This window comes from Chrysemys picta, chromosome 8 (genome assembly GCF_011386835.1).
Source record: "Chrysemys picta bellii isolate R12L10 chromosome 8, ASM1138683v2, whole genome shotgun sequence".
Lineage (NCBI taxonomy): Eukaryota > Metazoa > Chordata > Testudines > Emydidae > Chrysemys > Chrysemys picta.
Window position 1 is genome coordinate 110,775,372 of NC_088798.1, and position 140,599 is coordinate 110,915,970.

A 140,599-nucleotide genomic window follows, 5' to 3' on the forward strand; every position below is an offset into this window, starting at 1 on the left:
AGGCTAAGGCGCAAAATGAGGTACATCTAGCAAGGGGCATTAAAGAACCTTGTCTTATTTCCTATGTCTATCTAGATGTCTCGAGAGATACGTAAACTTTGCACCAGGCAGGCAAGTCACCATGCGGTTCTCCTGGTCATAGCTCGGTTTGCAATCTATGTTTCTAATGATCGACTCCCCTATAACTATTACCTGTCTCTTTCTAATAACTGGAGTTCCATCCCCCAGAGAGGTATCCTCAGTGCGAGAGGATACCACAACATCATCTGGAAGGAGGGTCCCAACTATGGAATGTTTCCCTCTGCTCCAGTTGGATGTTCTCCTTCCCTGAGACTTTCATCCTCCTCAACAGCACAGAGGCTGTCAGATCGGGGGTGGGACCATTCCCGGAAAGTCTCATCTATGTATCTTTCTGTCTCCCTTGGCTCCTCCAGTTCAGCCACTGTGGTCTCCAAAGCCCGTACACGGTCTCTGAGGGCCAGAAGCTCCTTGCACTGAATGCACACATACGCCACTCGCTCATAGGTCAGGTAATCATGTGCATTGGGTGCAATAAACTAGATAGCATACACCCTGTGGCTGACTTCTGCCTGCATTTTCTTTTTATTCCTGCAGCTCGTTCCTTTGTTTCAATCAGGGGCGAGTTTGGCCTTAAGTTTAAAGAAGTTTAAAGAACATTAAGCATATCTAGTGCCCCCCTCAGACTCTCTCTCTAAACTCCCTCGCAAAACTCCCTTGTTCACTTGCTCCTCTGCTCGCTTAGGAGTGGGATTTTAAAGCCCTGGTCTTCCTGAGTAGTCCCACCTCCTGGTTAAGGGCTAATGGGTGCTAAAGGGCTTAGGGATCAAAGCTTCGTTAAGAAGCTTTCAGCCTTGTCTAGTAGGCTGCTAGGCTCAGCACATGGTCTACCAAATAAACAGATCACACAGTCAAGCAGCAAGCACACCACAAACAACAAACTTACCCCAAGGGTCATGTAATCACTCCTCCTTCACCTGGAGAACTCCCTTTCAAAGTTGCTCATGTTCAAACATTTACGTTTTAGTCCTTTCTGGATTAAAGTCTGTGCCTTCCCAAAAGCAACAGGTTGTCAATGATCTAAAGTAAATAAATAATAGAGCCTGTGTTGCTAACACCAAATAGTGAGGTCATATCTCCACCGCAGCAGGTCAAAGGACTGCAGAATAAACAAAGGCAAAAGACAAGAGAACTTGAAAGTAAAATCACCAATGTGAAGAGGAGAATCAGGGAAAGAGAGGAAGGAAGTTGAGGAAGACCGGGGAGACTCTGTAATTTTGTTTTCTTGTTTTACTTGTGAAAACCTGAGAAGCAAGTGAGTTTAGAATATGTAAAGCAAGAATTCACAGGGGGCGCATATTAGTTAATGGGGACCTTAACTCCTTGGAATGCATACTGTTCAGTAACAACCACCCAGAGCTGGGAACAGAACCCAGGAATCCTGACTCCCAGTCCTTGTCATTCATAACTGGGTAATATTTTTCCCAATACAAGCAGGTATGAATTGGCACAGTGAGCAGACAGAATATCCCAGTACTGCAAATTCCTGATGGCTAGAAAAAAGGTCTTTCAATGCACTGGAAATATCTGCTTTTAATTGTAGATAATAGTTTTGCCCAATTTCCAATTCTTAAAAATAAAAGAATCAAATAATAATTAAAATCTGGGGACTGGAGGGCTCAGGGCTCAGTAATAAATAGAGACTTTTACCTCTAAGGTATCCCCTTCTAGCCTGACCGAGATTGGTGCCTCCTGAAAATTGTTTCCATGCCTGCCTGGTTGCCTGTGGTATGTGAAAGGAATCTCAACCTGATTCTAATGGACAGATGTTCATATCATAAGAGACGCTGCGCTGCCAACACTGATTGATCCCCTTCTTGGCAGTCTCAGCAGAGAGTCCAAGGATCAAATGGTCCATGGAGAATGACCACAAAGAGGTCCAGTCAGGTCAGGCATGAAGCACAAGGCAGCCTAGTCAGGAATACGAGCCCCCATTCTGTACCTGTCCTGGGCATGAAGAGAGGATGTAAGTGACAGGGAGATAAACTCGTTTTGAAAAAAATAAAAGTACATCCCTAACAAGATCCTCCGCCTAGGGAGCAAGCTGGTTTGAACAGAAACACCAACCAAAATGTAGGAAACATTTCACAACACTGAAATTGAGGGAAACAAGTGGGAAGCCTCCAGCAAGGGGCTCTTGTTCAGCCTAATGCAGATGTCAGTTAATTAGAGGAAAAGGTTACATCATTAGTGGCCAAATCGATACAAAAAAGATTAAGAGCCTTGGACAGCAAACTCCTATGCTTTCCAGCAAGCACCTGGGGCTGTATGTAGCTAAAACTTAATACACATTAACGGGCTATCGCTGTAGACTTGAATTGGGATGTCTTCTTGAAATACTTTAATTGGACTCTCTCTAGCATTATCAATGCTAAACAAGATGTCAGATTTAGGCAGAATCTCTCCCAAATGGGACTGGCAGCCCAGAATCTGAAAAAAAACACACATTAACTTCAGTTACAAACCTTGTTTCCTTTCTGATTATATTAATAGTCTTGTTCCCACAGAGCCAAAAGCCTGAGTGACTGAGGAGTGTGCTTGGGTACAGATGTCATGTGCCCTCTTCTGACTTGCTTTCCCCTCTCTCCAAATCCCCAGCTGTGCCCCTGCACCTCAGGTCTGACGGGCAGTGCCCCCTACAAGTCCAGTCCTGGCCTTTGTCTGAACCCAGAATCTGCAAGTCATGCTAGATTGCAAACCTTTTACCTTAGATTTAGCCTCCTCTGAAAGGAACACAAATCAGACTGTAGAACCTGCTTGAAATTAGCAGGTCAATAAGTGAAAAATGCCCCAACCGATAACATCCATAACTGGTTTGATATCTGACACTGCAATATTATGTGAGGCAGCACAGGGGTTCTGACAACATACAGCTTTATCTAAAACATTTTCCATCATATATATCAATGTAAAACTGCACTATAGAGACTTCCCCAGGTCAGTCACCTGATCAGGAAGGCATAACTGACATTATACTCGTAATGCACACACCCAAGGGGGCTGAATTCAAGTTGAATGGGCAACATTTATTCTGGTATATCGTAACTTGAGAGTGTTTGACTTTGCAACTTTTCATTCATTTTTAATCCTTAACTTTGTATTTTATATTTTTTTATGGTTTAGTTTATTTATGACAGCAATCTTAACTAACATTAAATGAAGTTTTTTGTTTGTGAATTTCCCTATTTTTTAAAAAGAAAGAAAATCTTTTATTGTGGGGTTCCATGCGGAGCAGATAAAGCACACGACCAATGTGGTTGCAAGCTGAATCCGAATCTGTTTATTACAAGCTTTCTTTTATAGTTTTTCTTAACATTACATAACACAATTAGGCTATAATCACACATCTACGGATTGGACAAGAAGGTGAATCATGTGTTTATCACATGTATAGCCCCACACCGATTGGTTCAACCGTTCCTTACATAAGGCCATGATTTATCACCTTGTTTACCTCATCTTATATAATTCCTAGACCACCAGGGGGGCCTTACATAAGGCCATGATTTATTACCTTGCAAGTGTCCTATCGTGACCCTTACCTCCTCATGGAACTTTCCATTAGGTTGGTGTAGGGATGATACATCCCCACATTTTATATATGTGTTATTTAAATAATAAAGCACTTACACATTTGTTGTCTTCTGTGTATATTGTATTGCCATTGTTATCTTTGGGAAGCTCCATATTTTACCAACTAGTGTCACATTGACCAATATATTGAAAATAATTAAATTAAACTGTAGCAAAATAAAACATGTTTAATGCAACCATAGGCGCTGACTCCATGGGTGCTCTGGGGCTGGAGCACCCATGGGAAAAAAATAGTGGGTGCTAAGCACCCACCAGCAGCCCCCCTATCAGCTCCCCCTCACCCCCAGCTCCTCCCGCCTGTCGGCGGGCCCTGTGGACCAAGGCCTCCCCCTCCCTCCCCGCACCTCCCGCCCGCCACAATCAGCTGTTTCGTGGTGTGCAGGGAGGCTGGGTGGGAGGGGGGAAGAGCAAGGACGTGGCATGCTTGGGGTGTGTGGAGCAGGGGTGGGAAGAGGCAGGGTGGGGATGGAGGGGGGTGGGAAGAGGCAGGGTGGGGGTGGGGCCTTGGGGGAAGGGGTCAAGCACCCCCAGCAGTTTGAAAAATCGGCACCTGTGAATGCAACTTCAGTTTTAGTTGAACTTCTAAATGCCCTATACATATATTTTAACTGTGTAACAGAAAACTGAGTAGGGCCCCTTATCTATAATTTCCCACATTTTTTTTAAATACTCATAAAGTCATAGCTGCCAATCTGTAACCATATAAACAATATACAAGGAAAAGGTCTGTACAATTGTTTCTTATGTTCATGTAATCCTTTTTCAGGAAAATAACAAAAAAAATAGCCTTTGAAAAGAAACAGTGTCATTTACCACAGTACAAACCCAAAGGAGCACAGGAGGAGCTTATCAACACAGCCTGCTTTTATTACAGCTCCTTCTGTGACCCTTCTTTTTCATAATGTTAGTATAGTCTGAGGTAAATCAGTTATCAAAAGCAGCCGTTACCAGGACAATCAGCAACAGGGACTCTCCCCAGATATTCAAATGAACAGGATGGAATGAGTGATGAGTGGGTGATTACATCTGATGTCACGATGTTACTGCTCAGACAGCACATGAGCACTGTGAGGAAAACAATCAGGCTTTTCCTGTGTTCCAGTTTTCCCAAATTTCCTAAAATACCAGTAACATACAAATTTACATTGAAGATCATTACAGTAATTAGTGACTGGAATTTGGCTCAAGTCTCCTAAGTCGTGTTTACAAAATAGGGTTCAAAAAAAGGTCAGACATTGAGGTACACACTTTGTAAAACAGAAAATTCTGATTCAACCCTAGCTCTGGTTTCACTACTGCAAGGATGGGGCTGGGGAAATAGGATGAAGGGTTTAGAGAAAGTATTGAAAATTAAAAGAAACAGACCTCCTAATGGTAAAAACTCAGAGCAGAGGAGATGGGAAGAAAGGTAAGTCCATCATAAGATCAGAGAAGGTAGAAAGGAAGATATGAAGGGTCATCTTAGGTATCTGGGGAAGAAAAATATTAAAAAATAATCTCTAGAAATCAGAATATTTTCTTTCCTTTTCAAAATTACAAAATAATTAACGCAATTTAGAGAACAAATCTCTTTAAATAAGCAGAAGATTCCCAACCCTAGTGTTCACCAATGTTTGCTGCACAGCATTATCACAGAAAAAAATAATTAAACTGCAAAAAAAATTACAGCCTGGTTCAGGAATAAACTGACATTTACTCAGCACATAGAAACATTTTATTACTGTGTAAACTGGAAGATATTACTCAATTAACCCCTAGCTGCTCCCATCTTTAAAAATTATGCCCCTGGAAAATGCAAGGCAAAGATCAGCTTCTCCACATACAATTCCTCTTGAATATCAAGTGTAGAGTGGTCCTGCAGTCCAAGCACACAGAAGCACAAGCCTCTATCCAACCATCCAGCAACATCTTTGAGCACTCTCCATCTGGGGAAAGTATGTGACAAACTATAGTTGTGGGTCCCTAGTTACAACTTGGCAGGTAAGGATAACCTTATTACATCTGCACTGTGGCATTACCAGCTACAACATCAAGATAGTGCCATGCTTCTCAGTGCCTATTCTGTCATATACAAGATTGTGGCATGCAGCAAGGGAAGGAATTAGTCCCTACACATGGCTCTGCTGTTGGGAAACATTACACAACCAAATGCATTTGTTAAAATAAATTGATAAATAAAAACAAAAAATATATATAAACAAACCTACACATTCCATATGGCTCACCCAAAACTTGCTGCTTTTGCTAGTCACACCATACTGGAACATAAACCATATAAATTAGCATAAAATTAACTCAAAAATCTGTTCTTCCAATGCAACCAGAGTTTAGCCTGCTTTAAACCAATGTTATATGCCCTTTAATGCTGTATACTTGAGAAACATTAAGCCATTGTTTTTCCCTGCAATAATTCATACAAACTCATATTGTGCTTTCTGAAATAGAAGAGCTACACATTGTATTTTGCATTACCTTCCAGTTTAATTAAATGTTCCTTGGATAAATCTTGTGTTTACATACTTGTGACATGCTGCTAGTGCTGACTGTTCCATTTATAAACGGACTGGATTCAGTCCAATCATCTCTAGTTAATGTACCTGCCACTCACAGAGAGCTCAGACTCTTGGGAGCTTTGCTATTTGGGACCTTATATTTGCTACAGTTATTAATTGGATATGTCTCTAGAATTGAATTATTTAGATTAAGTATCGGCACAGCCCTTTTGGACCTTAGAACAGCCAAGAGGTTGATGGGGCATAGAACATCAAAATCACCTAAATTGAAATAGGAAGGATCTCAAATTATTTATGTAAACAGGCAAAAATAAAATCTTTGAATTTAATTTTGGCACATGATTCTCAGGCAGAAAGGACTGACTTGGATGCAGAGTCTTGTTACATATCTTGCTATGAGATATCCAAAGGCAATAGTAACTATTGTATCTAAGAAGCATAAAGTGTGTCACAAGTTGTTTTTCAGGGCAATGACAATTTCTAGTAAAATATGATGAGGTATTATCAGTAAGCCATGTTCCCATGATGGTTATTCTGTATATTCTGTTATATTATTACATTCCAGCATCCAGACTGTTGTTACCAGGGAGTGTCTATATTTTTGTTGTGCCTTTTCACCCCTTCAGTGCTTATTTAGTTATTCTGGCACATAGTGATTGAGAAAGTAAAATTATTTATTTCTACGAAAAGTAGGACATTTCCAATTTTAGGGAGTTTAAAGTTTCGTCCATAATGTTGCATTAAAATAACTTTTTACATTGTCTTTTCTTGCTTTTTTCAAAAAGAGAAGGAAAAACATTGGCATGTTTATTTGCATGTATGATTCAACAGAGCCTCAAGCCCTTGGGACTTCTAGAAAGATGAACGGGAATCACTCAGGATCAAACATTAAATTATTAATGCACTCATTTTTAGAAATAATTTCAGCTACATATATATTCAATGGATGTGTATTTGACACACCACAGCTCTGCACTGGGGCTTTAAGGGATATAAACCTCATGCTTCAGGACTTAAACAAATCTCTAACTATTTAGGATTAGGAGGAAACTTCCCTGGGGCAGTGTCGCAGGGTAACTGGCCCCTGAAGATAGACTAAGCCCAGCTCCCCTGGATCAGAGCAGGTTAGCCCCATCCAGAGAGCGGGGCTACACTTGGGCCTATAAAGGGCTGCTAGGGGACAAGTGGGGGAGAGGAACGGAGAGAGACGGTGCCCTGGGGAGGGGAAGCCACACTGAACTGGAGCTAGCACCTGTGGTGGGTCCCTGAAACAAGGGGCTGGCGCTCAGGGAAACGGCTGGGGTAGGGTGACCAGATGTCTTGATTTTATAGGGACAGTCCTGATTTTGGGGTCTTTTTTTTAAATAGGCTCCTATTACCCCACCACCACCTGTCCCGATTTTTCACACTTGATATCTGGTCACCCTAGGCTGGGGCTGCTGCTCCAAGAAGGGAGCAGAGCTGGCTGAAATTGGGAAGCTGCTAGGAGCAGAAGTGCCAGAGACCCCTGGAAGTGGTGGCCCTGAAGCCTGAGGCTAAGGAAGGAGTTAAAAGACTGTTTTTCTGTTCGTTTTCTAACCTCTATAAGACAATAAACCTCCTTACAAAAGACTGGGCATGGCAGTGCATGCTTTGGAGCCAGGGAGAAGTATGGCCTGGTGATAGGCAGGTTAACCCATAACTGCTACTGTGAGGTTTTTTGCACTTTCTTTTGAAGCATATGGTGATGACCATTATGACACTGTATAAAAAGAAAGACGATCGTGTTTATTTTGCACTGAAGTATAACCACTGGTGCATTGCCACTGGTGAACAATTGTGATAAATTGTATACAAAGGATGCCTTGCCAGGTATCGTTGGAAAAGTTATGATCTGTTGTATCTTATGACTGTATATGAAGTTATGAATTTTTGCTGCGTGTTTGTATCTTAAACATGTTGTGTTCCTGGGTAACATGCACAAGACAGATTTACATCAAGACCAGATGTAATAGATGTGATCCCTGACTCCATGTTTGAGACAGTAACTTTCCATGCCCATGGCCTGAAGGTATAAATTGGAGACTGACATCACCTTCTTGCCACTTTCCTGCTCTACATCTCTGAATTATGATTTCTAACAAAAGGAGAGCTTTAAACAATGGACTGAGAACCTGATAGGATGAGCTAGGGAGACTTGTTACAAACTGGCAGATTTAACATCAGTGCAACTATTCTATCTATAAACTCTGAAATCAACTGTAATGTATATGATTCAATTTAATCATTTAATAAATCTCTTCCTTTTTTTATATTAATAAACCTTTAGTTTTCCCTCTACTAAAGGACTGGTTACTAGCATGGTTTTGGGGTAAGATCTGAAGTATATTCTGACCTTGGGTGGAAGTCTGGTTCATTCCAACTGGAAGAACCTAATATATGTGATTTCTGATTTTAATAATAATTTATCACAGAAATCTGGTTTGTCTGGGTGGTGCATGAGGGGCTAGAGGGCCTGAAGGAGACTGTCTGTGGCTTCATAATAACTAATATAGTATTTTGGAAGCATACATTTGTTACTGGCTTGGTGAAGTCTCATGATAGATTTCAGAATAGCAGCCGTGTTAGTCTGTATCCGCAAAAAGAAGAACAGGAGGACTTGTGGCACCTTATAGACTAACAAATTTATTAGAGCATAAGCTTTCGTGGACTACAGCCCACTTCTTCGGATGCATATAGCCACCAGTTTGGAGTTTATGCCATGTATTCTGGCAGTCTGATCTAAAATTGGCACTCTTAGCTGTGTCCCATACCAGGCAGTGTGGCAGACATCACCAGAGACAGGATTCTGGACTAGATGGTCCTCAGGTCTGATCCAGAGAGCAATGTCTATGGTCACTGTAATGACAGTAGGTAATGTGCAGTATATGATTTTGTAACATTTATAACTTCATCTTCCTCAGACTGTCTAATACTTTATCCTATTGTATGCAGTGGTGTTGTAGCCATGTTGGTCCCAGGATATTAGAGATAAGGTAGTTGAGGTAATACCTTTTATTGGACCAACTTCTATGGGTGAGTGAGACAGGTTTTTGAGTTTACAGAGAGTTCTTCTTCGGGTCTGGGACACTAACTCAGAGTGTCACTGCTAAATACAAGGTGTAACAAATAAGCACCTCTGTCTAAGCTTGAAAGCGTGTCTCTCTCACCAACAGAATTTGTTCCAATAAAAAAATACTACCTCCCTCACCTTGTCTCTCTAATACTTATTCTATACAGTTTCATCCAGGAAATAATTTTTACATTTGCTGCAGATGTCCTGACACCAGAAACTTTATTTATTGATTAACTGCTACATGACAGAATAAATGTACATAATTTTATTTCTTATCTGAGTCAATGTGGCCAGTAAAAATAGGAATTCCAACATAGCCAATTTATCATCATCATCATGGCAAATCCCAAAGGGATGTAACTTCCTTGCAGCTAGAGCATCACTTAGAGCAATCTCTAGATAGGTCCTTAAGATGGACGGGCTAGATGTTCAGTCTGTGTCTGTCATTGATGATCTTATCACACTACCAAAACTTTCCTTGGAAAATGTGCTTTGTAATTTGTTGGTCTTCCATCCTAATAATATGTCCATACCAGGAAGGCTACTCACAGTGAACAAGTGCTGATAGAAGTGGTTGGCGGGTTTGACTACAAATATACTCATTGCTGATCTTGCCCTGATACTTAATATGAAACAGTTGATGAAGATGACATGATCAAAAACATCAATCCAGTGCTCTTCAGCCTTCCTCAGTGCCCGCATTTCACTACCATACAAGAGTTGGTATAACCATGCTTCTGTAGAACCACAGCTTTATTGTAAGCTTATGTCCCGATGTCTCCACAGAGGCTGCTGAAGGGCTGGAATGTGGCAGTATGACTGCAGCTATATGAGTGAGTGTTCAAACATTCTTCAGCACCGTCTATGACGGTTCCCACATATTTGACATTTGCTGTGTGCTCGATAGCCCATCTGAATAGGTTAATACTGAACTGGTTGTTATTTAAAGTGGGAGGGTGCTTGAGAAGATGGCCAGGGACTTAATTTTGTCTGGATTAATAACAGCCAATTAATTAAAGTAAAAGAATCTAAATCCACAGTCACTAGGGTTGCTATCCCTCCAGAAATTTCTTGGAATCTCATGATTATAACACAGTGGCCCAAAGTCACACCTGCACAGCTTGCAGGATTTTTGTAGGTTCCAACAGCACTTTTCAGGTCTGACAAGTCATCACATTATGCTGTCATATGCCAAAAGAATATCCTTATGAATTTGAGTACATCTATGATCTCCATCACCACAGCATCTGAGCTGCTCACAAACCTTGCTGAATTCATCCTCAGTACAGCCCTATGATGCAGGGAAGCACTGCTATTCTCATTTGACAGATGGGGAACAAAGGCAGAGAGAAACTAAGCAATTCATCCTAGGCCACACAGGGAGCATACAGCAGAGGCAGGAACTGAACGAAGATCTTCTAAGTCTCAGTCCCGTGCCTTAGCCACAGGATCATCCATGTGACAAACTGTTACACCCTACAAGGACCTTGTCTACATTGGGAAAACATTGGTAGCATAGACAAGGCCAAAAAGTGGAAAATATACCCCTAAATATATGACTATTTTTGGGCATCTTGGATACCAGTGTTTTTCCACAAACTGAGTTTGGGACAAAGGGTTCCCGCCATATGCTAAGGCTATATAAGGCAGGGAGTGACATCATCAGTTGTTCTTTGCTTCCCACACAGGAGGACTCCTGGAAACACCTGAGGAACAAAGACTGAACTGGGGGAAGTGCTGGACCCAGGCTGAAGGGATTTCTAGCCTGTGTATGGAAACTGGGGATCCCAAGCTGCAAAGCAAGTGCAGCTTGTGCCCTGACAATCTGCAAGCCTGCTTGTATCATCAGACAGGGTGAGAGACTGCTAATTCATATCCAATCTATCTAGTATGTTAATCTTAGTTTGCATTTTTGTTTATTTGCTAAGTAATCTGTTTTGATCTGTTTGCTATCACTTATAATCACTTAAAATCTATCTTTTTGTAATTAATAAACTTATTTTATGTTTTAATCTAAACCAGTAAATTTGGAGTGAAGTACTTGGGAATCTTAGCTCAGGTGGCTGTTGCATTTCCTCTCCACATTCAGGGAGGGTGAACTCTATGAGCTTATGCTGTACCCTATAATTTGGGGTTTATACTCTAGTGAGGAGGTGCATGTCTGAGGAGCTGGGGATTATCTTGATGTAGCCTCTTCACTGTTGGTTCATGCAGTGGCTGGTCAGAGAGCCTGCATGTAACTGCAGTTGGGTGTGTTCCTACCTGTGTGAATGCTGGTGGAAGTTAGCTTGTTAAGTAAGGTAGTAGGATGCTGTGACTGGAATCCCAGGGGAGCCAGCTGAGGTCACTCAATTAGGATAAACTGCAAAGAATGAGGCAGGCAATCCCCAAAGCTGGTGGATATTGTAATACTTAGATTTATCAAGCCAGCACAAAACAGCTTCTATTATACCTCACTGCTTACTAAGAAGTCAACAACACAGTTCCCTTAAAGTAACCCAGCCTCAGGCCTCTATCCAGGTACCCAAGTCAAAAATGATGAGGATTACTGAAAATCTTATGAATTGTATAAAAAAGGTTCTACCAATCCCAAAGGATCATAAACATTACCTCTCAGGTTAATGAATATTCCAGATCTTACCCAAATACGTGCTTACAGCAAACTGCGACCAGTGGGAGCCGCAATCGGCCGAACCTGCGGACACAGCAGGTAAACAAACCGGCCTGGCCCGCCAGGGACTTTCCCTGAACAAGCGGCGTCCCAAGTTTGGGAAACACTGCTGTAGGGCATACATGTTCTTTTCTGTTTAGCTACTTCAATCTCTTTTGTTCCTTTTGGTTCAAAAGAGCTAGTAAAAGCCTGTCTACACTTAGTGCTGCAGCGGTGCAGCTGCTCCACTGTAGCGCTTAGTGAAGATATTACCTATGGCAGAGGGGGAGCTCCCCGAGAGGCAGTAGCTATGTCGGTAGGAGAAGCCCTCCCCTTTTCCACACCCCTGAGTGACATAGTTATACAGACATAAGTTGGTAGTGTAGACCAAGTTTAAGTGTTGCAGATTTAGAAGGCTCTATTAAACTGGTCCAAGGAGGATTTTAAGCTGCATCAATTTGCATGAATTCCTGCCTACTATTTAGTTAATTGTGGGAATATTCTAACAGAACCTTTTTAATTCTCATGTGAGATAGATGTGCTTTATGTCTTTTTCATTCTGAAGCACATTGAAATTACCAGCCTTGTCTGCATTTGTCTCAAAGTAGATTTTCTTTCTGAGGAAATCTGCACATTGTTATCAGTCAGCAATGCACACAGAGCGAACTCAGTAGAGTTAGCAATGGAGATGGCGAAGGGATGCAGTGGAGAGGGATTAGGAGAAAAGAAGTTCAGCTATAGCATTCAGCAGAAATTTCCTTCTCATATGAACAGAACACAGGAGTATTCACCCTCAGGAAATTCCCTTTTACTCCTTTTTTCTTAATCCATTTAACTTTGTTAGGATGAACAAAATATTAATCACATGGAGAAGAAAACTCAGATAATCACGCAAGTAGTATTTGACTCCTATGCCAGCTCTGATTTTTACTATCAGGGACAGAAAGACGTAGCTCTTCTGTCATGTTGAAACTGCCAACTGTTCCCTTGCTTCCTCTGGGACCCAGAAGATGTTTGCATGGTATCAATTTGGCTGGATAAAATATTGTCCCTTCCAGAAACAAGAGAGGAGTCTAGGAATCTTAAATTAGAGTCTGTAAGTGACCCAGTAACAGTGCAATACCGCAGACATAAGATCTAAATCTTTTAAGAACATAAATGGCCATACTGGGTCAGACCAATGGTCTATCTAAAGCAGCATCAACACAATCAAGTAAAATTTAGTACTAAATCAGAGACTTTGTCCTGTTTTGAGTTTAAGGCATCATCTGCTCCCCAGTACGTTGTATGTATGAACTGCTAGTGTGTGTAATTTACATTGTAAGATCCTTAGGGGACAAACTGTTCTCTAGGTTTGGTGCAACACTCAGTAAACTAAAAATAAAATAAATAATAAAGGCATCTGGCCCTTGCTTCGCTCACCAGATTTGAAGGTTTGTGCTCTTATCAGATTCCAGAAGGTCAAGAAGTTTATTTTATTCCAGAGTAGTTCTCACAGGAATCATTTTGCCCAGTGAAATGATAGATTTCCAGAGGGTACTGATAGCAAATGTTTAAGGACAGTCAAATACCAATGTTACCAGTACATGTCCTCTGAAATAGACAGATTACAAACTAACTTCCCTTCTCAGACTATAACCAGTTGTAATCTAGATTGTCCTCAAAACAAAATGCACTGTATCAGGCCAGAAAGCCTCAAAGGAGGTGAATGTAATCAAACAAGATATGTATGGCTCATTACACTGCTGGCCATGAAGATCAGCAGGCTTCTCAATCAACCTAGACAGAGGGAAACCAGAACGCTAATGACTTCAGCATTACAGGAACCATGGATAGCCCCTTAATAGCCCTGAACCTTTATCTTGTTTCTGTTTTTTCTGATATAAACAGTTCTACGTTGTGTTCCTTTCTCCATTCTCTCCAGGGAAGTACTGCTGTGGAGAGGCCCAACACAACAGGTTCTCTTACTCAAGAGGGGAACTCACAGCAGGTTTCTATTTTCTTTTTTCCTACAGTTCTAACGAATAGCACTAATTTACAGTGTTTATTTTATTCCTGCTGAACTGCATAGAGAATATACACCAATAGAGCTGATTATTAGAAGAATACTAGAGATATACTGCTTTTTATTTTGAACAGGTCAAGTTGTCCTCTTTTGCCATTAAAAAGTCCCTTTGGAAGTTCTTGTAACAAAACATCATTCCCATTTTTCCAATAGTGGTATGATTTTCAGAGGTGCTGAGCAACCCCAGCTCCCACTGTAGTTTTGAAAATCAAACCACAAAATTAGTGCTCATAATGATACACAAGTCTGCCATAAAACCTGCTTAATGGCCTGCCAGTCACACAAAGTGATATCCTCCAGCTGTCCCAGATGATAATTTAAATCACTGGGGGTGAAGGGGAGAAATATAATTGCACAGGGTCTGGACACTCCAAATACTAATGGTGACCGTCAAAGGAATTTAAGAAAATTCTTGCTACTTTAGAAATCTGTGTGGACTTGCCCAGTAGCCAGTCTCTGAGGCACAGTCACAGTGTTAGCAGCTTCAAGGGCGCTACTCGATCTCCATGTTTAGTTCCTGTGATGTCACGACACATCAGTAACTCCTGCTGCAAGTAAGACACACCAGTATGGAGAGTGCTATGCCATTACACCAGCTGCCAAACCTCATGGTAGCTACTTACAGTGATCAGGTAAACACCCCATATGTTGGCTTTAGCCTAATTTTTTCTGCACTGGCTTCCAGAAGTGTAAGGGGGTGTTTTAGGTATGATCCAACAGAGCTTTTGCCTCTCTAATGTCTATTACCCAGCCCAGCCTTCCCAGCTGATGAAAGTTAGTTTAATTCCCTTAGACAAAGACCAAGACTGTCCAGCTGCACCAACATTCTAGGCAGCCTGGGCATAGAAGGACAAGCACAGGGCATGACAGTACCACTAAGATCCAGCAATGTGAGACCACTATATTGGACTGTTTTCACAGTGATGTTTAGTCTTCAGAAAAGAAGACTGAGGGTGGACCTGAGAGGGCTGATACAAAGAGGATGGTGAGCAACTGTTCTCCATGTTCACACAAGGTAGAACAAGAAGTAATAGCTTAATCTGCAGCAAGGGAGATTTAGGTTAGATATTAGGAAAAACTTTCTAACTACAAGGGTAGTTAAGCTCTGGAAAAGCTTCCAAGGCAGGTTGTGGAATCCCCGTCATCTGAGGTTTTTAAGAACAGGTTGGACAAATACCTGCCAGGGACGGTCTAGGTTTACTTGGTCCTGTCTCAGCACAAGGTACTGGACTAGATGGCCTCTTAAGGTCCCTTCCAGACCTCCATTTCTATAATGCTACGGTTTTTGGTGGGCAAAATGCTGAGCAAGAAGAGCCCACTGAGGCTGTCCTCAGGAAGCTAATCTGTCTGTTTCTTAGACTGAGCACTCACTATAAATGGTGATGATGGTAACAAAGTCTCTTTCCTGACTAGTTCACTCACCTCAGATATTGAAATAGAATAATTTAGATATGGTAAGTGCCCTTGTATTGCATGACTCATGGGTCCCCAGAGGCAGCTCTTATGTCACTACTGTCTCAGTACATTAACTATATCACTCACCTCACCAGGGAGCAGTTTGGAATCAAACAGAGAAGATTTATAATATTGATGACATGTAAAAAGCCTCCCATGAAGTCATAATGCTGTAATGCTGAAGTCATAGAAGGGCCACTGGCTGCCGGTGGTTAAGTGCTGAAAGTGGAATCGTAGAAATGAACAGGATCCTAGAGAGAGACAGAGGCAGAGCCACCTAGGCTGCAGTGAATCAGGACAGTGATGAACTCATGAGCCCTTGATGAAGTTGTCATTGTTTCTATTGCAAGTAGAAGAAATGTTTTAATCAGCATCTTCTTAACACAGGATTTAGCCTTCACATGTTCCTCTTTCCTCTTCTGTATACATTTCTAAAACAACTGTTCTGCCTTCTCTCCTATCTCCGTATGTGCTGGAATGCTTTCTGATTAACTAAACCTGGAGTCTCTGTTCTAGAACAATGATGAGAAGGCAGAATTAGATGCAGTGTCTGAGCTGAGTACAGAGTCTTGAACACTTCTATCCATGCAAAGAAAACTCATTACTTTCAGTCAAGCTACAAACTTCAAGCTAAATGATAATAAAGTTAAATGATAATAATGTCTGAAGACAGCTGCGACTGAATTTAACACTTGAGATGCTGCAGACATTTATACATCCTAGAATTCAGTCTGAAAAATACCAGCCTTTGAAGATTTAAAAGCTCTGTGTGAGAGGGAGACGAGTACAATGTACTGTCCAGGTTTGTGCACAGACCTTTACAAATGGAAAATGCAGGAGGACAACATAGCTAAGGGAACTGAGAATGGGGGAAACAGAGCTTTTAATTTCTAGGTCACAAAGTCAAATTCAGCTACAATTTGTTCCAACCTGATTGCCATTCAGTGCCCCCCATGTGAGATAAGTTTGGCTGCCTCTCAATTCCTACTGCACAGGTACCCTCATTACAAAACCCAGGATCACTATTAGCATTAATTGGCTACCTCACTAGTAGCTTAAGTAGAGAGATCGAGGTGCTGAATAGGCCACAGGAACTTAGGCCAGGTCTACCCTACAAAGTTTGATTGACGGAAGTTTTGTCAGCTTACAGACACTGACTTTGCTATGTTGCTAGAGCATGTGCACCCTTGGCTGCTTTTGGCAGTGCTGTGCATCCTCAACACCAGAGGTTTGTTGGCGAAAGACGCAGTGCATTGTGGATAGGGAACCTAGAGTCTTCTGCATCACTCTCCAATGCAATGCCTTCTGAGACATTTTTGCAGTGCTTTGTGGGATATAAACACTGGGCTCAGGGAATGATGGGAGTTCAAGGTCAAGTTCCTACTTGCCTTTCCTCCATCCCATGTTTCTTCCATTCCATAGATGGGTTATTCTTAAAAATTACCAGTTGGTCATGCCACTTTTTATTTTCCCTGTCATCTTGCCATCAGAAGCGTGAATTAAGCACAGAAAAGCACAGTTCTCATGTCTGTTTTAGAGACGGGAGTCACAATTCTATATTTGCAGAACATCAATGACTACCACAGGGATCAGCAACGTTTGGCACGCAGCCCGCCAGGGTAAGCACCCTCGCAGGCCGGGCCGGTTTGTTTACCTGCCGCGTCCGCAGGTTCGGCCGATCGCGGCTCCCACTGGCCGTGGTTTGCCGTTCCAGGCCAATGTGGGCAGCGGGAAGCGGTGACCAGCACATCCCTCGGCCCGCGCCGCTTCCCGCAGCCCCCACTGGCTTGGAGCAGCAAACTGCCGATCCCTGGACTACCATTACAATAACCACTACAACAGTGGCCAGTGGTGCTGTGATGAAGATGAGATAGGACACACTGAGAAGTGAGTGCTGCAGACAGTACATAAAATTCAGAGTGCTGTACACATTAGATGATCAGCTCCACATTTATGGGCCCAAGAGACAAGTACTAACTGGTGGGATTGCATTATGATGCAAATCTAGGAAGATCAAGTGTGAGCGCAGAACTTTTGGATGTAGAATGCCAGGTTTGCCCTAGCCATCCTATATAGAGACACCACAATGAGAGCTGCTTTGATAGTGGAGAAACAGGTGGCAATCATGCTCTGAAAGCTTGTAACTGCCAGTGGTCAGTGGGCAATCGGTTCAGTGTTGGAAAATCCACAGTGGGGGTGCTTGTCATCCAGGTGTGCAAGGCCACAAAATATCTCCTTGTACACAAGATTGTGGGTCTGGGGCATGTGCAGGAAATACAGGGATTTGAAGCAATGAGATTCCTGAATTGTGATGGGGCAATAGATGGCATATACACCTCTACCCCGATATAACGCTGTCCTCGGGAGCCAAAAAATCTTACCGCGTTATAGGTGAAACCGCGTTATATCGAACTTGCTTTGATCCGCCGGAGTGCGCAGTCCCCCCCCCCTCGCCCCAGAGCACAGCTTTACCGCATTGTATCCGAATTTGTGTTATATGGAGGTAGAGGTGTATTTGCAAAGCACTGGGAAACATAACTGGTAGGGGGATAAGTGGAAGGGAAAGCTTGTCTGCTGATTTTGAACAGCAAGACACAAGGGCATTAACCCAGAGCCAGTCGAGTAGCTGTACTGCTGAGAGAGGACTTAAAAGATTACTTTAACAGTATGACAGAACATTGTTGTGTGCTGTGTTTGTGTACTTTGTGTAGATGGCTTAATTATGGGGTTATGACTGTTAAGAATTTGGTAGTTGTGGGGAGAGGTTTGGTTTGTAACATATCTTTTTGGTAACACCCAATAAAGTGAACAATGATTTTCAAAAACCAAATTTACTGAGTGCTAGTTCAAGAGTGCAAATATATTTCATTAACAGCCAACAATCAACAGTTGTAAAACCTTAAAAAGCCTTAAACACAAACTTATTAAAATTTTGACCTTTATTACATATACTAAAGAAGGAAAGCGCTCGATGTTTGCTGTCTGACCCTGCACTATTCACAGATCAATGTATGCACAGTTGTAGTTCTCCTTATTTTCAACTACAGTGGAGTGGTAGTTATAAGTCTGAAGGACATGTTTGTGCCTTGAGTGCCGGGGCCAGTGTTAATCAAGTTGTCCATCGAGTGCAAAAGTTGCTGGTAGGAGGTTTCTGGATATTTTGCTCCAAAAATGTTCTGCAAAAATTGTTTTTGTTGCTTACACAGTCATTATAGTCTAGTGTGCCTGTTTGTAGTAATAATAATGACTATTTCTTGTATAGTGCTATTCACTAGTAGATCTCAAAATGCTTCACAATCTTTAACACGTTTATACTCACAACATCCCTGTGAGGTAGGGCATTATTTTACAGATGGGGAACTGAGGCACCGAAGCTAAGTGACTTGACCAAGGTCATACGGGAAGTTCATAGCAGAGTATGGAATTGAACCTAGGTCTCCCCACAGCCTAGGCCAGCACCCTAATCACTGGACTATCCTTCCTGCTCTGTTGTTCATGCATCTCTTAGTCTCTTTGCCTTTCTTCTCTGTCTCTCTGCTTTTCTTCAAGTATGCAGTCCTTCCATTCCCTGCTCTCTCAATCAGCAGCCTCTGAGGACTGGAGAAGCTCTGAAAACATATCCTCCCTTATCCACTTCTTTAATTTCCTAATCAGGGCCAATCTTTCAGTCGTGGAGGGTTCACCTCCCAGGGCTATGCTGGTCGAGGAGGCTGATAAAGTGATAGAGCCATTATTTGAATTACAGTGGTAGCAGAAAGGAAAAGATAAGTCTCAAAACTCCTGAAATGTTTAAGAACATAAGAATGGCCATACTGTGTCAGACCAATGGTCCTGTTGGGATATATAGTAGTATACGTTGTAATATGTTATAGGCCATTGAGGCCTAGTATGAATGCAGTGTGCTTGACATGAGTACAGTAACTCATTTAATGTTGTCCTGGTTAAAGTGGTTTCGTTGTTACGTCGCTGATCTATTAGAGAACATACTAATTTAAAGTTGCGCAATGTTTGCTTATAACGTTGTTTGGCCGTGGGGGCTTGGAATCACGGTGGCCAGCAACCCCCCATCAGCTCCCCTCACCCCCGCCCCCCCAGCGCCACGGCCCCGCGGATCAGCATCTCCCCACTCCCTCCCCGCACCTCCCGCCTGCAGCAATCAGTGTTTTGCGGTTTTCAGGAGGCTCGGGGAGGGGGGGGAGGAGGAAGGAGCAAGAACGTGGTGCGCAGCCTACCCCCTCCTTCCCCAGAGCTTCCTGAATGCTCCAAAACAGCTGACTGCTGCGGGCGGAAGGTGCACAGCCTCCCCATGCCTCCCACCCGCAGCAATCAGCTGTTTTGTGGCATTCAGGAGACTGAGGGAGAGGAGCGAGGGCGCAGCATGCTCAGGGGAGGGGGTGGAGCAGGGGTAGGAAGAGGCGGGGTGGGGTGCAGCAGGGGCGGGGTCTTGGGGGAAGGGGTGGAGTGGGGGCAGGCCTGGGGCAGAGCCAGGGATTGAGCACCCCCCACCCAGCACTTTGGAAAGAACAGCAAGAGGAGCAGCTGGACTATCCACCCTCTTTCACCTTCTGACTCCACCACCTCAACCAAGCTTCACAATCATCATTGCTGAGTACAGTATTACACTGTTTGTTTAAAATTGTTTAAAACGTATACTGTATATGTATATGATGTCTTTTGTCTTGCGAAAAAAATTTCCCTGGAACCTAACCCCCCCATTTACATTAATTCTTACGGGGAAATTGGATTCGCTTAACATCGTTTTGCTTAAAGTCGTATTTTTCAAGAACATAGTTACTGTACTTGAGTTGCATGTTGGCAACTGAAGCGAGGAATTAAGGTCATGAGCGGTCAAGAACTGTTCTTGCAAAACAACGTTGTTGTGTCCATGGGAAATATGAAGAATTAGCAGATAAGGGAATAACATCGTTGGTGTTGTCATGACAATGTATCCGTTACAGCTGTGGATAAAAATTGGGTGAAATGGAACATCTGGGATTATGGCAGCCTGCCCGGAATGGTTTTCCTGAAGTTATGGGTGAAAGGCCTAGCAAACAGAGACAAAGAGCTGATGACGCGACGGACTGGTTCATAAATAATTGCCTGACATATCTGAAATTTGGAGTCAGGTATCGATCCAGAGCCCTGATTTTGAAGAGGTGTGCAGTGCCGGCTCCCCATGCCTTATGATTAGATTAAACCTCGATTGGCCATCGGGACTTCATTCTAATCTTCAAACTCTGGTGCAGTATGTTGGGGTGTGAATGTGGAGTGAGTGGGGTTTATATTGTAATCAATAAAAGTATTTAGTGTTATATACCAACACTGTGCCATGTGGCAGGGTGGACTAGGTCCAGAGGCCCCCTGCTGGAGGCCTTGTGGCCCTGCATCACCCTGCTCCAGAATAGAGCAGTGAGAAGTCCTCCAGGCAGCCTAGCGTGGCTGCAGAAGAGCAGCCAATCAGAGGGGCTGATGGAGTGACCAAACCGGGGCCAGAAAGACCCTATATAAGACAAGCAGCAGAGCAGAGAAGTTTAGTTGCTGGGTGGAGCTCGAGGAGTGAGGACTGACTGGCTGACTGAAAGAGCAGCAGTACCATGGACAGCTCACTGCAGAGCGCTCACTGCAGACAGAACTGAGCCCGGGGAAGTTCTGCCAAAGACCAGGTGCCTGGCTGGCTGGATAGAGTAGCAGCAGCAGGACCATGAAAAGGTCAGTGTGGGTCGGCTGAGCCCAGGGGACTGAGCCCAGGACCTGGCCAGACCAGGTGAGGGTACCAAGATGGGCCCTGCTGGTCTGGTTGAAGACTGAGCCCCGGGAGGCCTGCTGAAACGCCACCAACAGTAGGTACCATGATAGGCCCCAGATGGGTGGTGGAAGAAGGCAGTGCCTCTGGGAGAAGTCTTAGAGCTATGGCCCCATACCAAGGCCTAGATAAGGACTTGGACTGTATACCCCGGAAGGCTTGCCCGGAGTTGCTGGAGACCCACAGAGAGAATCACCCCAATATAAGAACTAAAACCAAAAGCATGCTCACACCAACCAACCATGAGAGGTGGGTGCTGCCCTGAAAAAAGACTGTGATTGCAGGTATGTTGGCCAGAGAGAAATGGGGTGCTTGCGAGAGGCAGGTGCTGACCTGGTTACAGTCTGGTATCTGCCTGCTCCCCTATCCTGTAGAGAGGCCTCTATCAGAGGCTAATGGTCCATCTAGCCAGGCATCCTATCTTCCAACAGTGGCTGGTGCCAGATGCTTCAGAAGGAACGAACAGAACAATACAATTATTGAGTGAGCCGTCCTCTGTCATCCAGTCCCAGGTTGTGGCAGTCAGAAGTTTAGGGACACCCAGAGCATGGGGTTGCATTGCTGCCCATCTTGGCTAAGAGCCACTGATGGACTTAATCTCCAAAAACATATCTCGTTCTATTTTTTTAAACCCAGTTAAACCTTTGGCCTTCACAACATCCCCTGGCAACAAGTTCTACAGGTTGACTAGGTACAGTGTGAAGTACTTCCTTATGTTCATTTTAAACCTGCTGCCTATTAATTTAATTGGGTGATCCCTGGTTCTTGTGTTATGTGAAGGGGTAAATAACAATTCCTTATTCATTTTTCTCCACACCATCCACGATTTTATAGATTTCTATCATATCCCCCCTTAGTTGTCTCTTTTCTAAGCAGAACAGTCTCAGACTCTTTAATCTCTCATCATATGGAAGCGGTTCCATACCCCTAATCATTTTTGTTGTCCTTCTCTGTATCTTTTGCAATTCAAATACATATTTTCTTTTTAAATGGGGTGACCAGAACTGCACACAGTATTCAAAGTGTGGGCAAACCATGGATTTATATAGTATCATTAGGATATTGTCTATCTTATTATCTAACCCTTTCCTAATGGTTCATAACATTGTTAGCTTTTTAGACTGCTGCTGCACATTGAGCAGACATTTTCAGAGAAATAACTACCCACCAGGACTCCAAAATTTCTTTCTTGAGTGGAAATAGCTAATTTAGACCCCATAATCTTGTACATATAGTTGGGATTATTTTTCCAGTGTTCATTACTTTCCACTTATCAATGCTGAATTTCATCATCTGCCAGTTTGTTGCCCAGTCACCCAGTTTTGTCAGAAAACCCTTCGTAACTCTTCAAAGTCAGCTTTGGATTTAACTGTCTTGAATAATTTTGTATCGTCTGCAAACTTTGCCACCTCACTGTTACTCATAAATTATCTGGTAAAGAGTTTATGTTAAACAGCTCTGGTCCTAGTACAGATACTTGGGGACCTGCTATTTACCTCTTTCTGTTGTGAAAACTATTTCTTCCTACCTTTTGTTTTCTATCTTTTAACCAGCTACTAATCCATGAGAGGGCCTTCCCTCTGATCCCATGACTGCTTATTTTGCTTAAGAGCTTATGTTGTGGGATCTTGCCAAAGGCCTTCTGAAAGTCCAAGTACACTAGTGCACATGCTTGTTGACACCCTCAAAGAATTCTAATAGATTGGTGAGTCATGATTTGGCTTTTGTAAAGGGAAATCATGTTAACTCTTCCCCCAACATATTGTGTTCAGCCATGCATCTGATAATTCTGTTCTTCACTATACTATCTACCAATTTGCCTGTGCCAGGCTCACTGCCCTAGAACTGCCTGGATTGCCTCTGGATTATTTTTTTTAAATCCGTGTTACATTAGCTATCCTCCAGTCATCTGGTACAGAGGCAATAGGTTACATCTGACAGTTAGCAGTTCTGCAATTTCACATTCAAGTTCCTTCAGAACTCTTGGATGAATACCATTTAGTCCTGGTGACTTATTACTGTTTAATTTATCAATTTGTTCCAAAATCTCTTCTACTGATACCTTAATACATAAAGAAATGTATAAAAATATGCAGAGAGTCAGTGTACCTTTGGGACAGCTTGATTCAGAAGCACTCTACATGTGCTGACATTGTAAGTAACATGGGGATTCTATTATAAACCTCAAAGAGAACAGGAGTACTTGTGGCACCTTAGAGACTAACACATTTATTAGAGCATAAGCTTTCGTGGGCTACAGCCCACTTCTTCGGATGCGAAAGCTTATGCTCTAATAAATGTGTTAGTCTCTAAGGTGCCACAAGTACTCCTGTTCTTTTTGCGGATACAGACTAACACGGCTGCTACTCTGAAACTTGTTATTGTAAACCTGTGGTTCTAAGGGGAGGAGTAGCCTACTGCATATTCCAGAGTATGAATGTAGGAACATTGCAGTAAATATTGCTAAAATTGTTACACGCAGTGCTAATTATGGGTGATATATTGTTCATGAGAGTGACAAAGGCCCAGAGAAGGCATCTGCTCCACAAGGCTTGAGGCCATCCTGGCCTGTATGCTGCCAGGCCTTTTGCAGTGATTAGTGCTAATGGAACAGGAGTACTTGTGGCACCTTAGAGACTAACACATTTATTAGAGCATAAGCTTTCGTGGGCTACTGCCCACTTCTTCGGATGCATATAGAGTGGAACATATATTGAGGATATATATATATACACACATACAGAGAGCATGAACAGGTGGGAGTTGTCTTACCAACTCTGAGAGGCCAATTAAGTAAGAGAAGAAAAATGTTTTGAAGTGATAATCAAGCTAGCTAATGCTAATGGAGATCGTTACAGCGGTAAAGTCTCCTCTCAGGTGGGTGAGAGAAACAAGACTGCAATCCTTAGTTATCTCCAGGAAATAGTTGTTGAGATTGTTCCAGAGGACAAAAGGGGCATTTGTGCACAAAACACATGCTTCCACCAGGTAGTGGGGATAATCCTCCTTTCCTAAGACCACATGGCAAGGAAAAGTAAACCCCCTGAACCAGGAATAACTCTTCTACTTCCATCCAATCACAGCATAAGAGTGATTTATTTTGGATTGGGGAAATTGGACTTTAAATTGAAGCACTGTCTTTTGCAATGTTTACATTACATGTTTACTTTAAAAGTTAACTGTTAAAAATAGGTAGCCTAGACAGCCACTAAAGTGCTTTATTTTTATGATTAGGTATCTGTGTATCTTTCTGTTTGCTTGTAATGAACTGATTTTCTAACTTGCTAGGATTGTATGCTAGCTTAAATTTCTATCTGCATGCCAGAACATGTTGGCCACTAAATGACGGCAATAGTCTCTTCTTTTATTGCCAGTACATGTTTTAAAAATCAACCAGCTGCTTCAAAAGTAAATTCCTTAGTTCTTTGACTATGCAAACAGGTGCCATTTTGAAGGAGGGGAGAAGTGGGATGGAGGCAAGGGCAGGCAACACAAAGGGGGGGAAAATACTTTTAAAGATTCATGCATCAATATGAATATCTAAGCCCCCTTCCTCACTGGGCTCATTATCTTGGCTCAGCTGGGTCAGATCCAGCTGTTTCGAAGAGGTCCTGGCTCTTTGCTTCCCACTCCACATCCCATTCCCTCTGTCAGCTTGTCCTCACTGACTGCTGCTGAAATTCTCACCATCATATTGAGGGTGGCGGTCAGGTCCCCACCAAGTAAGACATGGCGCTCACTGTAGAAGCAGCAGCTCTGTGGGCTAAGGGTGGCCCCAGCTTTTTTTTAATATATGGAGATATACCTAGCTCATAGAACTGGAAGGGACCCCGAAAGGTCATTGAGTCCAGCCCCCTGCCTTCACTAGCAGGACCAAATACTGATTTTGCCCCCGATCCCTAAATGGCCCCCTCAAGGATTGAGCTCAGAACCCTGGGTTTAGCAGGCCAATGCTCAAACCACTGAGCTATCCATCCCCCAATTTTTTATTGTTTGTTGTCCTCCCTAACCTTCATGTATGCCTACTGAAGATCTTTTGCCTTGCATTGCTTCTTGTCCCTTTCATAGCCCTGGACTTGCATCCCCATTGCAATGTTCACACAGACCTCCTTATTCCTGTGGTTGCCCTGCAGCTGGGCTTGCACAGCCTCTGCTCCTGTCAGGCTGAGAAGATCCAGGACTTCTTTCCTAGTCCAGGCAGTGGCAAGAAGTTTAGCTGGAGCTCTTTCTTCATGCTGAGCTATACCTGTGTGCTCACAAAGGTGGGCTAATAGGAAAAGAGGCATTTCTAAAACGTGCTGGGTGTTGTAAGGAGGGCTGGGCTTCTGGTAATTGACCTCTGGGCAGGAAAGGTCAGAACTGTGAGAGTGGGAAGAGGCATGCTGTGGGCTATTGCTGGAGGACTGTTTTCACTGATGCAGGTAATGCAGTGGCCTCCACACTGGCATCCCTCGGCCAACAATTCTCCATTGGTAGACTTGTGTTGTTCAGAGAGATGGTGTTTTTTAGTGACAGGCTGGAATTAAATTTGTGTATGGAAGTGTGCAAACCTGTGGCAACAAAAGGCAACTTCTATCAACAAAACTTTGTACTGTATCCTAGGCCTGACTTCTCTGCTCACACATACAAGTGAACACTCTAAAACATGGCAGACACATAGTGGTGGGGTAGGAAAGCTTGCTTTGCTGCTACCCATGGTGCAGTTCTGCAGATGGAGGACTTGGTCTCCAGGGCTGTCAGCCCAGCACCTTTTACCTTGTATAAGAAAAAGATGACAAGAATAAACAAACTGTTGTAATTAATGGTTTGCTCCTGACATTTCTGTAATAAGGAATGGTCTGTTTTCAATCAGGGCTGTTCTGTGCTTTCCCTTAAGTGTATTCTATCATTGATTGTCCCCTAAGGGCTGGAGACTAGATAGCACTGCATCTAATGATTGGAAAATCAAACTCTGTGCTCTATTACTCATGTTAACAGGCTCTCTAGATATTAGATATTTTAGATGGAGAGTCACTGCTGACTGTGCCCTTCAGTCACATGGGACATCTTCCAGGCAACAGCCAATAGCAAGTGAAAGAACCTCTGTTTTGTTATGCAGAGCCCATGATTTACAAGGTAACAATTAACAAGTGTGCATGTGTGTGGTGGGGGTGCAGGCAGGAGGCAGATGGAGAAGGGAGAATGAATCACAAATTGGAGATGGAAATGCCATACTAAATCAGCTGCTCCATTCAGCCTGAGGTGAATGTGGGATTGTTCCCTACAGTCTCTTCTCCAGTCTAGTTTAAAGTGTCCCATATGACAGGGTTTCCACTATTCCCATAGAGAGATTATTACGCAAGCTAATGCACTCACCAGTAGGACTCGTTTTCTTGTATTCTCCTTAATTTTAAACTTTTGTTCAATTTCATGCTATTACTCACCCTAAATTCTTCTTCCTGTCTGGAGTTTACATTCTTCACCATTATGTCCCCACCCCTTTCAATCACCAAGAAACTCTCTGAGCCTTCATTACATTTGAGCTGAAGGATTCTCGCTGTTTACCTCACTATTTGGCAGCTCCACATTAATACCAGACACTCAGATTCTCAACTTTCACTGCTCAGTGAGGACTGGGCCACAAGCAGGAGGGAAACAAATTACAGGTGAGAAAATAGTGTGCAGATATCATGATGTAAAGGACTTTCTGGAACACAAGAATTGCCATACTGGTCAGTGGTCCATCTAGTCCAGTATCCTGCCTCGGAGAATAGCCAGGACCAGCTGCCACAAGGAAGGTGAAATAAATCCTGCAATAGGCAGTTATGGGATGACCTGCCCAGAGGAAACATTTCTTTCTAACCCTAAACCCTCATTAGTTAGAGCTTGGTTTGTGCTCTGAAACATGATGATTTAGATCCCACCCAAAACTATTTTCTTAATCTTTCTATAGCAACTCTGCATATCCCTGTCATCCATAGAAATGCCCAGTTCTTTTGGAATCCTGCTAAGCTCTTGGCCTCAATTATATCTTGAGGAAATGAGCTCCACTGGCTAATTATGCCTTGTGTGAAAAGGTATTTCTGTTTATCAGTTTTAAATTTTCTCCCCTTCAATTTACTTGAACATCCTCTTGTTCTTGTATCATAAGAAAGGGTGATTAGCAGTGCCAGATCCACTTTCTATATGGCACTCATAATTTTGTATACCTTAATCATGCACCTTCTTATTTGTCTCCTAAGGCAAATAATCCTAATATTTTAATTAAGATTTGAAGTATTCCCCCATCCCATTCACCTGTTAATGTCAAAGCCTTGTTGGGATTTATTCGTAGATTTTAAGCCCAGAAGGGACCATTAGATCATCTAGTCTAACCTCCTGTATATCACAGTCGATTAAATTTCATCCAAGTACCCCTGTATTGAGACTAATAACTTGTGCTTGCCTGACTAAGCATTTTGTATTTTGGCTAAAGCATATCTTTCAGAAAGGTATCCAGTCTTTCTGTGAAGAAATCAGAGATGGAGAGAATCCATCACTTTTCTTGGTAGTTTGTTCCAGTGATTAATCATCCTCATTGTTAAAAATGTATGTCTTATTTCAAATCTGAATTTGTCTAGTTTCAGCTTCCAGCTCCTGGTTATACATTAAATAACTATTTCATAGCCAGTATATTCTGCCCGTGAAGGTACTTAGACACTGTCATCAAGTCACATCTTAATTTTTTTGATAAGCTGTACAGCTTGAGCTCTACGTGTCTCACTGTAAGGCATTTTTTCAAGCCCTCAAATAATTTTGTGGTTCTTTTTTACGCTATCTCCAGTGTTTCCATATTCTTTTTTAAAATATGGACACCAGAACCAGATGCAGTATTCCAGTATCAGTCTCACCAAAGCCATCTACAGAAGTAAAATCACTTTTGCTACTCCTCCTCATTACTCCCGTTTATACATCTCAGGATCACATTAACTCTTTTTCTCCACAACATTGCACTGGGAGCTCATGTACAGTTGCTGGTGGATTATGACCCCAAAACCTTTTCAGAAGCATTGCTTTCCAGGGTACAGTCCCCCGTTGTGCACTTGTTCCTAGATATATAACTCTGCATTTGGCTGTAATAAAACATATTTTATTTGACTGGGTCCAGCTTACAAAGTGATCCAGATTGCTATTACATCCCTATACTCATCATTATTCACCACTCTGTCAATCTGTCTCATCCAAAATTTTATCCTCAGCAATTTTATATTTACTTCCACATAATTGATGAAACAGTGGAATATTGTCAGGCTTAATGTCAATCCCTGCAGGACCCCATTAGAAACCTCTCATTCAGTGATGATTCCTCAGTAACAGCAGGAGCCCCTGCTCTCAGCCCCGGATGGCCGACAGCAGAAAATCACGGGAAAGTAATAATGGAATTTATTACCATCAATAATAAGGTCCATTATTACTTTTCCACAATCTTCCATGGCTTGTCCGCAATTCAGCTGCAATTTTTTGACAATCATCCTGCAATTCTTGTAGGGCTTTAATAATAAGTAAAAGTCAACATGGATTTGTCAAGAACAAATCATGTCAAACCAAACTAATATCCTTCTTTGATAGGGTAGCAAGCCTTGTGGAGGGGGGGAAATGGTAGATGTAGTATCTTGACTTTATTTAGGCTTTTGATACTGTATCACATGACCTTCTCATAAACAAACTAGAGAATATAGTCTAGACGAACCTACAAAAAGGTGGGTGCACAACTGGCCGGAAAACCATACTCAGAATAGTTATTAATGGTTCACAATCAAGCTGGAAAGGCGTATTGAGTGGGGTCCCGCCAGGATCTGTCCTACGTCTGGTTCTATTCAATATCTTCATAAATGATTAGGATAAGGGCACAGAGTACACTTATAAAGTTTGCAGATGATACCAAGCTGGGAAGGGTTGCAAGTACTTTGGAGGACAGAATTACAAGTCAATATGATGTTGACAAACTGAAGAAATGGTCTGAATTAAACAGGATGAAATTCAATAGGGACAAATGCAAAGTACTATACTTCGAAAGGAATAATCAATTGCACAAATACAAAATAGGAAATGACTGCCTAAGAAGCAGTATCACAAACTAAATGAGTCAACAATGTAATATTATTGCAAAAAACATGAACATAATTCTAGGATGTATCAGCAGAAGTACTGTAAGTAAGACACAATAAATAATTCTTCCATTCTACTCAGCACTGACAAGGCCTCAATTGGAGTACTGTGTCCAGTTCTGGACACCACACTTTAGGAAAGATGTGGACAAATTGGATAAAGTCCAGAGGAAATCAACAAAAATGATTAAAAGTCTAGAAAACATGACCCAAGAGGAAAGATTGAAAAAAAAAAAAAAAAAAAAACTGGGTTTATTTAGTCTGGAGAAGAGAAGTGTGAGGGGGGGGGGGACATGATAAGTCTTCAAGTACATAAATGGTTCTTGTGATAACTTGTTCTCCTTAACCACTGAGGACAGGACAAGTAGTAATGGGCTTAAATTACAGCAAGGAAGATGTAGGTTAGACAATAAGAAAAATTCCTAACTGTAAGGGTAGTTAAATATTCACCATTAGAGGTCTTTAAGAATAGGTTAGACAAAGACATGTCAGGGATGGTGTTGCGGGGTAGGTACACTCCATCCCATGTGCCAGGTCACGTATGGTGATAAGAGAAAAAACTGTATAGCCGCCAGTTAAGTCCTGTGTTCATGACCCTGACTATAAAACGTGGCCAGAGTCCATAAAGCAGCCCTTCTACTCGGGTTGTGTGGCCTAATGGCTGGAGTCAGTAAAGATTGTGTGGCTGATTGGGGAAGTGGGGCGTCACTCAGATGTGTGGCACGCAGGGTAGGGGGACTCAGGCCCTCCCTGTTCCTCCGAATCCCAGCCCAGGTCCTTGGCAGTGGTGGGGGTGCTCACCACCAAGTCAGCGGGGATCCTCCTGAAACATGCTGACTGGTTCACGCACCAGAGAAAAGTCTAAGTCCTCTGGGCTGCTTGCTACCCTTTCTCCCTCGGTGAGGCTCCATGATTCCCCCGGGTCTCTGGAGTCCTCAAGTGGCATAGCTCCTGCCGGCGCAGTCCCTTCTCTGGGCTTGTCAGGCAGCCTGGAGTCCATCTGGAACTCTGCGTGCCATGGCCCTGTAGCCAGAGCCTGTAGCAGCTTCCTAGAGAGAGCATGCAGTCTGCGTCCTCCCCTTTCAGCAGGCTGCCCAGACTGAGTTGGGCTGCTTCCTTTTATACTCTGCCTGCTGACCATGTGCAGCAGAGTCAGAGTGGTGGGGCTTCCTCAACCTGCAAAGCACAGTTAACCCTTTGGGGGCTGGTGTGGGGTAGGTGCACCGTGTCACAGATGGTCTAGATCAGGGGTTCTCAAATGTCATTGCACCGCGACCCCCTTCTGACTACAAAAATTACTACCTGACCCCAGGAGGGGAGACCGAAGCCTGAGCCCATCCGAGCCCCACCACCCCATTCAGGAGGGGGCCAAAGCCCAAGCCCCACCGCTCCAGGCGGGAGGAGGGCCAGACGTCCAAGTGCTTCAGCCCCAAGCTGGGGGCCTGTAACCTGAACCCCACCACCCAGGGCTGAGGCCCTCACGCTTCGGCTTTGACCCTGAGAGGTGGGGCTCAGGCTTCAGCACTGGGCCTAGCAAGTCTAATGCCAGCCCTGGCGACCCCATTAGAGAGGGTCGCAACCCACTTTGGGGTCCTGACCCACAGTTTGAGAACCGCTTGTCTAGATAATATTTAGTCCTGCCTCAGTGCAGGGGACTGGACTAGATGACCTAACAAGGTCCCTTCCAGTTCTACATTTCTATGATTCTTTGTCAATTTGCTAAAGGCACAGAAGGATTGAGAATGGCTCCTGGTAAAACTGTTTTCCCCAGGAACTAGGGCCACAGGCCACCACATCCCCCAACCTCTAACCAAGTGCCAGTGGGAGAGGACCTGCAGAAAGAACAAGAATGTCTGATCCGAAAGCTTGCACAGTCCTTTTCTGTGGTCTTTTCAGCAGTGCCAGGACAGACGCACTTGATGTTTCACTACATAAAGACTGAGCCGGGAAAAAAGGTGTGAGAGAATTTTAAGCCACCACTGAAAGATGTGGGAGACAATGTGAAACAGCTGCATGCCATGTTGGACCACAGGGTAGAAGAGAACAAGGAGTACTTGTGGCACCTTAGAGACTAACCCATTTATTTGAGCATAAGCTTTCGAGGGCTAAAACCCACTTCATCAGATGCATGGAGTGGAAAATACAGTAGGAAGATACATACATATACAGAGAACATGAAAAGATGGGGATTGCCTTACCAACTCTAATGAGACAAATCAATTAAAGTGGGCTATTATCAGCAGGAGGGAAGATCACTTTTGTAGTGGTAATCAGGATGGCCCATTTCAAACAGTTCACAAGAAGGTGTGAGTAACAGTCGGGGGGAAAAATTAGCATGGGGAAATAGTTTTTTAGTTTGTGTATGACCCATCCACTCCCAGTCTTTATTCAGGCCTAATTTAATGGTGTCCAGTTTGCAAATTAATTCCAGTTCTGCAGTTTCTCATTGGAGTCTGTTTTTGAAGTTTTGTTGTTGAAGAATTACCACTTTTGGGTCTGTAATTGAGTGTCCAGGGAGGTTGAAATGTTCTCCGACTGGTTTTTTAATGTTATAATTCTTGAAGTCTGATTTGTGTCCATTTATTCTTTTGCGTAGAGACTGTCCGGTTTGGCCAATGTACATGGCAGAGGGGCATTGCTGGCACATGATGCCATATATCACATTGGTCGATGTGCAGATGAACAAGCCCCTGATGGTGTGGCTGATGTGATTGGGTCCTATGATAGTGTCCCTTGAATAGCTATGTGGACAGAATCGGCAACGGGCTTTGTTGCAAGGATAGGTTCCTGGGTTAGTGTTTTTGTTGTGTGGTGTGTGGTTGCTTATGAGTATTTGTTTCAGGTTGGGGGGGCTGTCTGTAAGCGAGGACTGGCCTGTCTCCAAAGGTCTGTGAGTGTGAGGGATCATCCTTCAGGATAGGTTCTAGATCCTTGATGATGTGCTGGAGAGGTTTTAGTTGGGGGCTGAAGGAGATGGCTAGTGGCGTTCTGTTACTTTCTTTGTTGGGCCTGTCCTGTAGTAGGTGACTTCTGGGTACTCTTCCGGCTCTGTCAATCTGTTTCTTCACTTCACCAGGTAGGTATTGTAGTTTTAAGAATGCTTGATAGAGATCCTGTAGGTGTTTGTCTCTGTCTGAGGGATTGGAGCAAATGCAGTTGTATGTTAGAGCTTGGCTGTAGACAATGGATCGTGTGATGTGTTCTGGATGAAAGCTGGAGGCATGTAGGTAAGTATAGCGGTCAGTAGGTTTCCGGTATAGGGTGGTGTTTACAGTGCTAATAAGCAATGGTCACATAGTGTCCAGGAAGTGGATCTCTTGTGTGGACAGGTCCAGGCTGAGGTTGATGGTGTCCCCTAAGTCAGCCATAAAAATATTGGCATACTGTGGGGCCATGCGGGTACCCATAGCAGTGCCGCTGACTTGAAGGTATACATTGTCCCCAAATGTGAAATAGTTGTGGGAGAGGACAAAGTCACAAAGTTCAGCCACCAGGTTTGCCATGACAATATCAGGGATACTGTTCCTGACGGCTTGTAGTCCATCTTTGTGTGGAATGTTGGTGTAGAGAGCTTCTACATCCATAGTGGCTAGGATGGTGTTTTCTGGAAGATCACCAATGGATTGTAGTTTCCTCAGGAAGTCAGTGGTGTCTCGAAGATAGCTGGGAGTGCTGGAGGCGTAGAGCTTGAGGAGAGTCTACATAGCCAGACAATCCTGCTGTCAGGGTGCCAATGTCTGAGATGATGGGGCGTCCAGGATTTCCAGGTTTATGGATCTTGGGTAGCAGATAGAATACCCCTGGTCGGAGTTCTAGGGGTGTGTCTGCAGATTTGTTCCTGTGCTTTTCAGGGAGTTTCTTGAACAGATGGTGTCGTTTCTTTCGGTAACCTTCAGTGGGATCAGAGGGTAATGGCCTGTAGAATGTGGTGTTTAGAGAGGCTGCCAGGCAGCCTCTCTTTCCTATTCCGACCTATTTATGATGACGACAGCACCTTCTTTGTCAGCCTTTTTGATTATGATGTCAGAATTGTTCCTGAGGCTGTGGATGGTGTTGTGTTCTGCACGGCTGAGATTATGGGGCAAGTGATGCTGCTTTTCCACCATTTCAGCCCATGCACTTCGGCGGAAGCACTCTATGTAGAAGTCCAGTCTGTTTCATGCTTCAGGAGGAGTCCACACACAATCCTTCTTTTTGAAGTGTTGGTAGGAAGGTTTCTATGGGTTAGTGTGCTGTTCAGTGGTGTGTTGGAAATATTCCTTGAGTCGGAGACGTCGAAAGTAGGAATCACACAATGAATGGCGGAGCCCCACTGTGCTTAAGCCTGACAAGCTATGACCTGCTCCGGCCTTGAACAATGGGTGGTGCAAAAAACACTCTGTCATGAGGGTGATATGGGAGTGAACACAATATTTTATATTGGTTAAAACATTTTGTAGTTTGATGAAATTACAAACCAGGATATTTCACACATCCCAAAGGAAGATTCCAGGACATCATATGAAAAAATCAGGACTATCCTGGTAAAACCAGCACAACTCCCAACTCTAACATCTCCCAACTTGGGGAAGGGCTAGTACAAATGTACTATGTATGTATAGCTACATATCCCACAGCCTCCTCTTGGAAAAAAAGCAGCCCCACCACATGGGGGCAGATTAGAGTGGTGGCAGTGGGAAAGGAAAGACCTGTCCCCATGGATTCAAAAACCTGAAAAATCTCACCCCTTTAAAAACAAATAACCCTCCATAAAATAGCAATTTTCAAAGTGCTGACATAGATTCCCAAATGACCTGTTTCAGCTCTGGCTCACAAGAGACAGTAGATTGTAGCTACCATCCTTGATCTATGAGGGTTTGCTCCTCACTCAGGGTGTAAATCAAATACAAATGGTTTCCCTTACGTTTAGGGTCATGTGGTTTCCAAGATCTAATCTGAATCGTATCCTGGCAGACACTGTATTATAAGTACCGATAACAGTCACATGACTGTACCAAACAGGGAATGCAAACACTATCAGGCAAAAAATTATGTGTAATTTCACACTGAGAAATCTGGTATGATGAAGCAAGAAATTGCATTCACTGTAGTTTTCTGTACAGGTTAGAAAACCCTTTACAATGTAAGCCACCTAACTAACAAAACAATTCTAATGTAGATAAATGTGAATTATTAGCTACACTAAAAACACAATTTTCCAATTCTCTAAGAAGGCTAGGAATCATGTTTATAACTGTATGATGCTCCCCATGTCTGCAAAATGCTCTTTACCACTTATAAAGCGCACTCAGTTGCATTTCTTTTAGCTAACGCTGTGGGTTTGAAGACTTGTAACATGACAATTACTGTGTTCTTAGCAATATATTTCTCTAACAGACACATTAGCCTTCATTTTCCCATTGATCTCCAGCAGATTTTTGTTACCAGATTTTCTAAGGGAGACTAGATTATTAGTCTAAATCATGCAATTGTGCAATGATGTGATGAACGAAACTTCTGCTTTTCCAACAGTCCCTCAGTTAGTGTCAGCTAAGTTAATCTGCAGCTCTCTGAGATGTTATCATCGTCATGCAGAGTATTTAATTAGCCTCCCGCTTTAAAAGCCAGCCCTGGGTGTCACTTAAAAGATGCATCTATTACACAATGGAGTGACAGAATGAATTATGATTTCTCATTATGAAGCCAGTCTTGAGAAATTGAATTACTGAACTCTTAGCAATCAGTACCCTTTCACCCTCTTACTGCAGCTCCAAATAAAAGACCAGAGCACCACCTTCTGCTCAATAACTGGAACCAAACCTAATGATGCAGGCAACGGACTCTGCCTGAGGAGAATTGCTGACATAACTGATCTATCTGGTTGTCAACTGAAAAAAAGTTTTTCTATTAAATTCATCTATACATGCCATACTAGTCAAAATTCATGCTCCTTCAAATCAGCCATTTGTAAGCCATCTATTCTAGAACTATAACTCTCAAGTTAGATAATTTCAAACTTCTGAGCATGGGAGCTGCCCTAGCACGTGGTCCATGACTTTGGAATGCACTGTGAAGAGACAGCAGAAAGCAGAATGACAACATTAATTACCTACAGAACAAAATATAACACCAACTTCTTAAACTTCACATTCCCAAATAAATATATTATTAAAAAAATTCTGGGGGGGGACTGAAACAGATCTTTTGGTACTCTCTGTACTAGTTATATGTGCCAGTCCACGAGCACTTAAGATTCCATTTACATTTCCAATGTATAGGCTGAAAGAGTCTGGAAAGCAATACAAATATTTACGTTGCAAGTTCTGTTAAATCTTTAACAGCAATCAGACATAGGAACTAATCTGAAATAGAAACAAAAATGTAGTATTAAAACAGACCCCATTATCCACCAGACTGATTTGTTTCGTCTATTTGAAAGAACAAGAGAGACTAAAAATACCTCATAATTTTCCATTTTAAAGACAAATTAACTATCCATTTCTGTCAATCTGTAAAAGACAAGACAACCCTCATTTCAGCAATCAGCTCCAGATGACATGGGCCTGAATCACTGTACAATTACAACTGCGATATCTCTGTACAGTTCTCATCAACAGACAATTCAATAACTGGTGGTGGCGGTCATAGAAGTTAATTTGGATTCACAGCAATAAGAAACAGATGACATTCAGCAATAGCCGCTTTACAAAGGATCACAGAAAAATTCCCCCATTATGATAATTATGAATAAAGTATGGTGACATCATGCTAATAAATTATTCTCCTTTTATCACCAATTCATGTTCTGTGACCTCTGAAGTCACTTTTGTTATGATAGAAAGGATACGTGAGCAGAGTCAAGGAACCGATGCTTCCCCTGACACAGATAACATGGAGCCTTCATGGTCATGAAAAGAGATGGCAGCAACCACATTAGGATGCGACACTGCAGCCAAACAGGAAAAAGTATTTCCATAATACTCTTTTATCACCTCTCTTTAGAGAATAAGCAAAGCTGCTGTTCTATGAAGCTAGGCCAGCCTGTGCACATTAACATACTGACTACCCTTCTTAGAGAAAGTGCTAACAAGATGCTGGTGCAGTGGAAGTCTTGTTAGAATGGTTTGGAAACATCTGCTTTACACAGCTCACATTTCTGTAATGGTATAACCAACATAAAAAATGTGCTAGGCCAAATTAACCTCTAGTGCAGGGATCTCAAACTCAAATCACCACGAGGGCCAAATGAGGACCGACAGTACATTGGCCTGAGGGCCGCATCACTGAAACCTTTTCCTACAACGATACAAAAGTATAGTCAAAAATGAAGAGTAATATAGTATGCTATTAAAAGTCAATGTATTAACTTTTTTAAAACTGTAATGCGAAGAGGGGTTTTAATAAAATATAAACACATGTAACTATTCCTTATGTGGTCAGTAACACTGATGATGACCTACACTAACAGTCTATCAACATAGCTGTAATGGCAGGAACTTTTTAAAGTAACTATTCATATAAAATACATTGCCACTTTTAACAAACATTCTTCCCAACTACTCACAACAAAGAATCACACATTCTGAACTTCATACATCAGACTACTTGTCTAGTCCATGAGACCCCACCCCTGCCCCGCCTCTTCCAACTCCGCCCCCTCCCTGCCCCTATTCCAACCACTTCCCCAAATCCCTGCCCCAGCCTGGCCTCTTCTCCACCTCCTCCCCTGAGTGCGCCACATCCCTGCTCCTCCCCCCTCCTGGAAAGTCCTAAGCACCGGCAAACAGCTGCTTGGCGGCGGGAAGCACTGGGAGGTAGGCGGAGCAGCGGGGACACGGCACACTTGTGGGGGGGGGGAGCGGGGGGTGAGGGGAGCTTGGCTGCCGGTGGAGTTGGTGCCTATGGCGGGCCGCAGGAAATAACTCTGCGGGCCGCATGCAGCCCGTGGGCCACGTCTTTGGGACCTCTACTCTAGTGTATCTAAGCTAAGACCAGACGTGGAAACTTCAATCCAAAATAAATTTGTCTGGGAATGCTATGAATGGCCAAGGGCAGTATAATGGAGGCTGCATTTCATCCTAAATTATGGCAGTTGCTACTGGTCCTCCTACAACAGAGTTGAGACTCCACATGTTCTACTGGTCTGTATTCACAGCAGGGCAACAAGAGCTCCCAAGTTCTAATCCCAGTTCTCCCAGTGACTTGTTCTGTGCCCTCAGTTAAGTTTAATCTCTGTGCCTTGATTTCCCCATAAGTAAATATCTTCCTTTTACAGATCTCACAGGAGGGCAAGAATTCATTTGTTAACATTTGTCAGGCACTACATAAGTGCTGGGTATTACATCATAATCAAGAACGTACAAAAATAATTCTGTTCTCCTTTTATCCAAACTAATTTTAACAGGAAAGTCTGTTTGACCTGCTTTTCTGTATTTATATACATCTGCCTCTCCAATCACCATAGTATCGAAATGCCTACCAAGTACCTTAAAAAAGAGACAACCTCTCTCATGTCTATGTGTATGAATTTAGGGTTCAAAATTAGTTTTGTATTTATTTCTGAACATAATAAGCTCTATGGTCATTCTTATTCCTTACAGGAATGAGTTCCATAGTTTAGATCCAGTTTTCATTAAAGTTCTATCTCCAAAACTCAGAAGTCTCCCTCTATAATCAACAGTTTAATTGTTCTAGTGGAACATAGCTGCCAGGGGAGATCATGCTCATGGAAGGAGAAGAGATTTCAGGTAGCTAGGGCCAATTCAACAGAGGGCTTTGAATACTAGGAGGCAGGCATCTTGATTCTGACTCTGTATTCATTATGGAGCCAGTCCAGAGAACGGAGCACCAGGGTGCTGCATTCACAGCAATGCATATTGCTAAACAGAGAAACTACTGTAGTTTGTATTATTTAGAGCTTTTTCAGACTGGCTGTATTATTGCTATAACAAACTGCAATAATTAAGCCTGAAGGTGGCAAAAGCTGGTTTGTTGAAGATAGGTTTGTGTCCAACAGGTTTTGGTACATTAAGCAGACCAGTCACAGTGGAAGTGGATGCTTTTTTGTCATCATGGTTATTTAGGCATCGTGAAGTACTGAGGAATCCAAAAATTTCCCTAGGGTGTGAACCTACTTACTCTGCCTTTGATAGCGGGGAATGCTATAGAGGCATCTTCTTCAAAGCAGTTGCTCTCTCCTTAGCAACATCACCTCTGTTGTGCCCAGATTCATCTTTAGCCAATTGCTAATATTAACTAGGCATTGAGAACACTGATAGAATGCTATTTGTGTATAGGAAATGTAGAGTTGGGCATTGTTTGCATTCTCATAATGCTGGCACTTCAGTCTCACCAGCTCTCCCAATGGCTTTATATATATATATATATATATATATATATATATATATATAATGTTGAATAATATGGGGAGAGTAAGATTATACACAAGATGTCTACACAAGAAAGTTGCATCTGTTAAATTTAAGGAGCAATTTCAAATTATTATAGTTAAATTGGTGCAAATCACCATGTGGACACTTATCTCAGTTTAAGCGTGCCTTATTTTGGTTTAACTTAATTTGATTTGGAATAGATTTAAGATAAATTGAAATAAGTAACCCTTAAACCAAAAGGAAAGTGTTCATGCAGGTGGTTTCTACAGTTTAACTAAACTGCTTTAAAAACTGACATAAGTTGAAAGGGTGCAATTTTTCTGATAGGTAGGGTGAGAGAAAGGGGGAGAAATAGAGATGATGGAGGAAGGGGAGATAGAGAAGACAAAAGTGCAAGAAACCCTGCAGCAGACAATTTTGGAATAACCTGCCCAGAGGGGAAGTTTCTTCCTGACTGCAGCCAGCTAATGATTGTTTATGCCCTGAAAAATGAGGATTTACATCTTACATTCACTAGTCTAATGTAACTGTAGATGTTCTCATTATCCATAAAATGTTGTTTTGAGGACTACTAAGATCCTTGCCCCAATGATATCTTGTGGGAGTGAGTCCCAGCACTTATGTGTTGTGTAAAAATTTTTTATCGGTTTTAAGTATTTTCATGTTCTTTTGCACATCTGTACCCTACCATTACAACACTAAGACAAGTTAAATATGAAAAATGAGGACTAAAGCTTACCCTGAAAAGATCATCTCAGTGCTAAGCCGGGTGGTGAGATGATGACCGTAGCATGAGATGACACAAGCAACCATCAACAGCAAAGCACCAGGGGAACTCAGTGACTGAAGGGCACAGGGTGGCAAAGGGGTGGACGGAATGATTGAGTGGGCCAGGCAGACGGAGGGGTGAATGATTTGGCAGGTAGCATGAGAGGATAGGTGAGAAACAGAGGTAATCAGGGAAGGGAGGATGGCAAAGAGACAGCTATGAATACACAGGACAGAGGGAGCAGTCAGAGACAGTAGGAGAAAAATGCTTGGAGAAAGGCCCTGGGCTGGGTTCCTCAAGCCCCCAAACAGATCCCTGGGTGGGCTGTTCCATAGGAGTTGTGGGGATACAGGAGTCACCTTGTGAGGGAGGCAACTGGGGGTTCACAATCACCCTGTGGGGGAGGGAACTATGGGTGCAGGGTCACCCTGTGAAAGGGACACTGAGGGATGGAGAGGGTTCAAGGATCACCCTGTGGGGGGAGCAATGAAAGCTGCAGGGTCCCCCTGCAGGAAGGGCAGGGGGGTCACACTGAGGGCAGGCACTCAGGGGTGCAAGGTCACCCTGTGGGGGATGTCCAGGGTCACGCTGTGGGTGGCTCTGAGGGGCGCAGGGTCACCCTGTGGGGGAGCAAAGAAAGGTGCAGGGGGGTCACACTGTGGGCAGGCACTCAGGGGTGCAAGGTCACCCTGTGGGGGATGTCCAGGGTCACCCTGTGGGGGGCTCTGAGGGGTGCAGGGTCACCCTGGGGGGGAGCTCTGAGGGGTGCAGGGTCACCCCGCAGGAAGGGTGTGGGGTCACGGGGGGGCTCTGAGAGGGACATGGTCACGCTGTAGGGGGGAAGGGGGGCAATGACTCGCCAGACAAGCCCTAGTCCAGCCATAGCTCCGACTCCCCAGCGAGGGAGGGAGGCGCCCAAGGGCGGCAATTTACCCCCTTCAGATCTCTCGCACAAGCCATTCCAATTCTCAGCCAATCAGCAATCAGGAATCTGTCTCCCGCTTTGATTGGATGAGATGCGCGGGCTGCTGCCCAATAGGAATAATAGTTGTTAGTGCCGCTAAGCGCGTTGTGGCTGTCGGGCTGTGATTGGTCGGAGAGGGTATGGGCAAGATGGCGGCTACTGCGGTTCTGCCCAGTTTGGGAAGCTGCGATTTCTCTGACTTGCGCGAGATCAAGAAGCAGCTTCTGAGTGTGGCGGAGCGGAGCCGCGAGCGGGGCCTGCAGCACAGCGGGAAATGGTGAGGGGGGGCCCGGGGAGCGGGGCCCGCGGCACGGCGGGAAAGGGTGAGGGGGGGGCCCGCGGCATGGCGGGAAAGGGTGAGGGGGGCCCCGGGGAGCGGGGCTCGCGGCACGGCGGGAGAGGGTGAGGGGGAGCCGCGGGGCGCAATGGGATGGTGTTGGTGTGCGTCTGCCCTGCTGCCAATACCTCCTCCCCGGTTCTTGGGCATGCCAGGTGCCTGGGTCCTTGCTGAGCGTTGCAGCTGCTTCTGGGGTGGGGGGCACTATCCCAGCTGAGGTGGGGCTTGGTGCCTGCGTGAGGGCTGGGGATGTGTGCGCGGTGTGGTCTGTGGGGTGTTAATGTGTTTGAGGTCTCTTGGTTTCAGGGCCTCTGAGCTGGCATTTGCCCTGGATCCTCTGCCCCTGAGCGAGCTGCCTGCTGCTCCTGTGCTCACAGAGGTATGGATGGCAAAGACAATGACACCAGCCAACAATGAGCAGAAGGGGCTGTCTCTCTTGGGTGACCTCCCCTTACACCCAAAATGTTTTGCCTCTAATATGTGAATGGTCCTGTGCGAGGAGACCCCAAGGCCTAGCAATCCATCCTGCTATGCTCCATTTGACAGAGGCAACTCCATTTTTATTACAGGTGCATTAGGACTGCTGTGGTGTTGCCCTTGCTGTATTACGGCCAAAGCAGGGGACCATCTTATCACACTGTTGTTCCTTGAGCTGGTCGCAATCCCATCCAAGTTTGTAGCATAGATAGTACCTCAACTATGTTCTGAACTACAATAAAACTCCGGACACAAGTTTAAAAGTGTTGGTTTAGGGAATACGATTGAGGTCTTATCTGTGCTGCGGAATAGAATAATGTTATAACTAATTGAGGAACGCTCCCTGTAGTGTAGAGGGCTTTGCATTGAGAGCACTTTCTCAGATGGGTGTTAAACTTTCCAAAACAATTACTCTTTGAGCTCAAATTTGGGGAAGTTTGTTCTCTGCCCAAAGGTGAATTTCTATTGGAAAGTTGTTAGCTTTCTCTTCAGCTCTTTACTCATCTGTAAGTATATATGAAAGATGGAGTCTTTCACTTCAAGAACATTTCAGGTGTTTTTATTTGTATTGGGCTACCCAAAAACTCTTCAACGTCAAGTTCAACCTGAGCCTTTTCCTAGTCCTTACTGAGGAATATACTTTGCTAGGGCTGTAAAATAAAATATAAATGGTTGGAACTAGCACTGTTAGTTGATATCCTTGATGATCTAAAGTCACACTAAGGACAGTATCCAGATACTGCAAAAATCTGTGTTAAAACAACATTATAGAAGTGCATTCCACAAAAATCAGAAATTTCAAACTTGAGTCTGTTAATAATCATAACTTGGCCTCCATTTATGTGTACTTAATTGCAATGTGTACTGTTGCCTTAAGAGTATGCTTTAGTACAGTGGTGCTCAAACTGTGGGTTAGGACCCCAAAGTGGGTCGCGACCCCGTTTTAATGGGGTCACCAGGGCTGGCGTTAGACTTGCTGGGACCCAGGACTGAAGCCCAAGCCCCACCGCTGGGGCCGAAGCTGAAGCCCGAGATCATTTTTGTTGTCAGAAGGGAGTCATGGTGCAATAAAGATTGAGGACCACTGCTTTAGTATGTATATGCACAGTGGCTGAAAGTTGTTCTGGGAGCCATAGCGTGATTTCCCAGAATTTTATGTCTTTCTTTTGTAACAATATATTAAGCCATACATCTAACAGTAGATTCATAGACTTCAAGGCCAGACGGGACCATCATGATCATCTAGTCTGACCTCCTGCATGTTGCAGGCCATAGAGCCTCGCCCACCCACTTTTGTAATAGACCAATAACCTCTGGTTGAGTTAAACACTTAAAGTTACAGAGGATCCACCATTTACTCTCATTCAAACCTCTGAGTGACCCATGCCCCATGCTGCAGAGGAAGGTGAAAACCCCCCAGGGTATCTGCCAATCTGGCCTGAGGGGATATTCCTTCCCATCTCTAAATATGGCAGTCAATTGGACCCTGAGCATTTTGGCAAGACCCGACAGCTGGGAAAGAATTCTCTAGTAGTAACAGAGAGCCCTCCCCATCTAGTGTCCCATTACTGTCTGTTGAAGATATTTGCTGCTATTAGTCGCAGATCGGTTACATGCCATTGTAGGTAGTCTCACTATACCATCCCCTCCACAAACTTATCAAGCTCAGTCTTGAAGTCAGGTTTTTGTCCGTCCGTTTCTTCCCCTCTCCCCCCCCCCCCCCCCCCCCCCCCCCGCTATCTTTGGAAGGCTGTTTCAGAATTTCACTCCTCTGATAGTTAACTTCATCTAATTTCAAGCCTAAACTTGTTGGTAGCCAGTTTATATCCATTTGTTCTTTTGTCAACATTGATGCTTAATGTAACTTGTCTCCCTCCCTAGTGTTTATCCCTCTGATGTATTTATAGAGAGCAATCATATCTCCCCTCAGTCTTCTTTTGGTTAGGCTAATCAAGCCAAGCTCTCTTGAGTCTCCTCTCATAAAACAGGTTTTCTATTCCTCTGATCATCCTAGTAGCACTTTGCTGTACCTGTTCCAGTTTGAATTCATCTTTCTTAAATGTGGGAGACCAGAATTGCACACAGTATTCCAGATGAGATCTCACCAGTGCCTTGTATAATGGTACTAACACTTCCCTGTCTCTACTGGAAATACCTCACCTGATGCATTCTAAGATTGTATTAGTCATTTTCACGACCGCATCACGTTGACTCATAGTTATCCTGTGATCCACCAATACACCCAAGTCTCTCTGCTCCTCTGTCGCTTCCAACTGGTAAGTCCCCAGTTTACAGCAAAAATTCTTGTTAGTCCCTAAGTGCATGATTTTACACTATTAAATTTCATCTCATATCTATTACTTCAGTTTTCAAGGTCGTCCAAATGCAAAAATAAAAAAACTGTTAACACAGCATTAAGGCAGCAAAGTTAAAATCATAAAAACAAGAATGTAGTATAGTAATTGCTGTAACCAATCAGGGATGCATCTAGTACAGTATCCTGTTTTTTACAGGGATCAATACCAGATGCTTCAAAGGAAGCTGTAATCTCTGTAATGGACAGCTGTGGAATACCTGACTACAGAGCAAGTTTCTTCCTAATCCTATATAATCCCTGTCATATCTCTTCTCTGAGCTGTTCTAATCTTAATTTCTGATATGGAAGCCTTCTGGTCTCTGATAACTTTCCTGGCTTGACTCTAGACCCTTCTGTTTCTTTTGTATCTTTTTTTAATATGGAGTGTTCAGAACTGAGCAGTTTTCCAAGTGAGGGCATACCACTGATTTATAAAATGACCTAGTAAATCACAGGCAGACTGAACTTGGAAATCATGGTTATTAATATTATTCACAACTTTTCCCACTCTTTTAAAAGCCCAAATCAGTATAATCCAAGAACAAATTCCTAATGTGAAACTTGTAGACTAATGTTACTAACCAGCATTTTCAGTAGCTCAAGACCATTCTGCAAGAAACAAATTGTGTACAGGCCTCCACCATTTTGTAGGGAGAGTGAGGCAATAATTGGGCAATGATTAAAGATGTGCTTCTGCAAAAGATAATCTGGTTTCTGACTTCACCAATTTAGTTTGTAATTGATGCGTTATAAGGCATGGCTAAATATAAGTCTTACAGTGAGGCTGTAAGGAGGCAGTATAATGAAGGAGATTTTAGAGTTCTCTGGCTTTAAGTTTAAATTTTCAGTTAAATTACTTGCGTTCCCCTGTCTCTCCCTTCCCCCACCTAAATATATACTCTGCATTCATTTCTGCTCGGCATTCAGCTAACTTATCTATTCTAGTGGTTGATCACTTAATATTTTATTTTCTGGAATTTCACTGTTTTCATACATTGTTTCAAACTAAGATTTAAATCTTCTTTACATAAAAGGACTGGGTGGTTGGGATGAAATGAGGAGTGGGGGACAATGTCTGAAAGTATTCAATTTTTATTTGGTGTGGCAGAGAATATTAAATCTGAGCTTCCAGAGCAGTGTTTTTCTTTTTTCCTTCCTAACCATTTGTCACCATGAGAAGACTTCCAAGGAACACAAAACTGTTGATTTCATGAACTCTCTCCACTTTAGGAGGATGCTCGTGATTTGGATGCTTACACATTAGCTAAGTCTTATTTCGATCTGAAGGAGTATGACAGGGCTGCATACTTTCTGCGGGGATGCAAGAGCCAGAAGGCCTACTTCTTGTACATGTACTCCAGATACCTGGTAAGACAACGAGGAAAGCCATCCTTTAATACTGAATTTGCCCCTGCTGTCTTTCCACAGAGCCTTGCGGGTTATAGTCTTCCACTTATTCTCTTCCCAGCAACACTCTAGAAAGCCAGGTTAATCCCTTGTTTCCTTGCTATACCTAACAGAATTTTTTTTTTTTTGGTGCTGTTGGGAGCTAGACTCAGGTGCTGTTAACAGAATTATACTACAACCTGTGGAATAATGTATTCTCTTTTTACAGTCAGGAGAAAAGAAGAAAGATGATGAAACAGTGGATAGTCTGGGTAAGGATCTGCTTTTCTCAGCGGGAATAGAGAACCCAAGCTAATGAAAACAGAACTGCCAACATCATCTCTTTATGCAAACCATAATGGCTTTGTGGCCTGAGAGACTGTGGTTGGGCAGTGTAGCTCTGTCTGCTGGGCCTATGCATGGTCGTATATTCCTAAAGGCATTTGCCACAGATTCTCAATGGCTGACCCATTCCTAAAGAATGTAGGTCACACTTAAAGGAAGGGGGATGGATTGGGTGTCTTTCTAAAAGATATGGTCTAGGAATTATTTTGGGGAAGTTCTATGGCTTGTGCTGTACAGGAGATCTGGCCTTAGATACTATCAGGTCTACACACCTGTGACTGAAAAGGATTAGAGGTCATAATAAACAAGCAACTGTGATACTGTAGCAAAAAGAGCTAAACTGATCCTTGGATGTATAAACGGGAGTAGGGAGGTGACTTTTACCTCCTGTATACAGTACTGGTCAGATCAGTACAGGAATACTATGTTCAATACTGGTGTCAACATTTTAAAATGTGTTTAGTTTACCAAAAATATTGAGAAGTGACTTGATTAGTATATACCATTATTTTTAACAGTGAAGGTGATTAACCATAGGAACAAACTACTAAAGGATGTGTAAAAAGCAACAGAGAGTCCTGTGGCACCTTTAAGACTAACAGATGTATTGGAGCATAAGCTTTCATGGGTGAATGCCCGCTTCGTCAGACGCAAAGATGTGGTGGATTCTCTATTACTTGGATGTCTTTAAATCAAGACTGCATGTCTTTCTAAAAGATGCTTCAGTTCCACCAGAAGTTATGAACTTGATACAGGAATTACTAGGTGAAATTCTGTGGCCTGTTATGCATGAGATTAGACTAGGTGATTGCAATGGTACTTTTCTGGTCTTCAAAAATCTGACTCTCTAAACTGGTGAAGCCACAAGCCAATGAAGGATCTTGAAAGCCAGGCAGTCACTGAAAGCCAGTTGTGCTTCTTTTTGCAGGCCCCTTGGAGAAAGGACAGGTGAAGAATGAAGCACTAAGAGAGCTAAGGGTGGAGCTTAGCAAGAAACACAAAGCACAGGAGCTGGATGGTTTTGGCCTTTATCTGTAAGTGTCTGGGAGTTTTCATATGAACCCTTGCCTGAGGAGGTGGGATGGGGATGCAGTAACCTCTGGAGCACTCTGTTCTTCCTCTGCCATTTTCCTAAGGGAGAAATAGTATCTTTTTGGAGAATTAGCAAACATCCTGTTTAGTGACTGGTAAGATTGCAGCAGGACATGCCCGATCCACATTAAAGAGAGAGACTAATCTGGAGATGGAAGGGAATGTCTTACTATGTGTGTGGATGTGTTATTGACAGCATTGTGTATTCCTTTGCATCTGCATATTGATAAGTCTTTCCCCTTAACTTATTTCCACACTTTTAAGGTTTGGGGTCAATAGTATGTCCTGCTGCAATAGTAAATGCCACTGAATTTAGGTTTTTTTGTTTGCTAATTTCCTAGGGGGTGGTGTGTGTGTGTGTGTGTGTGTGTGTGTGTGTGTTTGTTTTTGTTGTTTGTTTTTTTCCAGGCAGCTTGCAGGCATTTCACATTTGTGACTGTTCCATTTAATTTCCATTAACTAGATTTCTCACTTTTGTGTCGCTCCCCTTTCTGAAGTTAAATGTTACTGTGGTGGGCTTTACTGGTATTTCCCTCCCCTAAGGATCTTTAAATTTAATTATATTATGGTCATTATTACTGAGCAGTTTAGCTATATTTACCTCTTGGACCAGATCCTGTGCCCCACTTAGGACTAAATCAAGAACTGCCTCTATCCTTGTGGGTTCCAGGACTAGGTGCTCCAAAAAGTAGTCATTATTGACGTCTAGAAACTTTCTCTGTATCCTGTCTTGAGGTGACATGTACCAATCAATATGGGGATAGTTGAAATGCCCCATTAGTGATGCTACAAAAACAAACCCAATAATAATCTCCCTGAGCATTTCACAGTCACCATGACCATCCTGGTCAGGTGGTTGGTAGTATATTTCTGCTGCTATACTCCTATTATTCAAGCATGGAATTTCTATCCATAGAGGTTCTATTCAGTTAGATTCATTTAAGATTTTTAGTATATTTGTCTCTATGCTCGCTTCCACATATAGTGCCATTCTCCCACCAGCACAACCTACTGTCATTCCTGTCTATTTTGTACCTCGGTATTACCGTGTCCCATTGACTGTCCTCATTCCACCAAGTTTATGATCTCAATATCCTCATTTAATACCAGGCATTCAAATTCACTCATCTTAGTATTTTAGACTTCTAGCATCTGTATATGAGCACTTATAAAATTTGTCATGTTTTAGTTACTGCCTTCATGTGATGAAAAAGAATCCCATTCAATTACATTTTAGTGTTTCTCTTCAGTTCCTACCTGTGCTTAATCAACTTCAGTCCTCTCCTCTTTACTAGGATATAGAGAATCCCCTAGGATATAGAGAAGCCTGCTAAACAACCAGTGGGACTATTGGATGACAAAGATGCTAAAGGAGCACTCAAAGATAAGGCCATTGTGGAGAAACTAAATGAATTCTTTGCATCGGTCTTCACGGCTGAGGATGTGAGGGAGATTCCCAAACCTGAGCCATTCTTTTTAGGTGACAAATCTGAGGAACTGTCCCAGATTGAGGAGTCATTATCAATTTGTTCCATACCCTAAAGTAAACAGTAATAAGTCACCAGGACCAAATGGTATTCACCAAGAGTTCTGAAGGAACTCAAATGTGAAATTGCAGAACTACTAACTAGTTTGTAACTTACCATTTAAATCAGCTTCTGTACCAAATGACTGGAAGATAGCTAATGTGACGTCAATTTTTAAAAAGGGCTCCAGAGGTGATCCCAGCAATTACAGGCCTGTAAGCCTGATTTCAATACGGGGCAAACTGGTTGAAATGAACAGAATTGTCAGACATATAGATTAACATAATTTGTTGAGAAAGAGTCACCATGGTTTTAATAAAGGGAAATCATGCCTCAGCAATCTACTAGAATTCTTTGAGGGGTCGACAAGCATGTGGCCCAAGGGGATCCAGTGGATATAGTGTACTTAGATTTTCAGAAAGCCTTTGACAAGGTCCCTCACCAAAGGCTCTTACGCAAAGTAAGCTGCCACGGGATAAGAGGGAAGGTGCTCTCGTGGATTGGTAACTAGTTAAAAGATAGGAAATAAAGGGTAGGTATAAATGGTCAGTTTTCAGAATGGAAAGAGGTAAATAGTGGTGTCCCCCAGCGGTCTGTTCTGGGACCAGTCCTATTCAACATATTCATAAATGATTTGGAAAAAGGGGTAAACAGTGAGGTCACACAATTTGCAGATGATACAAAATTACTAAAGATAATTGAGACCCAGGCAGACTGTGAAAAGCTACAAAAGGATCTCTCAGAACTGTGGGACTGGGCAACAAAATGGCAGATGAAATTTAATGTTGATAAATGCAAAGTAATGCACATTGGAAAGCGCAATCCCAACTATACATATAAAATGATGGGGTCTAAATTAGCTGTTACCACTCAAGAAAGAGATTTTGGAGTCATTGTGGATAGTTCTCTGAAAACATACAATCAATGTGCAGTGGTAGTCAAAAAAGCAAACAGAATGCTGGGAATATTTAAGAAAGAGATAGATAATAGGGCAGAAAATATCATGTTGCCTCTATATAAATCCATGGTATGCCCACATCTTGAATACTGCATGCAGATGTGGTTGTCCCATCTCAAAAAAAATATACTGGAATTGGAAAAGCTTCAGACAAGGGCAGCAAAAATTATTAGGGTTATGGAACGGCGTCTGTATGAGGAGAGATTAATAAGACTGGGACTTTTCAGCTTGGAAAAGAGACGGCTAAGGGGAGATATGATTGAGGTCTATAAAATAATGACTGGTGTAGAGAAAGTAGATAAGGAAGTGTTGTTTACTACTTCCCATAACACAAGAACTAGGGGTCACCAAATGAAATTAATAGGCAGCAGGTTTAAAACAAACAAAAGGAAGTATTTCTTCACACAACGTACAGTCAACCTGTGGAACTCCTTGCCAGAGGATGTTGTGAAGGCCAAGACCATAACAGGGTTCAAAAAAATAACTAGATAAGTTCATGGAGGATAGGACCATCAATGGCTATTAGCCAAGATTGGTAGGGATGGTGTCCCTAACTTCTGTTTGCCAGAAGCTGGGAATGGGTGACAGGGAATGGATCACTTGATAATTACCCATTCTGTTCATTCCCTCTGGGACACCTGGCATTGGCCACTGTCGGTAGACAGGATACTGGACTAGATGGACCTTTGGTCTGACCCAATATGATCATTCTTATGTTCTTACTGTTTGAATTAGATGCAACCATACTGTTGCCCCTATCCCCACAGAACTGCAGCAGGATTTGAACCCCCTTGACCTTCAGATCCATGGCTTAGTCTCTTACTACTTGCTGAAGTGCAGGCCCTTTTAAACCAGTCATTGGAGGAGGGCTTGATGCAAACTTTTTCTGTGGGTTACTTAAGCACTTATTAGTCAGCTGTAGAACGCTGATGTTCAGGAATTCTAGATTGTATCCCTGGCTCTGGTACAGGAGTGTGGTTTACAGTGGTTAAAGACAGGATAACCAAAACTGATTAAGTTACACTGAAAGGCTCTGTGGTGCAGTGGATAAAATTGGGGTTAATCTTGTTAGAGACCTGAGTTGTGGGCCTGCCGTGACCTTGCATAAGCTCTCTGCTAACTTATTTGTAAAAATGGGGTGTGTTCAGAAACTCTTCCCTGGGTTTTAGGTTGGGGTTTATGGCCTTAGTCAATAACAAGGTTAGTTAATTGCATGAGAATTCAACCAGTTAGGCGTGGGATTTGAACTCCTGGCCTCTTATTTCACAGCTATCTGCTAAAATTTTATGAACGTTTCTATAGACAAACATTACCTATGTATAACTGGTATTAAAGGAATCAACACGGGAGAAGCAACCATGTGGCCAAAAGACAGGTCCCAGCATAAAATAGGTATTTTGCAAAATGGGGGACAGAGGAAAGTGAGACTGATGAAAAATTGCCAGAAGAGTGACTTTTTAATGCTTCTCTCTGTACCATTTTTCAAACCACTCTGAAAAATTCAAATAGGGCTCAAAGTTTATATTCTGTGGCTTGGTTTTTGCTATTTCAATTTGATTTTTACAGAATAAAGATGTAAGGCTCCTGTTAAACTGAACTCTAGTGCTGTTGCTGCACCATAATAGGGAATTTGTCACTGGGGAATTTGATTTTTCCCTTCTTGTAGCCCTGTCACTTGTCTGAGGTTATGACTAGATGGGTACAGCTAGTAGAGGTGGGTGATGCAAAGAGTTATACTGGTATCTTTCTCTACTCAGGTATGGCGTTGTGCTGCGGAAGCTGGACCTGGTGAAAGAGGCCATTGATGTGTTTGTTGAAGCTGCCCACGTTTTGCCTTTGCACTGGGGAGCCTGGCTGGAGCTCTGTAATCTGATCACAGATAAAGAGATGGTAAAACTTAGCGTTAATTTTGTGGTACAAGACAACGGTTGATGGAATAATGTCCTGGGATTGGCATTACCCTTTGTTTTATTCTTAGTTCAGAAGCTCATCAGATAGGCAAGGGAACCTTTACATTGTTTATCTTGTTGAAACCGCTGCTATGCTGCACCTATTTACTGCCATGTAGTCTGGGATGCTTTACTGCAGGCAGGATCTGGTAACCGATTTTTCTTATCTCTGACTTTTCCATCTGAGTCCAACCCCCTACGTAAGTGAAGGTAGCACTTAGAAACAAAAGATAATAACAAATTGAAAGGTAGACGACAGTCAATATGAATTAGAAGTTATTGAAGTATAGAAAGTTGATAAGGGAAGCTAATAACTTCAAGGCAAAATCTCTGGCTGTCAAGAGCAAGAACATCAAGAAGTTTTTTAAAGTATATCAGGAATGAAAGAAATCCTAACACCTAGGCCCATTACTAGATGGCAATGATAAAATTGTTAGTGAAAAGGCAGAAGTGCTCAATACGTTTTCTGTTCTGTTGTTGGAAAGAAGCAGAATTATTTCATATTGAATGAGGATGAACTACTGTACTTTCCAATGCATTAATGACCAAGGATGATACTAAACAGCATCTGCCAGGGGTGAATATTTTTAAATCAGCAGCCTGGATAACTTAGACTCAGGAGTCCTACAAAAATTGTCTGAGGTGATCTCTGGCCTGTTAATGTTAATTTTTGATAAATCTTGGCATAGTGGGGAAGTTCCTGAAGCCTGGAAGAGTGCTAATGTTGTGCCAATATTCAAAAAGTATCTGTCTGTTGACTTAGATAGTAGTAGGCCAGTTGGTCTGACAAAATAATGGAAAATCCGATTCAATAATTAAACTAATCAACATAGTATTATGGAAAATGTCTTGTCAAACAAACCTGATTTCATTTTTTTTGAAGTGATAATAAATTTGGTTGATGAAGGTAACAGCATAGATAGATATAACTTATTGTTCACTGTTTGTATTGCTGTAGTGCCTTGGAGCCCGTGCTTAATTTGTAATGAAACAGGTTCTGGGGCTCAAGAAATGATTTACTTCATAACTGATGTAGCAAGCCCAGAGGTGCCAGGGCTATGAACTGCCGGGGCTCAGCCCTGGCACAAATTAAGCACTGCTCAGAGCCCTAGCCATGGACCAGAACCCCATTGTGCTACGTGCTCTACAAACAGAACGAAAATGCTTATGCTTAGAATTCTATAAGGTGTCTGATATTAGATCTCATTCTGATGTTAAAAAAAGAGCATTGTACAATGTCAGTAAAGCCCATCTCAACTGGATTAAGAACTGGCTAATTGACAGATCTCAAAATGTAGCTGTCAAAGGGGAGTCTTCATCAAATAGAGGTGTTTCTGATGCGGTTTCACAGGGATTGGTATGAGGCTTGATGCTATTCAACGTTTTCATCAGTAATCTGGAAATATAAAATCTGCAGATGACACAGATTGATGGAATGGTAAATAAGGAAAGGGCAGTCTTGTTTGTAGAGCAATCTGGATCTCTTGGTAAGCTGGACCCATTCAAACAAAATGCATTTTAATAAAGTCAAATATAAGGTCATATATCTAGCAACAATGAATGCAGGTCATTCCTACAGAATAGGGGACTGTATCCTGGACGCCTGACTCTGAAAAGGTTTTAAGTGTCATAGTGGACTGTGACGGGGGACCCTGTTGTTGGGCCGGGGATGAGTGGAGTAATAGAATGCAATCACTGGGTTCGAAGGTCCAGAGACGGGTTCCCTGATTGTATCTCTGCTCCTGGGTCCATTGCGTTTTCATTAAATTTTCATGAGCAAATCCTCCGAGCTTCCTAAGGCGCTCCCACAGTTCCAATAAATATGGAACTGACCCCATAACCTGAGACTCTTGTTCCTCCCAGGTCTGTTGGAGGAGGTCCAAGATCCCCCTGGGTTGCCTACCATACAACAGTTCAAACGGGAAGAACTCCGTAGATGCTTGGGGTACCTCCTGCACTGCGAACAGCAAGGCGGGTATCAGTTCATCCCAATGTCTCGGGTCATCCTCAACAAACTTGCAGAGCATTGATTTCAGGGTCCTGTTAAACCTCTCAATGAGGCCATCCATTTGGGAGTGGTAGACAGAAGTCTTCAGGACCTGGATGTTTAGTAGTTTGCACAGCTCCTCCATTAGTTGGGACGAAAAGTTGGCTCCCTGGTTGGTCACTGTCTCTTTTGGTATCCCGACCTGGCCGAACATTTCCGAGTTCTTTTGTTATGGCGGTTGCGGTTGTTGAACGTAAGGGGACAGCCTCAGGACATCGGGTTGCATAGTCTACCACCACCAGTATGTAGCAGAACCCCAAGCTGCTTTTCTCTAAGGGTCCCACCAGGTCCATACCTATCCTTTCAAATGATACTCCTACCACTGGAAGGGGGTTCGAGGCGCCTTGCATATCCCTTTGGGGCTAGCACGTTGGCATTCTGGACAGGAGGCACGGAAGTTGCTCACTTCCTTATGGATGCCTGGCCAGAAAAAACTAAGGGCCACTCGGTCTAGTCCTCTCCTACCTGAGCTGTCTGGCCCAGGGCACTGATTGAGCCAGACACAGCAAGTCACTTTGGAACTTGTTGTTGGATCCTTCCTGGGTTTGGCAATCTTTGGCCATCTGGTATAGGCATTCATTGTGAACCTCGAAGTGGAGTTCTTGGGGTATTTGTAGGTTGATGCCCCTTTCCTCCTCAGCATTGGACACTTGCTCCCAAGCACGACTCAGGGTGGGGTCCTCCCTTTGCTCCCTCAGGAAGTCCCTGTCAATCATCAGCCATTCACGCTCCACCTCCTCCAGCGTCTCTCCTCCCGTGGGACATGGTCCAGGACCTTGTAAAGGATCAGGGAGTTCCTCCTCTCGTCCTTCCTCTTCTCTTTGGTTCAGGAGCCCCCTCGCTCATGATCTTGCGTTTGTTTCCGCTGGCAGCTGGTGCCCCCATTCTTGTATAACCTCCCCGAACCACTTGAGGCCCAATCAACTTCTCAGATTCCAACCACCTCCAGCAACAATCCCGGAGCCGCTGAGCCACTGCCTGGGCCCACTGCTCCAGGGGGATACCTCTCCCATCTAAATCACTAACCGAACATTTCGGGGCTCACCCCCCCGTGTGGTCTAAGATGACGGCCTTTACTTTGGCATAATCGAGAGCTTCTGTAGGGTCTAGGCTCCGATAGGCAGTCTGTGCAGGTCCAGTTAACTATGGAGCCACTAGGGTAGCCCAGTGCTCTGGAGGCCAACGGGCTGCAGTGGCGACCCGCTCAAATGTGACCAAGAAGGCCCCCCGGGTCGTATCTGAGCCCCATCTTGGCCAGCCTCACTGGTAACCCAGTCAGAGTGCTCTCCAAACCCTGGCTCAACCCGGCAGGTCCGGGCGCTCCCCTCAGTTACAGGAGCGCCTCCATCTGCTGAACTAGCTGCTCTTGCTGAGATTGGTGCTGTGCTGCCAGCTCTCTAATCCACTGCTGCTGTTGCTCTTGGTGCTGGGCCATCTGTTGTTGTTGGGCGGCCATTTGGTGTAGCAACTGGGCTTGTTGTTGCTGGGTAGCCTGCTGCTGCTGGCTTTCCAGCATCCATTTTAATAGCTTGTCGGTATCCATAGTGGCTGTGGGGTTTTCTCACTCAGCTCTCTTCGTATTACTCGTCTTAGCAGGACCTGACTGATCCCGCATTCTCCAGCACGTGTGACAACAACAGTTGGAGTTCTGGCCGTCTGGGTAGGATGGAACAATGGTCAGCCTGTAGCCCCCAGGCAGGGCTGGGCAAACAAATAGTCTATGGTCTCCAAGCCTCCTGGCTGGGGCAGGTAGTAATAATTGGGGTTGTGGTCATCTGGGTAGGACAGAACAGCAATCTGTCTATAGCCCCCAGGTGGGGCAGGGCAAACAACTAGTCTGTAGCCTGTAAGCTTCCTGGATGGGGCAGACAGTAGCAATTGGGGAATCAGCCTCTGGGGCAGGGCAGAACAGCAATCAGTCTATAGCCCCTGGGTGGGTCAGAACAAACAGTCTATGGTCCCCGAGTTCCCGGGCTGGGACCGAGAGCAAACAGCAGCCACACCTAGTGATCTGTGGGGTGTGGTAGGGGAACCCGGCCCCGGCCCCTCCCTCTCCCGGGTTCCGACCCAAGGTCCTATAAAGCCAGGGACTTCCCCACTGAGGGTTTAGGCATCTGCTTCCACTACAGCCTCTGGGTCACGTCCTACCACAATTTGCATCCCAGGCATCTCCTTGGCTGGCGGCAGTTTGGCGTCCTTGTCAGTCTCCGTAGTCGGCGAGTTGCCCATAGCATAGTCCAGGTCCATGGGCTCCGCTGCTTGGAGAGTCACCGGACCCTCTGGAGAAACCTGCAGTACACATCCTTCCTCCTCTGCAGCCAGCCCTGACTGAGCTGGGCTGCCTCCTTTTATCTGGCTCTTCCACCTCGAGCATGCGCAGCAGGGTGTGGCCTCCTGGGCCCACAGTGATTGGTCCATCCCCATTAGCCCAGGGCAGGGTTGGTACACCCCATCACATGGACCAGTAACTGAACATCAGCTCCCAGGACAATGGTATGGCAAAAAGGGTTAATGTGATACTTGGCTGTGTAAACAAGGGAGTAGTGAGATGATTTTACCTCTGTATATGGCATTGCTGAGACTGATATGGGAATACTGTGTATGTTTTTGTTTTTTGTAGTGGCCATATTTTAAAAAGAGTATTTGAAAAAATTGAGAGGTCCAGAGAGGAGCCATAAAAGTGACATGAGGGTTGGAGAAAATGCCTAAGAGCGAGAGACTTAAAGAGCTCAATCTGGTTAGTTTATCAAAAAGATCAAGTGGTGACTTGATTATCCTGTACAAATATCTTACTGGGGAGAGAATGCCGGGTGCTAAAAGGCTTTTTAATCTAGTGGAGATGATCAAAACAAGAAACAATCAGTGGAAGTTAGATAAATTCAAATTAGAAATAAGGTATATGTTTTTAGCAGTGAGGATGATTTAACATAGGAACAAACTACCAAGGAAGCTGTGGATTCTCCATCTCTTGAAATCTTTGGATCAATGCTGGATGTCTTTCTGGAAGATATATTTTAGCCAAATAAGTTATTGGGCTCATTGCAGGAATAACTGGATGACATTTTATGGCTTGTGTTTTATATAGGACATTGGACTAGATGTCCCTTCTGGCCTTAAAAAAATCTACTAATCTGTGGTCAGGATTGAATTCCTTCTATAGAATGTCTGATATTAAGTTGATAGAATCCTTTACTTCACACTTTTGTTTCTGGGTCTTTGCACCACTGGGTGGAGTTAGCTTATGCTCAAATAAATTTGTTAGTCACAAGTACTCCTGTCCTTTTTGTCTAAGGAGAAGGCTTTGTTGGGGGAGGAGGGAAGTGTTGCCCTTTGTCCTCTAAAGATCCAGCCACTGGGTGAAGAGAGAGCTGCTGATTTCCCTTTTCTGCAGGAGGCATTGAGGTGATGTGGATTGTCCTCTTAGTGTGTTTTTTGTTTGGTTGTTGCCAGCTGAAGTGCCTGTCCTTGCCAGATACCTGGATGAAGGAGTTTTTCCTGGCGCACATTTACACAGAGCTGCAGCTGATAGAAGAGGCTCTGCAGAAGTACCAGAGTCTCATTGATGCAGGATTCTCCAAGAGCACCTACATCATTTCCCAGATCGCAGTTGCCTACCACAATATCAGAGGTCAGTGAACTCAGCTAAGGGGGGAGCCTCCTGCTACAAACTCTGCATCAATCAGTAGCACTCACTGATGTTTACCTTCCTCTGTCTGTAGATATAGACAAAGCTCTCTCTATCTTCAATGAACTAAGGAAACAAGATCCATACAGGATAGAAAACATGGACACCTTCTCCAACCTGCTGTATGTCCGGGTGAGCACCCTTTCTTTCACCCACACTCCTCTGCAATAAATTACACCAGCTCACACAGCAAGCATTTTATGGCTTCTTAGCAGAATACCTGAGTTAAGTCTATCCAATCATATGAATGCTAACGAGTTTCTCTGGCCATAAATTTGCAGCTGTCTTCTTTCCCCTTCCTCCCCGTGGACTGGTATGCTTGGTGTGCATTTCTGATCTCCCTACCCCTCTTCCCTTTGAAGTGGTGTCACACTTGTCCCCCCAGCAATCTTTTTCTTTTTTTCTACCAGAGCATGAAGCCTGAGCTGAGCTACCTGGCTCACAATCTGTGTGAGATTGACAAGTATCGTGTGGAGACCTGCTGTGTGATAGGTGAGAAGCAACTCTTCTACCCAGGCTTGTCACCCAGGCTACAGGGAGTGGGAAGGCAGCTTACTGATCCCTCTCCACAGGAATTGTTAGCAGGTCTGTTGAGGCTAGGCTGGCTGAAGCAGCTCTCACTCATGGTAAAACAGCAGATGAAATGATATAGCAGCAAAAGAAGTCAATGCAGTGTTGGCAGTGCACAGAGATGATGATGCAGGCCTTTGGTAGGGTGGATTGGTGGTGGGTTCTCTATGCAGCTTTGAGATACTGGAATACTGTCGTTTGGTTCTGGGCACTTAGTACCCAAATAAATAAGTGGAATTTATTAATTTGTGGAATAGTTTTCCAAGGTAAGGGGTGGGAGCTTCATTGGTTTGCACAAATGAAATGGATTGGACAAGAGCACTGGAGACCAAAGTGAGGTCAGACTGGGGCTTGGAGTTATGCAGTGAACTGGATCTGACTTAACAGGTTTCTCCCTTCTCTAATTTATATGGAAAAAATAATAGATGCCGCAGCTTGTATCTGTTTCCGGATCTCCTGCTTCTTTTTCCTGTTCACTTTATTCCTCTGACCATCCTCTAGGGAATTACTATAGTCTACGCTCTCAGCATGAAAAAGCAGCACTCTATTTCCAGAGAGCCTTGAAACTGAATCCTCGGTATCTTGGAGCCTGGACTCTCATGGGACATGAGTACATGGAAATGAAGAACACATCTGCAGCTATCCAGGCTTATAGGTGTGTGTGGAGGAGCTATGCAAGGCAGAGAATGGCCTCTGGGAGTGCATGAAGGAATGACAGGTTTGGGCGGAAGGGGAGGAGTATCTTGTGTGGCCTTGTTAGGAGCCCTCTTTTGTTGGTCCATATTCCAACCCCTCTATGGGGGGGGGGGGGGTTCCATAGAGGATGGAACTCGGCTGTTCTCAATGGTGGCAGATGACAGAACAAGGAGCAATGGTCTCAAGTTGCAGTGGGGGAGGTCTAGGTTGGATATTAGGAAACACTATTTCACTAGGAGGGTGGTGAAGCACTGGAATGGGTTACCTAGGGAGGTGGTGGAATCTCCTTCCTTAGAGATTTTTAAGGTCAGGCTTGACAAAGCCCTGGCTGGGATGATTTAGTTGGGGTTGGTCCTGCTTTGAGCAGGGGTTGGACTAGATAGCTCCTGAGGTCCCTTTCCACCCTGAGAGTTTCTGATTCGTAACCCCGTGAACTCCGACTTGCTTTGGATCCTGCCTGTTTCCGAACACTTACACCACTGTCTCTTTTCTTTGGCAGACATGCAATAGAGGTGAACAAGAGGGACTACAGAGCCTGGTATGGACTGGGACAAACCTATGAGATCCTCAAGATGCCATTTTACTGTCTGTATTACTACCGACGGGCCCACCAGCTCAGGTAAAGTTGGGAACGTAGCCATAACTGTTGGCAGTTCAGAGTGACCGCTATAAGCTGAGTTGCAGGAGGTATCAATGACGTAGTGTCTGCAGTCTCGTTGAAGTGATTATATTCTGTAGAGATTCTATTCAGTCTCTTTAGAGGCATCAATAAAGGTTTAGTACTCCATGTATCAGCAGGATATAGTAGAGTGTGGTTAGGTAGTGTATGTAGGGCTGGATTTTGGTGGTAGGGTCCATCCTTCAGTTAGCTTGAGACAATACCATGTTCTGAGGTAGCTTGACTGGCTGTTGTTTCTCACAGACCCAACGATTCCCGTATGCTGGTTGCTCTGGGAGAGTGTTATGAGAAACTCAATCAGCTGGTGGAAGCCAAAAAGGTAAGTGAGGGCTCAGACGTGCTGTGGGGCAGGCTGGGCATCCAGGTGGCTGCCAGGGAAGCAGGCAGAGGCACAAGTCTCGTTAGTGCTTCCGGTCCTCCTGAGCTGTCTTCCTCTGCATACCTAAAAAGTAATGGATGCGGGATAGTGCTCAGAATGGCTGTTCTGTCCTCTTCAGTCGTGACCTTGATCCCAGGGTGGGAGTGGGGAGCTGTGTGCAGTCTGGGCCTAATCTTAGCAGGTTCCTGTTATAATTGTGACTTCAGGGGAAGTTCTGCACTAACCATCTGCCCTGAGCAGTTGGTGAATTTGTCTGCTGCGGCCTTCCAGAAAACCAGCTCTCTTCACGCATCTCTGCTTGAGGGCATTGCAGTGACTGGGTCTGTATGTGACTGGCATGAAACCACTGCATGCTAGAGAAGACATTTTGCGGAGGTGCTTGTGTGACTTTTTCCCTCCTTGGCAGTGTTATTGGAGAGCTTATGCTGTGGGAGATGTGGAGAAAATGGCATTGGTGAAACTAGCCAAGTGAGTATGGCTCAGCATTTATTCTCAGTGTTCTGTGAAAAGCACTTTGAGATCTGAAGGGCTGGGTATTATTTAGATGTGCTATTAGTGGTATCCCTAGGTCTATGGAAACTGCAACTCCTATCCTAATGTCCTGCCTCAGCTCTGAAAAAGAGCCTCTGTTTGCATGTGATGTCAGCTAAGGAACCTAGGAACCCATAGTAACGCTGGCAAGCAATGTTAGTAACTAGTTGCTATGCTGGTGGGTGGTCTGTTACGCTGTCCCTCAGGCATGGGGTGTTGTCTGTCTGCTTCTAGGGGCCTGGGCCTGGCTGCAGCTAGTAAAGCACAGTCCAGAACTTGCTCGTGTTTGGGAGAGGCCCTTTCTAAAGGCCTGTCCAGGGCAGACAGAAATTCTTGTTTTGGGTCTCTTCCATGCTATGTTTTTGACCCAATTTCTCTCCTTTCCCAGGCTGCATGAACAGCTGAATGAATCGGAACAGGCTGCTCAGTGCTACATCAAATACATCCAGGATATCTATTCCTGTGGGGTGAGTCAATGGTAGGGGGACAGGAGGGGGAAGTGAGGGAGGATGATGTAGAACTATCTTCCAAATCAGCTCTTGCTGTTTCTTTACTGTGCTGTAGGAGATAGTGGAGCACCTGGAGGTGAGCACTGCCTTCCGCTACCTAGCCCAATATTACTTCAAGTGTAAACTCTGGGATGAAGCCTCTGCCTGTGCTCAGAAATGCTGTGCATTCAATGATGTGAGTAGCCAATCTCCCTTTCTTAGGGGGATTCTTACCTTGATCTCTGTTTCTTCTGGGAGTCAGAGCAGTCTTTCTGTTGAAGGAGCATGGGCTGCATCCACCTGGAGTGGATGATCCTCATCTATGTGAGAAGACCCCCAGTGCTGCTGCTCACCTATTTCCTGCTGTTGCTTCTTAGTAACTAGTTGAAGTTCTGGGGCTAAGGGTTGCACTGGTTTGGCATTCAATAGTACAAAAATAACTTAGGACTTGTAGTGGTCTGCAGATCTCTAGCAGGAAACCCCACCATCTTTCTGCAGGAACTAATGGACTTACTGTACAATGTGCTCCTGGAATCCCCCATGTTTCTTGTTATCTGTGATCTTTCCCATTGACAGTGCAAAGAATACAGAAGTACTTGGTATCCTGGCATGTGTGGAGTCTGAGATTCTCTCAGGCCATAGTTGGGCACTCTGGATTTCCATGTCAGCCCAGGAGGGGATGTTGTGGACGACATCAGCCTAAAACTTGCCCCCTCTTTCAAGCAAAACTGTCTAGAATTTGAGAAGAGAAGACCAGAGCCTGAGTCTCTTAAAGTCTTTGCTATTGCCAGTCTATTTTGTGGATGGTGCCTAGATGTTATGGTGACGGGGCAGTGTAGACATGTAAGATAAACAGGTGTGCAAAGCAAGTAACCTACACGTCAAAGGGCTGGGAAGAGGATATTAGAGGGTCTGTTTTACCTTAAACCTTGCTGTTAATAGCTGGAAAGCCAACATCCTTTACTATGTGATATTGTGTCTTGCAACCCCAGTGAAAGCCAAACTAGTGTTGTTGCATGATTGTTCACATTGCTGCTGAATTTGACTCTGAAGCTTCTTTGCCCCAATCTACATGAAGTATGGAATTGACCTACTAATGCAGTATTCTGACTCTTTTCAGACAAGAGAAGAAGGGAAGGCCCTGCTGAGACAGATTTTACAACTACGCAACCAAGGGGAAACCTCCTCCACAGAGATGTCTGCTCCCTTCTTCCTCCCTGCATCTCTGTCGTCCAACAACACTCCCACACGGAGAGTATCGCCACTCAACCTGTCTTCAGTTACACCATGAATTGTGCTGGTACTTCTCTGGGCCAGCCTAGGGCAAGTGGGGACTTGAACCCATCCTCTAGAAACAACCACCTCATTCCCGCGAAGCTTCGGTCTGGTACAGCCTTTCGTTGGAGGCAGACATCCTGAGAACCCATAGCTGAAGCTAGCTGTTGTCAATGCAGGCAAAGATCATTGTGGAACTAATGTGAAGTGCCTCTGCTGAGATGTCAGAAACCACTATGCTTCTCACGGCTGCGCTCCAAGTGTGTGAGAAGCAACTGCTCCCTAGATGAGGGGGTTTTGTCTGCCTGAGTTGAAACATGTTTGACAGTGTTGTCTCTGCTCTGTTAACGCTGAACTCCTTTCAAGGGCCTCAGAGGGACTGCTGCTGCCTACTGCAAGAATTGTCCCCTGCTGGCTTCTCTGTGGACGTTTTTCTGCAGCTGCACCCAAGCAAGCACAGTAAGAGGGACGTTTCAGCTTCGCTGCTGCCATGAAAGGAAACCACATTTGGGGATTGAGAGGTGGTGTCAGTCTTAAGTGGCCTCACCCAGTAACTGGTTGCTGTTAGGTCTGTGGCTCAGATAGATGTCTTGGCTTTGCTGGTGAGTGGCAAACCAGCTAGTGGGAATTACATCATTAAATGTTGGTAGGCATGTTACTGTCCCTGGGTATTGTCTTGGCACAAATTTCCTTCCCATTCTAACAAACACAATTGAACTAAATATAGAAAAGATCCAATTTTCCATAAGTTCACTGTGGGGGAAAAGGTGGCTAGTAGCTACCTCGCTCAGATTTGAGTAGCCCTGTCCAATGTGCTGTGTGGCAGTTAGTCCTTCAAACTAGTGCAGCAACTTGTTTAGACTTCAACTGCCTGGGACAGAAGTGGTGGTTAGATGGGCCTGGAACAGTGTCAATTTGACCATTGACCTGCAGTCTGACTTCAGCCAAGTCACTCAGTTGCTGTTCAGTTTCATTCTCTAAACTGAGTATATGGAGCTATTTCTACAGGTGCTTGGTTTGTCTGAATGGTTGGAATTTCTATGCACATTCCAGAAGATAAAGGTTTGAGAAGGGTAGAGTATCTTCACTTACATCTTATCTTGGCATTCTGTTGGACAGAGCCTGGGGAAGATTGTTGGAACAGAAACAAACCTGTTTTTGCGGTCTGGAGCTGTAAAGAACAGTTGCCCTACAGTAACTGTGGTTCTTCTGGAGATTGTCCATGCAGATCCCACTCTTGGTGCACATGTGCCCCATGCTCATGAGAACAGGTTTTTTTGGCTAGCAGTGTCTATTGGGGCTGCTCTCTGGGTGAGCTTGTGTCCTTCCAATCTAAGGGCATTAAGGGTGGAACTACTCCAACTGTCTCAGTTCCTTCATCATTATGGAATCTCATAGGAATAGGACTTTGAAATAGTGGGGAAGGAGGGTAGGCTCTAGAAGCCGAGTGGACAACACATCATGAACCAGTTACTGTAGGGTAAGGAATTGTTCTTCTTTGAGTGATTGTCCACACAGATTCCTCACGTGGTGACTAACAAGCAGGTGTTTGTTCTTAGGGGTGGGTTTGAGGACTCGGAGTCCTACTTGAATAGAGATTGCAGGATAGCCCTTCTAAAATGAGCATCCAAGCTGTAGGCCTGTAGGAAGGAACAGTCATTGGTAAATATGTAGCTCATCTCCACATTGCTGCTGTGTATATGTCAGTTAGGGAAGTATTCCCCAAGCAGCTGGGGCGCTGTGGCCACACACTCTGGCTGGGGCGGAGGGTCGGGAGCCACACCAGCAGCTCAGCCCTGCTCGGGCGGGGGATGCAAAACATGGCTCTTGGAAGCTGCGGCATGGTCCCCCTCCAGCTGCTATGCGCTCCAATGGGAGCTGCAGGGGCGGTGCCTGCGGATGGGGCAGTGTGCAGAGCCGCCGCATAGGAGCTGGAGAAGGGACGTGGCTCTGCTTCCGGGAGCTGCTTGAGGTAAGCGCTGCTCAGAGCCTGCACCGCCTGAGCCTCTCCCCAACCCCCTGCCCCAGCCCTGATCCCCCTCCTGCTCTCCATACCCCTCGATCCCAGCCCGGAGCACCCTCCTACACCCCAAACTCCTCATCTCCCAGCCCCACCCTAGAGCCCGCACCCCCAGCCGGATCCTGCACCCCTTCCTGCCCCAGCCCTGATCCCCCTCCTGCCCTGCAAACCCCTTGGTCTCAGCACAGAGCACCCTCCTACACCCCAAACTCCTCATCTCCAGCCCCACCCCAGAGCCCACACCCAACCCCAATTTTGTGAGCATTTGTGGCCCACCATACAATTTCTATTCCCCACTGTGGCCCTCAGGCCAAAGAGTTTGCCTACCCCTGCCCTAGAGGAATGTGTTCTAAAATGGTTGGGGCACTTGTCGTAGCTAAGTCATAACGTGTTCTTATGCAACCAGACACTCTTTTTGGATAACCTGTGACAACATAGAATAATGGTATAGGTTGCCCTGGGCATGTTATGAATGATCTTCTGTCTAGACAGAATGCTTTCACTGTATCAAATATGTGAAACTTCACTTCACCTGGGATGGAGTGAGGTTTAGGAAATCAAACAGGTGGTGAATGGGCTGGTTAACTGGAACTCTGAAATAACCTTCAACGGGAACTTTGGATGAGGTCGAAGAGTAACTCTGTCCTTTTGAAACACCATATCAGGGGGATCTGGCATAAGGGCCTGAATCTCCCCTAACCTCCTAACTGATGCAATGGCAGTGCATCACCATGGAACCTAAAACTGGTGCTTAGGCACCTACCTTCTTTTATCCATCCAGGCCTAAGAATTTGCGTTGACACATAGTAAAGGGAGTAAGCTCAGAAGCGAGGACCCTTCTCTTGGTACTAAGATCCCAGAAAGGACCATAGGCCCTCTCAAACTGGGAGGAAAACATGAGAGAGTCAGGAATTTTGTCATTGTAGGGAGGGAAAAATGCAGTGTGGCCCTGGGTAGGAGGGTGACTTGCCTAATGTTGCCGCTTAATGGACTCTTATTAAAGCTAATGGAAATTCCCAATTGCTTCAGGACTACCAACTAGTGCAATAGTGATTAATGTGTTGCTGTCAAGGGAGAAAGCTGGTGCTGAAATGCCAGATAGCAAACACGTTTCATATAGTTCTGCCAGCCCTTCTGGTTGAGGGTTTCCTGCTCTGGAGTAGAATGTTCTGAACATCAGCCGAATAGCATCATGTGGTGAACACCATCTCACTCTGGATGCTGCCACGTATAAAGATTCTTCTTCAAGTGCTTCCTCATGTCAATTCCATTCTAGGTATATGCACGCCCATGTGCCCAGTTGTCGGAGACTTTTGCCTTAGCGATATCCAGTGAAAACTGTAGGAGTTATAGAGCAGGCAAAAGCCAAAACTCTAAGTATGGAGGGCTTTCTGTCCCACTGCTAAAGAGGTTTTCCCACTAATGCAGGAGAGGGAAAACTACGGCCCGCGGGCTGGATCCGGCCTGTCAGGGCTTTCAATCTGGTCCATGGGATTGCCAGCCCCATAGCACAGTGGGGCTAAGGCAGGCTCCCTGCCTAGCCCCACACCACTCCTGGAAATGGCCGGCACCATGTCCCTGTGGCTCCCGGGCAGGGGAGAGGGAGGCAGGCAGGCACTTCCCCCTTCCTCGTCCCCCCTGGCAGCTCCCATTGGCTGGGAACAGGGAACCACGGCCAATGGGAGCTTCAGGAGTGGTGCCTGCAGGCAAGGGCAGCATGTGGTGGAGCCACCTGCCCAACGCCACCCCCAGGAGCCACTGCTTCGCATGTTGGCCACTTCTGGGAGCGGTGCAGGGTCAGGGCAGAAGGGATCTTGCCTTAGACCCGCTGCACGCCGCTGCCACCCCGGAGCTGCTTGAGGGAAGCAGCACCAGGCCAAAGCCTGCCCCCAACCTCCTGCCCTGAGCCCCCTCCTGCAATCTTGCAACCTCTGCTGCACCCCAATTCCCTGCCTTGAGCCCCTTCCTGCACACTGCACTCCCTCCTGCACCCAAACCCCCTGCCCCAGCTCTACATTCATGGCCCTGCATACAATTTCCCCACCCAGATGTGGCCCTTGGGCAAAAAAGTTTGCCTACCCCTTGATTGTACCTCTGTAAGCAAACCAAAGGACTGAAGCCATAACAGCCTCCTCCTGCCCATTGCAGTAGCCCTGGTATGCCCTGCAGTCTCATGTGACCAGTGCAGCCTGCAGCGATGTTTGAGCAATCAGCAGGCCTTAAGCTGTTTCAGCTCCTCAGGTAACTGATCAACAAAATTAGACAATGTCTCAATATGTAGAGTAGGATGTGATTGCTTGCTGAAAAGATTCAGTTCTTGGGCATTTTTCCCCTTGGGGTGACTTTGCTGTTTTGTTCTTTCCTGTACTCCTTGTACAAGAGAGCCAGCTGCAGGATGAGAATAACTGTTCAAATCCCTTTACAGGGACTTTACCTTCTGTCTGCTGTATTAGAAGTAATTGAGATGAAAGCAGGCCTATAGCAGAGGGATTTGGTGGGTTCCAGTAGACTGACGTTTGTTTGTTGGGATGCCTAATCTCCCTGCTGTTTAGTGAATGCAATATGTTTAAGAGCTTATGGAGTTCTTCTGGAAGAGCTTTCAGGGGAATGTTTAAGACTTCCACCATGTACTTCAAGTCTTGGAAAACCTTATGCAGCTGCAGTGACAGACAGGTGCATTTGCTGCTTCATCAAGAGAAGAGGATACTGCAGCTGGGGACTGGATACTCTCTTATAGAATATTCCAGTTTGCCTTTTTCTAAAAGATGCTCTGGGAATTATTTGGGGAAGTTTTATGGGCTGTGTTATGCAGGTCAGACTACACGATCACACTAGTCCCTGGTAATCTATGATTTTTTTTCCCTCTCTAGTAGGAGCAGCTGTATTGACTGAGGATGAATCCCTCCCTCATGGGTGAGGGAGACCTAAGCCTGGCTACAGTCAATGAAGCTGGCTTCCTGCAATAAAGCTGAATACCCCAGGGGGTAGGGCCAGGGCAGATACAGCTAGAAATAGTGCAGGGGGGGAAATAGGGTGTATGAAGGGGAATGATCGCTGTGAGGTCCTGATCTTTTCCTCGCTCCCCTCAGATTCTTCCTGGTATCTCCTCCTGACTCATACTGAGTTGCCCTGTAGGCAAATTGGGGACATCTGTGTTAGTCATGATTTCATATTGAGAGCCCAGTCTGGCATCATCAAAAATACTTAAAGGAGGGCCCACATTTATTCCAAGTGAAAATAAAGAACTGGTAATGCATCTGAGAACTAAGTACTCATTGGATGTGAAGCAAGGTATTTCAATTACATATGTAAGACTGATAGGGTATATCTATGCTGCACTTAAAAGCCCACAGGTGGCTCTGGCTAAGGGGCTGTTTAATTGCAGTATCACTGTTTAGGCCTAGGTTCTAGGATCTTGTAGGTGGGAATGTCCCACAGCTTGCCCAAGTTTGAAAATCCACACTGCAATTAACTAGCCCCTAAACTCTCCGCCAGTCAGGTGGCATAGGCCAGCCACAGGCACCTCATGCCCCTATAGACATAGATGAAGGGTTCATGTCCTGGCCTTGTCTCTACAGGGTGACAGCAGCAGCTCAAATCTACTTTAGGGACATTATGCTGACATGGCTGTAGAAAGGCTAAAACAGGTGATGTTCCTGGAGGATCCTAGGGTTGGGTTTAGTGCAGGCAGATTTTTGCACAAGTAAAAACACAATAAGTTTGTATATTTATTGTCATGCATAGCCTATATTACAGAATACACAAGTTGAGAGGCAAGATAATGTTACAGGTTGGATCTGAGGCCCTGTTCCATATAGACTGGAGTAGCAGCTGGCCTGACTACCTGAAACCATCTTTGGGAGTCGCATGCAGTGTTTGCACAAGCCTGTGAAGAATTACTAAATATGGTAGTTTATACACACAGACAGGGACAGTAACTCCTTGCTGGTGGGTCAACTCACCCACTTAATATTTTTTACTAGAGGGCAGGGCCTTGAGTGCTGGTGATCGCCGGCCCCGCAGGATGCGGCTATAGGGGCTGCCCTCTGCCATCCGAGGATGTGCGGGTGAGCGGGACAGAAAGCCGTGCAGGAAGGGTTTCTTGCCAGGAGGCTGACTTGGCTGCAGGTTTTCCCTATTCGCACAGAAGCGTTTCTTTAAAGTAGATGTTGAAGGGGCCTGGAGCTTCTGCACAGTGTGGTACTGTTCAGCAATACAGGTTGCCTTCTTCCGCAGATCTAGCTTCACCAACATCATGTTGTTTTGCAACTCTGCCAATGTTTGGTCCTGAGAGGGGGAAGCCAGCCATGTTTACTCCTACACTGATGGTCCCATCACAGTTGATGGGAACTCCCTATTAAGCACCCAGAAGTTGAACAGTCCACTCCCAGTTATAGAGAAGTAGGTAGTGCCAAGCAGCTCCTGCTGGCCCTGATGCAGCAGTTAGTTTGGCAAGCTGACAATCCCTGGGTTGGACCAAGAGGGCAGTGCAGCTGGGGAAAACCGAATCCACCCCACTGCCAACATTCTGCTGTAGTTAAATTGCCCTCTGACTTTCCCTCCCTGCCCTCAGGTTGACCTCTACCATAGCTAGCTATTGCCAGGGCCTCCAGTAAATAAAAAGGACTAGGAACAGTTGCTATCCATTACTGTGCTGAGGTGCAAGGGGGAAATTGTATGGTTAGGGAACAAAACAGAGGACTTTTTCAGCAGATTGGGTATGTAGCAGCTCAAACACAGATCCCATGAAAAAAATAAGTTAGTAGAGCAACCAGTTAATAAGGGACAGTACTAACTGGCTTTCTTAACCCTGATCTGCCCTCCAGCAACTGAGAAAAGAAGGGGAAAATGGACATGGAATTCCTTTCTATTCCCCATCCTGCCCCCAATAAACGTATATTTCCGTAGATTTAAGCAGCCACATTTTTGGTGACATTCAAGTGCCTAGGCTAAATCCCATACAGTCCCCACAAAGAGCAATTGTCACATTACCTGTCTAGCCAGGATGTCATCACAGGTGCAGAGGGCTTCTCGAAGTTTTCCTGCACTTGTGGTGTGACAACATGCTCTCTCTGCAGACTGGAGGGACTCCCCAAGTCTTTGCAGCTCAGACCGCAGCAGCTTCACATTCTGCAAGAGGGTGGGAAATTCAATCCAAGCAAGAGACTTAGCAAGGCAGGACACAAACACCCAGTCCTCGAGGCAAAGCCATACCACAGCAGCCCTGACCTACATCTCACCCCTCAAAGATCCCACTGGAGCAGGGGTCAGTACAGCAGCTCCCTGAACAATTGGGGAGGCAATACATCCCACACCCCAGAGGAGCGTGTTACCAGCAGAACACTAGTTTCAGCCACACCCTTATGGAAGCCAAACAGGTGATAGTGAAATAAACAGTGATCATTGTGAACTGGTAAGAGCCCTCCAAAGGAGTTCCTATATCCTCACAGGGGTGCAGTTACCTTTTGTCCATCCTCCAGCTTCCTGTCCACATCCACAGTGAGGGGTCTGGCAGAAGGAGGTGGCTCCAGCAGCTTCTGGTACCTGTGCAACTCTGAAAACAACCAGGAGAAGAGTGGAAAAAAAGAACATGTCATGCACATATCCCAGCACAGAGATCTAGGTTGTGTATAATCCAGGGCCCTGTGAAACAACTGAAAGCAGCCACAGGTACACTGAACCAAAACTTTAGAAGTGCTCCATTTGAGACTCCTCATACTCCTGGCTTCTCCTTTTATTTGGGTGAGGGAAATTTCTTCTCTTAACTCTACCCCCCCCCATCTCTTATTTGCAGTGTCTAGAGGCCCCAATATGCTAGGCACTATATGTACATATAGGGAGAGTCTCTGCCCCCAAACGCCATCTTTATCTAAATCAATCAAGGGTGGTGGTGAAGTAGCAGAGAAGTGAAGTGGCTGATCAGATGGTAGAGCTGGGACTAGAACTCTGGTCTCAAGACTCCCAGTCCCACTGCCCTGAGCACATTTCTAATCCGAGCTCTGAGGAGAGCCCAGGCCCAATTTGGAGCCACCCATGCCACACCTGCAGTAGTAGTGGTCAGCTCTGATTGACACTGCTCCAGCTTGGCTTTAACTTCCAGCAGCTCCTGCTGCAGAGTGGATGAAGCTACCACTCGTTTTGATCTGCGCAGGGGCTGCTCCTGCTGCGTCCTCTCCAGGGCCTCTGACTGCAGCTTTGCCTCCTGCAGAGCAGCCTCCAGTTCTTCAATCTTTTCATCTCGCTCCTGAGGAGGAAGGGCAGATTTGCTCAGAGCCGAGCCCCGTTACTGGGAAGAGTGCCAGACTTCCCCAGGAGGAAGCCGAAGTGGCATGTGGGCTGTAGTTCACTAAATTGTAATAAACACTCCCAGCTGGGCATTTTAAAGGTCTGCACCTTCGAGAGGGGTCTGCAACATATCCGCAAACACCTGCCTGCTCCATGGAATGAAGCCAAACAGTTCTGTAGCTGCCCACCATCGCCAATAAGAATAGGTGGGGGGGAAAAATCTACCACTCCTTAACAATCTGTCAATTTTACTATTTTCTCCAGAATTTACACTAAGAATGGAGGGTGTGTTTGCAACATGCTCACAGGAAGCAAAGATGCTGGTTTTCATCAACTGGCCGCCTGTGAGCCCTTGCCCAGCAGTGGCTGTGCTAGAGCCCTGCAACCAAATGGGACCTGACGACAAGTATCAAGTCTGGTTCAGGTGGGTAAACAACTAGACCCTCTCAAGTGTGGGTCAGTGACAGCTGTGTGCTCTGCTCCTGCCCGCCGCGACCCCCTTGCTGCGCTGTGTGTGCTATGGAGCGAGTGTACCAAGGAGTCTCCGCGCCTCTCACTTCACAGAGCATGCACAGCAGCTCCTAGCATGCTAACTCCAGTTCAGGGTCCAGTCCAATGATAACTCAACTTGCTTAAGTTTCGGTCCAGTTTGGGCCCAAAAATTAGGCCCAAGCAGACCTTGATGCTGTGCTACATAAACCAGCGGCCAAGAAGTTGGAACTGGGGACTAGAGGGCTCTAGCCAGAGCCCAAGGCCTGTAGGGAGGAGCAGAAGATACAATTGGAGCAGTCACATAAAAGCACCAAAGGGGAGGCTGGAAAGCCTTGCTAGTGTGAGAGTCACAGCAGAAGATTCCTGGGCTCAGACAAGCTCTTCTCACATCTCTGGCTCTGCTCCCAAGCCTGGTTTCCTCATGCCCCTTCTCTATAGTGGGTCTATTTCCCCCCACATACACACACATACCTGAATCCTCTCCTGGTAATAATCAGTCATTGACTCCTTCAGATTGTTCAGCTTATCCTCATATAGTTCCACCAGTAGCTCCTTCTGCGTGTCCAAGTGTTGGCTGCAGAGAGAAGGCACAATGTGACATTGATGCCATGTGTACCAGATCAGAGATGTATAGGGGAGGCTCAGAGTTGAGGGGTGATTAGCAGTTCCCATTTCCCTTGCAGTATGACAGTACCTGCACCACTGCTCCTTCTGTTGCAGCTGCTCTAGCATCTCATTGCAGAGCTCCTCACGGAGGCGCATTTCCAGGTGCAGCCTGTCCTGCCGTTCCTGCACCAGCAGATCCCACAGGACCTCCACTGCTCGCGGAAGGTCCTGCAAGGAGGGCACAAAACAACATGAGCCTTCTACTTATGCTTGTGCATCAGGGAATCCAAGCATAGAAAGGTTTCCCTGGCACAGTAGAGGTTTCACTGGGCTGGCCCTTGATCTTGGTTCTGCCACTGAATTACTGTTCACTCCCCGCTTTGTGAAGGGCCGAGTATCATTCTTACTGTGCATTATTTGTCCTCACTAGGATTTGCAATTCCTCCCAATTTCACGTCACTTGGAGTCAGTGGATCTGCTGCTTAGTACCCTTTTCCCAATGGTCAGATTGTTAAATGAAGCCAACTCCACAAGTTCCAGTAGCCCTTCACTGTCAGGTGTTGCCCTTTCCCCTTCAGCAGATGCTCCACTTATGGGACCGTGTCATGTCCAAGCTGATTTGAGACACAGATGCAAGTGTCGTTTGTGCATTGAGAGAGCCTGAGGCTTAGTACGAATGGTTCTCTGACCCTCCCCGTATTCACTGATTCAATAGTTGTGCTAGCAACCATCTGGAGCTGGGGGGAGGGATAGCTCAGTGGTTTGAGCATTGGCCTGCTAAACCCAGGGTTGTGAGTTCAATCCTTGAGGGGGGCCATTTAGGGATCTGGGGCAAATAAAATCTGTCAGGGATGGTGCTTGGCCCTGCTGTGAAGGCAGGGGACTGGATTCAGCAACCTTTCAAGGTCCCTTCCAGTTCTATGAGATAGGTATATTAAAGTTCCTGTTCCCAATTTACAGTGCCTGAGCCCCAGTCCCACCTCCCTGCTCCCACAGGCTGGGGGTTAGACAGACTCATCCCTGCAGGTCAGGGCGGCTTCACAGGGTAAGAGAGAAACCATCACCCACCTCCCTATCATACATGGACACTTCTGCATCGTCCTCGCTCTCTTCATCAGGCTCCACTTCTTGCTTTGAGCCTGCCCCTAAACTCCTACTGTCTCGCCTGCTGTGTTCCTTGATTAATGATTGGATAGACGGTAGTGCCAGCTTTGTGGGAGGAGCTTGAACAAGCTGAAGAGAAAACAAAAGTCCACAGCTATGACCTCACAAGGACTGTGGAGCAGAGTGGCCCATAGGCGACTGTTTTCCCCAGCCATTGTCCTGTTCTTCAGGTTAGCAGGGTCTAGGAATGCTCTGGAGGCAGTGTACTCCACCAGGTACACTGCTTCCCTCCCCACACCCCCAAAGGTGAAAGGAAGTAACCTGTTCCCATAGGACCTTAACCCTCAGGCTCTTGGAAGATCCAGAGCGACTTCTGCACTACTGGGCACCCTGGCCCCTAGGCACTCACCTGGCTGGCTATGGCCGAGAACTTGGCCACATGCAGGGTCTCGTCATAAGTGGATGCACACTGGTTAATGTTGACAATCATGCAGGAACGCCCACGCCCCGTGAAGAAGCCTTGAAACACACGGGTCAGCTTGCTGTCCCGGAAGGGAACAACACTCTGCTTCAGCCTGCAGGGAGAGAGGAGAACCTGCTAAGCCCAACAGCCAAGCTCCTGGGGAATCCCCTTCTTCCACCGGTCTCCTGTGCACACTCACTTGGACTGCTGGTTCTGGCGGAGGGCAGCGATGCAGCGGCCGAGTGTGTGCAGGGAGGTGTTGATGTTATTTGCCTCCTTCATGCGGTCCCCGCTTTTCTGGTTCTTGCAGCGCTCTGAGCCAGCGAGGTCACACAGGGACAACCTGAGGGAAGCCCAGGGAGATATCTGTGATCTGGTCCCATTGGCCCTGCCCCAAGCCCACACTCCAAACATTCTATGCTCCCTGCTCTAAGCTAACCCGCCCCTTAAAAGCCCGTCTTCCAGTTTCCTTGAGTAGGTGCAGAAGCTGCTTGGGCAGCTGTCATCACAAACCTAGAGGCTATTAAACTGGGCCAGTCAACACTGCCACCAAAATCAGGATGCGGGGCCAAGACAGCCAGAAATCCCTGATCCCCAGCTGGCAGCTGCTTTCCAAGCACAGAACCAACTCGCATTTGTAGTTAATTACATTGCTGGTAGGCAAATCCATTAACAGCAGCTCAACCACAGGGAACCCCACACCCCTGAGATGGGAACAAGACACCCATATTCACACCAATTCAGTGGGGTCCCGGTGACTCAGATGGTGCTTTCCAACACCTCTCATAGCAGTTCCCCTGTGTCCCCCCCATTGTCAACCTCAAGCTGTGCAATGGGAACAAGAGCTCCTTCCCAGTAACCCCACCAAGTGACCTTCAGAAGACCCCAGATATCCTTAACAGCAGCAAGGATGTGAGAACTCTGAGCCTACAGGAGCCCCCAACCTCCCTGCCCCATACAAAGAAGTGCAGGACTCACTCGCTGATTTTGGGGAGCATCTCATTGCTGCTTCCCTGTAAGTGCAGAATACGAATGGAGAAGATGCTGTGACTGCAGGGAGCAAGGACAAAAGAAGTGTGAAAGGAACATGCATCAAATGCTCCTGGAAAACACCCCAGTCCCATAGCTCCCAGCCTCAGAATAAGACCACCACCACCACACCAGACCAATCCTCTTCCCTGTCTCAGACCTGCGGCTGGAGTTCTCATTCAAGTGGGTGCAGGCAAAGCTCTGGTTTTTCCGACCCAGTTTCAGGAGCTTCCAGGCCTCATCAGCATCTTGGACATTGATCCAGTTCAGATCTGAAAGAGCAGACGCAGGTCATGCCAGACAAGTGGGACAGTGACAGAGAGCAGGGTTGCCCTCCCAGGGAGGAACTACTTACCTCAGCCCAGGCTCCATTACCAGGAGCCAGTCTGAGCTCCAACATTCTTCATTGAGGGGACGAAACATTAACTCGACAGCCCAACCGAGAGGAGCAGCTGACTGGGTATAAGATACCACAGAGCACACTCCCTTCCCCATTAGTACCCCTCTCCACATACATCACACCCTCCACACCCAAGTTACTGCTTTGTCATCCCTTCAGGCTATAGCTCCTTCAGTCCAAAATTGAGCTGGCAGGGCCCTTCCCTAGATGTCCCCAGAGCCCAACCCAGGGCGAGACTGGGTAGATCTACCTTTCACATAGGGGCTGCCAGTCTGGTCTTCGCACAGCCGCAGCGTCTGCCTTTTGCGGTTCTGGCCAGGCAAAGGCATCTCCAGCAAGTCATAGATCTGCTCATTGTAAATCTCAAAGAAGGAGACCCAGATGGAGACCTGCACATCCCCTGGGGTGAGGAGCGAGATGCGGTCTGGGTCAGCCCAGCGAGGACCCAGCTCTGGAGGGAGAGGTAAAAAGGATGGTAGTGATTGCAGCAGGGCCCGGCCTGTCCCAGCTGAATAGCTTGGGACTGGGAGAGGCTGCAGACACCCCCTCGCCCAACAGAAACTCTTTACCCCAGCCCCAAATGCACTCCATATGCCCTGCCTGGGACTCCCCACCCTCAACATGGACTTCAAGCCAGGATATGCTAGGTATCCACTTAGCTCGCGCATCTTTCTCTTGTCAAGAACTTCCTACATGCCTGTCTCTGATCTGGAGAAACGGGGGGGCACACAACCTTCTATACTGGATCCCTCTATGGCTTTGGTCCTGGCTACCTAAGACTCCCTACTCTCCTTGTGTTCAAGTCTATCAGATGAGATCAGCTGACTGTCCCTAGGTTTCCCAGTCTAGGGGACAAATGCTTTCAGTGGGGCCCCTCAGCTCCAGAGCCTACTTCCTTGGTAGCCTGACAGAGCCCAAGCCATTGGCCAGCTAGGTGTGGTGGAACACTCAGCTGCTCAGGTGGGTACCCCCTTGTGGGAGGGGCTTGTCTATTTCTTTCATGTTGATTGTTGCCTCAGGATGACACAGGTGGGCAACGTACAGAACAGAGAAGAGAGGCATTCATGGCCCAAAATTCCCCAAACACAGAGCTTCCCCCCAAAGAAACAGGGAGCCCCAGAGAATGCAGAAGCCGTACTGCCCCTCCCACAGTGCAACTATCCAATAACAACGGTGCAAAATCCACTCCTCCCCTAATCCAGGAATGGGTGGCACAGGACAGCAGGGCGCTAGACATACCTTCCAGCTGGCTGCTGCTCGACTGGTTGGCAAACTGGCTGGTAGAAGAGAGGCCACCAACCCCACTGTCAAAACTGACACTCGTGGCAGCCTGGAGCTGGGACTCGGCACTGTGGCTCCTCTTCAGTGGAGTCAGCACTTCCTCCTGGAAAACCATGGACAGTGTGAGTCAGACACAACCAGCATGCTCTCGGACCTGCCCTGAGACCCAGACGGGATGCTCACCTCCCGCAGCCCCCCGCACAGCAGGGCCAGCTTCTTGGTCTCCTCCTGATGCACCTGTTTGCTGTCCAGCCAGGTCACCTCACTGGAAAGCGAGGGCTTCAGATCCATAGCCTGGTAGAGCCGATCCCCTACGCTATTAAAGATGACAGCTAGGGAGCGAGGCAGGATCCCACCATCTTTGCTGCTCCCTGGAGGAGAGAGCAGCAGCAAGCTGAGCACACATACAGGCAGACATCATCAACCCGTGACTGCACAGCAAGGGCTCCTCTTACCCTGGATGGTGTGTGTCTTCCCAGAGTTGGTGATGCCATAGGTGTAAACCAGCCAGTTCTGCCCATGGAGTACATCCTTCAGCACTTCGCCCATCGTTTCATCAAAGAATGCCTTCTGCCCCACCTCCGCCCCAAAGATCTGCAACCACAAATGCCACAGGGGAGCAAGAATGACACCACATAGTGGCTTCCCTCCCTTGGCTGCAGCACCCACTGCTATTCCAGGGCTGCCCTTCCCTTCCTTCCTCTTTGCCAATACCCTTCAAGCCTGACACACAGCCCTGTCAGCTATTCCAGTCCCAGTCTTTTCTCAGCACAGGCTGCCAGTTATGCTTGATCCAGTACATTTATAGTTACATGGTTCTTTAAAGAAAGAGAAACAAACCCCTCCAAGGCGGGTTGCACGATCTGGGCCTGAGCACCTACCTGGGTGAAGGTGAATTTATGCACTGCCTGGCCTACCCCCCGTGCAGTGCTCCGCATGGTGAAAGAGTCCTGGGGCGCTCTCAGAAGGAGGGTCTCTGAATTCTCAATACAGACGCAGCCCTGAGGGGTACAAATAAAACTCCATCATCACAGTGGCTCAGAAGAGAAATCTCCCCCCCAATCCGTCACCACACAGACACAGCATGAGGTTATGGAATCCTCCACTTGCAGAACCACCACCCTGTTCCCGGTAGGTTGGGGAAATGGATTTGTGTATTTGCCACATGCAGCTCCTGCTTGGCCCCAGGCTCTCACCTGATCTTCCTGTTTCTCCAGCTCAGATGGCTTCAGGGGCCGAACTCTCAGATACACCTTCACTTTCCCATTATTGTCCTCAGATGCAGCCTGCAGAACCCCACACAGATTAGAAACATCAGCCACAATGGACGTACCAGAAAGTTCTGTCAAATTCAGTGCACCAATGGGAACCACAGCATGCGGCACAGGTAGCTCATAGGACCCAGGCCTCAGAAGCTTCTGGGCACTTTACTGGTACCTTCTCCAGCATCAGCCTCAAGTGCCCCAGAAGCTCAAAAAAATCAGCTTGCTCAGGCATATCCACTGGGTCCCCAGGCAGCCACTTGGCAGCTCATCCAGCAGGACTGGAAGTGAGGGACTAGCACAACTCTCACCCCACCAGAGGCACCACCCACATGGATCCTGATTGGGAACAATGATGGCCCCTGTGGCCAGACCATACTATTTAAGCCAGAAGGAGGCACAGGAAGTTGACTGAGCAACTGAATGACTTCCTGACTGGTGGGTGTATCAGATCTGACTCTTGTTTGATCCCTGGACTCTTATTCTGGCTCTGGCCTGTAGGACGGTTTAGATGAAGAAATAAGTAGAAGTTAGGTTTTTGGCATAAGTGTAGAGGAGTATGAGAAACTGAAGTTGCTACTGTGAGAAAGCTAGAAGTAAATTGGAGACAAACTGTTAGGGGAAAATAAAAGTTAGCAAGTGTATGACCCAGGGTTATGTTTTGGTTATAAGGTTTTTGAGAATTATGAATTTATTAAAATGCTATTTAATTGATAGTATGGGAAGGACATTGGTGCAGATGTTAATTTAAATAATGTGTGATAAAAAAAAGCCAATAAGAAGATAATAGAAATAGAATTATGGTAAAGAGCAGTTTAATGCTAATTAGTATTACAGTATAAAAGGAGTAGCCTTGCTAAATTGCAAGGAGCCCCAGTTATCAAAATGGTACTGTTAGGTTCCAGGTTTATAAGGCTGTACTTCACTGTTAGTGGACTGATCACGCATTGGTTCACCATTCTATCTTTAAGTGAGAGTAAAACAGTATCATTAGTATACGTGTAATTGCATGCCTGTTTGTTAAAAAGAAAAATTAATTAAGCAAACTTGGCTGCATAATTCGAAGTGTCACTTAGTGGTCCTCCATTAAATAAGTTTTTGGTAACCAACTGAGAGGCTTGAACCTGAAAATTGAGTTGGGTTTGATTACACCTTATCTTAGTCATTTTAATATTTATTAATTGGGAACACTTTCATCATAAAGGTTAAAAAAACCCTGGCTTGGTTCCTGGACTACGACTCCAGCTCTGACCCCTGGATTGGGTCCCCCTCTGTAGGGCTGGTATTTTAACCCGTTGGTGCAGAAAACAAGCCAAAGCTCAATGTGTAGCCCCATCCACAAGTGAGTCATCAGTAGGTCAGATCTCTGACCCATGAACTAGAGAAAGAGAGCCCAGAGCACTAGGCCTGCTGAGGCCGGAACCAAAGGCTGTAAACCAAAGTGCCCAATACATAAACTTGGCAAAGTTGCTGCTAGTGTTGCTAAAACAGACATTTTTAAGAAGTACTAGGCACTAAATATTTATGTAAATACATTTCAAAAAGCTAGTACACGTACATCCCAATCTAGTACTAAAAAGATGGTTTGACAACAATATATAAGAAAGTTTTTAAAAAACTATCAGGAACAAGGGGAGATAATAAACATCATAAAGCACGCAAGGTGGCACATAAGTTGTTTGTCTCAGTCTATAAATGTCAGGGTACCTTGTCTTAATTCTTTGTGTGGCCAAGGGAGAAGCAAAAATTCTCACTGCTGACTAAGTCACCCTGTGACACAGGGCACTTGTGTTAATGTACTTGTGCAAGTCATTAGAACTGTGCACTAAGGGCAATAAACCTGGAAAAGTGTCTTTATCAGAGAACTGCGCCTGTGGTCTTTCTCTACAAGAACCATGGAGGTCTGCTAAATTAGCAGGCTATGCTCGCTGCTAGTGGTGAGAACATCAAAGCTCCAAAAACAAAAGCATTAAGCAATTGTAATAGTTTAGCAGCCTTAACAACACTCCGCCTTTCTACAACCCACTCACCTGCTGGGATCCCCCCAGGCTTGGGGAAATAGCAGAGAAATCAGATAGCAAATCTTTGCGCAGGCCGGACCCAAACTCCGCCGCTGTGGATTCGAGCAGGGGCGAGGCTGTGACCTCCTCATCAGAGAACAGCCCCTGTGGGGAGAGGAGTCCCTGGGCCATGGTACCCACAGGTGGCTCCTACCATGAAGGGGCACAGATAAGATCAGCTTCACTGCAATTCCCTGACCCTCCCGCCCAGGCCCCACCCCAAGACTCCGACCCGCCCCCTCCCCCACATGCTCCCTCCAGCCCCTACACCCCCGCCCACACCGGCCTAGGCCCCCCCAGCCTCTGACCACCCCCCTACGCTCCCTCCAGCCCCTCCCCCCCGCCCACACCGGCCCAGCCCCTGACCCCCCCACACACACACACACGCTCCCCCCAGCCCCCCCTCCGGCCGCACGCCAGCCCCTACCCCCCCCGCCCACATCGGCCCAGCCCGACAACCCCCCCCACACACACACACGCTCCCTCCAGCCTCCACCCCCCCGCCACCTGCGGCCCAGTCCCTGATCCCCCCCACCACGCTCCCTCCGGCCCAGCCCGCTCCCTGGGGCCCAGACCCTGACCCCCCCCACACGCTCCCTGGGGCCCAGACCCTGACCCCCCCCCCCACCACGCTCCCTCCGGCCCAGCCCGACCCCCCGCTCCCTGGGGCCCAGACCCTGACCCCCCCCCCCCCCCACGCTCCCTGGGGCCCAGACCCTGACCCCCCCCCCACACGCTCCCTGGGGCCCAGCCCGACCCCCCGCTCCCTGGGGCCCAGCCCCCGACACCCCTGCGCGCGCCCCTCATTCACTTTAGATTCGGTGGCAACTCTGTCCTGCTGCTTGTTCAAACCTCGCGGTCTGCCCGCTTAACCAATCAGAGCGCGAGCAGCCCTACCACCAATCACAGACTGGGACGGGGCTGAGGGAGTCAGAGCGAGGCTGGGGCGGGGCGAGGGGAGCGCGTTTATTTCCCAGCCACCCACGGAGGCCCGGAGGCTGGGGAGCGAGTGTTTCCCGGCGAGCTTTGCGCTTGGCTCCACCCCCAGGCCCCTTCTCGTCGGGGGTCTAGCGGGGAAAATGGCGGCCGGGACAGGGAGTGAGTGAGGGGCGCGCGGGGGGGGGCTGGGTCCGGGTGGAATGGGGCGGGGCTCTGGAGGAGGGAGGGGAGTTCCTCTGGGGGCCCCCCCCTGTCCCTCTGGACCCTGAGCCTTTCCCCTCTGCCCGGCAGAGCACAAGCTGCTGGGCGCCGGCCCCACGGAGCCATGGTCCATCCGGGAGAAGCTCTGCCTCGCCTCCTCCGTCATGCGGAGCGGGGACCAGAACTGGTAAGTGGCGAGTCCCTAAACCGCTAAACTCCGCCTCCCGGGGGCTGCCCCCACGCGCCGGGCGCTGGCCGGGCCGCAGCCTCGCTCGCTCCGGAACCCGACCCGCGGCGGGTTGGTAGAGTTCGCACCGACCAGAGCACCGATGTACATGGCCCAGTGCTCTGTTAGGAGAGCCCAACGGGTCACTTGAGCGATTGCTGTTCATAAAAACAACCTGCTCCAGCCATATCTCCTGCTGTGAGCAAGCACCGAGCGTGGCTCCTGGAAACCTTCCCTACAGGCGTAAGGACCAGCAGCGACTGAGCCGCTGGGCTGTGTCTGGGAAGGAGTGAAAGCAGAGTAGCGGTCTGGGAATTGAACGGCTATCCATAATGGCAATTGGCTGGATCACTTAACTGTTTCTTTCCAGACTTATAACTAGGGATGTCAAGAGACTTCAAAAATTAACCATGTGATTAACCTCATTATTCAACAATAATAGAATACCATTTACTTAAATATTTTTGGATGTTTATTTAATTGTCAAATATATTGATTTCAATTACCACACAATACGAAGTGTACAGTGCTCACTTTCTATTTATTTTTCATGACAAGTATTTGCACTATAAAAAATAAAAGAAATAGTATTTTTCAATTCACCCAATACAAGTACTGTAGTGCAATCTCTTTATCATGGAAGTTAATTCTACATTTGTAAGTTCATGTACAAAAAAAGTGCATTCAAAAATAAAACAATGTAAAATTTTAAGCCTGCAAGTCCACTCAGTCCTACTTCTTGTTCAGCCAATCGCTCAGACAAACAAGTTTGTTTACATTTGTAGAAGATAATGCTGTCCACTTCTTGTTTACAGTGTCACCTGAAAATGAGAACCGGTGTTCTCATGGCACTGTTGTAACTGGCGTTGCAAGATATTTACGTGCCAGATGTACTAAAGATTCATATGTCCCTTCATGCTTGAACCACCATTCCAGGGGACATGTGTCTATGTCTAAATAAGAAGAGGGCAGCATTATCTCCTGTAAATATAAACAAACTTGTTTGTGTTAGCGATTGCTAGGTCTTGTACAAACACAGTACCTTTCCCAAAGAGCTTATACTCTTAAGTAGCTAGGAAAGTTCTATGTCCAAGCGAGCAGTGAGACAGGCTAGCACCTTTCCCCCATGTGTTGGTGAGGACAGGAAGGCAAGTTTCCAGTCATTTATCTGCTCTTTCTTGCAGGGTATCAGTCAGCAGAGCTATCAAACCCTTTGCAGAGCCAGGCCGCCCACCTGACTGGTTCTCTCAGAAGGTAAGATGCTGGCTTTTGAGTTTTGGAAAGGGGCTACAACTCTTGCTAAGACAGGCTTCTGGTGGTATGGCTGCTTGAAGGTCAGTAACTTGAGATATCGGGGAGGAGGCGTTTATCTGGAGGAGAAGGGGAGTCACTTTTTTAATATTGTCATTTTTCTAGTCCCAATTATGTCCTATGAAGAACTGGTCTTGGTACAATTCTAGCCAGCCCACTACCTTGAGATATTCTTGGCTGCACCAACTCTGAGAACATCCTGCAGCTGCTGCTCGTAACTGTAGTATTTCCCTTCTTAGATGCATACGTTATTAGGCTGGGGAATCTGCTTTTCTTTTCTCTGAAGATCAGTATGGACAGCAGAGAGTGGAGTGGGAATAAACCCTGGTACAATGAACCCACTTGCAGTCATAAATGTGACTCCAATGTGTGCAGTTGTGTCCCCATCCATACCTCTGCAAACACACTCAATAGGTGATAGATCTTTGAAGAGTGGAGCCCAGTGCCCACATGAGCTTTGCTGATAGAGTTGCATGTGATGACTATTCTGTGTGTGCTCTAACTCCCTCTGTTTTTTCCCTAGCACTGTGCATCTCAGTATTCGGAGCTTCTGGAGACCACAGAGACCCCCAAGTGAGTGCAAAGGATGAGGCATGTGGTTTCTGCAACAGCTCTTGGAGGGCTCAACAGTTTATCTGGCAGTGCATTTGCCAGAACTGTTAAAGGAAGAGCAGGCAGGGACAGGGAAATCTGGATGTGCTATCTGGGCAGGGAGGGTGACTGCTGCCAAGGGAGGAGCAGCTGGGAAGTAAGCATAGGAATGTTCACCTAGAATGCTCTTTCTGTTCATCCAGTTTCCTACTTTAGAGGACTAGACCCTTTCAGATCTAAAAGTTTCTGTAACTGGTTACTGTAACATTTATTCCTGAAATGGTTCCGTTCATTCCTATACATCACTCCCTGCAACCTTTATAATATAGTGCATTGTGGGGCTCCTGAATTATCTTGCCCACAATTCCCAGCAGAGCTCCCCAAAGTAGTATTTTAGGGTAGTTGCGGTCCCCAGTTAGAAAGATGATGTAACATAATGTCACTCCAGTAAGACAGCAATATTAAATAGTAATATTAAACAAGGATGTATTCCATAAAATATATGGCACTGGTGGTGCACCAAAATAGTTTTGTTTTTTAATACAAAAAAGCCTTGATCACATGCATTGCACCTTATAATCCAAAAGCTTTATCCATAAAACTACAGCTCAGAATAAGAAAGGAATCTGGGAGTATAAAAGTCAGTGCATGTTATCCAGCAAGTTCAAGCTTTTTTCACTCCTCATTATATGCTGCTCTTTATATACCCATAGCATTTTGGGATTCTGCAGGGAGGAGCAACCGAGCCTCCTGTTCTTTCTCTCTATAGTAACACTGCAACAGTTCAGGCTGAAATGTTTCAGTCTGTGCTTGTCATAGGCCCAAGTTCTGAGCTAGGGTGCTTATGCTGGCCCTTGACACCCAATGAAATTAGAGGGAAAAACATTTCATAGTTGTAATTTTTTTTCATGCTATGCATAATTAGCATGTGGAACTCATCACACAGGTTACTGAAGCAAAGAGTAGAATTCACGAGAAGGATTGAGCATTTGTGGATAGGAAGAATCTTATCTGAAGTTATATTAACTAGGGTAAAAATTTGACAGGAAGGCAAACCCTCCTGCTTCGGGGTATGGGTCATCCACTTTTTGTTTGACAATAAGAATAAACTTGCCCTGTGATGGGGTTTTCTGCACCTTCTGAAGCATTTGGTGCTAGCCACTGTCAGAGACAGGAGACCTGGCTAGGTCAGAAGGAGGGTGTTTGAGCAGTGTGAGTTCCAGTATTTTTTCTGGGAAAAGAAGAAGGGGAAGAGGTGAGCTGGGGACTAGGTTAGTTGGTAAGGAAGAAGCTGTTGGGGCATGTCTGGACTGGTGGGGCTGTGTGGGCAGCAGATGGTGTTTATAGGAGGATGGGGTGTTCCTGTGGTTGGTGATTATATCATTTTCCTGTCCTTGTTCTGTAGGAGAAAACGTGGTGAGAAAGGGGAGGTTGTGGAAACTGTGGAAGATGTCATCGTGCGGAAACTGACAGCAGAACGAGTTGAGGAGTTGAAGAAAGTGATCAAGGAGACACAGGAGAAGTATAGGTACATATTAGAGGGGTCAGGCTCTGGTCTGACTGAAGGCTGTGGTCAGCAAAGCTGCCCTGAGCGCGCGAGAGTGCAGCAGGGAAAAGTAGAGGGAACGAAAGGGTGTATATTGCAGGCTTGGTGTGGAGCTGAGGTGGTGCTCTGTCTGTTTGCAGGCAGCTGAAGAAGGATGCAGAGCTGATCCAGGCTGGGCACATGGATAGCAGACTGGAGGAGCTGTGCAATGACATTGTGGTGTGGGTTATCTTATTATTTCCCTGTTCCAATTCCCCCTGAGATTGTACTTCTCAGAGCCCTTGGGCTTGGGGATATTCCCCCTTCTCTCTGTGTGTCTCTCAATCATTGCACTCCGAGGCTTGGGAGGAACAGCTAAGCTGGACAGATGCTCTGGCTTTTAAGGGTTACATTTGGAATGGGAGCACCATCCATTATGAAGTGTCTCTTGGTGCTCTCCAGCATTGGCATAAGGAGCCTGGTGCAGGCTTGCAGTGTCCTGTTGGCATCATCTTGGGTGTAGAGCTGAGAGTGAGATTCCCTGGAATGTCTCATTCCCTGACTGGAACCTGACTACCCATTTGCTCAGGGCAATTGGGCCTTAGCTAGCAGGGATGTCTCATTGACATATGAAGGCTATGGGTCAGGTGTCTGTGACCTGATGGCCCTGGGGGAGGCACCAGGTGGTTTTTGGGTTCCAGGGGCATTGTGCCACCAAGTACTTTGTTTACTTTGTTCAGGAAGAAAAAAATGGAAGAGGAGGAGGCGGAGATGAAGAGGAAGGCTACAGATGCTGCTTATCAGGGTGAGATAGGACTATGTTTGCTTCCCCACCACCACCCCTCTCCACCCACCCACCCATACACACAAACTCTTGCTTATTTAAAAAAAAAAATCTGGGCTGAATTTAAGGCTGGAGCCCTGAGAAAGGAAGGAACCTGCAGAGATCCAGGTAGGAAGGACCTGGGTACTCTGCTCTCCTTGGCTCAGGGTTAGGAGGGAGAGGGTTACACACAATTTTCAACAGCATCTTGTAAAAAGGCAAAACTAGGAGAGTTCAAGGAGGAACCCATAGAGTAAAAATGCCCCATTAGGCAAGGGGGAGACCTGGATGCACTCCTTTGCAGAAAAGGCACCTGAGGGAAAGCAGGAGAATGGCCTGATAATGAATATTAGAAATAGACTAGGAATAAGAGACTCTCAGTAGTCCTGGAAGATAAAACTTGCGTTCATGCCTGAAGGTGCAGCAGCAGAAAGGTGGGTTAAATATTCAGAACAACTTAGCTTTCGAGACAGTTCAGCCATGGAACCAGTGCTAGGGGAGCTTGTGCAGACCCTGCCACTGGACAGGTTCAAAGCAGGGATCCATCAGCCATTCATTAGGGATGGTCAGCCTTGCCATGGTGCAGGAGTTGAATTAGATGATTCTGTGGCAGTCACTGTAACTGAAGTGGTTAATTTGGTGGTGTCTGCTAGGCCAGAAGCAGAACTGATTCCAAAGAAGTTTCCCAGCTGGCGCTTTGGGGGTCTCACTTCCTTTCCATTCTCTTCCAGCTCGTCAGGCAGTTAAGAACCCCCCTCGAAGGTTGACCGGTGTGATGGTCCGCTCTCCTGCAGGTTCAACCTCCCCTGGAAGGGACTATGCTCTGGGGGACTTGTCTCAGCAAAATGTGGAGGAGACCAGCCCAGGGGTAAGGATGCTTCCAATGGTAAGAGAGAAAGGAGCAGGGACTGGGGGGCTCTGTGCAGCTCGGGAGGGCCCCTTGCCTTGCTGGTGCTTTCCCTATCTTAGTGCTGTAGTATGGCCTGTGTACATCCAGGATACAAATTCCCTTCAGTTTCTGTGATGAGGTAGTGGAGCAGGTATCTGGGGCAAAGGCAGGGAGTGAAAAGGTGAAGGCACATGCCTGGAGCGGGTGCAGTGAATGAATGGAGCAGGTCCCTGGGGTGTGCTGGGTCAGTGGCCTTGGGGGAAGGAATAAATGGGTCTAGTCAGTATGGTGAAGGTGTGGCTTTGAACAGTGTGGTTTTTCTCTTTCTCAGGTAACTCCAGGGACATTGCCCAGCACCCCAGTTGCCTCCTTCATTGGGATCCCTGACACCCCTCCAGGTTCAGCTCCCCTGGATGCCCCCATAACCCTAGTCACTGATGAGTCACCCCAGAAAAAGATGCTAGGACAGAAAGCAACTCCGCCTCCTTCCCCTCTGCTCTCGGAGCTACTGAAGAAGGGCAGCCTCCTTCCCACAAGCCCCAGGCTGGTATGGAGCGCTCTGCTCGCATATACAAGCATACTGATGAATTTATGCTTCAGACTCTCGTACTGAATAGGGGAGCTGTAAAGGGCTTCAAAAACCATCCGGATCTTGCAAGATTCCAGCACAGGGAGAATTCTTAAGCTGTAATTAAACCCTGTGAGCCACAAAGGTGGAACTCTTTCCTTGTGGTACTGTGAATTCAGGACTGAAGAGGTTTGGTAACTCTGGGCTTGTCTTCACTACCAGCTGCTGCAATCGATGCAGCGGTTGTCGATTTAGTGGGTCTAGTGAAGACCCACTAAATCGATGGCAGAGCGCGCTCTGGTCAACCCGGATACTCCACCTCTCCGAGATAAGTGATGCAGCGTAGTGTAGACACTACAGTAAGTCGACCTAAGCTACTTCGACTTCAGCTATATTATTCACGTAGCTGGAGTAGTGTAACTTAGGCTAACTTACCCTGGTAGTGAAGACAAGCCCTCTGAAAGTTAACTATCCCCTTTGGGACCTGAAGAGTTGGAGTAGCAGACTGTGCCATTGAGTGACACTGCACTTGGAACGGAGATCAGAGCAGAACCCCTGGTTAGTCTACTTGGAGGTTTGATTTTTACAGCCTTGTATCTGTTTCCCTTTGGGGTGATATTGCTTGTCCGCATCTCAGGCCAAAGTTGAATTTTAATTTTCAACAAAATCAGGTTAACTTATAAGTAGAGAGGTCAAATAAATGCCCTTTATGCATTTAAAAACTGAGACACTAGGATTCACACTGGTTTGTTCTGTCCTGGACTTATCCCTCAATGGCTCATGTCCATAGCCTAGATAGTTGTTAAAATCACCCTGTTGCTAACACCAGTTCAACCTTACTGGTGTTAGTGATGTTGGGAGCCCTAGTGTTAGAGGGACAACCAGTTGTTGACACTCCTCAGTAACTTGTCTCTTAGATCTGTTCTGAAAATATGGAGTCAGCAGCCATTAGCCTATCTGGGCTGTGGTTCCTAATGTTAACCCTGGTGGAGCAAAATAGGTGTTAATATGGGAAACTTCTAAAAACTGTCCTTCATGGAGATGGGGGCCAGTGAGGCTGAGGACTTCTGACAGGTGGGGAGAAGTTTGGCTTACAAAGAAGTGAGAGGCTTTGAGGTTGTCTTACCCCTTTCTCTATCAGAGAGGCAGGTGTTGCTGCTGCCTCACTGCCAGCCCTCTCCACTTGCAGAAATGCAGTTGGCTTGGGTAACTATTCCGTGCTGTTCTCTGGAGTTCTCAAGCAGCAGTATGCCAACTTAAGGTATGGGGAAAACAGAGTTAGGCGTGTGGCAGTTTAAGTATTACAGGGGGTTTCTTGCATTAACAATGCCATTTGGCATTTATTCTCAGCTCTGTCATTGGCTCATCGTGTAACCTCGAGCAAGTTACTTCCCCTCTCAGTGCCTCAGTTTCCCCACATGCAAAGAGAGGCTATTTCCCTGCCACTTAAGGGGTTGTGAGACTAAATACACTGACACTTGTAAAGCAGTTTGGGATCCTTGGGTAGAGGGACTAGAGCAGAGCAAATCATGCACTCCGTCTGACTTCCCAGGCAACAGCCACATGGCATCGGTTTCAGATGATTGTAATCAAATATTTGAACCAGCCATGTTTGTGTGAAAGCATGATACACCTCAGTCAGGGGCTGGACTGGGTTGAAATGTGTAGAAGAGGCTCTGATTCAGAGATTGATGGATATATTAACGGGGTGCATATCTAGGGGAGAATCAGTGATGTGAACATGTCTCCAGCCCAGGAGCTTCATCTGTGTCCTCCTTTGGCAGGTTGGTGAAAGCGAGATGGCAGTGGCTTCTGGTCACATGAATAGCTCAGGAGTCCTCCTGGAGGTAGGAGGGGTTCTTCCAGTGCTGCATGGTGGGGAAATGCAGTTGGCATCTGGTACTGTCCCTGCATCACCTGCTGCTTCAGGTAACCCACGCAGACTCTCTTCAGAGTTCTCTCTTCTGGGGCATCTGAGGCTTTTGTCTGCAAAATATAGTTTCATAGACTGTTCTATAATAAGCTCTTTTCAGAATGGGACCAAAGACAGTCAGGCTGTGTCTGCTCATGACATTCCATTAAGAGATCCATTGACACTTCTTTGCTTTCTTTAAAATGACTCTAATCCTGGCAGAGAAAGAGCTGCAAAAACATGGGATGATAGGAATTGCCAGGGTGGATCAGATCATTGTCCGTATAGTCTGGTCTCTTGTCTCGAACAATGGCCAACACCAGAATCTCCAGGATAGGGAGGATGGTCTAGTAGATAGGAAACCTGGATCAGTACCTGGTTCAGCTACGGACTTCTTGTAAACTTGGGCAAGTCATTTAATCTGCCCTTTGCCTCAGTTCCAAGGTATTGTGATGTGGGGAAAAAAACACTAATTATGGTGAGGCACTTGGATATTACGGTGCTGAGGGCCGGGTGAGCAGGTAGACCAAAAAGGTGCAAGAATATCTGCAGTGAACAGTTACAGAGCAACCTGTCCATGGGACGCTTTCCTCCTGCCCTCTGCCAGTTACTGGTTTGCTCCTGCTTTCTGAAGCAGGAGCATTTATGCCTTTTATACATGTTTTATCCTATCCAATGTGAATGTTCTCATTCTGCTTTCTGAATGTCTGATCTTCTGAATCCTGCTATCGGAGCTGAAGTGGTTCAGTAAATCCGTGCTGGAAGTAGGACTTAAGATGCATAGCAGCCCTTGAACCTGGAGGCAGCTGTCAGGGATACCCTGCAAAGAGAATCTCCCTCTTTTATTCTTCCCCCGCTCTGGTCACTAGGAACTGCATTCTTCCTAGTTCACACTGTGTGGTTCTCTGTTTGCAGCAAGTTTTTTAAAGAGGGCCCTTAACATCTTTTGCATGTGTGGTGTAGCCTCTACAGTCTTTACACTAAACACATGGTGTTCCCATAGTCTGTGCATGGTTCTGGCTCAGACTGCATACCTTAGAGAGCCGTGCATTTCTGACACAGACTACCAGCATGGCGCTCTCAGTTCATAGGTCATTTACAGTACCTTGGCCTCAGGAGGGAGCAGTCAGCCAGTCAAGAGTCTGGTGATTGCATTGGAGAGCTCAATGGCTGTTGCTTCTTGCTCATGTGCTTTTTCCCCTCTGTACTCTCTGTTAGGTGCTCCTACTCTTTCTCGGCTTCTAGAAGCTGGTCCTGCACAGTTCACCACACCTCTTGCTTCCTTCTCCGCTGTTGCCAGCGAACCTCCAGCTAAACTCCTGCCACCCCCTGTAGAGTCTGTGTCCCAGGCAACCATTGTCATGATGCCCACGCTGTCAGCACCATCCGTTGTGCCACCCACTGCAACTCCAGAGAGCGTAGTGACAGGTGCGTTCCTGAACTACGCACTCATGGGTGGCTTAGTGCTTGAAAGCAGCGCTTCCCTCAGGCTCTCCAGATAGGAAGATGTGAGCTGGGGCTTCTACCTCACCTCAGAAGCTGGTTCCCAGAAGGGGGTGAGGGAGCATGGGCATTTAAAGCTGACTCCTAGATGGGTGGCTGAGCTGGGGTTCCTGAGGAGAGGTGCTGGATGGGGTGACGGATGGGGTTTACAAGGGAATATGCTGGGTGGGCTGGCTGCTGGCATAGTGTGCTGGATCATGATGCAAGAGCTAGGTTCCTGGTTTGCATCCCTTATTGGGTAGCAAGCAAATTGCCCTGTGTGTCTCTAGCCTTTTTGGCCAAACTGCTGTGGGTGGGTTTGGGCTATGTGAGAGAGGCTGATGATCTTTTCCACCTTAATGGTCACTGATGCTGGTAGGCTTTCACCTGATTGGTCTCTGAGTTGTCACTCTTATCCTTATCCAGTGAGCCAGTCAGACACTTGTGTTTCCATGGAGGCAGTGTCTGATCCCCACACAGTGACGGTGTCTATGGACAGCAGTGAAATCTCCATGATCATTGATTCCATCAAGAAAGAGTGTCTGGGTACTGGTACTGGCAGTGCTGCTGGGCCTTCCAAAGATCACAGCATGGATGGGAAAGAAGATCTGGATCTGGCTGAGAAGATGGACATTGCAGTCTCCTATACTGGGGAAGAGCTGGACTTTGAAACTGTTGGAGATATTATAGCCATCATTGAGGACAAGGTAAATGTCAAAGCAGGCTGGGAAGCCAACTCCATTTCTCTCCAGGGCCTGGATGTATTTATCTCCAGTTGTTACACGGATGCAGGATTAGGAAGTATTTCTTGCTCATTGGACAATCTTCACCTGCCTATTTTCTCCCTCTGTCCAAGTTATTACATTCCAGTCCCCTGGCAATCCCCTAGTACGCTGGCAACAGCTGTGTGGTGTTCCACTCAGAGGAAACCCTTGGGTTTCAGCTGGCACCAACATTGAATGGGGGACAGATCCCAGACAGGCTAACAGGTGAGTGCTACTAGCACTGTGTATTCCAGAAGCCCCATGTTTCTGAGCATGAAGGCCCCAAGCTCTGCCAAGGAGTCTCCTAGGCCACAAGTACAGACAGGTGAGTCCTATTTCTCCATATCATTCAGTACATGACAAGACCGAGGAACCCGGTACTGAGTGGTTAGTAGGGAACCTTTAATCCTTGCTAGCAATCTGTGATGCACTTGGTCCAAAGTGGGAACGACCCATCTGAAGACAGAGTATATATGGCCCCTCCATGGGTGTAAGGACCTGTTTAATTTCTTCTCCATAATGGAGAATTGGTAAGACAACTCGCACCTTTTCATGCTCTCTGTATATGTATGTGTGTGTGTGTGTATGTATGTGTGTGTGTGTGTGTATGTATGTGTGTGTGTGTATGTATATGTGTGTGTGTGTGTATATGTGTGTGTGTGTGTATATATGTGTGTGTATGTATATATATGTATATATATATATATATATATATATATAATATAATGTTCCACTCTATGCAGCCAAAGAAGTGGGCTGTAGCCCATGAAAGCTTATGCTCAAATAAATGTGTTAGTCTCTAAGTACTCCTGTTCTTTTTGCGGATACAGACTAACACAGCTGCTACTCTGAAATCTCCATAATGGCTCTTCCCAGCTCCTTAATTACCCCCGTTTTAACAGCCAGCTCATATGGTTTTGGGAAGCCATGTTAGCATGGGCGGCTGGTGACCCAGCCATTGGGGGAGGCTAGCCCCTCCCCCTTCTGCCCCCCCTTCCCGTGCAGGAGCCAAGAGCACCCCCACGTGGCCCCCAGCGCTGGGCGGCCAGGGGCAAGGCCCCAGCCCCAGAGCGCTGGGCCAGGCGCGGCCCCAGCCACGCTGAGTCCCTGCGGGAGGCAGGCCAGCCAGCCAGGGCAGAGCATTGGGAACCACAGGAAGGGGCCTGGCCTCCGGGCAGAGCGTGGGTGGGGCCACGTTAGGCTGTTTGGGGAGGCACAGCCTACCCCTGCCTATGGTACCCGCCGCTCATGCATGTTGGTTTATTGTTTAGGAATTAAAGTGGTGCAGCCATTGCAGCTTTCTCAGCGCTGGGACACTGGCCCTGGCCTGTTGGGTAGAGATGTATTTGGGGTGGGAAGGGGGCTCTGCTCTCCTTGCTGACCTTTGCTTGTGCTGCTATGTCTTTGTTTTGGTAAAGGTAGATGACCATCCTGAAGTCCTGGATGTAGCAGCAGTTGAAGCTGCTTTGTCTTTCTGTGAAGAGACTGATGACCCCCAGGCCTTGACTGGCCCATGGGAGCATCCAATTCAGCAGGACCATGAGAAACAGGCACAGATCCCCCATGTGGGAGTGACTGTGAAGCAGGAGAGGCGAGACTGCGATGAACCAGAGGCAAAGGAAATCCAAGACCTAATAAGTATTGGGGAGCTGGGCTCAGAAATAAAGACAGAATCTGCAGAGCTGGAGCAGAATGAATTGGACTCTGAGGAAGCCACAGTAGGAGCCGTGCAAATAGCAGAAACACCCGAGCTCAGGAGTCGAGAGACGGAGGAGCAGCAGAAAGCGGCTGCTATCGTGAGAGAGAACTCTGAAACGGAGACAGAATCAGCCAAGGGAGAAGCAGCAACACACAGTACGGTGAAGATAGAGGTATGTAGGTGGGGAGGCTGTCTTGGACTGGTGTGGTTGAAAGCAGGTAACAGTTGGCAGGCAAGGAAAAGCAGTTCAGAGAAGGGATGGACCCCTGGGTTTGGAGATGTGTCTTCAGTGAGTACGCTTGGAGCAGAGCGGTGACTCTTTCCTTGTGGGTTAGGACTATTGCTGTGCTAGATCTTTGAAGCCCTCGACGTATAATAGATAGTTCTTTGCTGTCTGCTGCCAGTCCGTGTGCAGAATTGCTGTTGTCATGGCATTCTGTGAAAACCTGCTCTCTGGGATTGGGTTTGGGGTAGTGAGATACTCACCTATACACCATGCTCTGAAGGAAGCTGACACAAACACTTAAATTTGTGCATTTCTGTTCCCTCCAGACGCCACCTGATGATGATTCATCCCCTCCAAATGTCCTAAATGCAAGTGACGACTCCTCACAGGCTGATGCTCAGCACAAATTTGAGCTGTCAGGTAACTTAACTGGGCTAGGATATCTTTTACCTGCAGCTTACTAGCTGAATGGACTTTAGTGGTCTGGTTCAGCATGGGGGTGAAGATAATCTATGCAGAAATAGGGAATAATTCATTTGGAAGGGGAGGGTATTGGTGCAGGAGGGGATGTTCTAAAAACTGCTCCTAGGAATGAAAATTTTGCTCTTTGTCTTTTCCTCCCAGAGTCAATGAAGGAAGAGGCCCGCGCTGTCTTTGGGAAGGTAATTGGCCTTGAACTTCTTGAGTCCAGTGGTTAAAATGAGTTTGATGCCATTATGTTGTTGCTGCTTCTCAGCTCCCACACAGTGGATAGGAAAGCCAGTGGCCCACCCTTGTGCTGAGTAGGAGGGGGCGCCAGTATGTATCTGCATCTGATATCTATAGCTTAGAGGAACTCACGCCAGGCCCTTGTAATGCTTTGTGGCAGGGATTTAAGTGTTTGTTCAAATGCCCTTAGAACTGGCTAGCAGCTGTGATAAAGGGCTCCACTCTGCTTACTGAAACAGTCATTTTTGGAGGCTGTGACGCAGGCATTGTTACTGATAGCTGCATTTTGATTAGGTAAATTGATGGAATTTGATCCTATATCTCAGGATGCTCAGGGTGAAGATGATGATGAGGATGGTGCCAGTGAGGCTGCCAGTCTGGAGGAACCCAAGGAGGAAGACCAGGGTGAGGGGTACCTATCGGAAATGGATAATGAGCCCCCCGTGAGTGAGAGTGATGATGGCTTCAGTATCCATAATGCACCTTTGCAGTCTCACACTCTAGCTGATTCCATCCCCAGCAGCCCTGCCTCCTCGCAGTTGTGAGTATCAGTGAAACCTTCAGCCACCCACAATGCAAATCTCGGTCCATGCTGGGGAAAGCGTATGGGATTGTCTCATTTCTATGTGTTGCTGGCTGAATGGGCCTGTGGTGGAGATTGGCTGCTGAGCTGTCTGGCTCCTGTGGTCTCCTTACTCCCAGGAGCATTGTGTAGACAACTCCATCGAGCCAGCTCCCAGGAGACAGGTGTGGCTTCCTTTCCTTTGGCTTGCACAGAGCAATGTGGGTAGATCCAGGGCTGACTGAACTTAGACTGCTGCTGCAAGGCAGCATTGGAGCTTGTTGAAGGAAGTCATGCACAGGGTCAGTGCCCAGTGCAATTGGCTAGGGGCTTCAGTGCAGCCCACTCTGACAGGCATCCTTATCTCCTTAGCTCTGTTTGCAGTGAGGACCAGGAAGCAATTCAAGCCCAGAAGATCTGGAAAAAAGCTATTATGCTAGTTTGGAGAGCAGCAGCTAATCACAGGTAGGTGAACTTGATCCCATGTGGACTGGCAAGAAGAGTTGGCTTGTGCCCAGCAAGCTGAAGAGGGGAATTATCTGTTCTCCTGTGCCCCAGGCTGGTCTCCACTAGTGCTTGGGTGAGGGACTCTCCACTCTCCGTTGACCAGAAGTGCATGTGTGTGTGAAACAAGTGCTTAGTGGTTCTGTCTGTGCAGAGCCTGCTCCAGCCTCTGACCAGGTGTTCACTCTGTTACCAGTGAGGAGTCTGGCTGCTCACGGTTGCCTCCTTTTCTCTGCAGATATGCCAATGTCTTCCTACAACCTGTGACCGATGATATAGCACCAGGCTACCACAGTATCGTGCAGAGGTAAGTGCCCAGCTGTCGTCTGCCATTAGATTCTGTCTGACGTGTCTGTACTGGAGTCTGTCAGGGGAGTACTAAGATTGCAAGGTGGGAAAAGAAGCTCGTTTCCATTGTCAGTCTGTGAGAAAAGGGCTTCCCCAGTACAGGTATATGTTCATTTACAGAAGTGTCTATGGTCTCAGACTGGATGGGGTGTTCAGAACAGTGTGTCAGTGGTACAGTAAATGGCTACTGCCTTTCTGTCCCAACTTAGGGTATGTCTACACTACCTGCTGGATCGGTGGGCAGCGATCGATCCCGCTGGAGTCGATTTATCGCGTCTAGTCTAGACATGATAAATCGATCCCCACGTGCTCTCCCGTCGACTCCTGTATGCCACCGCCGCGAGAGGCACAGGCGGAGTCGACGGGGGAGCGGCCGCAGTCGATTCACTGCGGTGAAGACACCACGGTAAGTCAATCTAAGTACGTCGACTTCAGCTACGTTATTCACGTAGTTGAAGTTGCATAACTTAGATCGATTCCCTCCCCACCCCAGTGTAGACTAGGCCTTTAGTCCCTTCTGGCTTTAAAATCTATGAATCTATCATCATCATCATCTAGTCTCACCTGCACATCGGAGGCCACAGAAGCTCATCTACCCACTTCTGAAATGGGCCCATAAATTCTGCCTGAGCTATTTGAGTCCTCAAGTCTTGATTTAAAAACTCCAAGTTACAGAGAATCCATCATTTACTCTAGTTCAAACCTGCAACTGACCCATGCCCAACCCTGCAGAGGGCGGGTGACAACTGCTCAGGGTCTTGGCTAATCTGACCTGGGGAAAAATTCCTTCCTACCCCAAATATGGCCATCAGTTAGACCCTGAGCATGTGGCAAGACCCACCAGCCAGACACCTAGGAAAGAATTCTTTGTAGTAATTGACAGCCCTCCCCCTCTAGTATGCTGTCTCCAGACACTAGAGATACTTGCAGTTAGCAGTTTTGGATGAGCCATATGCCATTATAGGCCACCTCCTCATACCATCCCCGTGATGGGTTTTTCTCTCCCCCACCCAACCCCCGGTGTCACTTGATATACAGGGTTACCACTGAGCCTACCTGTTCCAGCAGCCTGGGCTCCCTCACCCTGTCCTAAGCCTTCTCCAGCACACACTGGTAGGGACACGCCCAGCTGCAGAAAGACAGTCACTGAAGTCAGCTCTGTGTGGGAATTGCCCAGCACTCAAGTGCACTCCCCCTCTGGAGTGTAAACCCAAAATCGTATTGTCTTGTGCTGCACGGAAATCTGTACAGCGCAAGCTCCTGAAAATCGCCTCCTCCCTCAACGTGAAGAAGATATGCACAGCTTCCCCCCCCCCCCCCATTATGAATTGCACAAACTGGTTTAAAGAAAACAAAAACAAGTTTATTAACTACAAAGGATAAAAAAAATAATCTAAGTGATTATAAGGGATAGCAAACTGATCAAGGCAGATTACTGAGCAAACAAACACGCAAACAAAGCTCAATACACTAAACAAACTGGTTACAAGTAGTAATTTTTCACCCTAAATGTTTTAGGCATTTCTTTCACAGGCTGGACACCTTTTCCCAGCCCGGGCTCAGCTCCCTCTCCTCCCCTCCCCCCCGCCCTTGTTTCTTAGATCTTCTCAACAGTCATCCTAAGTGGGGATTCAGTGAAGAAGTAGCCATGATTAACTCATGTCCCTCCTTAAATAGGATTTACATATGGCAGGAATCTGTTGTTCCCCAGTTTGGTATCCATCCCTTTTGTGGAAAAATACTAGCAGGCCAAGATGGGGTCCAGTATCAGATGACATGATCACATGACCCTGCAGTGTTAAAGCAGCATCCCAAAAAGCTTCTCAGGAAGGTGGGAGATTAGCATCTTCAAAGTCCTATTGTCCTCCCTAATGGCCCATTGACTAACGAGCCAGACTGATTGATTGCATTCTGTCTGGTGGGCGTTACCCAGGTGCAAACACTTTTGTAATTGATACATAGTTAATATTTCTAACTTCGGATACAAAAATGATACATGCATATAATAGGATAATCTTATTCAGTACATCCTAACCTTTCCAATGATACCTCACATAGAATCATAGAATATCAGGGTTGGAAAGGACCTCAGGAGGTCATCTAGTCCAACCCCCTGCTCAAAGCAGGACCAATCCCCAACTAAATCATCCCAGACAGGGCTTTGTCAAGCCTGACCTTAAAAATCTCTAAGGAAGGAGATTCCACCACCTCCCTAGGTAACCCATTCCAGTGCTTCACCACCCTCCTAGTGAAAGTTTTTCCTAATATCCAGCCTAGACCTCCCACACTGCAACTTGAGACCATTACTCCTTGTTCTGTCATCTGCTACCACTAAGAACAGTCTAGATCCATCCTCTTTGGAACCCCCTTGCAGGTAGTTGAAAGCAGCTATCAAATGCCCCCTCATTCTTCTCTTCTGCAGACTAAACAATCCCCGTTCCCTCAGCCTCTCCTCATAAGTCATGTGCTCCAGCCCCCTAATCATTTTTGTTGCCCTCTGCTGGATTCTTTCCAATTTTTCCACATCCTTCTTGTAGTGTGGGGCCCAAAACTGGACACAGTACTCCAGATGAGGCCTCACCAATGTCGAATAGAGGGGAATGATCACGTCCCTCGATATGCTGGCAATGCCCCTGCTTATACAGCCCAAAATGCCATTAGCCTTCTTGGCAACAAGGGGGCACACTGTCAACGCATATCCAGCTTCTCGTCCACTGTAACCCTTAGGTCGTTTTCTGCAGAACTGCTGCCTAGCCATTCGGTCCCTAGTCTGTAGCAGTGCATGGGATTCTTCCGTCCTAAGTGCAGGACTCTGCACTTGTCCTTGTTGAACCTCATCAGATTTCTTTTGGCCCAATCCTCTAATTTGTCTAGGTCCCTCTGTATGCTATCCTTACCCTCCAGCGTATCTACCACTCCTCCCAGTTGAGTGTCATCTGCAAACTTGCTGAGGGTGCAGTTCACGCCATCCTCCAGATCATTAATGAAGATAATGAACAAAACTGGCCCCAGGACCGACCCTTGGGGGACTCCGCTTGATTACCGTCTGCCAACTAGACATGGAGCCATTGATCACTACCCGTTGAGCCCGATGATCTAGCCAGCTTTCTAGCCACCTTATAGTCCATACTTCCACAGTATTCTTGCCAGCAAGTTAAAGGAGACTGTATCAAAAGCTTTGCTAAAGTCAAGGAATAACACATCCACTGCTTTCCCCTCATCCACAGAGCCAGTTATCTTGTCATAGAAGGCAATTAGGGTAGTCAGGCATGATTTGCTCTTGGTGAATCCATGCTGACTGTTCCTGATCACCTTCCTCTCTTCTAAGTACTTCAGAATTGATTCCTTGAGGACCTGCTCCATGATTTTTCCAGGGACTGAGGTGAGGCTGACTGGCCTGTAGTTCCCCGGATCCTCTTCCTTCCCTTTTTTAAAGATGGGCACTACATTAACCTTTTTCCAGTCATCCTGGACCTCCCTGGATCGCTTTTCTAAATAGTCCTGAACCACTTTTCTCCCTAGAGGGCTGGTCACCTCCTCCCCATACTGTGCTGCCCAGTGCAGCAGTCTGGGAGCTGACCTTGTTCGTGAAGACAGAGGCAAAAAAAGCATTGAGTACATTAGCTTTTTCCACATCCTCTGTCACTAGGTTGCTTCCCTCAGTCAGTAAGGGGCCCACACTTTCCTTGACTTTCTTGTTGCTAACATACCTGAAGAAACCCTTCTTGTTGCTCTTTAACATCCCTTGCTAGCTGCAACTCCCAAGTGTGATTTGGCCTTCCTGATTTCACTCCTGCATGCCTGAGCAATATTTTTATACTCCTCCCTGGTCATTTGTCCAATCTTCCACTTCTTGTAAGCTTCTTTTTTATGTTTAAGATCAGCAAGGATTTCACTGTTAAGCCAAGCTGGTCGCCTGCCATATTTACTATTCTTTCTACACATCGGGATGGTTTGTTCCTGCAACCTCAATTAGGATTCTTTAAAATGCAGCCAACTCTCCTGGCCTCCTTTCCCCCTCATTTTATTCTCCCAGGGGATCCTGCCCATCAGTTCCCTGAGGGAGTCAGTCTGCTTTTCTGAAGTCCAGGGTCCGTATTCTGCTGCTCTCCTTTCTTCCTTGTGTCAGGATCCTGAACTCAACCATCTCATGGTCACTGCCTCCCAGGTTCCCATCCACTTTTGCTTCCCCTACTAATTCTTCCCAGTTTGTAAGCAGCAGGTCAAGAAGAGCTCTGCCCCTAGTTGGTTCCTCCAGCACATGACCCATCTTGCATAAAACCTATCTTAGTTATGCCATATTCATATCATAAGCATATCTCTATGAAGAATATGGAGCATAGTGCCACAATCCCCTCCATAAACTTATCAAGCTCAGTCTTGAAACAAGTTAGGTTTTTTGTGCCCACTGCTCTTCTTGAAAGGCTGTTCCAGAATTTCACTTCTCTGATGGTTAGAAACCTTCTTCCAATTTCAAGCCTAATCTTGTTGATGGCCTTTTTATATCCATTAGTTCTTGTGCCAACACTAGCCCTTCTCCTCGCATATTTATCCCTGTGATATATTTATGGTTGGCAATGATATCTCCCCTCAGCCGTTGTTTTGTTAGACTTAACAAGCCAAGCTCCTTAAGTTTCCTCTTGTGAGGCAAGTTCTACATTCCTCTGATCATCCTAGTAGCTCTTCTCTTCACCTATTCCAGTCAGGAGTTCATCTTTCTTAAAAATGGGACACCAGAATTGCATACAGTATTCCGGGCTAGTCTTACCAGTGCCTTGTACAATGGTAATGCTTCCCAGTCTCTATTTAGAAATAATTCATCTGAAGGATCCGCCTGGATTTGCATTAACTTTTTTCACGGCCGCATCACATTGGTGGCTCGTGGTCATCCTGTGATCAACCCACACACCCAGGACTTTTTCCTCCTATGTTGCTTCAAACTGATAAATTACCAGCTTATAGCAAAAATTCTTGTTGTTAGTTCCTAAGTGCCTGACTTTGCACTATTAAATTTCATTCCATTTGTAGTGCTCCAGTTTTCAAGGTCATCTGAATCTTCTTGTATGATATGATATTCCAGTCCTCCGTATTGGCAAAATTTCCTAACGCTGTGTCATCTGCAGATTTTATTGGCACACTCCCACTTCCTGTCCGGTGATATGACTTAATCTGAATGAACCCAATAGTCAGTGGAGGGGCAGACTGAACTCTCTCTGCAGGAAACCTAGCTCCTTTAAAGAGTTGATCTACTGTCATCTACATACTGCCAGACAACTGTCTCTTCGAATATATTACTAGAACCACCTGCCAGCTCAAGCAGTGTCTCCTGCACCATATGTGGGCTCTGCACTAGCTCCCCTCCTCCCCTTTCATTAATGCCAGAAGCAAACACATCTGAACACCCCACAATCCAGCTCCAGCGTTGCTATGGATTAACGCGCTTTTCGAACTCATTCAGAAAACATCTCATCTCATTTCGTGTCTTGCGTCTAGAACCATTGACATCAGAGAAGGCCTGTTTGACCATGATGGTGCTAGACAGGTTAGCTGGAGTGATTGGATTCCTGACATAGAATCATAAAACTGGAAGGGACCCTGAGAGGTCACCTATTCCAGTTCCCTGCACTCGTGGCAGGACTAATTATCTAGACCAAGCTTGTCTGGAAGAGAAGAGTTGTAAAGGATAAACAATGTTAGTTTATCTTACTGCTGTTTCTAACTGCATTTCATTCACAGGCCAATGGATTTATCTACCATTAAGAAAAATATTGAGAATGGGCTGATCCGAACCACAGCTGAGTTCCAGCGTGACATCATGCTGATGTTCCAGAATGCAGTCATGTACAACAGCTCTGACCATGACGTATACCACATGGCTGTGGAGATGCAGCGAGACGTCTTAGAGCAGATCCAGGTAAAGGCTTGAGCTGAGGCGCAGTGTTGGACAGAACTTATCCACTGGTTGGTATGGGAAGTACTGAGCAGATCTGTAGGAAGAGGCTACTCAGCTCTGAGTGCCTGCTGCTTTTTTGTGCCATCTAGAATTTCCCACTGGGTTGGCAAGTCCCAGCTGATAAGAATCAAAGTTAAATTGATGAGTTTGTGTGGCTTTTTTACTCTCCCCCAGAATTATTTGTGGCTCTTTAGGGCAAGCGGGGGAGCTTATGCTGAGAAGCAAACTAGCAATTCAAGCCACCTCCAAACTGGTCATTCTCAACCTTATGGTTTGTGGGAGTAATGCCACTAACTGAGCTTGTTTCACTTGATACTGTAATAACTGAATGTGTGGTTTCATGCAGCAATTTCTGGCCACACAGCTGATCATGCAGACATCAGAGTCCGGGATCAGTGCAAAGAGCCTGCGTGGGCGAGATTCTACTCGGAAACAAGATGCTTCAGAGAAGGTGAGGGGGAAAAGGAGGCTGGGGCTCATGCTTTTGTGTGAGAGAGTGATTCCTTCAGGAGGATCCTACAGAGCTGCAGAAGAGGGTCACCTAATCACAGACACTGGGTGCATGAATGCACTTGGGGTTAGACTAACTCTGAGATCCTTATGTGAACAAACCTCTCTGGAAATGTGACCTTCAGTTAGAGTTTAGAAGTGGCAGCTGTAGGTTACCACAGACACAACTTCTGTGAATCACCCCAGCAGTTGTGATAGTTCTGTCCTATGTATGTATTAAAGTAATAATCAGAACCTTAAAGAAGCAGGGTTTTTTTTTTTTTTGGAGGAGTCCCTGCCTGGCAGGGAGATTGGGGTGGAGAATCGCTCCAGTGTCCCTCCCTTGGATGGTCTGGTTTGCAGATTTTAGGGCCAGAAGAGACTGATCTAGTCTGATCTCGTGTGTGATGCAGGCCAGAGAACTTCACCCAGTGATTCTTGCATCAAGCTTAACTTGTGGCTAAAGTAATGTGTATCTTAGTTAGGCATCCAGTCTTGATTAAATCATCTCAAATGGTAGCAACTGTTGTATCCTGTCATCTGGGAGCTACATAGCTGCTCTGGGAAATAGAGGCTGAATGCACAGAGCACCGAAATGGTGTTGGGACACAGCAGACCTTGATTGGAAACGACATGGTGGAGTGAAGGGAAACTCCTGTCCTAGCGTTCTTGCTGTCTCACAATCCTCACTTGCTGGTCCTTCCTTTTCCCCTAGTTATTTGTGTGTGATACCTTGCAGGAGGGGAACTTGGGGTTGCCTACTTCTCTGCCTTTGAGTATGCAGGTTGTATGGCTTCTGGAGAGTGTTCATGTTCATATCTGTACAATCTGATCAGTAAATCTCTTTGGCCTTTTGACAGGACAGCGTCCCCATGGGCTCTCCTGCCTTCCTTCTCTCTCTCTTTGTAAGTATTGAGTGACTGCGGTAGGTAACTGAGTTGGAAGGTACTGCTGGCTCCTTCTCTGGGGGATTGTGGCACTGTCACAGAATCTGGGGGATTGTAGCAATGTGTTAAACTAGTGGATGTACATCTAGGGTCATCAAATAAGAGACTTCTCAATCCCATTGTCCTCAGGGTTGGGAGGTGCTTTTGCCTTTCCTTCTGGTTTGCGGGGTAGCAGCACTGTCATCTCCTTCCCTTTTCTCCCATAATTTTTGTCCTAGTTTCTCCCCACGTAAATGTGAAGACAGATCTGTTGTGCTGATTTCTATGGAATACATGGGCCTAGAGAGTCAAAGGTATTAGAGACCCTGTCATAATATGATATTAAACAGTTAAACAAGGCTTGGGGTGTACAACCGTGGCCACCTTAGTTCATTAAAAATCTTTTTAACATTTTATTAAAGATGTAATAAAGAAGGAAAAACATGTCAAGTATTAGGTAGGGATGTCAGTTTAACAATATTCCCTTTCCCTTTAGCAGTAGAGAGTTTAAGGAAAACTGCTGGTCTTTTATCTGGTATTAAAGAATGGTAATAACTGTCCTTTTTGGGGGGAAAGAGAAAATTAGTTGAGATGGGCTGGAGTTCTTGTTAAAGTCCGATCCTGCTTCCTTTAGAACAAGACAGAGAGAAAAGAACAGCAAATTCAGAAGAGGGTCAGATACTCCGAGACACCGGGGTGCATGGAGACACTGGTTCGAATAGCTCTGAGATCGTTATGTGAACCAACCTCTCTGGAAATGCAGCTTCTGGTGCTGACTGACTTGCAGCCTTACTGCTAGAGAAACACAGGCCCTGCATGTGGTCTTATCACCCATTCCAAAACCTGGCAAACTTGTACCTCTGGGCTGTTTAGGGCATTGCTTTTAGCTACCTTTGATCGCAGTGTTACAAAACATGCACTCTTGGCCGGCGAAGCCAGTCTATTAAACAGAAGACCAAAGGAAATGGACAGGAAAGAGAAGAAATGAGGTGGGGAAGGATAAGGACACCTGAGGAGAATTGACAAAAGGAACCAAAGTCTCCCATAGCAGGTGGGGTTTAAGATTTAGCTGGAGCTGGTGGAGGTCAGTGTCATCTGGGTTGCTCTGGCCAGGTCTGATCAGAACACCCCTCAGGATCAAGATGACACAGGCGTAACAGTGGATCCCAGGGTTCCAGGAGATGGTGGTGTTGGCAGCCAGCTTGATTCTTCCCATTGTTGGTCTTTTTTTAAGGACCCAAGAGGGAGTGATGGGCGGAATAGCTGGTCCCCTGTAGTCTTTTACACCACTTAGGCCTAATTTCCCACACATTGGTTTTGGTCCATTGATTTCCAGTCCCAAACTCTTGTTTACCAAACATGATGTTAATACAGTAGGCCTTTTTGTTTAGACTTCCGTATCTTTTCCTATACACATTTTTTATGGGTGACTGGAACATTTTAATAAAGTTTATGCAATCTTCCCCAGTTGAGCTCCTCATTGGGATGGGCCTGCTAGATCCCAATTATTACAATGGGTCAAATGCAGCACTGCAGATTCTTATACACTTCACACCTGTTCATGCACATATAGGAGCCCCACTCCTCCCGTCCAGGACAGTGTGCACTGTGAGCAGCCTACAGGACGGGGGGGGATCTGGTCTGATCTTTCTGTTTGTTGCATGGATTAGGAAGCAACCACAGTCCTCTGTAGGCACCTCTGCTGTGCCACTCTGGTTATCTGGGAGAGCCTGGAAAAGCACTTCCTTTCCTGGGAGCTCAAGCCCTTGAGCTGGGAACAAAAGTTTTGAGGGTTTGTTTTCTCACACATCTGTTAGATAGAGAAGCATTTCAGCAGAGGCAGCATGTCAGCCAGAGAGAGAGGGATCCGATGAGAAGAAGCCCTCCAGTTGCCCTGCATTCATGGAGAGTAGCTGTGCGGAGAAGCTAGGGAGCTAGAGCCAGGGTCACCCCGCTGGAGGAACATTTCCTGTAGGGATGAGCAGCTGGTCAGGTATGTTAGCCCGCAGTCCCCTCTCGCCACTTGAACAGATCAACTGGAATGTTTCACGTAATAAAAAGCAGCACTGTGTATTGGCCCCAAAAAGCCCCTCTCCAGGTGAGAAGCAGCCGAACTTCTCTTCCTGCTTTCAGTAGACCATAGAGGCATTGGGATTCTGAGTCCCCAGTGGGACTTCGTATATTTAGACCACATTGACTCTTGTAGGAAGGTCTTCAGGGAAGTTTTCCCCTGCCTATCTTACAGCAGACAGCAGTGTACTTTCCCTCCCCTAGCTTTCAGTAAGCAGAGAGAGCTGTGTCTTCCATCTGTGGAGTTTCCCAGTTCCTTGAGTAGAGAAGGAAGCTTTTTCCATCCTTGCTAATACTGGACCTTTTTCCTTTGGTTTGCATCTTGATTAGGATGGGGGAACCAGAGGGCGTCGCTGTGCCATTGAGGCTGACATGAAGATGAAGAAATGAGGATGTAGGCAGGAGGCAAGACACTACCTGGCATCCTGAGCCAAGGCGGGAGCACCATGCCTGCCCATCTCACAGAACAGGGGAAGAGCTGAATGCAGGCAGGATTCTTGTTGAGGCCTGTTCCACTGTCCTGGCTCATCTACATGGAAAACAATGTCCTCTCTGATAAGTGTAAGCTGAAGAAACTTCTCTGGAAAGGAAGAGCAGCCCCCACTGCCTGTTCTAGGGCAGCAGTCTCCGGCCACGTCTGTGTCCTAGTGTTAGCTAGCTAGCTGGTGGCTAGGACATACTGTAATGTGAAGTGTACAGATTTTTATTAGTGAAGTGTAAATGTGTATAATAAAGTATGGATGAGAATCCAGGGTTTGTGTGTGTAATGTATTTGTATTGACTCATGTCCTGTGTGCATCACTGACCTCTGCTGAAGGAAATTAAACTGATTTAGAATCACGTGCACAGCACTTCTCGTATTCATGGACCCTGAAGTACTTTCCAGTTATTTGCATATAGCACCAGCGGCTGAAATGTGGCCACCTCTGGATTGGAGAACAGCATCTAATGCCCGAAATGTTGCACCATAGTGGGGAAGGGAGGAGAGGAAATTTGGACAAGTGCATCAGGATATGACCTTGCTCTTATGAAGAGGACCAGAGGCTCTTTAATCTGCAAGAAATTGTCAGATTTAAAGTCAAATTTGAGACTTAGACATTGTAAATGTACATTCCTCATGTGACCCCCATAGGCCGTAACTTCTGCAGGTTTTCTTTTGGACTGTACTTGCTGCTTCCTCAGTTTGCAGTAGGTAGGGGAATGGGCTACTTTACGCACTTACCCACCCTGTAGCCTGCACTGTATTTAGTCCTCTCACCCAGGGATGCAGGAGCCAGAGGGCCTGTCTACACTACCGGCTGATGGGCAGCGATCAATCCAGTAGGGATCTATTATTATGTCTAGTATAGGTAGACACGATAAATCGACCGCCGATCATTCTAGCATCAACTCTGGTAATCCACCTGAAGGAGAAGCGCAAGGGGACTCAACAGGAGAGCGTCTCCTGTCAACACACCCCACGGTAAGTAGATCTAAGTATGTCGACTTCAGCTACGTTATTCACATAGCTGAAGTTGCATAATTTAAATTGATTTTCCCCTCCCTCCTCCCCTCTCTCCCCGCCCCGGTAGTGTAGACCAGCCCAGAGTGTCAAGAATTTAAAGCCAGAAGAGGCCACTAGATCATCTAGTCTGGCCACCTATATTTCACTGGTTACCCCTATATTGAATCAAATAATTTGTTTCACTAAAGCATAACTTCCAGAAAGGCATCCAATCTTAATTTGAAGACAAGGAGAGAGGGCAGATCTACAACTGCTGTTGGTAGTTTGTTCTAATCATTAATCAACCTCACTGTTAAAATTTGTCTAATCTGAATTTGTCTGGCTTTGGTTTCCAACTACTGGTTCTTTTTATGCCCATCTCTGCTAAATTAGAGAGTCTTTTAGAATCATGTATTTTCTCCCTTTTAAGGTACTTTATAGACTGTAATTGTCACTTCTCAATCTTTTTGATAAACTAGACAGATTTACAGTGAGAGGCAAAGAGCTCAGGCATTTTTCCAGTCCTGAAATAACTTTCGTAGCTCTCTTGTGCATCCTCTACATTTTTTTTCTACATCCTTTTTGCAGAGATGGGCACCAGAATTGGCACAGTATTCCAATATGGGTGCCAAAGCCATACACAGAGGCAAGATCTCTCAACTACTACTCCCCTGTTGATACATCAGGGATCACATTAGCCCTTTTTGCCACAGCAGTGCAGTGGAAGCTCATGTTCAGTTGCTTGTCCTTTGCAGAGTGACTACCTTCCAGCGTGGTCCCCAATTTTATAGGTATGGCCTGTATTCCCTGTTCAGATGTATGACATTGTACTTGACTGTATTAAAATGCATTTTGTTTGAATAGGTCCAGCTTACTGAGGTATCTGGATCGCTGTTTCACTACCCTGTCATTATTGTTTATTGCTCTGCCAAACTTTGTCGTCATCTACAAAATTGTGATTTTTAAATTTGCTTCCAGATCACTGGTGAAATGTTGAATAGCATCAGACTTAGTACCAATCCCTGTGGAACCCCACTAGAAACCCCTCCAGTCGATGATTCCCTATTGACAACTGCTTCTTGAGCTCTATTAGAACATAAGAATGGCCATACTGGGTCAAACCAAAGGTCCCTCTAGCCCAGTATCCTGTCTCCTGACAGTGGCAGTGCCATGTGCCCCAGAGGGAATGAACAGAACAGGTAATCATCAAGTGATCCATCCCCTGTTGCCCATTCCCAGCTTCTGGCAAACAGGTGAGCGACACCATCCCTGACCATCCTGGCTAATAGCCATTGATGGACCTATCCTTCATGAACTTATCTAGTTCTTTTTTGAACTCTGTTATAGTCTTGGCCTTCACAACATCCTCTGGCAAGGAGTTCCACAGGTTGACTGCATTGTGTGAAGAAATACTTCCTTTTGTTTTAAACCTGCTGCCTATTTATTTTATTTGGTGACCCCTAGTTCTTGAGTTATGAGATGGAGTAAATAACACTTATTTACTTTCTCCACACCAATCATGATTTTATAGACCTCTATCATATCCACCCTTAATCATCTCTTTTCCAAGGTGAAAAGTCCCAGTCTTATTAATCTCTCCTCATATGGCAGCCATTCTATACCCCTAATAATTTTTGTTGCCCTTGTCTGAAGCTTCTCCAAGATCTTTTTTGAGCTGGGGTGACCACATCTGTATGCAATATTCAAGATGTGGGCATACCATGGATTTATATAGAGGCAGTATGATATTTTCTGTATTATCTATGCCTTTCTTAATGATTCCCAACATTCTGTTTGCTTTTTTGACTGCCGCTGCACATTAAGTGGATGTTTTCAGAGAACTATCCACAGTGACTCCACGATCTGTCTTGAGTGGTAACAGCCAATTTAAACCCCATCATTTTATATGTATAGTTGGGATTATGGTTTCCAATGTGCATTACTTTGCTTTTATCAACAGTGAATTTCATCTGTCATTTTGTTGCCCAGTCCCCCAGTTTTGAGAGATCCTTCTGTAGCTCTTCACAGTCTGCCTGGGCCGTAACTATCTTGAGTAGTTTTGTATCTGCAAATTTTGCCATCTCACTGTTTATCCCCTTTTCCAGATCATTTATGAATATGTTGAATATGACTGGTCCCAGTACAGACCCCTGGGGGGCATCATTATTTACCCCTCTCCATTCTGAAAACTGACCATTTATTCCTACCCTTTGTTTCCTATCTCTTAACCAGTTACCGTGACATCTTACTTTGTTTAAGAACATTTGGTGAGGACCTTGTGAAAGACTTTCTGAAAATCTAAGTGTACTATATCCACTGGATCCCCCTTGTCCACATGCTTGTTGACCCACTAAAATAATTCTAGTAGATTGGTGAGGCATGATTTCCCTTTAAAAAACATGCTGACTCTTCCCCAACAAATTATGTTCATCTATATGTCTGACAATTTTGTTCTTTACTAGAGTTTCAACCAGTTTGCCCGGTACTGAAGTCAGGCTTACTGTCCTGTAATTGCCGGGATCACCTCTGGAGCCCTTTTTAAAAATTGGCGTCGCATTAGCTCTCCTCCAGTCATTTGGTACAGAAGCTGATTTTAAATGGTAGGTTACAAACTACAATTAGTTTGCAATTTCACATTTGAGTTCCTTCAGAACTCTTGGGTGATACCATCTGGTCTTGGTGACTTATTACTGTATAGTTTATCAATTTGTTCCAAACCCTTCTCTAATGACTCCTCAATCTGGGACAGTTCCTCAGATTTGTCACCTAAAAAGAATGGCTGTTTTGGGAATCTCCATCACATCCTCAGCCATGAAGTCTGATGCAAATAATTCATTTAGTTTCTCCGCAACTGCTTTATCATCCTTGAGAGCTCCTTTAGCATCTCAATCATCCAGTGGCCCCACTGGTTGTTTAGCAGGCTTTCTGCTTTTGAGGTACTCAAAAAGTAGTAGCAATTTTTTTTTTTTGAGTCTTTCGTTAGTTGTTCTTCAAATTTTTTGACCTTCCTACTTATATTTTTACACTGCATTTTGCCAGAATTTATGCTCCTTTTCTATTTTCCTCACTAGACTTTAACTTCCACTTTCTGGCTCTCACTGCTGCTTTTACTTTGTTTAGCCACAGTGGCAATTTTTTGGTCCTCTTACTATGTTTTTTTTAATTTGGGGTATACATTTAAATTGAGCTTCTATTATGGTGTCTTTAAAAAGTTTCCATGCAGCTTGCTGTTATTTCACTTTTGGTGCTGTACCTTTTAATTTCTGTTTAACTAACTTCCTCATTTTTGTGTAGCTCCCCTTTCTGAAATTAAATTCCACCGTGTTGGGCTGATGTGCTGTTTTCCCCGACACAGGGATGTTAAATTTCATTATATTATCTCACTATTATCAAGCAGTCCACCTAGGACTAAATCAAGAATTGCCTCTCCTCTTGTGGGTTCCAGGGCTAGCTGCTCCAAGAAACAGTCATTTAAGGTGTCAAGAAACTTTCTCTGTATCCTGTCTTGAGATGACATGTACCCAGTCAATGTGGGTACAATTGAAATCCCCCATTATTATTGAGGTTTTTTTATTTTTATTAGCCAGTTCTTATTCCTTTTACCATGTGTTCTATTGATATTCAATAGAGCTAATTTTTAATCAGTTTTGTACAGTACTAAGGACTTGTCTACATGGGGGAAATTGACTGTACGTGTAGTGAAATAATTACACTGTTATAACTCCTTGTGTGGATGCTGTATTCCAGAATAAGAGTGACTCCAGAAAAGAATAATTATTCTGCCTAAGTCAAAGACCTAATTTAAATGCCTTACAGAAGTCTAAGGTTATTACATTGACACAGTTAGCTCCTTTATCAGTGGAAATTGTAATCGCATCAAAGAATGGAATTTGGTGTGACAGGACCTTTTTTCTATAGAACTACTGGTATTTGTTTTATGAATATATTTTTTCCCAATTATTTTAGCTGCGATTTGATATTGGGCAAACTGTCCTATAGGTACCTGCATCATCCTACTTGTCCATTTTGAATAGTGGTACAACAGGAGCTATCTTCCAGTCTTCTGGAACTTCCCTCTATGCCAATATTAATTGAAAATTAACAGTATTAAACCAGAGATCTAAGCCAACTCCTTGAGGGTGCAAGTCACCCAGACCTATTTTAACACTGTTTATTTCTTGTAGATAATTGTTTAACATCCTCCTTAATTACTAGTGGACTGGAACTTCTTTCAATATCCTTGTCTAATATTAGTATAATCTGGCTTCTTTCCAAATAAAGAACAGAAATATTTATCGACACTTCTGCTTTTTCTACATGTAGCCTGCTCTGTGTATGAAATGGGAAAAGTTCACTATTTTACTACCCCACGATTTTCCCAAGCAGTTATGTCAGATATAGGTAAATGCTTTACATAACATCCCAATAAGTCCACTTGTTAATATAACCAAACAACATCAAGCTACAACCAAAAAGGTAGCTCTTAAGGTTATGAACATACTCTTAAGATTCATGGAAAACACCAGTAGACAAAATCAATCAGTAGAGCACATCATTGAGCAAGTCCTGATTCAGTTGATGCCAGTTGGCAAAGTCAATGCACCCAAGAATTTAAGCAAATATTTCAATGTCCTGTACCTTTAGAGTATATAACCCATATGGATCAAGGGTCAGATTTGACCGTAATAAACATGGGGCCTGCCCTTTGTTCATGTGTGGTGTTCCATGTGACCATACTTAGGTTTCTGACTACTGACTCAAATAACATGTCAGTAAAGTCTTTAATAAATCATTTGTATCAATACAATTATTTCCATTATTAGTTGCAAAAACACCTAAACATCTATTTTAAATTTATTTAAGCAATTATCTTGTGTACTATATTTCTGCAGTGAACTTGTTTGTGATAGTATGAGAGTGCACAATAATATGATCTCGGGATCAAACCCTCAGGCCTGCTTTGGCTAACTGAAAATTAAACCTGCTGCACTAGCCCTCACACTAAATGTTACCTTTATACTATAGCAAAGCCTTATATTTTTACTAGTTTAGTTCTCCCATTTACTTTGTGGAATATTTCACTCTAATAAGCATTATAAACCAGTCAGTATTCTACCCCTTACTTGCATTATACTATTTGTCAGCCAATGTCCTGTAATGTAACTCAAAGATAGACTAGATCATAGTCAGCATGCATCATTATTAACAATTTCACCATCTAGTAAAGGGTCTATACCATTATTAAGATTCCTTTAGTTCCTTATAAACTTTTTTTAAAACCTCCTTTTTGTTCTTCATTCTTCCAGTCATAGATTTTTTTTTTCCTGATGTCTTGTGCTTCCCTTATCAATTTTCTGCAGCTCATAACTTCTGGTTTATGTTGATTGCTCTGTATTTCCCCTTTTACCATTTATGTATTGTAATTTCTGCCTTCATTTCACCACTGAACCAGGATGGGCTTTTAGCCAACATTGCTTCTCTCTGGATCGTGCAAATGTGGCTTTTTTGCCATTTAATAAATACTTCCGATTTTCATTCATATTGTTCTGAGTATTTTTTTCTGCCCTATCAATTTTGCTCATAGTTTTCCTCAGCCTTGGGAAATGAGCTTTTGTAGCACTAAATATAGATAGATAGTTGGGATTGTCCTCTATTTGCTAATACTGAATGTAATCTGCTTATGATCATTGGTCCCAAGACAACCACCAACTTCCTGTCCAGTAATTAATTATCTTTATCAATCATAATGAGGTCCAAACGTTACTTTTTTGGGTGCAATACCTTTTTGTGCTAGAAAATTGTCATCTACCATTTTTAGAAACTCAAATGATGTTTTATTACTTCCAGCATACATCTTCCAACTTGAAGGTACCCATAATACCATATTTCTTTCCACACACTGACAGTGCTTAAGACGTGATTCATCCTGTTTTCTGGTTTGATTGGATGGTCTGTAACAGCCCCTCATGGGCTTTGTTTGTTAGCACCTGGGTCTATATGTATCCAAGATCCTGCACCTGAATGATCAATAATGCTAAACATGTAATGTCTTTAGTGTAGCATGTCACCCCCCCACACACACACCCTTTACCCTCTCTGTACTTCCTAAGCAGGTTATAACCAGGGATTTTAACATTCTGGCCATGAATTGTCCCACCAGGTTTCAGTAATGCCAATTATATCATTTCTTCTTATCTATAAGAGTTTCCGGTTCTTATTGCTTGTTACCCAGACTTCTGGCATTGGGTATGTAAGCACCTGAAAGATTTCTTCATTCTTTGTCACATCGGTTCAATTTGTTTGTGACACACTGAATTTATATCACCTGTGACTCCTTAGCACCTTCCCCTTATGTTAAGTATCAGAGGGGTAGCTGTGTTTGTCGCTTCTTACAGATCCAGACTAAGAGTCCTGTGGCACCTTATAGACTAACAGACGTATTGGAGCATAAGCTTTCGTGGGTCTGACGAAGTGGGTATTCTCCCACGAAAACTTATGCTCCAATACGTCTGTTAGTCTGTAAGGTGCCCCAGGACTCTGTCACTTTCCCCTTATGTTATGTTACCTAGCTGCTCTAGCTAGTCTTTAGGCAAGCAAGTTTATGGAAAAATAGATCCTGTCATACTAACAGGATATCTTTTTTATGATGAAATTACCAGTTTGGTTGATAAAGGTAAGTGTTGATGTAATATGCTTAGGCTTCCGTATAGCATTTGACTTGGTACTATACAATATTTTTATTAAAAAACTAAAACATAAAATTAATATTTTGCATATTACATGGATTAAAAACTTGGCTAACTGCCAGCTCTTAAAATACAATTGTAAATGGAGAATTGTCATCAAGCAGCTGTGTTTCATAGGGGATCCTGCACACGTTGGTTCTAGGCCCTATGCTATTTGACATTTTTATCAATAATCTGGTGTCATGGAGTCAGAGGATTGGTGCTTTGAAACTGCCTTTAGGAGGACCCCCTTCAGTGTGCCAGACCCCTTAGGCATCTCATTCTTCTTCCAGGGTAAGCCATGGGGCTTCACTGCCTCCTTAGATTGGACCTTTGGGCCTTCAGCCCCACTGCTTCACAATGTGAGCTCCGTTCAGTGAGTCCAGCTGAGACAGACCCTGCTGGAGACTTGTACACTCCTCCGGGATTAATACACCTCACCAAGCATTTGCAGCAAGGCTCACACAGCATTGTCAAAACAGCAGGGTTTTTTCATTAACTGGAACACAGCACAGGAAGTCCTTAGGTAGCACAGAGGAATGAAGGTAAAGAATAGTCCATTCTGGTCAACCCAGAGCCCAGCCAAGCTGTAGTGAACCCTTTCAATCTAACCTCCTTCCTCACACTGCAGGGAGACCCCTATCTCCTTCCAGCCCCCAACTCTGATCCCCCACCTCACACCTTCCCAGTCTTTTGTTCTCCAGAGGGGGAGTGTTGCTCAGCCTCCCTGGTGAGAAGTGGGGAGATCCAAATCCCTTGGGGTCCGTGGTTGCTAGGTGTCAGTGTCTGGTCAATTAGCTTTGCCATTGTCTTTTCAAATGTTCCATTAATATGGGTGTCCTCTGTCTGGGGATAGGTCCCCATGAAAGCTTATGCTCAAATAAATTTGTTAGTCTCCAGGGTGCCACAAGGACTCCTGTTCTTTTTGCGGATACAGACTAACACGGCTGCTACTCTGAAACCTGTTAAATATGTCTCAAATGATAGCAAATAGGAAAGTATTGCTGCAAATACATTAGGGCACAGGAAACACTACACTGAAGTTTGTCTAGTTTAACCAAACCTAGGAAAAATAGAACTTATCTGACACCGGCTGTGTCTCCTTCTAATGGGAGTTGTACATTGTGTGACCTGGATGTTAAGCAGATTGCAAGACAGGAACAATGTATTAGAATGTTAGGTTCCCCCAGAGAAGCAACAGATAGCTCAGTGGTTTGAGCATTGGCTTGCTAAACCCAGGGTTGGGTGTTCAATCCTTGAGGGGGCCATTTAGGGAGTTGGAGCAAAAATCTGTCAGGGATTGGTCCTGCTTTGAGCAGGGGGTTGGAGTAGATGAGCTCCTGAGGTCCCTTCCGACCCTGATATTCTATGAAGGAAGCAGCAGGGACAATAAGAATGGCCAAAGGTCCATCTAGCCCAGTAGCCAATGCCAGGTGCCCCAAAGGGAGTGAACCTAAGATGTAATGATCAAGTGATCTCTCTCCTGCCATCCATTTCCACCCTCTGCAAACAGAGGCTAGGGACACCATTCCTTACCCATCCTGGCTAATAGCCATTAATGGACTTAACCTCTGTGAATTTATCCAGTTTTAAACCCTGTTATAGTCCTAGCCTTCACAGCCTCCTCAGGCAAGGAGTTCCTCACATTGACTATGCGCTGTGTGAAGAACTTCCTTTTATTTGTTTTAAACCTGCTAACCATTACTTTCATTTGGTGGCCCCTAGTTCTTATATTATGGGAACAAGTAAATAACTTTTCCTTATTCACTTTCTCCACATCACTCATGATTTTATAGACCTCTATCATATCCCCCCTTAGTCTCCTCTCCAAGCATATCATGTTTAACAGGCCTTTTTCCTGAGCATTATTATACATGTACATAAACTTTATTAAATTAGTTCAGGAGCCGATTTGTGCAATACTATATTTTTAAATGCACGAGTCAGACAACGCTAAAGTGAAAGTTCTTGCAGTAGCAGTAACCTAGCCACACTGCAGAAGTTTAGATCTAGCTCAGCTTTCCTGTACATTCAGAGTCCAGACTGTTAATAAGAGATATGTACAGTTTGTGTTGTGCCTTTCCACTTACTTAGCACCAATTTGAGTCATCATGTCTCATTGTCATTTCAAGAATCAAATTCCATCTGTTTCCTCCAACAGTAAAATTGAAGGAGGGTCTCAATAGCAAACGCCTCCTGCTGCCATCTCCAGAAAGTAAACAAACAGCTTTCCTGGTGCCAAGGCCACACGGCATGATGGGTGCATGGGCCTGGCCTGCAGAATGTGAGCACTGCCCGTGCCAAGAGCAGCGAGTGGGAGCTGTGGCTGCTTTGCATTGGTATAGGGTCCCTCCAGAAGAGCTTAGAAGGGAGTGTTTTTCTGATGGACTGTCAGGTCAAAATTACATGGCAAGGATTCAGGGTTTGAGGATAGGCCAGTCCTGTTTGTTACCCTAATGTGAATCTGGAGCAACTCCTGTATCATGCCAAAGAATGATACAGGATTTACACCATGCACGTGAGCAGGGTCTGTGCTGTTGAGGAGAATCTGAAGAAATGGTTTTTCACCTTTTCAAAATAGCTCTAATATTTTCATCTTAAAGTGACCATAAGATTCTCCCCCAATGGAGTACAAACAGGTGGTTATGTTTTCTCTGTTCTAACTCCCATAGGGCTGGCACACATGACCCCACCTTCTCCATCTAATAAGAGACTCCAAAGTGCACCCCTTCTGTACAAGGCAGACAAAGGTGCAAGCTGCATTCCTGCCCAGTCCTCTCTGAGCGCAGTAGGATGAGTGCCCTCATGGGTTGGGTGCTGAGATGCCAGAGAGGAGTGTAGTATAAAAACCTAGGTTCAGTCACTCAGAGATTACAGTTTCTGTGGTGCAGTTTCTGTGGGGGCCTTTGATTGCAGCAGCAAATAGGCTCAGGAGTAGATTCTGCTCTGAATGTCACTTTTCCAGTGTTTGGCTTTCTGAGCACGCAAGAGAATGAGCTGGAGTCTGTGCAGTTTGGGATTAGTTTGTAAACTAATGGCTTTACCTGTCCCCTTGTGTGTGTTTGCAGATGGGTCGTGCATGGCTGTGGTTGGAGTCCAATAGAGAGTCTCCCATTGAGTCTGTGAAGAGCAGTGGCTGCCTGTCTCTCAGCAGCTCCTGGGACTCCAGCCTGGAGCTGGAGGTAGGGAGCTGGAGGATGACTGAAGAGCCTGCTGTAGAGGAACAAGAGGAAAGCAGTCAAGAAGAAGAGGATCGCAGGCTGGAATCCAGGGAACCTCTGGTATGGGAGGATGGCAGTGAAGAGCTCCAGGAAGAGGCAGGACAGTGTGAACAAGACAGTCTTCTGCAGTTCCTCTTGGAGGTAGGGCTGCTGCAGTGGGTAGCAGGAGAAGAGCCTGCTTGACCCATCCCTCTAGAACAATGCCTTGGAAACACTGATGCTCTGAGCATCTCTGCCATGTATAACTGTTAGTGTGGAGCAACAGAGACCCCTAGAGCCCTGTTAGATGAATGATTGTATTCTCAAAGGAAAGTCCAAGTCTTTGCCATATTTAAAGAGGGCACGGTGGCTGGCTGGTTGTCTTGCCTATGGGTCTCCTGATCCTGATTTAGAGCTGACCATTTAAAAGGCGATGGGCTGATGCTCTTTTAATAAGGCTCTTGACTTAGACACTATGCTTTATTAGAAGTCCCTGAAGGTGAAAAAGCGGCTGAAATGGAGGAGCCCTATGGGGTTCGTGCTGCTGATCCCTCCCTCCTCCTAATCACTCGTGCTCTCGTAGTTTGAAGTTGGTAATAAATTGCTCTGTGTTACAGGTGACCCACCTCATGGAACCCCTCTGCATTAGTGGCACAGACTCTGGACAGAATCACTGGGCTTTCTGTGGCTCTGGGCAGCAAGAGGAAAGGGAAGTCCTAAGCTTCAAGGAAGAAGTGGCGGGACCACTAGTCCCAAGAGAGGAGGAAAAGCAGCTGCAGCTCCTGATAGAAGAGGCTGGGGAACTGCACGTCCCAGGAAGAGAGGTGGGGGAGGAGTGGGTACCACAGGTCTCGCGAGAGCTGCATGTCCTGGGCTGGGAGGCTGGAGAAGCTGAGGAACAGCAGATTCTAGGAGAGGAGACAGGAAAGCCCCAGGTCCCAGGAGGGAAGGAAGGGGATTCAAGAGAGCAGAGGGAGCTGCAGTTTCCAGTGGAGAATGCAGGAGAACTGGAGGAGGAAGAGAAGAACAGGAAGCTGCTTCTGGATGAGACTTCCTCAGACATGAGTGCATTGGAGGAGGCGCTCCCAGGCAGTGTGAAGGTAAATGCATGAAAGCACCTACTCTTGTTATTAAGTCTTTGGACTGGGATTCTAGAGACCTGGGTTCCTTTCAGATTGCCTGAGATCACACAAGTCACTGAATCTCTCTGGGTCTCAGTTCAACATCTGTAAAATGGGGATAATGATCCTTACTTTGTCTTCTGTATTCGATTCTTTGTCTCCTGTGTGTCCATGCAGGGCTCAGGCCAGACCATCTCAGTTTCACACCTCTAGGTGTTACCGTAATAAAAGATGATAATGCTGGGTAGGACAGTGCCCTTGCTATCTGTGGCCAAATTCTGCTTTGCCATGTCACAGAGTCAGATACGAGAGATGAAAAATGCCTTTGCGGGTCCACCTGCTTCTCCTGTACAGTCAGGTCAAGGGTGTCCTGGCGATGTAACTCTAGGACTCGGTCCAGTTTCCAAAGTCCCATCTGATGGAGCAGCCCTCCATCTCCCTGGGGAGCCTGTTCCACAGCCTCAAATCTCACCCTCTGGCACTTTCCAAGGTGCTCTGTTCTAAGTCAGTCCACCACTCCTAGTTAGCACCCTAAGTAACACTTCTCTCTGATCTATATGGACAGTGGACTAGATGGATCTTGGGTTTGATCCAATATGGCGATTCCTGTGATCCTAGGTGAGCTTGTAGTTGGCCTTTGGTTAGCTTCTCTGTGAGCTTGCTCAGGAACCGAAGGTTTGGTGTGGATCCTGATCCTGGTAGTTGGCTAGAACTCATGTATCCAGGATGAGATTCTTCAGTATTGGTTGGACTATTGCAAGTTTGAAAGAGGAAGGAAAGATTCCTTCCCTGAATTTGGTATTGGCTCTTTTGGTCAGGAGTGGCCCATGACTCTCTTCCAACAGCCAGGAAAGTTTTGGCTCAGATTCACACATCTTGAGTCTAGATTCTTTGATGGTGTTCAGAACTTCCTGAGGTGTGACCGCCCTGACTCTGGGAGTGCAAGCGGCTCTGTAGAGGAGAGGGCCCATGCATTTTGAGAAGCCTTCCTGTCTGTGCACGATCAGGTCAGCAAAGTTCAGGGTTCCGTTGTGGGCTGCAGGCCAGTGACCTCACTGTTCTCTGACTAATCAGGATCAGATCTGTTTCCTGGTGGGCTCTTTTAGTAGCTTCTTGATCACTAGTTATGCTACAGCCCCCTTGGCCTGCTGTCCCTCCTTGCCAAGGTACCGGTACCTGTTTCCTTGTTGACCACGTGCCTTAGTTACCACATCCTCCCATCTTCCTTTTCCGCAACTAGTACATCATCATCTCCCCCTGCCATGTGTCTGCTGCCTCCCTTTCAGTACCAGCATGGCCTTTCTTGGTGACTGAAGCGGTTATCTAAGCCCCCAACCTTTTCCTCCAGAGCAGGAACCAGCTCAAACCTGGGTCAAGAGACCACACAGACACCCTATGGCACAGTTTTCCCTCCATAGCCATTTTCTTTTTGCTACTGGTCAGGCCCCTTCCCTTGCTAAACTCTGTTAGCAACCAGTCATTCTGCTTTTTTTATCATCCCTGGACCTCCCCTGTACACCACTCCTAGTTTCTGGACTGACCAGCGGAAGGTAACATCCATCTGGGCGTGATCACTCTCTGAGCTCTGGTAACACGAGGAAGGTGTGGTGAGGGGATATTGGCCACCAGGCTTCACTGGTCTGAAAGGCTGAAAGTGAGTGTCAGATGCACAAGGGGAGACTCACAGCTCAGCACAGCTCCTACAGGTTGGAGGCTCCCTTTCTGCCCACCCGCTAGAACAGCTTCCAGGAGACCATGACGGCCCTGCCTTGAAGCTTGGCTGTAATAAGGGCACATGCAACAAGCCTGGCCCCTTACTGGGGGATTCCCGCTGGTCTGTCACTGAGGTACCCAGCCCTGCAGGCATTATTCCTCCTTTCTGTTTGTTCCCAGGCTGGTGTTCTGGAGCAGCCTAAAGACCATGCTCAGGGCGAGAGCCACTTGTTGGAGGAAGACAACGATCTCTTCCCACATTACGACAGCGCTAGCTGCAGCCCTTCTAGAGCGTCCCTGGTGGACTCCAGTCTCATGAGCCCAGACTCCTCACAGTTGTGAGTAGTGCAGCCCTGGGTCTGGTAGGTGCTGCTGATGCTGTGGCCCCTTCGCTCCACCTGCATGTCTCCATGGGCCCAAGACAGAGAGCATGTACATGGAGGGGGTCATCTCAGGGAAGGTGAGCGAACCCCAGGGAAAGGGAAGGAGAGGGCCCTGGCTGCCTGGGTGACGATAGGGCTTCTAACCTTTGGATGCTAGTCCTAATGCAGGTAAAGTGAAATTGGGGGGGTGGGAACCAAATGTACAGGAAACCCCAGTGTTTCTTTCGGGGTTACCTGGCATGCTCTGCCAGGCACAAGAGTCCAGTCCCACTTCCAGGTGGAGATGTGCTGAGGCAGCCAAGCCAGCCCTGCCATGGGGAGGGTGGGAGAGTGTGTGTGACAGAGAGACTCTGTTACACACCGGAGAAGCTAGTTTGGCTTTCCAGAGAAAAGGATGCAGCAGAACATAAAATAAAATCTATCCCTCCAGGACAGGAACAAGAACAAAAGTCACCACAATAAAGCCCTTTGCCCCAGTGTGGTTTGTGGCTTCTTGCCCAGTCCTGGACCCAGCTTCCTGGCCTCTCCTCAGAGCTGCCCTGATTCAGCTCACTTCACCTTCTAGGATTGCTACCTATAACCCTGTGTCTTCTTGTGCCTCAAGTCCTGGCTGATCACCAGTTTGCTACACTGTGACTTAGTAGTGGTCTTAACTCTACTAACACTGCATACCGGACACCCACCAGTCAGAGCCATCACTGCCTCCTCTTATGGGGATATTCACACTGATTAGAGCGTCTCATTCTGCAGAGAGAAAGACAAAAGACTGGACTCCTTGTCCTGCTTCATTCATTTCACAGCCATTCCCACACTTAAAAGGAACAGGAGTACTTGTGGCACCTTAGAGACTAACAAATTTATTAGAGCATAAGCTTTCGTGGACTACAGCCCACTTCTTCGGATGCACGAAAGCTTATGCTCTAATAAATTTGTTAGTCTCTAAGGTGCCACAAGTACTCCTGTTCTTTTTGCGGATACAGACTAACACGGCTGCTACTCTGATTCCCACACTTGTAGCACAAGGACCCAGAGACCCTTAATGTGACAGGCCGCCATCTCATAGACTCCCACGTGAGTTCTGTGCACTTGGGGAGCAGGAGGCTAGGTATGATGTAGGCCGTGGGATGGAACATGGGAACTGGAGGGCTGCAGCAGGGACAAGGCCTAGATCCACAAAGGGACTTAGACATTGCAACAACTAATGTTTAGGTGCCTAGAATAACATTGGAACCCACAAAGCCTGGATTGGGTGCCGAGGGTCCCTATACAATGAGGAGCCTAAGAATGGGATTGTAGCGATGCGGGACTCACCCCTGTGGCGCCTCCTGCTGGTTGTCTCTGGGAATTAGCTCGTCCAGCCTCCGGAGCGCCCTCTGCAGGCTGGTGTCCTGCTGCCACTTGGCCCCCGTGTCCCTCCCAGACCCGGTGCCCTGTTATCTGGGGTGCTGCCCCTTGGCAGTAACCCCTTTGTCTCAGGGTCTCCCCTCCCAGGGGAACCCCCACCCCTTATCCCCACCTCGCCTCAGTATAAGGCTACTGCCAGTCATTGTCTAGCCCGGGCCCCCTGGGGCAGACTGCAGTATCAGCCTACTCATCACTGGCAAGGGGGGTTTGGACCTGCTGCCTTTGCCTACCCCTGGGCTGCCCTCTGCAACCCCCAGGCTGGAGCCTCCCCAGCTCCTCAGCTTGTCCCCAGCCCTGCTCCACTTAGGTACTCTGCTCAGGTCCATCTTCCTCTACAGCTAGAGAGAGACTCTTGAGCTCCTGGCTCCCAGCCTCTTATATAGGGCCAGCTGAGGTCTGATTGGGGCATGGCCCAGCTGCTTCCCTAATCAGCCTATTAGCTGTTTTCCCTGCCACAGCCCTCCCCAGGGCTACTTTTAACCCCTCCCGGGCAGGAACGGGTGATTACCCCGCTACTGGATCCACAGAACATCAGCACACTATGCAGGCACCACCTAAACTGGCCAATGGGAGAGGCTGAGGAGGGGGAAGTATCCTAAGCCCCGCCCCTCTCACAGCATTCAGTTCCTAAATCCAGGGTGTTGGGAGGCACTTGTCTCTGCTTGCGATCCACAGCCAGGAGCCCTCTCCTGGAGTCGGTGGCTTAGACCTTCCTTATAGGGTCAGAGATTCCAAGGCCACAAGGCCCCACTGTGATAATCTAGTCTGACCTGCTGCATAGCGCCATGACAAATTAACGAGAGAACTTCCTAAAATACTTCCTAGAGCAGATCTAACATAACCTCTAATCTCAGGGTACTCCCTGGGATGTGGGAAACCCCTGTTCTGTCCCCACTCTAAAGAGTGAAGAGGGATTCCCTCATCAGATAGGGGCCCTTACCCCTGGACTACAGAGTCATGCTCACTTGTGCTCTGACTTCATTCATATTGAATTCATTAATAAAAAGTGTAATGGCCTCAACAGAGAGATTGAGAGACTCCTACCTTGGGCTCTTCGACAGGCCAGTGGTGAGGGGCTTTACCTGAAAGCAAAGCCCTTTGCTTCACCAAGTAGAAAGGGGCACTGAAACTGGGTCTCCCACCTCCAAGGTGCGTACCTTAGCCACTAAGCTAAAGGCCATAAGAGAGGCTATTACCCTCTCCCTCCTGGCCATGATGTGCAGGGCAGCCATGCTCTGAGCATGCCTGCCAGCCTGGGCCCTGCAGGCAAGCTAAACAGAGGAGTGCCTGTTTCCATCCATTTGAGGATTTCATTGAGGCTTAAACATGAGATGGGCCTCCAGACACCTGCCTGAGGCAGCAGAGCTCATCCCCAGAGGCAGAAACTTCAGTGCTGAGGGAACTTTTACAACCTGGTGAGTTTAGGCGCCTAGAGGGTTAGATAGCAGCTGAGCAGGAGTTGTGTGGATCACAGCAGTGCCGAAAGTCCCTTTGTGGATCTGAGCAAAAGAGACCTTCCACCACCAGACCGAGAGAGAGACCTGGTCCCACAGCTCCAGCAGGAGCTCAGTGACTTCTCCCCAGGTTTTGTGCCTTTAGTAAACTCTACACATGGCATCACATGGTGCTTTGGTGGCTCTGCCATCACTGAGCCATTGCCAAAGACCTGTTCTAGCCTGAGAGTTGTGGGTCCAATGGCAGCTGTTGCGACTGAGCTGAACCCCAAAATGAGAGTCTCTGGAGGGACCCAAACAAAGTGGCTTGGGAAATACTTCCCCATAGATCCGTGATGGGGAGACTTGCCCTGTAGCTACCTGGAAGGTGTTTTGTTTAGACCACAAGCTAAAGAGCAGTAACCTTCCCTCCTCCTGAGTGTCCTGGAGGCCAGCAGTGGCAGTACATCCCCCTGCTCCTTATCTGGCATGATGAGTTGATAACCTCTCCTCTGTGCAGGGTGCCACTCAGCTGTGCTAACCCACTGCGACATTTGCTTTTCAAAAAGACACTGCTGTCCATCTGGAAGATGATAGCCAGCCACAGGTGTGTATCTCTGGGAGACAGCTCGTAATTATCTGGGGGAAGTTCTCTGGGCTGTGTTATACAGGGGGTCAGACTAGAAGGTCACAATGGTCCCTTCTGGCCTTGGACTTTTTGAATCTGTGAACTGAGGGGAACCACCAGAGCTGAGGTGTGGGGAGCAGGACTGAAGTGTCAGGGGGCTGGGGGCTGAGGGCAGTGGCAGAGCTGGGGGGAGTGGGAGAGAAGTCCAGGGCTAGAATAGCAGAGGGGCTGCAGATTGGGATTGAGGGGCAGCAGCAGCAGAGCTGGGAGTGAAACTTGCATGGCCCCTGTCCACACTGTCCCTAACTCTAGCCCCAGGGCCCTTCCATGAGGGCAAGAGTAAAATGGGTCATTTCTCGCTGGGTTCACCCACACCAGTCTCTGTAGCAGGAATGAATGAGTTCAGATTCCTACCTTAGTGACCACCAACAGTGGACTCCGAGGTTTCCTGCCATCCTTCCCGTATTTCCCTTGGGGATTGCTAGTCACTGGCCCCACATCAGCCTTCATGGGTGCCAGGGAAGAGGAATAGTGGGCCTGCTGCCCCCTCTTCAAGAGTCACGTGAACAGTGGAGGACAAACCTGATTCTCTCCTGTCTCTTTGGGCTTGTCCCTCTAGGTACTGTGGCCCATTCCTGAAGCCAGTGTCAGACAAGCAGGCTCCTGGGTACAAGGATGTGGTGAGAAGGTAGGAAGGCTGCTCTAAAGCATTTTCATCTGCTTCCTCCACCTTCCGAGAGCCCCAGCATGTAGAGAGGAAAAAGCTATGGGGCAACTTTGTGTCATCTATCCCATGCTCGTCACCATGATATCTGCCTCCCATCAGAGACCAGGGTGGGAAGGTTCCCTACAGTGTCTTCTCCAAGGCTTAGTCCAAAGCGGTGGGGCTCCCATCCTGCCCCAGCTCTCCCAAGGAGACTCCCCCTGAATAGGCCTCACTCTCCAGAAACTTTTTCTTATGTACAGCCTCCATTTTGCCTTTCAGCATCCATGTTCCTTTTTGAAATGTCGCACCTTTGGCCCACCTAAAATACTCCCACTTCCTCCTGCGGGTTTACACCCTTCAAATACTTTGAAGCTGTTATCATGTTCTTAACCCCATCCCCCGCTGTGGCCTCCCGGAACCAGCAGGCAAGGTGGCAGGTGGGGGAAGATAAAGGGAAACACACACACCCCTTGTAGCCAACAGGCCAGTAGTGATAGCTCTCACCTGCACTATAGGGTCCAGGATTCAAGTCACAGCTCCAAATCAGGCAGCATGGGGATTCAAGCCTGGATCTCCCACATCCCAGGGGAGCACCCTAACTGCTGGGCTACTCACTGTTTGGGGGTGGGTCTCCCAATCTCTCCTGCTTGCAATGTTCTAATTTGTATGGCTAATTTCTTGGCACACGGATTTGAACCTATCTCTCCCACATTCCAGGTGAGGGCCTAACCTCTGAGCTCTTGGGATACCTGTACCAGCCAACGTGCCCCAAAAAATCTTACCCCAGCGGCCTTTTGTGTAGGGTAGGCATATTCAAAGCACACCTACCACATTGAGATAGGTAGGGGAGTGCCTTGCTGGAGAATCCTGCTGGGGCTTAGGTGTGTGCTAGAGGGCCAAGGAGCTTGGTAGTGTCAGGATCTACAACCCCACCAGCAGAAACTTAGGTGCCTACCGGGTTAGTCAGCAGCAGAGCAGTGGTTCTTTGAGTAGTCTCCTAATGAGTGCTCCACTTCAGGCGCGCATGTGCCTCTCGAGCCCTTGATGGATTTGGGGTAGCAGGTAGAATACCCCTGTTCGGGGCTCTAGGGCTGTGTCAGTGCAGATTTGTTCCTGTGCTTCTTTAGGGAGTTTTTTGAGCAGATGGTGTAGTTTCTTTTGGTAATCCTCAGTGGGGTCAGAGGGTAATGGCTAAAGTTATAGGCAAGTGATGCTGCTTTTCCACAACAGACTGAACGTCTACATAGAGTGTTTCCATCGACGTGCACGACGTGCTTTTCCACAATTTCAGCTTGTGCACGTCGACGGACGCACTCTATGTAGAAGTCCAGTCTGTTGTGCAGAACACAACTCCATCCACAGCCTCAGAAACAACTCTGACATCATAATAAAAAAGGCTGACAAAGGAGGTGCTGTTGTCATCATGAATAGGTCGAAATACGAACAAGAGGCTGCTAGACAACTCTCTGGCACCACATTCTATAGGCCATTACCCTCTGACTCTCCTGCTACCCAAAATCCATAAACCTGGGAATCCTGGATGCCCCATCATCTCATCTATTGGCACCCTGACAGCAGGATTATCTGGCTATGTGGACTTTCTCCTCATGCCCTACGTTACCAGCACTCCCAGCTATCTTTGAGACACCACTGACTTCCTGAGGAAACTACAATCCTTTGGTGATCTTCCAGAAAACACCATCCTGGCCACTATGGATGTAGAAGCCCCCTACACCAACATTCCACACAAAGATGGACTACAAGCCGTCAGGAACAGTATCCCCGATATTGTCACGGCAAACCTGGTGGCTGAACTTTGTGACTTTGTCCTCACCCACAACTATTTCACATTTGGGGAAGGGGGCCCTTGAGGAATTCCACCAAGATTTCAACGATTTCCACCCTACCATCAACCTCAGTCTGGACCAGTCCACACAAGAGGTCCACTTCCTAGACACTACAATGCTAATAAGCGATGGTCACATAAACACCACCCTATACCGGAAACCTACTGACCGCTATACTTACCTACATGCCTCCAGCTTTCATCCAGACCACATCACACGATCCATTGTCTACAGATAAGCTCTAAGATACAACCGCATTTGCTCCAATCCCTCAGACAGAGACAAACACATACAGAATCTCTATCAAGCATTTTTAAAACTGCACTACCCACCTGGTGAAGTGAAGAAACAGATTGACAGAGCCAGAAGGGTACTGAGAAGTCACCTACTACAAGACAGGCCCAACAAAGAAAGTAACAGAATGCCACTAGCCGTCACCTACAGCCCCCAACTAAAACCTCTCCAGGACATCATCAAGGATCTACAACCTATCCTGAAAGACGATCCCTCACACTCACAGACCTTGGGAGACAGGCCAGTCCTCGCCTACAGACAGCCCCCCAACCTGAAGCAAAAACTCACCAGCAACTACACACCACACAACAAAAACACCAACCCTGGAACCAAACCCTGCACAAAGCCCGTTGCCAACTCTGTCCACATATCTATTCAAGGGACACCATCATAGGACCATCACCCACAACATCCGGGGCTCATTCACTGGCACATCTACCAATGTGATATATGCCATCATGTGCCAGCAATGCCCCTCTGCCATGTACATTGGCCAAACCGGACAGTCCCTACGTAAAAGAATAAATGGACACAAATCTGACATCAGGAATCATAACATTAAAAAAACAGTAGGAGAACACTTCAATCTCTCTGGTCACTCAATAACAGACCTAAAAGTGGCAATTCTTCAACAACAAAAATTGAAAAACAGACTCCAATGTGAAACTGCAGAACTGGAATTAATTTGCAAACTGGATACCATCAGATTAGGCCTGAATAAAGACTGGGAGTGGTTGGGTCATTACAAAACCTAAACTTAATTTCCCCATTACTAATTTCTCCCTATTGTTAGTCACACCTTCTTGTCAACTGTCTGTAATGGGCCACTCTCTTATCACTTCAAAAGTTATTTTTCCTCCCTTGGTATCCTGCTGTTAATTGATTTATCTCGTTAGACTGACCTCACACTTGATAAAGCAACCCCCATCCTTTTGTTGCCAGCACAGAGGGCCCGAGGGGGGCAACAGGGGGGTTCGTTGCCCGGTGTGCTTCACGCCAATGAACACACCAGGGTGGAGAAGCAGACAAAGTTTATTCAAGAGCTCTGAATAGGCACTAGGAGACCAGCATGTTTCAAATCAAGCACCCTGATACAAGCAGTTTTTCCCATTTTATTCTTTTCTTCCTCCCCCGCCTTCCCTACCTCCCCCCCTTCCTCCCTCTGTAGCAGTTACATTAAACAACCTTGGCTGTGTAGCTTGTTCGCAATGTTCCCTTCTGCAAGTTATTTTGTTCTTCAGCTAGAAGCATGTAGGTTTCCCTTATTACTACTGTTTTCCAGCTGCTGGCCTGTGAGGTTAGTAAAGTTTAACATGGAGGGGCTTTGGTTCACTTTGGCCTAGAGCGGGGGGGCTTCATCAACTCTCATGGTCTTCCACCCCCCCGAGTTACCTAGGGTAATGCCTAGTGACACCAACACTTTCATGTATTTAAACCTGCTCCTGTATTTTTCACTTCATGCATATGATGAAATGGGCTCTAGGCCACGAAAGCTTATGCTCAGATAAATTTGTTAGTCTCTAAGGTGCCACAAGGACTCCTCGTTGTTAGAGCTTTAGCTGTCTGTTAGCAGATCGTTAATGTCTTCAGAATTGTTAATTTTAGCTACCTTTTGGACTTTCCCTTTCTTTTCTTTATTCCTTTATCTTTGATTACAAAAAAACACAAAAATTTATTTTAGACTTCTTTTCTTCAACTCCCCTACTCGCCGTCTGGGGACCCCCCTGGACAGGGTATGTCTGGTTCACCAGGCTTTAAGAAGTGTCTCAGTTGCAAGGAATCTATCCCAGTGACTGACGGACACTCTCAGTGCATCTACTGTCTGGGAGAGAACCACATAAGTGTGGCATATGCCAACCACTGAAGCTCAGATCAAGAAAGGCTAGAGAAGTGAGACTTAAGCTTCTCCTAATGGAGGCAGTCCTTCAACCACTAAGCCTGGCTCCTTCATGGTTCCAGCATATAGAAGCATATTGCACTGAAGAGGTACAGGAAGTGTTATTACACAGCAGGAAAATGGCTACCCAGCATACTTACCTACAAAAGTGGACAAGATTTCGAATTTGGTGCCAGCCCATAGGAGTCACTCTGGATACAGCCACTCTACCTGTAATCCTAGACTATTTGCTGCATCTCAAGAAATCGGGACTCTATTCGCTCCCTGAAAGTACACTTAGCAGCAGTTGCGACCTTCCACCTGTAAGTAGCAGGGTACTCAATTTTCTCCCACCTGACGACAAAGAGGTTTCTCAAAGGGCTAGCGAATCTCTTTCCCCAACCCAGGCTTCCTACCTAACAATGGGATCTCAGTCTACTTTTAAAAGGACTATACCACCCTTTGAATCCATGGCCACTTGTTCTCTGACTCACCTTTTCATGAAGATGGTGTTCCTGATTGCCATCACCTCAGCAAGAAGGATTGGGGAGATAGTGGCTCTGAGGGCACATCCCCCCCTTCATAGTATTCTTCCCTGACAAAGTCACCCTCAGACCACATCTGAAGTTCCCCCCCAAAATGACTTGAGCATTTCACATAAACCAGCTCATTCACATTCCAATCATTTATCCCAAACTTCATCAGGATAACAGGGAAGCCATCCTCCATACACTTGACGTAAAGAGAGCCTTGGACTTCTATTTGGACAGGACAAAAACTTTTATAAAATCTCCGAGACTCTTCCTCTCTATCATGGACAGGTCTAAAGGCACATCAATTTCAGCTTAAAGTCTCTCCAAGTGGGTCTTGAACTGTATCAAACTCTGTTATCAGATTAATAATTTAGCACCTCCATCCACAGTCCACACACAAGCTACGAGACTGGTTTCCTCGTCCATTGCCTTCTCCAAGAGTATCCCTATATCCGAAATCTGCAGAGCAGCTACCTGGACATCTGCACATTCCTTTGCAGAACACTATGCCATCCTGGGGGACTCTGCTGCCGTCAGACGCCAGATACGGCCACTAGTGCTATTAGCTATAACAAACTCAACTCTGAAGCCCCAGCCTCCAGTGCGGGATACTGCTCGGGAGCCACCTACAGTGGAGCATCCATAGGGACACTACTTGAAGAAGAGGAAGTTACTCACATGGGAACACACATCTTGAAGAACCATCGCTGCTGCACAAGGTGAGTAACTTCTTCATATCTCAATCGTTGACCTTCCTGGAATCCAGAATGTCACAGCCAATATGATCAGCTGGCACTTCTCCCAGGACTTACAAATGGGAGCCGGACTCTCAAATTCCTCACAGCGTATTCAAGTCTGGATCCGTTTATGGCTGCACCCTACATTTGTACCTAAAGTATTGTTGGATTTCGTCTTAACTAAGGGATTCGTCTACCAGTGTTTTCCCCAAACGACGTAAATCTCAGCATGAAACCTCTGTTCATACTTAAGATACCAGACGGGCACTGGCCTTTTATCTAGATAGGATCAAGCTATTTTGGAAATCACCTAGACTGACTCCAGCACAGAAAGACCAAGTGTTTCATCATCTTTACTCAGAGACTGTTGAGATGGCGCTCTGGGTGTGTGGTTGCTTGCTACAATGCAAGTGGTGCTCTGCCTCCTACCTGCCCAATCACAGGTAACTTCCACAGCTTTGCTCAAAAACACTCTGAGATATGCAGAGCTGCTACTGGGCTTCAGTGTATAGCGTGTCTAAACACTTGGTCCACAGCGTCAGCGCTGATGTGGCACTTGGTTCTCCTGTACTGCTTCAGCCTTGGACTCAATTCTGAAGCTCCCTCTTCCCTGTGGGGTACTGCTCAGGAAGCACCTGAAGTGGGGCACCCATAGGGACACTGCTCAGAGGAGAAGAAGAGGTTACTCACCCTGTACAGTAACGGTAGTTCTTTGAGATGTGTCCCCCTATGGGTGCTCCACTACACACCCTCCTTCTTCTCTTTTTTGGCCAGTTGGATAGAGAAGGAACTGGGGGCAGTTCACCCGTGCAGCCCTATAGTCCCTCGGTGTGCAGCACAAGGTTGTACAGAGTGCATGCGTGGGCCGACCATACACTGCTAATGGAAAAGCTCTGATCAAGGGTTTGCGAGGCTCCTGCACGCCTGAAGAGGCGCACCCATAGGGGGACACATCTCAAAGAACAACAATTACTGCACGGAGTGAGTGACCTCTTCTGTTGTGACACTCAGTGGTGCCTAGGTGTTGGACTTAGGCACCCAAAGTCGCTTTGTGAATCTAGCCTTTTGTCCATGACTTGTTTTGCACTCTCACCGCCTCACTGCTTCAGTGTATGGTTGCTCTTCTCTGTGCTCCCTCCAGTCTGTCTGGAGTTCTAGTAATGTGTGCCGAGCACTGACAACAGTACGCCAAGTGCAGGCTCCAGGGCTGTATGGGGAGGGCCAGTTACAGGCTGATGCCGCCTAGAATCACACTGATGTTCTTGTATCGTCATATTGTGTTGTAAACTTGTCTCATTTGCGGTTCCCCTCTCCTTAGTCTCCCAATCACTCCCGTTTTGCAAGGTTCCTCTTGCCACTGAGGAGCTGAGTTTCAGATCCTTTTTCCCCCAGATGGATTAAGTACATTTTTTAAAGATGAAGCTTATTCTATTTCTGACCTGCGTTTCTAATCATGGTCATCCTCTTCCACCTCCCGCTTCACCCATCAATTCGGTAATGATTTCAAAAGAAAGTAAATAAGATTTAGTCCTTATAACATGCCCCCTCACCACCACGGCTTTTTCCCCTGGCATCATTAGATTCTTGTTCTTTATAGATATTTTTCTTAACATGTGCCATTTTTAATCACAAGGGAATTGGGGTTGATTTGACAGGTACTAATTACCAGGATCACGCCTCTTTCCTTTTCTGCTCAGTGTCACATTTGTTTTTTCAGAAATAATTGCTAGTGGCTTGGCAAGTTAATTAGCCATGTGATACGTATCACCCCAATCCACAGTTTCTTTCCAGCTTTCTTAAGCTCTTGACATTTTCCTCTTGAGAATTGGGCCCAAGAATTCCAGTGTTTGGGGTTGCAGGGAGACCTCCATCTCAGGGAGAGAGTGCCCACCCCCATCCAGACAAGGTTAGGGGAGTCCTTAGGTATGTACAGTTGAGTTTCATGCCTCCTTCCAGACCCATGGATTTAACCAACATAAAGAGGCGCCTGTCCAAGGGCCAGATCTGGACCACGGCCCAATTCCAGCGCGACCTCATGCTGATGTTCCAGAATGCAGTGATGTATAACAGCTCTGACCATCACGTGCACCGCATGGCTGTGGAGATGCAGCGAGACGTCCTGGAGCAGCTTCAGCTGCTGGGTGAGGCCCTCCTGTGCTCAGAGGAGAGGCTGGGCTTTGGGAGGAGGTAGAGAGATGGTCAGATAAGGGGCCTGTTTTGGGGGGTAATATCCTCCCCCAGCTCTGTTCCAAACCCTGTTCCCCTGCCCTGCACTAGCAACCATTTCTCACATTCCATGAGAATGGCAGCTATTGCGCCTTGGTGCCAGGAACTGGATTAAAAAAACTAAATGCAATTTCTAGATTCCTGGGGCCTCCTCTGCCCTGGAAAGGACATCCCCTTCCTTGGCTTGGGGTGGGGCCGGGCACACACACCCTGAGCTGGATGCCCCTTTCCTTGGCTGGGGTGGTGGTGATGTTCCCAGGGCAGTAAAGAAACATGCTGTCCCCAAAGAAAGGAGCTGTATAGCCCTTGGTCCCTTTAAGACCTGTGATGGGGTCTGTACCTCTGTCCCTAATTCATCGTTTAGCACGGTGGAGAAAAGGAGGGTGTATTGAAGATGTCCGTCTGCATAGTTGAAAGGATAATACTGAAATTGGCTGAGGTAGAGCTGTGCAGACTGTTTGTGAAATGCAGGCTCTGAGTAAGGTCATTTAAGCCTTTGAAAGGTGTCTGTTACAGTTCTTTGTTTCTACAATGTAATCCCTGTAATGAGGACATGAGGGGAAACAGCTACAAGGCCTTTAACAATCTGTTTAATCTGAGGTCTCACACACTAAACTGCCTTAATCATAATCATATGGCTATTGCACGATGTCACCACAGGGCAGAGTTAAGGCTGTTTAATGGTACATTTCCAGCCCTTAAATCCAAATGTGTTAAGTGTAATCTAAACTTGAATTTCCTGGGTTTGTAATGTTTGGTTTGGGGATCGTTACAACATCTCTGTAAATGTTTGTACCCTTCCATCGCGGATATGTATGCTTGCTTTTAACTGCATTTTTGACTTGGACTCTAGGTCAGCTTGTAAACAGGGCAAACCCACCCTTTTCTCTGCTTTCATTTCCATGTTCTCTGCTTTTAATAAATCTCGTGTGTGAAGTTGTGGTAATCTCACACAGTTGTCCCCAGAAAGAACTCCTTAACTGCTACAGGGGGAAGTTTCTGGAACCCGCCCCCCAGGCTCAGTCCTGAGGTCCTATCCCAGCCAGCTACTGCCATGAAACGTCCCGGGAAGGGGGATCGGCTTTGCATCGCCTCAGGGCTTGTTCCCGGCCTTAGTCTGTCCCCCCTGCAGGGGCTGAGGAGCCAGAGAGACGGGGCTGGGGTGACAAGCTGGAGTCCAGACTTGATGCCTGAATTCTGGTGAAAAGCCTCGTCTGTGTCCAGAAGTTAGGGAATCTGGTCCCGGTCTAGATTCCCTCTCAGCCTGGGGCCCCTCCCTGCCCCCCACAACCACCGGGCCCGCCTGGGGCCCCCCACAACCACCGGGCCCGCCTGGGGCCCCTCCCTGCCCCCCACCGGGGCCACTTCCCTCAGCCTGGGGCCCCTCCCTGCCCCCCACAACCACCGGGCCCGCCTGGGGCCCCTCCCTGCCCCCCACCGGGGTCACTTCCCTCAGCCCGGGGCCCCTCCCTGCCCCCCACCGGGGTCACTTCCCTCAGCCTGGAGCCCCTCCCTGCCCCCCACAACCACCGGGCCCGCCTGGGGCCCCTCCCTGCCCCCCACAACCACCGGGCCCGCCTGGAGCCCCTCCCTGCCCCCCACCGGGGTCACTTCCCTCAGCCTGGGGCCCCCCCTGCCCCCCACAACCACCGGGCCCGCCTGGGGCCCCTCCCTGCCCCCCACCGGGGTCACTTCCCTCAGCCTGGGGCCCCTCCCTGCCCCCACAACCACCGGGCCCGCCTGGGGCCCCTCCCTGCCCCCCACAACCACCGGGCCCGCCTGGGGCCCCTCCCTGCCCCCCACCGGGGCCACTTCCCTCAGCCTGGGGCCGCGCCCTGCCCCATCCCACCGAGCCCGCCTGGGGCCCCCCCCGCCAGTGGCCCGGGCTGCAGCTGGGGGGGGGGGTAGCCGGAGCCCGGGCTGGGCGGGGCAAAGAGGCCCGGGACAAGCGCGCGCACACGGCTCTAACAGGCGCGTGTCTCTGAGAGTGGCGGGATGGTCACGCGCGTTCTTTCCCTTCCGGCAGGCGGGGCACGTGGGGGGGCGGGGCAAACAAGGGGAGGGTTGTTATTGGCTGGGATGGAGGCGGGCGGAGTCTGTAACCAGGTCCTTCCCAGGGTGCTCTGCGCGCACCCGGAAGTGGGACAGGGGTGCGGGCCACGTGTCTGTCGATCATGGCTCGGGAGAAGGCGCCGGAGGCGGCGCCGGAGCCCGAAGCGGCGCCGGAGCGATCGTACCAGGAGCTGCTGGGGAACCTGAACCCGATCGCGCGGCCGCTGGCCTCCCGCAAGCTCACCCGCAAGCTCTACAAGTGCGTCAAGAAAGGTGGGGCCGGGACTGGGGCCGGGCAGGCCACGGGGGGGCGGGACACAGGCTAGCGGACGGGCCCGGGGAGCGGGGGAGCCCCGCTGAGCCCGGGCTGAATTCTGAGGGCCTCGTATTTCTCTTCCAGCGGCGAAACACAAGCAGATCCGGCGGGGAGTGAAGGAAGTTCAGAAATTCATTAACAAGGGCGAGAAAGGGTAAGAACCCACCAGCCCTGGCGCCCCGGGAGCTGCTGCAGCCTCTGCCCAGACAGGCGCTGTCCGGGCACTCGGCTCTGACCGCACCGCACTGGCCTTTAGCACTTCGTCCTATGCCCCATGGCCAGATACGAGACAGCAGCAGCGCCGGGCCCCCTTTGTGACCAATCACCTCCTCAGCGCTCCGTGTTCCCATCTCCCTCTACAGCTACTGATCGGTCTTCTCGCTCTGCTGTTTCAGGATCATAGTCCTTGCGGGAGACACGCTGCCCATTGAAGTTTATTGCCACATCCCCGTCATGTGTGAAGACAGATCCCTCCCCTATGCTTACATCCCCTCCAAGTCGGTAAGGTCGGGGGGGCTCTCAGGGGTTGTGGGAATCAACCCTTCTTGGGCACCAAGAGGGCATGAAACATTCTAGCAGGATAACAAGTGATGGCTTAGGTGGTGCTTCCTTCGCCCCCCCTTTCTCTTTTTGGTGCTAAGAAGCTCTTGCCCAGGGCATAAAACCCAGGTCTTTGCTGCTGCTCCCCCACAACTCCGTAAAATCACCCATTTGAGCTAAGGGATCCCTAGCAGTGACACTCTACGGCAGAGGTGGGCAAACTTTTTGGCCTGAGGGCCACGTTGGGGTTGCAAAACTGTATGGCAGGCCGGGTAGGGGAGGCTGTGCCTCCCCAAACAGCCTGGCCCCTGCCTCCTATCCGCCACTTCCCACCCCCTGACTACCCTCCTCAGAACTCCTGACCCATCCAACCCCTCCCCCCTGCTCCTTGTCTCCTGAGCCCCCCCATTCAACCCCCCTTTCCCCTGACTGCCCCAACCCCTACCCACACCCTGACAGGCCCCCCGGGACTCCCATGCCTATCCAACGTCCCTCTGTTCCCTGTCCCCTGACAGCCCCTCCCCCCAGAACCTCTGCCCCCATCCAACCGCTCCCTGTCTGCCCCCCAGGACCCCCTGCCCCCATCCAACCTCCCTGCCCCCTTACCATGCGGCTCAGAGCAGCAAAAGCTCATAGCCCAGCCAGAGCCGGGACAGCAGGGGAGGGGCCAGGGGCTAGCCTCCCTGGATGGGAGTTCAGGGGCTGTAGTTTGCCCACCTCTGCTCTACGGGCTGTTTGTCATCCTGCTTCAAGGGTGGGGTTGAAGAGGGGACACTGCCTACCACTGAAGCCATTATTTTGCCAGAGGTAACACAGCCAGGCAAATGCTTTAAGCTGCCTGGGATAATGCTGTGACGTGTGCTCTAGTCTATGGGCCAAAGGAGGCTTTCACCTTTGTTCCTAAAGTATTATTTGCCCAGCTGCAGCCAGGAGATAGCGATGTTCTGTTCTCATCTGGCAGCTCCTTTAAATTGTCCAAATAACAAAACAAAAAACCCAAGGGGAGCCCTACACAATCGTCTCTAAGGGGTGTCTCCAGCTGGCATCCTTAGGGCTTTAACCTGCCGTCGACCCGGCAAGACATTGGCCCTGCTGACTTCGTGCCATCCTTGCAGAGTACAGCTGGGCCCCGTGAGGCCAGACATTCCTGGATCAGCAAGGACAGGCTGGGAGAGGAGTTGGGGAAGAGAAGTCCCTCTAACACAGCAGACCCCCAAATGGGGTTGTACCCTGGCAATCCCTCCTATGCAATGGGTGCTGTCTTGCTCTGCACAGCGTGACCTCGCCTCTGTGGTGTGTGCACGGTCACAGTGCATTGATGATGCCATTTTGTTCTATGAAATGGCTTCCTCGACACAGCATGACCTCACACACCGCACAGCTACGCAGTCACGCTGTGTGGAGGAGGACATTTTGCTCTTCAGAATGATGTACTCGGTACCCTCTGGGGGGCCCAGGAGGAAATAATTCAAATGGGGTTGTCTCACAAAAAGTTTGGGAACCCTTGCTCTAACCTTGCGGGGTGGGAGGGGGAGAGACTGCTCAGCTGTGGGAAGGTTGCTTTACAACGTGGTTCAGTCACTTGGGGGTGGGGGTGATTGTAGGGTCAGGGGAGTCATATTCTCCCCGTGGGGTGGAGTGCAGGGGGTCTGCTCTCCTCCAGAGGAGTGGTAGGGGTCCCACTCCCCCCAGTGGGTGGGGCTGTCTGCTGATGGAGGTCACCAGCAGCTTTCCTGGACATGCCTGATATCCTCTTCCTCTTGTTCAGGATCTGGGAGCAGCTGGAGGCTCAAAGCGCCCAACCTGTGTGATAATGATCAAGCCACATGAGGAGTACCAGGAGGCATATGAGGAGTGTTGGGAGGAGGTTGTGTCCCTTCCTGTCCCCCTGTGAAGTTCCTGCTCTGGAGCTTCTGGCTGGCTGGGCCTGCACTGCCCCAGCAACGTTCGCTGGCCTCCGAGGACTTTACAAAATGAAACGTGCGCTGGTCCTGCAGCGACTTGCTGGGGGCTCAGTGTGGGGGAGAGGGGGCTGCACAGACCCTGGGCTTTTTACATTTAACCAAAAAAAATTGTTCTGAAAGAACTGAGTAGCAGCTGCTGAGGGTGGGGGCAGATGGTGATGAACCTCCCCCTTGAAGGGGGGGGGAGAGCAGGCTTCCTGGACAGGCTAGCAATCCTGTGGGGGACGAGCCCAAGCCATGAGCAGCGAGTCAGACCTGTTCTGTGGTGGATGAAATAAACGTATTTGTACAGCTGTTTGCGGGGGTTGTTAGTAAAGTCGCTGTTGGAGGCACCCTGGCTTTAAGGCTACGTTCTGAGCAGGCGGCTGATGTGCCATCACCAGCAGGGCTGGGCCTGAAGGCTGGATGATGGAAAGTGGGGGAGGAACAAGGATGACTGTGTAGAAATGACATTGACAGCACAGAAAGGGCTTTCTTTCTGGCCCACCAGCATTTGCCCTGGACTAAATAGAGGCCATTGCGCTGGGTGCAGAAGCGGCTAGAGAGGGTTGGTGTCCCTTTCAGTCAAGCCCAGCCATGGCTAGGTGGGAACCATTGTGTCTGGGGCTTGGACCCCATGTTAGGAGGCAATGTGGAGCCTGGGCTCAATGAACAAAAGACTACAGTGAATTTGGCTAAATGAACGTAAGGCATGACCCACGCCTACCTACTGCAGCATGCACTCCCCAGCCATGGCGCATGGCTGACTGATGGCCTCTCTCTGCATCAAAAATATCAGTGGGGTGAGAGGAATTTGGACTCCTCTCTCCAGCCCTTGGGGGGCAGCTGCTTGTGACCAGTCCCCACAACCCTTGGTTATGCCCAGCCTGCTGAGGGGGGTGGAGAGGTATTGAGGACTAGTATGCATTTCTTCTCCCCCCTTCCCCCTGGTGGGGAGATGACTCCAGCATGTGGGATGTCTGACAGGCACTGAGGCTGGGGTCTCAGAGCTGCAGTCAGCCACGCATGAGGTGATTGTGCAGCATTGTCACGTGCATTGATTCTATCCTAGTTGGTGCAAAAAACCCTCCACCCTTTCCTTCCACCACTCCGCTGTGCCCCACTGCTGTGCTGGCTGGGGGCAGCCTGGAATGACAACGAGTTATGACCCACCCCAGCCTCTCATTCAGCTGGGCCCAAAGGGCAACAGATTCCCTCCCTGAGGGCTGCTGAGCCCAGGGGTGAGGTACTGACCAGCTATCGGGCACCTTGTACCCTGGAGCAGCAGGGAGCTGCTCCATGTGCCTGGAAGCGCTTCAGACAGCGCTCTGATCCGGAGCTGAAAGCCACGGGGGCAAACAAACAAGGATGAGCAACCACTTGCTCTGCTCTTAGCAGCAGGTACTAGCAGCTATCCTGGATGTACAGGCTGGAGCCCATCACTACTGGACTCCAGCCGTCACTGCCAGATATGGGTGACGGGAGACAGGGCTGCAGAGCTACTGCAGAGTCCACACCAGGCTCACTGGCCAGGCCCCCAGAACAGCCCCAGCACCCTGAGCTCCAGGGGTAGCCATCATGCCCCACTTCTGTACACTCTGCAGCCTTGGAGACTGCCTCTGGAGCAGAATCAAAGGAGCCCAAGCGAGGGCACACTCAGGCTGCAGCTACACAGGGCACTAGAACACTTCTGTACATAGCTCAGGCGAACTTAACCCTTGGTCCAGCTGCAGCTAGGTCAACAGAAGAATTGTTCCATTAACCTGATTCCTGCTGCTCAGGGAGGTAAATTAGGCAACAGAAAACCCCTGCCATTGCTGTAGGAAGTGCCTGTGTTATGGCACCACAGCGGCACAGCCCTTTACCTTGATACCGTCTGCTCACCAGCAGGGCAGCCCCCGTGAGCTGGGAGAGGTGGTGTTACAATGGCAGCTACAGCCCCAGGGCAACTGCCAGCAATGCCGCAGTGCTAAGAATCCGTGGACATGCAGCGCCTGGACGCAGGAAAGCCACTGGCGGCGAAGCAAACGATGGCGCTGCGATGAGCATCTGTGGACATGCAGCGCCTGGACGCAGGAAAGCCGCTGGCGGCGAAGCAAACGATGGCGCTGCGATGAGCATCCGTGGACATGCAGTGCCTGGACGCAGGAAAGCCGCTGGCGGCGAAGCAAACGATGGCGCTGCGATGAGCAGCGGCAGGCCCAGAAGCCCCAACTGTGCACGCTGCAGCCCATGCAGGTGGCGAGCAGGCAGGAAAGGGGTGCAGAAATAATGAAAATGTTTGAGGCTCAGTGTGTCCCTAGAAAACGTGTTACTTGGAACGAGCTGTTCAGGCTAAGAACACAGCCAAGGGAAAACAGGAATTTGTCACAGGACTGTAAACACTCAAAGACCCGAGTGTCCCACTTGTAACAGAAAGCGAGTCTGAAGGGTTACTAAGCGTGATGGCTCTGACATCCCAAGCAGCAGAACGTACACAAAAGCACCCTAAAGAAAGGCACGGAGCATGTGACTGAATACCAGAGTGAAATCAACAAGGCCAAAGGTCAGAAATCAAAATTGGGCAGGGACAGAAAAATGGAAGCAGAAAATGATGTCAGAGATTTGGAAACCAGCATGACTATAAGAAATGGCCGGGATTCAGGCACTTGGTCAATGATTTAAAGCCCATTCGGACTTCCGCTTCAGTGCTGCGATATTTGGCCCCATCTGCAGCGATGCTTCTAAAGGAGGGCTGGGTGTGGCAGGGGACTGACTGGTTGCCAGTCTTTTATGCATCCAGGGCTGTGACCGCCGCAGAGAGGCTGTATGCATATGGAGAGCCACTAGGTCTGGCGTATGGATGTACATGATTTCACTACTTTCTCTAGTGTTGTAGCTTCAAAGTAGAAACTGACCACAAACCACTGATTGCAATACACATAAAGAGGCTTGAAAAGCATCACCAAGGATACCGAAGCCTGAGGGGGACCCAATCACACTCTGTGAAGGGCTGTTACAAACAGGACAGGGATCAATTGTTCTCCATGTCCACTGAAGGTAGGATCACAAGAAATGGCTTAATCTGCAGCAAGGGAGATTTAGGTTAGATATTAGGACAAACTTCCTAACTAGGCTTCCAGAGGAGGCTGTGGAATTCCAGCATTCGAGGGTTTTAAAACCAGGTTGGACCATCACCTGCCAGGCATGGTCCTGTCTCAGCACAGGGGGCTGGACTTGATGGCCTCAAAGTCCCTTCCATCCCCACATTTCTCCGATTCTTCGGCATACTCAGCAGCTATGGGACAAAGGACAACTAAGGAGTCTGGGAAAGAGAAGATTGGTGAGAGATTGGCAAGATGGGCACTGGCCAGTCAAAGCACCAGCGACCAAAGAGGAGCACAGACAAAGGCAAAATCTTACCCCGGAATTGTAAGCATCTGCCACGATACCCGACAACGTGGCCACGACAAGTGAAGTGAGAGCAGACACAAGATGGAAACAAGTCACAAACTGACCATGAGGTGGACCAGTCTTACAGACCTGGGTTGCAGAGGGGGAAGGTTGCTGAAATGCCCTCAGGGACGGATTGAGCCGTGTTAAGTTGTGTTAAAGCAACCTGAAGGTGGTTACATCAGTTACTGTATTGGTTCTAGTTGAAAGAGAACTGTTTTTGTTCAGTAAAGGGATCTAAAAGAGGGACCACGGGCTATAGTTCTCCAGGACAGCTAGCCACTATCCAGTCTTGGGTTTCTCCGTGATCCCTCGGGCTGGGGAAGAACCAAAGGAACCTAGGACAGGCCAGTCACAGTAGGACATTTGTTACCTGGTTCTGTTTAGAATAAAGGGTTTATCTTGACACTGGTCTGTTTGTCATAAAGCTGCTACCCCACCCAGGCTTAGTGTCCTGGAGCCCACATGTGCCCCCTCCCATTCTGTCTCCTTACCCCACCCCCCCACATGCACCCCACCTCACCCCTCCATTTTTCAGATCTAACAGCAGCTCTTCCCCCTCATTTCTGTGCCCTATTTTGTAGACTGATGCAGGGCCGGCAGGACCCAGAGAGGGACATAGCCGCAGCCCCCACACCAGAAAGCGTGCCCCCTCTTACAGTGGGGTTCATGTCATCTTTGGCCCCAAGCTGTTAAGGACCCAGCCCTCCTGTCTCCCAGGTTAAATCTGACACTGCCTCCTGAGCCAGGAGGCCCTTCCCTGCTGCCCAAGGAGCTCCGAGAGCAAGGAGGAAAGGCTAACAGGCTTTATTTTCTGGAATTTATAAAATGGCTCCAGGCAGCTCCCGCTTTAATATTTACAATGCCAAAAATATCAGTAAATGCACAAGGGACTGTACAGCACGGCCACTGCCCGGCAGAGGGCTCGGAACGCTCCAGTAGCCACGCTTGCGGCCAGGAGGGGTCTGCCTATGACTGAGCAGACAGCTGCCCGGCACTCCGGACAGGCAGAGTGAGCAGGGCAGCATAAGCCAGATCACTAGGAGAGCACACACAGGCAGCAGCAAGCACATCACACTGCTGCTCTGTCCAGTCTCAGAGGGTGGTCAGGCTCAGGTCCCACTGCTCTGGACCTTGCACTAGGTTCAGCAGAAGGAAGGGACCCCAATGGGGCTGCAGTGGATGGAGCTGCTCTCAGACCCTCAGCCTAACAGGCAGCCCACGCCCTGCCGTGGGCAGCACCACCGCCTCTCGCACTGCGAGGGTGGGACAGGCCATCTAAGGGGAAGAGCAGTGACCTATTGCCACAGTCCTTCCAACCCCACCAGCGTCAGAAGATGATGCGCTTCCCATCAGCCGGGTTCTGCTCCATGGGGCAGTAGGGACACTTCAGCCTGAGGAGAGGTCCAGAGACAAAGGCATCAGGCAGGAAGGCCAGGGAACACAGAGAAAACGGCAGAGCTCTGGGGCACTGCAGGGAGCACAGCCACAGGGGGCCGACAGCAGCGGAAGTCTGCCCCTCCCGGCACAGTCCAGCCCTCAAGGCTCAGTCTAAGGAAGGCCTGGGGCTGGCCGTAGGCAGGCAGCAGCACTGCTTGTGCACCCTACTTCCCAGCACCAGAGATAACAAGCCCTGCTCATCAGCATGCACGGCACCCAGCCCGTTCAGGCTCACTGCTACCCGCAGCACCCAGCTGCAGGGGAGCTCGGGAAGGCGATCTGGCCCAGACTAGCACAAGGCCAGCCAGGAACCCTGGCGGTACAGGGCACAGGCCAAGGGATCTTCAGAGCACTCACGCTCCCATGGCACCGGGCTGCATCACACAAAGTGATGCCAGGTGAGGGCCAAGCCTGCAGGACAGGGGCTGCAGGGCGGAGGTGGGGCAGGGTCCACGGCCTGAGCATGTCAAGAAACCAAACTTACTTCCCCCCATTGATGAGCTTGTTGAGTGCGTCCCGGGAGATGACGTGCCCGCAGATGAGTTTGATAGGCGGATTGGAGTCAGTCGTCTGCTGGCGAAGGATGGGGCAGGCGAACACTGAGTGGTACCAGCACTTCATGCCCAGCTCAATTTCAATCTGCCAAGAGAGCGCAGGGAGGTCAGCCCCACTGCCTCGCCCCGCCCCCCCACCCCCCATCGAGATGGCACTTACAGGCAGCTCATCCTTGTGGCTCCAGACACCCGTGCACTGTCTCTGCTCAATCACCGCCTTGATGTTCATCAGCACGGGCAGCGCCACACATCCAGACGCGAAGCTGCGTGAGAGGGAGAGGCCTTAGCACTTGGTGGTGCTGCTAAGGGGGGACCCCGCCGGCCCTGGCCTGGGGCTTACCTGACACTGAGAGGGGATTCCACCGAGAGCCCCAGCAGGGCACAGGCGTCGCGGGTGAAGGTCTCGCAGATCTCTGTCCAGTGCCGGGCATCCAGCAGGTGGCAGTACGGGGAGTTCTCAATGCCCAGGGGCAGGTACACCAGGCTGCCCATCATGACCTGGATCTCTGAACAACACAACACCCTGGTTGGCCTCAAGAAGCAGTATGGCCCCAGCCCCCACCCTGTCCTGCCAACCAACCAATGCCTCCAATACGGGGCTAGCGATGGGGCCCCTGTAGCCTGGGAACGGGGCTACCCAGCCGGGCAGTCCCGTGCCCCACTAGGGAGGCCAGTGGCAGGGCCCCACCTGGCACAGTCTCACCTCGCTGGTGCAGGCGGGCAAAGGGCTGGAAGTGGCGAGCGTAGCTCAGGGCCTCCAGCTGCTTGTCAGGGCCGCCAGCCAGGAGCCGGATGAAGTGGAGACGATACAGCTTGAATTCCAGGGAGCTGTTCAGCTCCAGCAGACGCTGCCTGTTTGAGATTGCCCAGCTGGACAGGAAAGAACAGGGGGCAGCTAAGTCCTGGCTGTCCTGGGGAGGTGAGCCAGGACAGCCAGGAAGCTCTCACTGATGCCCAACCTGACAAGACGAGGATGGGGTTATTCCCGTTCCTGGAGACTGTTTTGTGTGAAATGCCCCTGGCCGGGCTGGCCTAGA

General features: G+C 47.0%; 6 protein-coding genes and 1 long non-coding RNA gene across 23 annotated transcripts in view; 4 read left to right on the forward strand and 3 right to left on the reverse strand.

The window, feature by feature from the left end:
- Positions 1-507: 507 nt before the first annotated feature.
- LOC101939863 (uncharacterized) lies at positions 508-40,484 on the reverse strand. Its single transcript, XR_254840.4, has 3 exons — positions 39,489-40,484; positions 5,038-5,141; positions 508-1,098 (listed from the first exon to the last, which is right to left on the reverse strand). It is a non-coding gene; the product is annotated as an uncharacterized LOC101939863 (long non-coding RNA).
- Positions 40,485-40,571: 87 nt separating this feature from the next.
- Positions 40,572-61,911, forward strand: CDC23 (cell division cycle 23). 2 transcript variants are annotated; one of them, XM_005282237.4, is made up of 16 exons: positions 40,572-40,759; positions 41,126-41,198; positions 44,883-45,020; positions 45,268-45,310; positions 46,312-46,417; positions 50,717-50,849; positions 56,406-56,583; positions 56,675-56,772; positions 57,051-57,132; positions 57,712-57,865; positions 58,406-58,525; positions 58,829-58,904; positions 59,371-59,432; positions 59,884-59,962; positions 60,060-60,179; positions 61,104-61,911. In XM_005282237.4, exons 1-16 carry the CDS (start codon positions 40,623-40,625, stop codon positions 61,272-61,274), a joined length of 1,770 nt encoding a protein of 589 aa, XP_005282294.1. In that variant the 5' UTR covers positions 40,572-40,622; the 3' UTR covers positions 61,275-61,911. The 2 variants fall into 2 exon arrangements, with proteins under 2 accessions (XP_005282294.1, XP_042700224.1); XM_042844290.2 differs by lacking the exons at positions 40,572-40,759; positions 41,126-41,198; positions 44,883-45,020; positions 45,268-45,310 and adding an exon at positions 45,973-46,148.
- A 5,082-nt stretch (positions 61,912-66,993) lies between these two features.
- On the reverse strand, positions 66,994-79,207 carry KIF20A (kinesin family member 20A). Of its 2 annotated transcripts, none has more exons than XM_005282239.4 (19): positions 79,072-79,207; positions 78,231-78,410; positions 76,135-76,224; positions 75,820-75,939; positions 75,394-75,532; positions 75,122-75,309; positions 74,897-75,041; positions 73,908-74,108; positions 73,418-73,529; positions 73,207-73,278; positions 72,428-72,571; positions 72,175-72,340; positions 71,730-71,894; positions 70,750-70,889; positions 70,527-70,629; positions 69,321-69,522; positions 68,741-68,832; positions 68,271-68,408; positions 66,994-67,565 (listed from the first exon to the last, which is right to left on the reverse strand). In XM_005282239.4, the coding sequence occupies exons 2-19, from the start codon at positions 78,390-78,392 to the stop codon at positions 67,245-67,247; spliced, it is 2,700 nt and encodes an 899-aa protein (XP_005282296.2). In that variant the 5' UTR covers positions 78,393-78,410; positions 79,072-79,207; the 3' UTR covers positions 66,994-67,244. The 2 variants fall into 2 exon arrangements, with proteins under 2 accessions (XP_005282296.2, XP_065411353.1); XM_065555281.1 differs by having other exon boundaries at positions 78,231-78,414; positions 79,071-79,201.
- On the forward strand, positions 79,201-103,727 carry BRD8 (bromodomain containing 8). Of its 15 annotated transcripts, none has more exons than XR_010589973.1 (23): positions 79,201-79,358; positions 79,491-79,587; positions 80,811-80,880; positions 81,461-81,510; positions 82,934-83,056; positions 83,215-83,295; positions 83,794-83,858; positions 84,608-84,744; positions 85,097-85,312; positions 87,118-87,262; positions 88,464-88,673; positions 89,154-89,434; positions 90,910-91,362; positions 91,743-91,836; positions 92,041-92,078; positions 92,451-92,665; positions 93,059-93,151; positions 93,429-93,497; positions 99,275-99,452; positions 99,838-99,942; positions 100,841-100,885; positions 102,724-102,899; positions 103,307-103,727. XR_010589973.1 is itself a non-coding variant. In XM_065555273.1 (22 exons), exons 1-22 carry the CDS (start codon positions 79,340-79,342, stop codon positions 103,364-103,366), a joined length of 2,844 nt encoding a protein of 947 aa, XP_065411345.1. In that variant the 5' UTR covers positions 79,201-79,339; the 3' UTR covers positions 103,367-103,727. The 15 variants fall into 15 exon arrangements, 10 of the variants coding, with proteins under 10 accessions (XP_065411345.1, XP_042700225.2, XP_065411348.1 ...); XR_010589975.1 differs by having other exon boundaries at positions 79,240-79,358; positions 80,811-80,960; XR_010589976.1 differs by lacking the exon at positions 88,464-88,673.
- Positions 103,728-114,258: 10,531 nt separating this feature from the next.
- Positions 114,259-129,378, forward strand: LOC101952271 (bromodomain-containing protein 8-like). Its single transcript, XM_024110819.3, has 6 exons — positions 114,259-114,546; positions 115,002-115,484; positions 117,399-117,556; positions 120,959-121,045; positions 121,686-121,754; positions 129,016-129,378. The coding sequence occupies exons 1-6, from the start codon at positions 114,382-114,384 to the stop codon at positions 129,248-129,250; spliced, it is 1,197 nt and encodes a 398-aa protein (XP_023966587.3). The 5' UTR covers positions 114,259-114,381; the 3' UTR covers positions 129,251-129,378.
- A 2,017-nt stretch (positions 129,379-131,395) lies between these two features.
- On the forward strand, positions 131,396-134,451 carry LOC101942150 (H/ACA ribonucleoprotein complex subunit 2). Its single transcript, XM_005282243.4, has 4 exons — positions 131,396-131,610; positions 131,738-131,807; positions 132,049-132,154; positions 133,962-134,451. Exons 1-4 carry the CDS (start codon positions 131,460-131,462, stop codon positions 134,085-134,087), a joined length of 453 nt encoding a protein of 150 aa, XP_005282300.2. The 5' UTR covers positions 131,396-131,459; the 3' UTR covers positions 134,088-134,451.
- A 3,908-nt stretch (positions 134,452-138,359) lies between these two features.
- The window catches only part of LOC135973217 (E3 ubiquitin-protein transferase RMND5B-like), a 5,329-nt gene continuing 3,089 nt past the window's right edge, over positions 138,360-140,599 (reverse strand). The window contains exons 4-8 of the mRNA XM_065555283.1: positions 140,266-140,432; positions 139,903-140,068; positions 139,723-139,825; positions 139,493-139,647; positions 138,360-138,962 (exon numbers count right to left, since the gene is read on the reverse strand). Coding sequence (XP_065411355.1) covers positions 138,899-138,962; positions 139,493-139,647; positions 139,723-139,825; positions 139,903-140,068; positions 140,266-140,432 — 655 coding nt within the window. The 3' untranslated portion in view covers positions 138,360-138,898. The remainder of the gene's footprint in view (positions 138,963-139,492; positions 139,648-139,722; positions 139,826-139,902; positions 140,069-140,265; positions 140,433-140,599) is intronic.

Excerpts from the sequence above, each read along its gene's own strand:
- KIF20A (XM_005282239.4), bottom strand. The coding sequence starts at position 78,392 with ATGGCCCAGGGACTCCTCTCCCCACAGGGGCTGTTCTCTGATGAGGAG. Across the intron at positions 75,940-76,134 it reads TGGAGAAACAGGAAGATCAG|GGCTGCGTCTGTATTGAGAA; the intron begins GTGAGAGCCTGG and ends TGTACCCCTCAG. Across the intron at positions 73,530-73,907 it reads TGGCAGCCCCTATGTGAAAG|ATCTGAACTGGATCAATGTC; the intron begins GTAGATCTACCC and ends CTGCTCTTTCAG.
- LOC101942150 (XM_005282243.4), top strand. The coding sequence starts at position 131,460 with ATGGCTCGGGAGAAGGCGCCGGAGGCGGCGCCGGAGCCCGAAGCGGCG. Across the intron at positions 131,808-132,048 it reads ATTAACAAGGGCGAGAAAGG|GATCATAGTCCTTGCGGGAG; the intron begins GTAAGAACCCAC and ends CTGCTGTTTCAG. Across the intron at positions 132,155-133,961 it reads CTTACATCCCCTCCAAGTCG|GATCTGGGAGCAGCTGGAGG; the intron begins GTAAGGTCGGGG and ends CCTCTTGTTCAG.
- BRD8 (XM_065555273.1), top strand. Across the intron at positions 84,745-85,096 it reads TGGAGGAGACCAGCCCAGGG|GTAACTCCAGGGACATTGCC; the intron begins GTAAGGATGCTT and ends TCTCTTTCTCAG. Across the intron at positions 92,666-93,058 it reads AGCCCTGCCTCCTCGCAGTT|CTCTGTTTGCAGTGAGGACC; the intron begins GTGAGTATCAGT and ends TTATCTCCTTAG.
- LOC101952271 (XM_024110819.3), top strand. The coding sequence starts at position 114,382 with ATGACTGAAGAGCCTGCTGTAGAGGAACAAGAGGAAAGCAGTCAAGAA. Across the intron at positions 117,557-120,958 it reads AGCCCAGACTCCTCACAGTT|GGTGCCACTCAGCTGTGCTA; the intron begins GTGAGTAGTGCA and ends TCCTCTGTGCAG. Across the intron at positions 121,046-121,685 it reads AAGATGATAGCCAGCCACAG|GTACTGTGGCCCATTCCTGA; the intron begins GTGTGTATCTCT and ends TTGTCCCTCTAG.
- CDC23 (XM_005282237.4), top strand. The coding sequence starts at position 40,623 with ATGGGCAAGATGGCGGCTACTGCGGTTCTGCCCAGTTTGGGAAGCTGC. Across the intron at positions 45,021-45,267 it reads ACATGTACTCCAGATACCTG|TCAGGAGAAAAGAAGAAAGA; the intron begins GTAAGACAACGA and ends CTCTTTTTACAG. Across the intron at positions 56,773-57,050 it reads CCAACCTGCTGTATGTCCGG|AGCATGAAGCCTGAGCTGAG; the intron begins GTGAGCACCCTT and ends TTTTTCTACCAG.